The 131,253-nt window shown below is 41.1% G+C and overlaps 2 protein-coding genes across 5 annotated transcripts; one reads left to right on the plus strand and one right to left on the minus strand.

The window, feature by feature from the left end:
• Positions 1-8,574: 8,574 nt before the first annotated feature.
• Positions 8,575-85,860, plus strand: atl1 (atlastin GTPase 1). Of its 2 annotated transcripts, XM_073039819.1 has the most exons (14): positions 8,575-8,859; positions 27,023-27,267; positions 46,723-46,857; positions 55,506-55,610; positions 65,863-65,913; positions 66,014-66,070; positions 66,614-66,706; positions 68,077-68,215; positions 68,414-68,541; positions 73,090-73,146; positions 76,797-76,868; positions 77,827-78,258; positions 79,312-79,326; positions 83,385-85,860. In XM_073039819.1, exons 1-14 carry the CDS (start codon positions 8,811-8,813, stop codon positions 83,490-83,492), a joined length of 1,686 nt encoding a protein of 561 aa, XP_072895920.1. In that variant the 5' UTR covers positions 8,575-8,810; the 3' UTR covers positions 83,493-85,860. The 2 variants fall into 2 exon arrangements, with proteins under 2 accessions (XP_072895920.1, XP_072895921.1); XM_073039820.1 differs by lacking the exon at positions 79,312-79,326 and having other exon boundaries at positions 8,578-8,859.
• A 13,437-nt stretch (positions 85,861-99,297) lies between these two features.
• On the minus strand, positions 99,298-126,452 carry sav1 (salvador family WW domain containing protein 1). 3 transcript variants are annotated; one of them, XM_073039821.1, is made up of 6 exons: positions 126,223-126,452; positions 122,075-122,518; positions 110,735-110,794; positions 109,319-109,589; positions 104,316-104,465; positions 99,298-100,404 (listed from the first exon to the last, which is right to left on the minus strand). In XM_073039821.1, the coding sequence occupies exons 1-6, from the start codon at positions 126,314-126,316 to the stop codon at positions 100,191-100,193; spliced, it is 1,233 nt and encodes a 410-aa protein (XP_072895922.1). In that variant the 5' UTR covers positions 126,317-126,452; the 3' UTR covers positions 99,298-100,190. The 3 variants fall into 3 exon arrangements, with proteins under 3 accessions (XP_072895922.1, XP_072895924.1, XP_072895923.1); XM_073039823.1 differs by lacking the exon at positions 126,223-126,452 and adding an exon at positions 124,949-124,964; XM_073039822.1 differs by lacking the exon at positions 110,735-110,794.
• Between the last annotated feature and the right edge of the window lie 4,801 nt (positions 126,453-131,253).

Raw genomic sequence — 131,253 nt, forward strand, 5'->3', positions numbered from 1 at the left:
GAAACCACCTAATGATTAGCCACCGCTGTGGAAGCTCAGACTCCCCCTCTTCATGGATGGTCATTTGTGCTTATGCATCTCTTGAAGGCTTTCCAATGCACTGCACCTGTTTTGACATCAGCTTTTGCTGCAAATTATCAGTGGGTACAGCCTTAAACACACCAAAGAATGAATGATAGGGCCACAAAACTGTATGGCTCAGAGATATTATGGGGAAAAAGATTCTAACTAATGTATTTTATATAACTCCATCAGGTCATACCTCAGCTTGCCTCATTCCTGGAAAACACAAACACAGCCTATTCAAACTCTCATCATAACTAAAGCCCTCCAATCCAGGTAACATTCCAATGGCTGCTTTCAATTTATTTCTGGTTGCAACCCCAAACACAATGAAGAACTTCTCTTAGCTCTGAGTGCAGGCCTGGACACATCAAGCAGTGTTTTCCACTTGTTTCAACAAGTACACGCCCAAGCACATCAACAAAATCTCCTCTTTTGCATCTACAGGTGCAGCCCCAAACACAATGAAGAATGTTTTAAACCATACATTTCAGGGCAATACAAATGTACTGTCTTTCCCATGAATCATCTAATGTAAATGCAATGGCTGAAATGTGTGACGCTTTCTAATTGGGTCGCAGGAACACGTGTCCTCCTGCTTACCATCATGTTAAGAAGCCACAAAGTGTAAAGCAGTGGCAGAACTGAACTCCAAGTCACAGAACATACTTGAAAAGTTACCCTCCTCTTCCTGTGCGCTCCTCTCTTTACCAAATTAATGTTATCCACATAAAAATACAGTTGGACTTCTCATATAACAAACACTGTAACAGATTAGGAAACTTTTTTCATTACTTTAAGTATCAATTTTGGATAAACAATCATTGCCAATCTCCCTATAATACATATTTTTGAGTGCTAATGAATAAAGTGATCCTGCTAGTGAAAACATTCTAAGTTTTCATATCCTGTTACTGGTCACCACTTGCGAACATATCATGAAAGGCAGAATTGAGCAAATCAAAGAACAGTAAATAGATTCAATTATTGATTAGATGCTCTTGGAAACTGTATAATGAAGTAGAATTTTTTGATTAATCTACAAAACATTGTGCATCATGTCAAATCAAAGGAAAAATTCCAAAACATGCCAACAATTTACTAAAAATTAAAAACCAAAATCGTGAGGCTGAAAAAATATTCATCCACTTTGTAATTATGCTAACTTTCCTCAAGTACAAACAAGTACAAACATTATTTTACCAACTCACCCAATTTGTTGATGTAGAAAATTGGAGGATCACCTATTTTCAATGAATTCATAAGAATAAATACCCCATCCTTCTGTAAAGTCCAACAGTAAGGTAGATTTTTAACAGACCAAACCAAAATAAAGATACAAGAGCATTCAGTGCAAGTCAGGGAAATGGCAATAGAGAAGCATAATAAATCCAGGTAAGAGGATAAGACCATCTCAAAGGTACTGAATATACCTTGTAGCTCAGTGCAGCTCACCATGAAATAGTGGAAAAATATGAAACTACAGCCACATTGCCAAGGTCAGGCTGCCCCCCCCCCCCCCACCCAAACTTAGTTGCAAGAGAAGAATGACACTTGTAAGAGAGGTTACTGTGATGCCAGCAGTCACTCTGAGTGAGGTGCAGAAGTTAGTGGCTGCAACTGGAGATGAATTTCATGGCTCCACAATCTCTAAGGCCTTGAACAAAAAGGTATTTATAGAAGAGTGGCAAGGAAGAAGCCCTGGCTGAAAAAATAGCATATCCCTGCCCACAACGACTTTGCAAAGTGTCACTTAGTAGATACTTTAAAAAAGAGGAAGAAAGTCTTGTGGTCAGGTGAGACTAATGTGTAACTTTTTTGGCCTCAATACTAAGCGGTATATGCGACGGAAATATAATACTGCACATAGAGACTGTTAACACTATCCCTACTGTAAAGCAGTGACTGGAAATCTGGTCAGGTTTGATGGGAAGATGAATGCTGTTAAAACAGAAGGATCTGGAATAAAAACCTGCTAGCCTCTGCCAGAAAGCTTAAACTGGGAAAGAAGTTTGTCTTTCAGCAGGACAACAACCCAAAGTACATTGCCAGAGCAAACATTGAGTGACTTAAAATGTAGAAAATTGATGTCCTTGAATGGCCCAGTCGAAGTCCTGATCTTAACCCAATGGGACATCTCTGGCAAGACCTCAAGAATGCTATCCATCTAACCTCACACAGCTTGAACAATTTTGCAAGGAGGAATAAGTAAATCTTGCTGTATCAAGTTGTGCAAAGATAACAGAGACTTATCCAAAAATACGAGTTAAATTGATCAAAATCCCTGGTTATAATACTCATTAATATGAACAAAGGGCTAGGGGCTGATAACTTGTAAAATCCTAGTACATCCTAGTGTCAGTCTTCTAAATACTTTTATCCTCTATTCTACTCTACACTCTTGCCAAAAGGGCTCTTATCAAGTTAGTACACTCTTATCAAGTTAGTAGATAGTTGTTACCATCAGGCAGGATGTACAGAACTCTGAAGTCCGCCTCCCCCCACACCACTGGGTTCAAAAACAGCTACTTTCCTTCAACCAAACAGAAAAACCTTATTCATTTGTTGTTGTTCAGTGGTTAAGTCGAGTCTGACTTTTCATGACCTCATGGACTCCTGCACAACAAGCCTGCTTGTTGGAAACTGTCTAAGATCCCCCAAGGTCATACACATGGTCTGAGTAATGTTTTCTATTTATCATAGCTTCTGTCGTCCCCTCCTTCTTTTACCTTCCGTTTTACCCAACATGAGAGTCTTCCCCAAGGAATCCTGTCTTCTCATGATGTGGCCAAAATATTTGAGCTATTGTCTCATAATCAAGCCTCCTAGTGAGCAGGCTGGCTGAATTTCTTCAAGTACTGACTTGTTGGATCTTCCTGCTGTCCAACAAACTCTTAAAACTTTTCTCCAGCATCCAAGTTCAAAGGCATTGATTATTTTGTATTCAGCCTTACCAATAGTCCAACTCTCACAGCCATACATCACAACTGGAAGTACCATAGACTTGACTGTACGGATCTTCATAGACAATGTTATGTCTCTGCTCTTCAGTATTTTATCTAAATTTGCTATTGCTGTCCTCCCCAGAAGTAAGCGCCATTTAATTTCATGGTTGCAGTTACCATCTATAGAAAACTTTGAACTGAGGAAAACAAAATCAATCACTGCCTCCACTTCCTTTCCATTTGCTACCATGGAGTTAATAGGGTTGGTCAACATAATATTTGTTTTCTTAATATTGAGCAGCAAGCCAGCTTTTGCACTTTCTTCTTTCCCTTTGATTAGAAGCATCCTCACTTTCAGCCATTAGAGTAGTATCATCTGTATATCTGAGGTTGTTAATATTTTGTCCGTAATTTTGATTCCAACGTTTGAGTTCTCTAGACCAGCATTCCTCATGATGTGTTCAGCATATAGATTAAATAAGTAGGGTGACAGTGTGCAGCCTTGTTGAACTCCTTTCCCAATCTTGAACCAGTTGGTTGCTCTGTGTTCAGTTCTAACTGTTGCTTCTTGATCTTTGTACAAGTTTCTCACAAGGCAGATCAGATGTCCAGGTATCCCCATTTCTTTAAGGATTTACCATAGTTTATTACGGTCCACACTGTTGAAGGCTTTAAAATAGTAAACAAAACATAGAGAAATACTTTTCTGGAATTCCCTCGATTTCTCCATTGTCCAACGTAGGTTAGCAATTTGGTTTCTGGTGCCTCTGCCTCTTCTAAATCCAGCTTGTACATCTGGCAGTTCTCGTTCAATATATTGCTGTAGTCTTGCTTGCATATCTTTAACATTATCTTGCTAGCATGTGAAATTAGTGAAATTGTTTGATCATTTGAACATTCCTTTACATTTCCCTTCTTGGGGATTGGGATATAAACTGATCTTTTCCAGTCTAAAGGCCATTGTTGGGTTTTCGAGATCTGCTGGCAAATAGCATGCAACACTTTTACAGAATCACATTTTAAAGTTTTAAACAATTCAACTGGAATCCTTGAGCCTTATTATCGGCAATGTTTTCTATGGCCCGTTTGACTTCACTTTACAGAATGTCTGGCTCTAGATCGATGAGGGGCCATTGCAGGTGTCTTCGGTGTTGGAATCTTCCCTGTACAATTATTCGGTTTATTCCTGCCATCTCTTTTTGATGTCTTCTGCTTCTGTAAGGTCCTTCCCTTCTTTGTCTTTTTCTATACTCATTTTTTAAATGCAATGTTCCTTTGGTTTGTCTAATCTCCTTGAATAGATCTCTTGATTTTTCAATTCCATTGGCTTCTTCAGCTTCTTTGCATTCTTTAAGTAAGTTTCCTTATCATTCCTTGCTATCTTCTTGAACTTTGCATTCAGTTAGAGGTACTTGTTCCAATCTCTACTGTTGCAAGAGGGTATTTGCTATAACCAGAGAGTTAATTTGGCAAAATTCCTCCAGTTGATGTTCTGCTTCATTCCATACTCCAAGGCCAATGTTGCCTATTACTGCAGGTGTTCTGTGATTTCCAACTTCGGCATTCCAGTCCCCAATGATAAATGTAACATCCTTATTTGGTGTCATATTCGGGAGGTGCTGCAGTTTTTCATAAAACTGGATAATTTCATCCTCTTTGGCATATGTGGTTGGAGCATAAACTTGGATCACTGTGATGTTGAAAGGCTTACCTTGAATCCCATTGTGGTTATTCTATCATTTTTGTGTCCAGTCATTAATTTTGATACTTTTTTTTTGACAATTAAAGCCACTCCATTCTTTCTGCACGTTTCCTGCCCACAGTAGAAGATCTGGTAATTGATGTAAAATGACATACTTAAGGCCACTTTAGTTCACTAATTCCCAATATGTCAATGTTTAGTCTTGCCATCTTGTTTTGTACCACATCTAGTTTACCTTGACACATGGATCTTACATTCCAAGTTCCAATGGTGTATTGATCTTTACAACATTGGACCTTCTTTTCATTTCCAGGCACATCAGCAGTTGGACGTCCTTTCCGCTTTAATCATTAGTTCTGGTACTACTCATACTTGTCCTCTGTTCTTCCGCATAAGCATGTTGGTCACCTTCAGACATATGGGGCTTATCTTCTGGTGTCATTCTCATATATCTCCTGTTACTTTTATCCATAAGGTTTTCTTGTCAAATTACTGGAGTGGGTTGCCATTTCCTTCTCCAGTCTGACCTCTCTGCCATGACCTGTCCATCTTGAGTAGCTCTACATGGTATAACTCAGTGTCACTGAAATACACAAGCCCCCTCACCATGGCAAGATAACAGTCCATGAGGAGGTCCATGACCTTATTCATACAGTTTAACAACACCTTGACCAACTTAATCACTTTGCTCTAAAATGCACTGTTATGTTTTGTTCTAAATGTGTACTTATAAAAATTGTGTGTAATTTATGTTTAAAGTTTTTCATAAGTGTGTGGTGTATATAGATGCCTGCAATGCTGCTGTGACTAAGTTTCCCATTTCTCCACAAAATGTTGGAGAAACTTATCTGGTCAGCATCGGTGGAAAGGAATAAGCAGTTGCCGTCTCGGGCTGAGACCCTTCATCAGGACCAGTAAGGAAGGAAAAAGAAGCCAAATTTTTTTATTGTATTTGTACATACATATACTTGTGCATATGACAATAAACTCAACTGTGACTTTGACAACATAGAATGATGAATGAATTCAAAGGTATATGTATTTATTTCACAACATGAACTCAATATATTGTCTTTAACAGAGTAAAAATTCTTTCAAAATCAAACAAAAAAGCTGACCCCAATCCATGTAATGAGATATTAGGTGATTAACCAAAAGCTGGATGAAATAGAGATGTCATAAAGAAGCATTGAGAGAAGAACGAGCAATGGGGATTTGGAATGACATTTCAGGTCTGATGGCACATTGCCTAATGAACGAGTGACTGAAGCATTCTCTTGTATGCTTCAGTGAAAGTGTCAGTGATAGTTTAGAGCTCTGTCCCAGAGAGTTCATACACATAAGGATCACCCACATACTTCAGGTTGACTAACATTATTGTAGAGTGACTAGAATTGAAGAATTCCAGGCTTTTCAGAATGTCAAAAGCCAGAGGAGATGACAGCAGCTGGAAAGCATAAGAACATGGAAGGATTTAAGATGATAAGCAGAGGGATCTTGGGGTCCAAGTTTTAGCTCCCCGAAAGTGACTGAGCAAGTAGTTAAGAAAGTATATGGCATGCAAGCCTTTATTAGTCAAGGCATTGAGTCCAAAACTCAGGAGATTATATTGCAGTTCTATGAAACTCTACTTCAGCCTAAGCTGAAGTACTGCAGACAGATCTGGTCCCCCATTTATAGGAAGGATGTTGAGGCTTTGCAGACGGTGCAGAAGAGGTTTACCAGGATGCTGTCTGGCTTAGAAGGCATGTGTTATCACAAGAGGCTGGACAAACTTTGGTGGTTTTCTCTGAAGCTGTGGAGGCTGAGGGGAGATCTGATAGAGGTTTATAAGATTATGTGAGGCATAGATGGAGTAGAGAGACAGTATATTTTCCCCACAGTTAAAATGTCTAATATCATTTAAGATGAGGGGGTAATTTCAAAGGAGATGTGAGGGGAAAGATTTTTACACAGGGAATGGAGGGTGCTTGGAATATGCTGCTTGGGGTAGTGGTAAAGGGAGATACATTAGGGACTTAAAAAAGAGGAAAATATAAGGATATGGATATTGTGTAGGTTGAAGAGATTAATATAGTTGTCCATTTGATTATTAATGTAATTGGCTTGACACAACACTGTGGGATGAAGGGCCTGTTCCTGAGCTGTTCCATGTTCAAGGATAAAACTTTTAGAATTGAGGCATTACTGACCCAACAGCTGGTGTAGATAAAACCATAGGAAGTATGGGAAACACAGGATTTATTGTGAGATGAGACATGAGCAGCGGAGATGTTTTGCAGAGAAGAATGAAATGCATTTTATCAGCCTTTGGCCATCCAAGATAAAATGACTGCAAAGATCAAACCCAGCACCATGACCTCCAAGGCAGCAATGACACTTGAACTCCTGAACAATGTGGAGGCACTTATTACCTACAGCTGGCACTTTAAAGTATTGCTGAGAGCCTACCAATGCTTCCTCTGCAAAATCATCCAAGCCCATTGGCAGAATAAACAAACCTACATCTGCATCCACTTCCCAGCCAACTGACTCCCAAAGCAGATAGTCTCTTCCATGTTCTGTCAAGGAAGAGATTTGCAGAAAAGAAAATAAATGCCTTAAGGTTATTCTCAGACCTACTTGAGCATCTATAACTTTCTTATTGACTGATCTTCATCAGTGATTGCATAAAATGGATCTTTGCATAGTTTTTATTCTTGGCTGGCCAAAAGCTGTTAAATGCATTTAATTCTACTCTGTAAACCACTTCTGCTATCCATGTCCCAACTTACATTAAATCCTACTTTTCCTCACACTTCCTATGTTTCTTTTTTAATTTGTTGGTTAAGGAATACCTCAATTCTAAAATGTTCTATCCTTGTTCTTAAAAGACAATTACATTTAATTTGTTCAAAGAGAACGTGCAAATGTCAAGTGAAAAGGACAAGAGGGAAGGGCCTTCAAAAATCCTCCCCTGTCAAGCATCTCCTCTCCCAACTGTAGCAGGGTCCACAGATCCCTCACTTTGGAGACATAGATAACTTATAACTGGCACCTCAGAGCACTGGACAGATACCACCAATGTTACCTCTGGCTGGGCAAGCAAATCGATATTTACCCCTCCCCAACCTTTCCTGGTCAACATCCCCAGCGTTAGGGGTGTAATATTACTCTTTTTAGACAGTGCCTTGAGACTGGCGATGATATGCTCCCACTCTCTGTTAATTCTTAGTAGAAGCAAACCATCCTCGGTCGCAGAAGGGCTGGGTAAGAAGAAGAAAGAGTCAAATTTGGTTGTACAAAGGAATGAGTTAAGCTTTTGTTAACAAGTGAGCCAAGGCAGCGGCAGATTCGAGCAATATTATAGATTTGGAAATAAATGGTTTTTCATTCTGAAGCAATTAAACATTGTAAAATATTTGGTAAGTACCTGTTGTGGAGTCTGTTGGCTGGATCTAGTTCAGCTCTTTATCCAATTTCGGTGCAGCCATTCCAGTACCAAAATAAATTGAACGAACAATCAATGCATAAATTATAATTCATTTTTAAACCAAAGCGTGCGCGATTCACATCTACGTTCTACTATGCGTTTTATAGCGGACAGTTGTTTTTTGAATTTTCATGGACTTGAAAATAATCGTTGATGAAACATTTTACTTGGTCGTTGGGTTTATGCTGTGCTTGACTGTGGCATTTTTATGTCAGACCACATTGATCTTTTCTATCCTAGTATTTTATTGCAGCAATTTGTAATTTAAATATATTACAGGAATCTGTTTCAGGTAATTTCTGCTACCACCACCAACACCCCCCCCCCCCCCACCCCCCACCCCCCACCACACACACACAATCCCCGGAATTAGTCCAATCCCCTCCGTCGAATCTACATGTAGATAAAGAAGATGTTCCTCTGTGCATCCTTTGTGTTAATGTCAATAAATCAGTCGGGACTCTAACGTGTGCGCGCCGCAGTCCCTTGCTGCTTTTCAGTACAGTACGTGGTTTCATCGGGATCCGAGAAGGCTCCATCCTTACAACTCGTCGTTCTCGCGGAGAGAGACGCCCATTCGAAAGGGATCCTCCTCCGAACACGACTTCGCTCTGCACACGCCAACAAAATGGCACAGAAAAACACGGCGAAAAATCGGAAAGAAAGAAATAGCTGGGGTAAGTCAGAGATCTGCCTGCGGTCGACAAAGAAATGCTGCACCTTCAAGGAAGGAGAGAGTACAAGAGGCAGGACGGGAGCACTTGGAGCCATTCTGCCCAAGTGCGGGCTGAACAGGGCGGCTGAAAGACCTGCTTACTGCCGAGTAGAGTTCAGCTATTAGCTGGTTGTTGCACCTTAATGAATATTCAGCCGAGCATTTTGCGTTCAGCCTTTTGCATTATTTTTGCAAGATCGGTGTTCTGTTACGAAAGCTGGCCTTTGCATTTTCACCGCAGGCTTGCTATTGGGGGTTGTGGTTATTCAGACAGGCCCTGCCTAGACTGTTAGCTATCTAAACATTAAAAAAAGGAGCAGGACTTTTATACTACCCGGACGGCATCTCAGAAATACAAACGCCTTAGCGCAAAGGAATTTAACGGCAGAACTGCTAGAAATGCCCCTTGTTTTTGCAGAGATACGCCCCGAGCAGGAGTGAAGCGGCTCTGTTTATAATGAGGTCGCCTAGATCGAGATTCTCTTCCCGAGCCTCCCATACTGTACACACATTACTTAAGGGCGGATGCATTTCACCGTATCTTCATCTCCAGCATTGCCAATATACACTGCACTAGGGTCCAAAATAAAACGGGTTAATTCTAAGCAAAGAGTTTCTGATGTATTAACGTCCATAAAGATAGTTGGTTCTCAAATCAAACCAGTTAATGGACGAGCATCGCTTCAGATCGTGATTTTAAAAAAAATGTTATAGTCATTCAAATGGACTCTGCTCATTTCAACTTCACAACATCTTTGCTCTCTTGTGATGACTCTCCTGGTATACAGATCAGATTGGGTTGGGTGGTCAGAAATTTTGAAAGTTGCAGCAATCTAGTGTTTCAGCATGGATTCAAGGTTTTTTTTAAATAGCTGAGAGAAGGACATGATTGGCAAGGCCATCGTTTTCTGCTCTTGAACAGACAACAGTAGTGAATGTATTCCCAGGGTAACAACATAAAACACCAGACAGTTGAAGGCTGTATGAACATTTGACTCCCCTGTACAACAAAAATACGCCTATCTTAAGTATATTCAGTGATAGACTCTCTATATCTCCCTGGGATAAAGAACTGCAAAGATCATAATTCTCCAGGGGAATGTGCCTCCTAGCCTGTGTCTTAAACGGGCAACACCTTATACTGACCTTGAAGAACTAGGAAGCTCATGGGGAATATTTAGTGAAGGGTAATAAAAGCCGACTTTATCAACAATGCCCAGATCACAACGACGAAAATTTCTACCTAACAGTGTTGAAAACTAGCCAACTATGTCCACAAAAAATAAAAAGAACAAGTTATTCCATCTGCCCTCTGAATCATTCCTAACTTGGGTCTTGTGCTTGGGGTGTCAGGAAGTGAGTGTCTTACAACAGGACACCCAGCCTCCAACCTGTATTCATAGGACATAGGACAGGAGCAGGCTCTTCAGCCTGTCATGTTGGCACCAACTACAGTGCCAAACTAACTAATTCTTTTTCCTTGTATGAGCTCCATATCCCTCTATTGTCTGCTTGATCTGTGCTTCTTAATGTTTCTTAAACTATGCTACAGTACCTGCTTCTATTACCACCCTATTCAACAAGTTCCTGGCACATACCACTTGGCCTTGTAAGTTTTATTTAAATTGTCACTTGAAAGCTATGCTCTCTAGTATGTGACTTTTTCCACCCTAAACACTTGCTATCTACTCAATTTATGCCTCCCATAACTTTATTTAAATCTGTCAGATCACCCCTCAGCTTTTGATGTTTCACATAAAACATTCCAAGTTTGGCCAACTCTCCATGTAGCTGATGCACTCCAATCCAAACAGCATTCTGGTGAACCTCTTCTGTATCCTTTCCAACATTTCCACATCCTTCCTATAATGTGCTGACCATAACTGCACTCAGTACCCCTAATGCATCCTAACCAAAGTCTTATCAACTGCAACATGACTTGTCAACATTTATACCATTTAAACCATGAATGATAAAGGCACACAGATTTACTTGGGTTGCCACTTTCAGATCACCACACATATCAATGATTCTAAGAGTCCTCTTTCATCCTGCAAGGTATTCCTAAAATGTATCACCTCACACTTGTTCAAATTAAACTCCATCTGCCATTTCTGTGCCCAAATTTTCAACTGCTCCATGTACTGCTGTATCCATTGACAACTTTCCTCGATAAACACAACTCCACCAATGTTCTTGTCATCCATCAAACCACCTACATTTTCATCCATATTTTTAATTATTATAGACAGTAGAGGTCCCAGCACTGACCTAGGTGGGACACCACTCCTGTGGCTGATCCAGTTCAGTTTCATTGGTGTTTCCATCCCAGATGTTAATGGTATGGAACTTTGGGACAGCTTAGCAAAATACACAGCTAGACTGATGAGGAAATCCTCAGTACTAAATGGGATGTTCTTAGGGCACCCATCCTTTGCTGTAAACAGTGCATTCATTCTGTATATTGTTCTCCATGGTGTGAATCAAATTGACTAAATAGTGGCTTCTTGTGATACTGAGGACCAAAGAGGGAGACCAAGATGGAACATTTGCTTGGCATTTCTGACTAAGGATGGTTGTAAATGCTTCATGCTTGCCCATTTCACTCACCAGCTGATCTGTGCAGTTGCTGAAACTAAACGTGTTCATGGAGTCTTTCTCATCCATTGACTATAGTTTTCCGTTAGCATTTATGCCTGGACGGGGCTGAACTGTCGACCTTAGTTGAACTTTTGTTCTTTTTCTTGTTCTAATTGTGTTCTGTTTTGTGAAGATTGTGCTTAATTTATGATTGTTTTTCTTTTGAACGCTGCTTATATGATGCTGTCTGCCAGTGATGCTGTTAACATGTAATTTTATCATTGCACCTTTGCATACATGTACTTGTACATATGACAATAAACTCAATTTTGATTTTGCTGTTGCTGTATGGCATGTATGTAATGAGATTCAGAATCAGGTTTATTATCACCGGCATGTAACGGGAAGTTTGTTAGCAGCAGCAGCAGTTCAACGCAATACATAATATAAAAGCGAAAAGTAAATAAATAAACAAACAAACAAATAAATAATAAATATGTAATTGTGTGCCCACTTGGATTGCACGCTGGTCTTCAGTGTAACTGGTAGCCTTGAAGCGCCTCAATGGAACAAAATTGTTCTTCTGGCTCAGTGATAATGATTAAGGGAGGGATGCAAAGATCACTAATTTGCACATTATGGAGGAATATGGTTCTTAAGTTGCTCATGGTCCACATTGCCTCAGGGATACCCAGTTCTGAGTTGTGTCTCTTCTGTGTTTACCCTATTCAGCATATTTTCCCTTGTACTAGTACACTCCAACACCAGAGTCCTGACTGGCAATTCTATCCTTGACTTGACCAGCCTTGTCAAGAGTGCTGCCACCAGGCACTGTTTTGATGAATGCTGAATATATTCTGTGCTCTTGATTGCCTTGGTCTTTCTTCTATGAAGAGGACGCATTCAACAGCCGAGAAAATAAGAGGGTTTCCTTGAACTGTTTGATGTGATGCCCTGAGACCTCACAGGGTGTGAGTCAATGTTGAGAACTCTCAGTGGCACTCTGATCCTGCACCCTCAACTCCAGAGAGTCTGTTCCAGAGACCATGATGGAAGAGCCACAGTCACTGACTGTAAGGTACGCTATTCTGTGAATGTTTCTGTGTTACGCTTGACAAGCCTCTGGAATGGTTCTTCATTACAAGTCCCCAGATGTTTGTAAGGAGAACACTGCAGGGTTGGCTGGAGAGGGTGTGTCCTTTGTCAGTGTCAAGGTTGGTATATGAGGCCAGTACACTTCTATTCTTATTGTAATTTGTTTAGTGATTTGATACAATCGAATGAATTGTAAATATTCTTCAGAGAGTAGGTAAGAGTTTTTACTATGTTGCCAGGAATCTCATACAGCAAGGTAAGAATGTTGGATTTTTCTCCCTAATAGACACTGATGAATCAGATGGTTTTTATGACAAGCTGTTTCATTGTCACATTACTGTCATATCTTCTTATTTCGAATTATTTGGTGATTTTTAAAATTTCTAATTACCTGTTGGGACAGAAAACCCATCTCTAGACTATTCTCATTGACTAATCCAGTGTTCATAGCACCTGTTCTTCTTTCTCATATTTTTTACAAAGACCAAATTCCACCATTGTAATATGAACATATAATCTGGACAAATACTCCAATGGAAATCTACTTGAACGCTACATTACATAAAGTGCTGAGACCTGGTATGTTGGTCCGGGTAGATGTTAAAACTCCCATAAAGAAGATGGCCTGGCTAAACAGAGTATAAATACACCAAACACACACACATACACACACAAAGTTGGAAGAACAAACAGTGATGAAGAACTGCCAATTTTGTTTAGTTAGTCTCTGAACTTCAAAAGTAGTTTACTATTCAAAATACATTGAAGCATTTCAACTGTGATCAAGTGCCAAAATAAATGCCAGTATTGCTTTGAGATGGAGCAACCAAAAAATCTCAACAACTTTCTCTTTGTATATTTTACAGCTCAGAAGTGTGTTAATACTAAAATAAATAATTCCACACTGAATATAGTCCAGTGAAAAGTAATTGCCCCAACTCAGTACCAATAATAATTTAAGGTGGATCATTGAATTATATCAGAAAATGCTGGTTAGTAAAAGAGAACAAACTTTTGGGTGTGGTCCTTTTCTGTTTTGAGAATGATGTGTATCTGAAACCTTTTTATTTCCTGAGCAGAGTTTGAATTAACTCAGTATTTCCAGTGTTATCTATCTTTGTTTTCATTTTTTCCCCCCCCCTTACCTTATTGAGCTTGTAGGTATTTGGCTCAGTGACAGCATTTTCATCTCAAAGTCAAGTTTGTTCTCATGTTCAAGTATAAACAACATTCACTTAATTTTTACAAGACAGAACACAATTGAACCAAAACAAAAATCCATTGTGGGGCAAAGTGATCAAAGTCATCACAGTGTCACTAACCTCAAGTGTTTTGGGTTGTGCTAGTTGATTCAAGAACTGAATGGTTGAAGTAGCTGTTCTTGAGCCTGGTGATGTGGAATGGACTTCATGCTCCTGTACCTCCTGCCCAATGGTAGGTGTGAGAAGATGACATGACCTGAATGGTGCAGATCTTGATGGATGCTCCTTCCTGAGGCAGCGCTTTCTGTAGGTGCCAACGATGGTGGTGAGGGATGTGCCCATGATGTTCAGGGCAGAGTCCATTACTCTCTGCAGCTTCTTGCATCCCTGTGGAATGGAATATCCATACCAGACAGTGATGCAACCAATGAGGATGCTTTCAACAGTACACGTGTAGAACTGTGTTTGAGTATTTGGTGACAAACTGAACTTCCTAAGAAAGTAAAGACATTGGAACACTTTCTTAGTGATTGCATCTACGTATGTGCTGGGTCCATAAGACCATAAGATATAGGAGCAGAATTAGCCCATTCAGCCCATGGAGTCTGCTGCACCATTCCATCATGGCTGATCCTGCATCCCACTCAACCCCATACACCTGCTGTCTCACCATATCCCTTGATGCCCTGTCTGATCAGGAAACGATCAACTTCCGCCTTTAATATACGCACGGACTTGGCCTCCTCTGCACTCTGTGGCAGAACATTCCACAGATTTACTACTCTGTGGCTAAAAAAAAAAATTTCTCCTTACTCTGTCGTAAAAGGTCACCCCTCAATTTTGAGGCTGCGCCCTCTAGTTCTGGATACCCCCACCATAGGAAACATCCCCTCCTTTCTAGTCCTGTCAACATTCGGTAGGTTTCAATGAGATCCCTGCCCCACATTCTTCTAAATTCCAGTGAGTACAGACCCAAAGCTGCCAAACAGTCCTCGTGTGTTAACCCCTTCATTCCTGGAATCATCCTCGTGAGCCTCCTCTGGACAGGACAGATCAACCAATTTGTTACTGCCCAGGAATTCAAAGCTGCTGACTCCCCCACTGCCAATCCCCCTATGTAGACTGGTTTGTGTTTGCCCTCTTTCCCCATATCTGAAGTCAAAAATCAGTTCTTTAGTTTTATGGCATTGAGCAAGAGGTCATTGCACCACGCAAGCAGGTGTCCTATTTTGTTCTGGTAAGTCACTTGGAGTTAGTTTCTGGGCTTAAGCCACTTTTTCCCAGCCAAGTGTTGTCAGGTGCTTTTTGGATGGGGCTGTAAAATAGCAGCTACAAAAGTTACTATATCAAAATGTCAGTATATTTCTCTCTCAGTCCTTTGACGTACTGGTTCATGTATACTTTAAATTGGTTTGCTCCAACTGTTGGAGCGTCACTGTCAGGTCCAAGCAGATTATTGACTAAAACTGTTGGCATATTTGCGCACACATGTGACGCTGGAGGTCCTTGACCATGTCAGTGATATCATATGCCAACAGAAGATCTGTGAATACACAATCTAATCTCAAATGAAAAGTTGGAGCTTACTTTATTTACAGAGCCAGAACCTTCTCAGTTCCCTGCCAGGGACACCGATATACTCAACTTCCTCTAGCAGATATGTCCTTTGATCTTCCATCACTTAAGGGTGCTGTACAACTGATGTTCTTAACCCCTCCGGTCATCTCCGTGACACAGTGCCCCCGATTATCTGGTTGACCCCACCGTCAAATGATCATTTCTCGATGTGAAGTGGTTCATTTTGGTAGGTCAAATTTGAAGACAGAATATAATGTTAATGGTAAGACTCTTGGTAGTGTGGAGGGTCAGCGAGATCTTGGGGTCCGAGTCCATAGGACGTTCAAAGCTGCTGTGCAGGTTGACAGTGTTGTTAAGAAGGCGTATGGTGTGTTGGCCTCCATCAACTTTGGGATTGAGTTCAAGAGCCGTGAGGTAATGTTATAGTTATATAAGACCTTAGTTAGACCCCATTTGGAGTACTGTGTTCAGTTCTGGTCACCTCACTACAGGAAGGATGTGGATACTATAGAGAGAGAGTGCAGAGGAGATTTACAAGGATGTTGCCTGGATTGGAGGATGCACCTTATGAGAACAGGCTGAGTGAACTTGGCCTTTTCTCTTTAGAGTGACGGAGGATGAGAGGTGACCTGATAAAGGAAATGCTGCCTTTAATACGTTGGTATATTGGTTAATCATTGTGTAAGAAGGCACAACGAAGAAATTGTATTGCATACTGTTTATATAGATCAGTGCATTGAGGTACTTGAAGATAAAACAATAAAAGAGTGCAGAATAAAGTGTTACAGTTGCAGAGCAAGTGCTCTGCAATGGACAGTGATATAGTCCTATATAGATAACAGTGGGATAGAAGCTGTCCTTGAGCTGGGTGGCAACACGAGTGAATCTGCAGATGCTGGAAATAAATAAAAACACAAAATGCTGGCAGAACTCAGCAGGCCAGACAGCATCTATGGGAGGAGGTAATGACGACGTTTCGGACCGAAACCCTTCATCAGGAGCTGGGTGGTGCTGGTTCTGTGTTTGGGAGGGGGGAGTGGAAGGGAGAATGACAATGATAGATATGGTCTTTGATTATGCTGGCTGCTTTACCAAGGCAGTGAAAAATACATAACTTGCATGACACAGTGAACAAAAATAACAACTGTATTGATGCAAGTCGAGTCCATAGAGAGAAGGCTGGTTTCAGTGAAGTGCTGAACTGTGTCCAGAACTCTGCAGTTTCTTGCGGGCACAGACAGAGCAAGTATCAACGAAAATAGTTAAGGGTCAAAGGGGACGTGTCAGATTTCTTTCGGCTTCTGAGGAATGAGAGGCACCGGTGAGCTTTTATATCTGTGGCAAAAGCATACTTGCACCAGGACAAGTTATGGTAATGTTCACTCCTGGGAACTTGAAACTCTCACCCTCTCGGCTTTTTCACCATTGATGTAAAGAGGATCATGTGCACCCCCCTCCCCCCCCCGAAGTCAATAGTCAGCTCTTTCGCTTTGCTGACATTGACAGAAAGGTTGTTATCGTGACACCATGTCGCTTAGGCTTCCTATCTCCTTCCTGTACTCCAGCTCATCATTATTTGCGATACGGCCCACCACAGTTGTATCATCAGCTAACTCGCAGATGGAGTTAGATCAGAATCTGGTAAGAATACTTTGAGTAGCTAGGGGGATGAGGGTGCAGCCTTGTGTGGCACTACTGTTGAGCATAATCGTGGCAGAAGTGCTACTACCTACCTTTACTGATTGCGGTCAGTTGGCCAGGGAGTCAAGGATCCAGTTGTCAAGTCCCATGTTTGGAGTTTGGAGATGAGTTTGGTTGGAACTATTGTATTGAATGCAGAGCTGTAGCCAATAAACAATAATCTAACATAGGTGCTTTTGCTGCCCAGATGTTCCAGAGATGAGTATAGGGCCAGGGGGAAGGCATCTGCCATAGACCTGTTTTGGTGGTAGGTGAATTACAGTGGGTCAGAGTTGTCTGAGAGGATGGGCACCATGACCAGCCCCTTAAAGTTCTTCACTGTGGATGTCAGAGCCCACCAGGCAATAGTTGTTAAGGCACATTACCTAGTTTTTCTTAAATACTGGAATGATCGTAGTCTTCTTAAAGCAGGTGGGAATCACAGATTAAAGCAGGGAGATTAAAAATGTCTGCAGATACCCCCACCAGGATCTAAACACACGAAAAGGAACACCATCTGTGCCAGATGATCTCTGTGGGTTCAACAAACTGTAAATACTCCCTAGTTCGTTAGGTAGGTGGCAGAAAAAGGGAGGAGTTGACGGGAATGTGGCAAAAATAAAAGGAGATTAATGTAGAGTTTGGCAAAAATAAAAGAAGAGATTAATGTAGAGTTGATGTAAATGGGTGGTTGATGGTCAGCATGGATTTGATGGTCAGAATGGCCTTTTTATGTTGTATCTCTATGAGAATATGACTACATGAACCCTGGGCAGGTGTGCTGTAGAGCAGGTAAAACTCTGTGAGTGCTCACAATCAGTAGGTAAATCCAGGATGTAAATCAGACCTCTAGGTTAATGATTGGCCACTGTTGCTTTCAATTACTTTTCTTACTTATGACATAGTTATATCTCTAGAAGGTAGATTAACATTATAAACATTTTCAAACTTGGACACTAAACAAAACCATGGCTGATCTTTTTCAGAAACTTTCCTGCTCATTCTGTATATCTTGTGTTTTAAAATTCAAAATACTTAACAGCTGACCATTGACAGCTCTCTGCGATGGGTGTTCTCAGCCCAGGGTCCACGGACCACTAGCTTAATGGTATTGGTCCATGGCATAAAAAAGGTTGGGAACCCCTGCTCTAGGGTATAAACATTGGGAGATTCTTGAAACTCCGAGTAAAAAAAATTCTCTGAACTCTCAACGTCTAACCACTTATTTGATACCATAGAACCATAGAACATTACAGCACAGTACAGGCCCTTCAGCCCTCCATGTTGTGCCGACCCATATAATCCTTAAAAAAAAGTACTAAACCCACACTACCTCATAACTCTCTTTTTTCTTTCATCCTTGTGCCTGTCCAAGAGGCTCTTAAATACCCCTAATGTTTTAGCCTCCACCACCATCCCTTATAAGTCATTCCAGCCACTCATAACCCTCTGTGTTTAAAAAAAAAACAACAAAAAAAAACTAACTAACTTACCCCTGATGTCTCCCCTAAACTTCCCTCCCTTAAATTTGTACATATGCCCTCTGGTGTTTGCTATTGGTGCCCTGGGAAACAGGTACTGACTATCCACCCTATCTATGCCTCTCATAATCTTGTAGACCTCTATCAAGTCCCCTCTCATTCTTATACGCTCCAAAGAGAAAAGTGCGAAGGGCGCTGAGTAGGCTACGGTCAATTATGGAAAACTCTGAACATCCTCTACATAGCACCATCCAGAGACAGAGAAGCAGTTTCAGCGACAGGTTACTATCGATGCAATGCTCCTCAGACAGGATGAAGAGGTCAATACTCCCCAATGCCATTAGGCTTTACAATTCAACCGCCAGGACTTAAGAACTTTTTAAAAGCTATTATTAATGCTTTTTGAGATAGTGATTTAGATGCATATCATATTTTTTACTGAGTTAAGTATGAGTTGAGTTGTATGTAATTAGTTTTGATACAACAAGTGTATGGGACATTGGGAAAAAAAAGTTGAATTTCCCCATGGATAGATAGATCTAAAGTATCTATCTATCTATCTATCTATCTATCTATCTATCTATCTATCTATCTATCTGCTAACCTTGCTTCATGTGACTTGTTCTCCAAACCAGGCAACATCCTGGTAAATCTCCTCTGCACCCTCTCCATAGCTTCCACATCCTTCCTATAATGAAGTGACCAGAATTGAACACAATACTCTAAGTGCGGTCTCACCAGAGATTTGTAGAGTTGCAACATGACCTCTCTACTCTTGAACTCAATCCCCTTATTAATGAAGCCTAGCATCCCATAGGCCTTCTTAACTACCCTATCAACCTGCGCAGCGACCTTGGGGGATGTATGGATTTGAACCCCAAGGTCCCTTTGTTCATCCACACTCTTAAGTAACTGACCATTAATCCCGTATTCCGTCTTCTAGTTTGTCCTTCCAAAATGCATCACCTCACACTTATCTGGATTGAACTTCATCTGCCATTTTTCTGTCCAACTCTGCAGCCTGTCTATATCCTCTTGTAACCTTCGACAACCTGCAGCTCCATCCACAACTCCTCCAAACTTCGTGCCCTCCACAAACTTACTCACCCATCCTTCCGCCTCTACATCCAGGTCATTTATAAAAATCACAAATAGCAGGGGTCCCAGGACAGATCCCTGCGGCACTCCACTAGTCACCGACCTCCAAGCAGAATACTTTCCTTCCACAACTACCCTCTGCTTTCTTCCTCTAAGCCAATTTTTTATCCAAACAGCCAAGGTTCCACTTATCCCATGCCTCATGACTTTCTGGATGAGTCTCTTATGAGGGACCTTGTCAAATGCCTTGCTAAAGTCCATGTAGACCACATCTACTGCCCTACCCTCATCCATTTCTTTTGTTACCTCTTCAAAAAACTCAATCAGGCTCGTGAGGCATGATCTTCCCATGTTGCAACATGGTTGAACATCTTGCCATGTTGACTATCCATGAGTAGACTGTACTTCTCCAAATGCTCGTAGATCCTATCCTTAAGAATCCTTTCCAGTAGTTTGCAGACCACCGACATAAGACTCACCGGTCTATAGCTCCCAGGTTTCTCCCTATTACCTTTTTAAACAAGGGAACTACATTTGCCATTCTCCAGTCCTCCAGCACTTCCCCTATAGCCAAAGAAGATTCAAAGATCATAGCTAATGCTCCAGTGATCTCTTCTCTCAACTCCCACAACAACCTGGGGTATATCATATCCGGCCCTGGGGATTTATCAATCTTGATGTTTTTAAGATGATCCAGCACTTCTTCCGTAATCTCCACATTGTCCAGCACACAGGCCTGCTCTATTTTGACCTCACCCTGATCAAGATCCTTTTCACTTGTGAATACTGAAGCAAAGTATTCATTTAGGACCTCCCCAACCTCCTCTGCCTCCAGGCACACGTTGCCCTCTTTATCCTTTAGCGGTCCCACCTTTGTTCTCATCATCCTCCTATTCTTCACATACACATAGAATGCCTTGGGGTTCTCCTTAATCCTACATGCCAAGGCCTTCTCATGCCCCCTTTGAGCTCTCCTAAGTCCTTTCTTTAGCTCCTTCCTGGCTACCCTATATTTCTCATGAGCCCCTCCTACTACCTGCTTCTTATATCTAACATATGCTTCCTTTTTCCTCTTGACGAGTTGCCTCACGTGCTTTGTCAGCCACAGTTCCCTCTTCCTACCATTTTTTCCTTGCCTCAGTGGGACAAACCTATCCTGAACCCAGCTCAAGTGGTCCCTAAACTTCTCCCACATTACTTCTGTGCTTTCCCCTTTGAACATCTGTTTCCAATTTACTCTCTAATTCCTGCCTCATCCCTTCAAAGTTAGCCCTTCCCCAGTTAAGCACTTTACCATTTTGTCTGATTTTATCCCTTTCCATAGCTATGCTGAAGCTAAGGGAGTTGGGGTCACTCTCACCAAAATGCTCCCCCACCAAGAGGTCTGTCACCTGACCAAGTTCATTACCCAGAACTAGATCCAGTATAACCTCTCCTCTCGTCCGCCGGTCCACATACTGTGTCAGGAATCCTTCTTGAACACACCTGACAAATTCAGCCCCATCTATCCCCCTTGCATTCAAGAGGTGCCAGTCAATATGAGAAGTTGAAATCACCCATAACTACTACCCTGTATTTTGTGTACCATTCTAAAATCTGCCTACTTATCTGCTCCTTGGTGTCCCAAGGGCTATTTGGGGGCCTATAGACTACTCCCAGCACAGTGATTGATCCCTTCCTATTTCTGACTTCCACCCAGACAGACTCAGTGGACACTCCCTCTGCAGCGTCCTCCCTTTCTATAGCCGTGATACTATCCCTGACCAGCAATGCCACTCCTCCCCTTTTCTACCTCCCATCCTATTTTAAAACACCTGAACCCCGGGACCTGCATCATCCAATCCTGCCCTTCCTCCAACCAAGTTTCAGTAACGGCCACAACATCATAGTTCCATGTACTAATCCATGTTCTAAGTTCATCCTCCTTGTTCCTAATACTCCTAGCATTGAAATAGACACATTTCAACCCCTTTAACTGGCTACAATTATGTTCTGTCCCCTGCCTGTCCTTCCTCATCAACTCAGAAATCTTAGCATCATGCCCTTGTCCTTCTACCTTAATCCCTGCACTCACATTCTGATTCCCACCCCCCTGCCAAACTAGTTTAAACCCTCCCCAACAGCTCTATCAAATCTGCTCGCCAGGATATTGGTCCCCCTGGGATTCAAGTGCAACCCGTCCTTTTTGTACAGGTCACACCTGCCCCAAAAGAGGTCCAAATGATCCAGAAATCTGAGTCCCTGCCCCCTGCTTCATTCCCTCAGCCACGCATTTATCCTTCACCTCATTCTATTCCTATTCTCACTGTCGCGTGGCACAGGCAGTAATCCCGAGATTTCTACCTTTGAGGTCCTGCTTTTCAACTTACTTCCTAACTCCCTGTAGTCTTCTTTCAGGACCTCTTCCCTTTTCCTACCTATGTCATTGGTACTAATATGTACCACGACCTCTGGCTGTTCTCCCTCCCACCGCAGGATATCTTGGACGCAATCAGAAACATCCTGACCCTGGCACCTGGGAGGCAAACTACCATCTGAGTTTCTTTACTGCATCCACAGAATTGCCTGTCTGACCCCCTGACTATAGAGTCCCCTATCAGTACTGCCTTCCTCTTCCTTTCTGAGCCACAGGGCCAGACTCTGTGCCAGAGGTACAGCCACTGTCACTTCTGCTGGGTAGGCTGTCTCCCTCTAACAGTACTCAAACAGGAGTACTTATTGTCAAGGGGTACTCTCTAGTACCTGACTCTTCCCCTTCCCTCTCCTGACTGTGACCCATTTCTCTCTAATATGCCCCAGAGTGACCACCTGTCTGTAACTCCTCTCTATCACTTCCTCACTCTCCCTGAAAAGACAAAGGTCATCAAGCTGCATCTCCAGTTCCCTAACACGGTCCCTTAGGAGTTGCATCTCGATGCACCGGGTGCAGGTGTGGCCGTCCGGGACGCCGGTGGACTCCAGGACCTCCCACATCTGACACCGATCACAGAAAACCAGAACAATGACATGTTGTTCTAGACTCTTCAATATTCATCCCACCTTTCCTCTTTAAAATCCAGTGTGTTTCAATGAGGTTTTGTTTTGTTCATAAGATATGAATATTGATGGTAAGACCAGAGTTAATTGTTAGTCCATTACTATTTCTGGAGCTAGGACTTGATAAACCACATTAGAGAGCAGTTAAGTACCAGCAACATTGTTTAGTATGGAGAATGAAGGCCCATACATATTTGCTTAAAAAAAGTCACCTCTGGGATGAATTCATTACTTCTTCACTGCACTGCTCACTAAGCCCAGATATTCATTTTGAGACAAGGAGGCCAAAACCATACGTACAACCCTGTGTTGTAGCAAATGTCCTTATGAGAGTCTTGGGTATAAACCCTTTAGCCCACCAAATCTATAGCCATCATCAATATCCCAGGATTCTCCAACAAACCCACTCAGGGCAATTTAGAATGGCCAATTCACCTACCAACAGGCATACCTTTGAGATGTGGGAGAAAATCTGAACAGCTTGTGGTGACGGGGAGAATATGCGGAGTCCATGGAGACAGCGCTAGAAGTCTGTGTGGAATCTGGGTTGCTGGAGCTCTGAGCTAGCAGCTTGACCAGTGCCACAATTGGGAAGGAGAATTAAAAGCCAGTAAACAATTTGCTCTCCTTATCATTAGCTACACCTGCTCGCTAACATTATGCGATGTATGTAAAATATCCACTTGGATCTCTCTAAACAGCAACCTCTAACAGTTACTTACAATTCTAGAAAATTCTTTCACTTCACTGAGGAACCTTGTGCTTGCTGATTTTTGTACATATTTGCTGCTTTTTTTGCACAGTAGTCTACATTCCTCTGCAGCTTCTTAGCATTCCTCTCGCAGATTACTTGCATGCTCAGATTTATATAAATAGCAGATATGGATAAATTAGTTTCCCACATTTAACTCTTTACTGTCAACTGGAAATAGCTAATTCTGGTGGCATCCCAAGATATGCAGCTAGACCTTCTGAAATTCAGCCGTTTATTCAGCCCACGGTGGGCTTCACAGCTGAACAGGTGAGAAGACAGCTGAAACGTCTCCACCCAAGCAAGGCTGCAGGCCCGGATGGTGTCAGCCCCAGGGTGCTCAAAGCCAGTGCCCCCCCCAGCTATGAGGAGTACTTCACCATGTCTTCAACCTGAGCCTGAGTCTCCAGAGGGTTCCTGTGCTGTGGAAGACGTCCTGCCTTGTTCCTGTATCGAAGACGCCGTGCCCCAGTGGCTCCAATGACTACAGACTGGTGGCATTGACCTCCCACATCATGAAGACCCTGGAGAGACTTGTTCTAGAGCAGCTCCAGCCTATGGTTAGGCCACACTTAGACTACCTCCAGTTCACCTATCAGCCCCGACTAGGAGTTGAGGATGCCATCGTCTACCTGCTGAACCGTGTCTACGCCCACCTGGACAAGCCGGCGAACACTGTGAGGGTCATGTTTTTTGACTTCTCCAGTGTGTTCAGTACCATCTGCCCGGCTCTGCTGGGTGAGAAGCTGACAGTGATGCAGGTAGATGCTTCCCTGGTGTCATGGATTATTGATTACCTGACTGGCAGACCACAGTACGTGCGCTTGCAACACTGTGTGTCAGACAGAGTGGTCAGCAGCACTGGGGCTCCACAGGGGACTGTCCTGTCTCCCTTTCTCTATCTACACCTCAGACTTCAACTATCTACACAGAGTCTTGCCATCCTCAGAGGTTTTCTGATGACTCTGCTATAGTTGGATGCATCAGCAAGGGAGATGAGGCCAAGTACAGGGCTACGGTGGGAAACTTTGTCACATGGTGTGAGCAGAATCATCTGCAGCTTAATGTGAAAAAGACTAAGGAGCTGGTGGTGGACCTGAGGAGGACTAAGGTACCAGTGACCCCTGTTTCCATCCAAGGGGTCAGTGTGGACATGGTGGAGGATTACAAATACCTGGGGATACGAATGGACAATAAACTGGACTGGTCAAAGAACACTGAGGCTGTCTACAAGAAGGGTCAGAGCCGTCTCTATTTCCTGAGGAGACTGAGGTCCTTTACAATCTGCCATACGATGCTGAGGATATTCTACGAGGCTGTGGTGGCCAGTGCTATCATGTTTGCTGTTGTGTGCTGGGGCAGCAGGCTGAGGGTAGCAGACACCAACAGAATCAACAGACTCATTCGTAAGGCCAGTGATGTTGTGGGGGTGGAACTGGACTCTCTGCCGGTGGTGTCTGAAAAGAGGATGCTGTCCAAGTTGCATGTCATCTTGGACAATGACTCCCATCCACTCCATAATGTACTGGTTAGGCACAGGAGTACATTCAGCCAGGGACTCATTCCACCGAGATGTAACACTGAGCGTCATAGTCATTCCTACCTGTGGCCATCAAACTTTACAACTCCTCCCTCGGAGTGTCAGACACCCTGAGCCAATAGGCTGGTCCTGGACTTATTTCCACTGGGCATGATTAACTTATTATTATTTAATTATTTATGGCTTTATATTGCTATATTTCTTCACTATTCTTGGTTGGTGCGGCTGTAACGAAACCCAATTTCCCTCGGGATCAATAAAGTATGTCTGTCTGTCTGTATTCCAGCTGTATTTGTTAGCCATTCCTTTGTATGAACTTATACCCTGAGAGTCCTAATCTTGACCAAACATACTGTATTTGTTACTTTCAAAAACAGGAATACAGTGATTTTTAGCTCATAGATAAATTTGGATGGTTGCCTTATTGCTTACTAATTAGTGTTCATTACAATGAACAAGTAAAGCAGAATTATTTAAGATTCAAGATTGTTTATTGCCATTCTTCAGTACATAAGTGTAAAGGAAAAAGTTATTCTGGATTGGCATAAAAATTGAGATATTTTATTATTAATACAGAACCTTAAATTCCATACATGATTTGTACTTTTCATAATATTGTGAATGATTTAAATTTTTTATTTTGTAGAAACTTTGTTTTGACTTTGATACATACCAGCTCATACAGAGCTCATGAAGCTCTGTTTTGCCATTCAACTTCTGAAATCAGAAGTCAGTGATAAGTTGCAGAAGTATTATTAAAAATCTTGTGAACTTTTAGTTCAATTGATTCCACTTCTTTGTTGAACCCAGAAAGGGGTTCAAACCAGCTTAATCTTGGTTTGTATGAGAAGAAGATAACATTACTAAAACATAAACTTTTGCTATTTTGACTTTTCAATGTTGAGTATTTTGTTTCTTGTGAACTAAAGCCATGTTTTGGGTGAAGAACTTTTGGATATTTCAGTGATGATTTTCAAGAGTAACGGCAATGTAATAATGTCAAAATAATGGAAGTAAGTGTGTCTGAAGGAGTGATTGGTGCTGTCAAGTAGTCAGTCAGCAGGAGGCCATGGATTAAGATTGAAAATGTTCTTGCAATGCAAATGTGTAGAACAAGTTGCATATAATTTGGATACAGATTTGCTGCTGATTCACCCCTTCACCCCCCTCCGACCAATGAAACAATATAAATAGGTTCATTTCCGCCAGTCCAGTGAAAAACCTATTTCCTAGGCTTTTGTTATTTCAGTTTTGTGCGCTTGAATTAAATGGTCTTTGTTAAAAAAAATCCAAATTTGTTAAGATCTCACAAACAGTAACACCGCTGAACCCAGTGTGATAAAATGATCCTAAATTTCTTAAGCAATAAAATTGGTGCATAACAAGTTTTAATTTGCAGAAATAGGATAGAAAAATGAACCCCTAAATTTTGGACTAAATTTGAATAGGCATCTAATCCAGATACAGCACATGGGCTTAACGATGGCAGGGAACAAGCAATTGTTCAGACCACCTGCCTTACTGATGAGCTATAGGCACCCTTGCAGTCTTGTGCCATGTATTTGGGGAGGAGGCCCATAATATGGATAACTATGGATGAACCCTAGCTAATGTGACAAATGGTATACTTCCACACAGAAGGTGCTGCTCAACAGATTGGAACACGCCCCATAAATTTGTTGGAAAATTGGAAATCATAGGGCGTTTCTGATCAAGTGCCGTATGTGTAAAAGTATACAAGAACTCAAACCTGTAATTTTACATTATATTAATTACTTTAAAATATAAATCATAGGTAATGTGTAAAGATTTGTGCGATTACAACTTTTGCCATGCATGCTTCTGCCAATAGAAAAAAACAGCTTACTTATTAAATACATTATTTTATAAACTTTTTTTTGTTTGAGATTTTTAATGTAATACATTTTTAAATGATGAGGAATTTGGTCCCTCATTTGTAATGTGAGGGCTTGCTGAAATTATTTTCCAGGTTTGATGGTGAGCACTCTACAGTACATTGCATGTGAGTATTAAATGGATGAATCTAAGTTGTACTTTATTAATTTTGTAAACTTTGATTGTAGGAGGATTTTCAGAGGAAAGCTTTAGCTGGACACCAGAAGATGACACTGTCCAGCAGGCTCGACCAGTTCAGATCCTTGTTGTTAATGATGATCATACGTTTGAACTGGATGAAGCGGCTCTGAACAAGATTCTTCTCTCGGAAAAGGTTAGGGATCGAGAAGTGGTAGCCTTGTCTGTCGCTGGTGCCTTCAGAAAAGGAAAATCATTTCTCATGGACTTCATGCTGAGATATATGTACAGTCAGGTAAAGTAAGAACTAAACAACCATGTAATTCTGTTGCCATTTACAGTGGGGAAAGCTGCTGCTTTTGAGATTGAATGCTTGACTCTCTATATCCATTTTTCCAAGTTCTTTACTGGGACAGCAGAATGTAGATTCTCTAATTCATTCTCATCTCTTGGAGAATGAGGTAAGATTTCTTCTATGAAACTGAAGTGCATTGCCAAATGTGTTCATACACCGTAATTCATTTCCCACAAGAAGTGACCAAAGGTTTAGCTGAAGAATGATGACAGATGTAAGAAATTTAATCAAACTTAAAAAAAACTAGAGGAAATCCAGAAATACAAAGCTTGTATATTTGAAGGCAGAACAAAAAAAATGGCACTGAAGTGCTCCTTAATTTTTATGCATCAAGACCCAAGAATCTTAACTATGAAAAAAATGCAAACCATTTTACTAACAAATTCCTGAGTCCAATGAGTGTCTGAAGCAGAAGTCTTTCATCTCACTTATATGTACTTTAAATAGGTCAATGACATAATGCTGCTCAAATTCCTTTCCCTACACATAATGATTTTAAAAAATGTTACAGTTTGTGATCTTCTTGGCCAAGAAGGTGTGTTGTTCTGGTTTGAATTATCCATAAAGCTCAGACTCTTACCTGGAAGCAGTGACTTGCCATGGTATGCTTTTACAGTTAGTGGCAGCTGTCTCGAACCTTGCTCAAGTTCTCCTCCTCCATGTCAGAATTTCCACAATGAGTGTCAATATGTTATTTTGCTGTAGGAAGCACCACAGACATGGATATCACCTATAATGCACTTCCATTTGGATCACTGGTTTGGAGTTAGAAGAAGTTATTTTGCCTGATCATATTTTCCCATGTCAGTTTCACAGCACCCAATTTGTAATTGTAGTCTGCACCGGACAAAAAAATGGGATCTTGTAACTTCCTGCCACATCATTAGGTGCCACAATTCTTTTGCTGCATCAGCTATTTTAAAATGCATTATTTCTTGAAAGAGTTATACGGAAAAGTTGCTCATTTAGAGCAAGTAGAGTGAGTGGGCTCATATGGCAAGTTAATGGGGGCCAGAGGAGATAGAATGCAACCAACAGGTATTCTTGCTGTTTTAATCCTTGAATGGATTTATTTATTTCTGCATTCCATTGGCATTGTCATCATTTAGCTTTGGAGTGCAATTCCATAGCAAGCAAAACTTAGAAATGTTACACTGGGAAAAGATAGCAGCAGTTGCATGCAGATAAACTTCTACCAGTCCACAATAAATTCTGGTTGTTTTTCGTATAGGCAGCCATAGTGTAGGCTGCAATTACAGAGGAAGAAAAACACGTTGCCAAAATCATGTATTTTTTTATTCACTTCAAATTAGAAGTGGGTGTAACTTGAGCACAAGCTTCTCATTGTCCGGGACATGATTTTCTGAAGTTGTAACTGTCTGGATTTTAGACATTTTGTACACAAGATATCGTAGGGACAGAAATGTGGGCAGAGGGGGTGGGGTGGCACTGTTGGGTGAGGAATGAGATTCAGTCCTTTGCAAGGGGGGACATAGGATCAGGAGAAGTAGAGTCTGTGTGGATAGAACTGAGGAACAGTAAAGGCAAAAGGACCCAAATGGGTGTTGTCTACAGGCCTCCAAACAGTAGCATGGATATTGGATGCAAGTTGAATAGGGAGTTAACATTGGCATGTGGCAAAGGTAATGTCGCAGTAGTTATGGGGGATTTCAACATGCAGGTGAACTGGGAGAATCAGGTTGGTGCTGGACCGCAGGATAGGGAGCTTGTAGAGTGCCTACAGGATGCATTCTTGGAACAGCTTGTACGAGAACCGACCAGGGACAAGACTATTCTGGATTTAGTGTTATGTAATGAACAGGATTTGATAAGCGATCTTGCAGTAAAGGAGCCATTAGGAGGTAGTGATCATAATATGATAAGTTTTTATCTGCAATTTGAGAAGGATAAGGGCAGCTCGGAGGTGTCAGTGTTGCAGTTGAACAGGGGAAACTATGGAGCCATGAGGGAGGAGCTGGCCAAAGTTGACTGGACAGATAGCCGAGCAGAAAAGACAGTGGAACAGCAATGGCAGGTATTCTTGGGAATAATGCACAAGGTGCAAAATCAGTTCATCCCCCAGAGAAGGAAGGATTCAAAGGGGGGAAAGGGGCCACAGTGGTTGACAAAGGAAGTCAGAGATTGCATAGCATTAAAAAAAAGGAAGTATGACAGAGCTAAGGTGAGTGGGAGGACAGATGATTGGGAAGTTTTTAAGGAACAACAGAACTTAACTAAAAAGGCAATATGGGGAGAAAAAATTAGGTATGAACACAAGCTAGCCAGGAATATAAAGGAAGATAGCAAAAGCTTTTTTAGGTATGTGAAGAGAAAGAAGATAGTTAAGAACAATGTTGGGCCCTTGAAGAATGAATTGGGTGAAATTGTTATGGGAAACACAGAAATGGCAGAAGAATTTAATGAGTACTTTAGATCTGTTTTCACTAAGGAAGACACAAGCAATCTCCCAAATGTATGGATGGGCCAAGGACATAGGGTAACAGAGGAAATGAAACAGACTGACATTAGGAAGGAAACGGTGATGAGAAGACTGATGAGACTGAAGGCTGACAAATCCCCAGGTCCAGATGGTCTGCATCCTAGGGTACTAAAGGAGGTGGCCCTGGAAATTGCAGATGCATTGGTAATCATTTTCCAATGTTCCTTAGATTCAGGATCAGTTCCTGAGGATTGGAGAATGGCTGATGTTATTCCACTTTTTAAGAAAGGAGGGAGGGAGAAAACAGAGAACTATCGTCCTGTCAGTCTGACATCGGTGGTGGGGAAGATGCTAGAGTCCATTATTAAGGATGAAATAGTGGCATATCTAGATAGCAGTGATAGGATTGGGCCGAGCCAGCATGGATTTACCAAGGGCAAATCATGCTTGACTAATCTGTTGGAGTTTTTCGAGGATGTAACCAGGAAGTTAGACGGGGGAGATCCAGTGGATGTAGTGTACCTCGATTTTCAGAAGGCATTTGATAAGGTCCCACATAGGAGATTGGTGGGTAAAATCAAAGCTCAGGGCATCGGGGGGAAGACGTTGACATGGATAGAAGACTGGTTGGCAGATAGAAAGCAAAGGGTAGCGGTGAATGGGTGTTTCTCGGAATGGCAGGTGGTGACTAGTGGGGTGCCACAGGGCTCGGTATTGGGACCACAGCTGTTTACAATTTACGTCAACGATTTAGATGAAGGCATTGAGAATAACATCAGCAAATTTGCTGATGATACTAAGCTGGGTGGCAGTGTGACATGTGATGAGGATGTTAGGAGAATTCAGGGTGACTTGGATAGGCTGGGTGAGTGGGCAGATACTTGGCAGATGACATTTAATGTGAATAAGTGTGAGGTTATCCACTTTGGGAGTAAGAACAGGAAGGCAGATTATTATCTGAACGGTGTAGAGTTAGGTAAGGGAGAAATACAAAGAGATCTAGGAGTCCTTGTTCATCAGTCACTGAAGGTGAATGAGCAAGTGCAGCAGGCAGTGAAGAAGGCTAATGGAATGTTGGCCTTTATTACAAAGGGAATTGAGTACCAGAGCAAGGAAATCCTCTTGCATTTGTACAGGGCCCTGGTGAGACCACACCTGGAGTATTGTGTACAGTTTTGGTCTCCAGGGTTAAGGAAGGACATCCTGGCTGTAGAGGAAGTGCAGCGTAGATTCACGAGGTTAATTCCTGGGATGTCCGGACTGTCTTGCGCAGAGAGGTTAGAGAGACTGGGCTTGTACACGCTGGAATTAAGGAGATTGAGAGGGGATCTGATTGAAACATATAAGATTATTAAGGGATTGGACAAGATAGAGGCAGGAAATATGTTCCAGATGCTGGGAGAGTCCAGTACCAGAGGGCATGGTTTGAGAATAAGGGGTAGGTCGTTTAGGACAGAGTTAAGGAAAAACTTCTTCTCCCAGAGAGTTGTGAGGGTCTGGAATGCACTGCCTCGGAAGGTAGTGGAGGCCAATTCTCTGGATGCTTTCAAGAAGGAGCTGGATAGGTATCTTATGGATAGGGGAATCAAGGGATATGGGGACAAGGCAGGAACCAGGTATTGATAGTAGATGATCAGCCATGATCTCAAAATGGCGGTGCAGGCTCGAAGGGCCGAATGGTCTACTTCTGCACCTATTGTTTATATCTGAATATATACAAGATAAAGCCAGTGATGAGAAAATAAATACCATACGTTAGGATCCCATTTAAAATATGTGAGTTCTTTCACTGAAGTTGTAACTTTGTTCTTGAGTTCTTTTACTTATTATTCAGTCAGTAAATTAATCTAGATCCTAAATAAATGTTTTGTTTTTATTAATTTATGCTTATGCGTGTCTTCTAGTCTCATTTTTAAAATTTTCATTAAAGTAAAACCCTAGATTTACTTTGATAAACTGTGAAGCAATTTTTTTCAGTCTATGAATCTTGAGGTTCTTTCACCATTGCTGATAACTCAGCAGCCATAATCAGGGTTACGACCTGCTACATGCTCCATTTTTTTGTTTCTGTCTTAGATGACCATTGCAAAGCCTTAGCATTGCTTGTGAAGGCTAGTATTTTACTATCCTGGCCTTGTAGCAGAATATTATGTTAAATTCTTTTCACTGGAATTAATTCAACAGATTGGCCAATAAAATCTGCCTTTCCACAGCTCCTTTTAGTTCTCTTGACTCAATTTATTTGTGAGTTTGTCACCCATGTTTCAATTTTATTTGCAGCAGAGTTGCAGAATCTCATAGCCCAGAAGGATAAAAGCATCATATGCCAATTCTCTGAAAAAAATTCTTTTCTGTGCACTTTTTCTTAGCTTTTCCTTTTTTCAAAGTTTTTCATATTTCACTTTTTTTAAAAGCTCCAATTTACTTCTTTTTCACTGCTGTTTCTTCTAAAGTTTTCCCCGGTATGTGTAAACAAAAAAAACCTAATTTTTAAACCTCTCTTCATTGTTTTGGTGTAAATCTTAATTAGTTCTTTTTGGTTATTGAGCCATAATTAGTGATAATACTTAAAGGTTTACCCTATCAAAATCACTAGTTGGGAACACCTTTGTCTAATGTCTGAAATTTCTGGTTCTAATAAAAATGCACCAGTTTCTTTTGTCTTGACTCATAGTTGAAGACTGTCTTCCTTGTGAATCTGTTTTGGAACTGTTGTGTAGGTTTGACTGTTTGTAAATTGTCTAAATTTGATTAAAACTATCATCGATTGGGGGGGGGGGGGCAACTGTTCATCGAACAAAGTACCTTTGTTACCTTCACTGGTCAGTTGACAACTATGTTTTATTCCTGGGGTACTTCCTGTTTAACTACTCCCTGCTTCAATTTGCAAATGAAGTTTCATTTGGAAAATACCATTGCTAATGACTATCTGTGACCATTGCGATAATATTCAGTTGCCTTGTGAAGTCATTCTGCAGCCCATCTGATAACTAAATGAGTACTTTAGAGTAAAAACACAAAATGCTGGCAGAACTCAGCAGGCCAGACAGCATCTATGGGAGGAGGTAGTGATGACATTTTGTCACGAAATGTGACGAAGTGACGTCACTACCTCCTCCCATAGATGCTGTCTGGCCTGCTGAGTTCTGCCAGCATTTTGTGTTTTTATTTATTTCCAGCATCTGCAGATTCACTCGTGAGTACTTTAGAGTGATTGATTGTGATGTGTATTTGGTGAACACTGTAATCTGCAGAGTTCCAGCAAGTGTTAACCGATAATATCATTAATATTTTTACAGCTATTCAAATGGAACTGCACAGTTCCCCTTGCTTAATTTGCTTCCTGGAAGTGATGGCAGTGGATGGGGTGGGAAGTTGATGAGATGAAGGGTAAGCGTGGTGTTGGGGGGGAGAGTGTAGAGCAGTCCCTAGACTCTTGGGTAAACTCCCTGTAGTTTTGTTGTCACAGGTTGCATTATACATTAAATCCTTGTGGGAAATCATCTAACTTGCGTTTCATTTTTAGGTCATAGTGATTGTTTTAATACTCATTGTACTATTTCCGAAAATATCAAAAGCACATTGGGGATATAACTCCCAATTAACCTTGTATTTCACTATATGCTATACTAAGAAAATCTGGTCTCGGGATGAGAGAATCCAGGTAGAAATAGTTATTTTTCATTCTTTTTTGACTTAGAATTGTTCGATTTCAGTGTACAGGATTATTTTTTTAAATTATGCATTAAAATAGAAGAAATAAGAGTAGGTCTCATCCACTAAGTCTCTGGAGCCTGCTCCACCACACAATAAAGTCATAGCTGATCTGATTTTGGCCTCGCCTCTCTTCCCTGTCTCTTACCAATAATCCTTTATTCTCCCGTTATGTAGGCTTGAATTACATTAGAAAGGAAACCATTTGACAATACTATTCCCCCCCCACCCACACACACATCAAATTAGAAGAGAGTGTAACTTGAGCAAAGTTATAAATAACCTAAAAATCAGTCTTCCTTAGACTTAAACCTATTTAATAAACAGACTCACAGCTCTTTGGACTAGGAAATTCCAAGGTTTACAATTCTGAGAGGAGAACTTGCCTCTCATCTCCATTCTAAATGGGCAGCCTTCTTACTTTGAAACTACAGCCCCAATACTACAATGCCCCATGTAGGGATCATCTTCTGAACTTCCACTCTGTCAAACCTCAGACTTTTATGTTTGACACCTTTCACTTTTAACATCTGTAGGTCTAACCTGTTTCATCATTTGTTCCTCTTAAGCCAACTTCCTCAATCAAAGAATTACTCTAGTTTTCCTTCTTGGAGCTGCTTCTAAAACAAGTTCGTCCTTCCCTTGCAAAACACAGAAAATGCTGGAGGAACTCAGCAGGCAAGGCAGAATCTATAGAATAAAGTACAGACAACTTTTTTCTATAGATACTGCCTGGCCTGCTGAGTTCCTACAGCATGTTGTGTGTGTTGCTTGGATTTCTAGCATCTGCAGATTTTCTCCTGTTTATGATATCCTTTCCTTGGGTGGTTCCTTAAGGGTTCAGCATGATTTATTTCTACTTTCCACATAGTCCTATATAGGATCTGTGGGCTGTCACAGGTAGAGAAGGTGCTGGTAGATGACTAGATTGACTGAATAATTGTAGGCTGTTACTGTTTATGCTTGACATCTACACAATCCCATTGGAGAGAGATTCAAAGTGGTCAGCCTTCTTGCATATTCCTCTGCCTGTTTGAGGTATTCCATTTTCTTTCCAAGGATATTTTGGGAACATTCATGAACTCTTATTTTTTTCCTCTCTGTCTCCAGAAATCATTTTGGTGCAACAAATCTCAGTTTAGGTTGCTTTCTTCAGTAGTGTGACCTGTTCACTGAAGATGGTTGCACATGATCAGAACTTTGGGGTTGGGGTTTTTGACATTGGTGAGGAAGCTGGTTTTGCAGATGCTGTATAGCTGTATTGGCTCCAGTTCCCCAATCCGTTGCTTTCAATAAGTCGTCCATGTCTCTAAATCAAGCAGGGATCCCAGTTTCTGACTAGTCCAAGAGCAAAGGCATGGTCTGAGTTTGAAGTCTTGGTCATCAACACTTCTCTTTTGCAGATGGCTAAAGGCCATCTTGGCAGATTGGTAATGGTGCATCCATTATCCAAATAGGATGTGATCCATCAATGATCCTGATTGTTGGGAGGTGATGCTATGTGGTGCACCGGACAAGTATGGTATCTTTGTTTACGAGATGTTTAAAACCAGCCCCCTTCTCTCACAAACTTGAGAAATTGAAAATGGTTGGAGCCTGGTCTCAATGAGTGTGCAGGCCGTAGCCAGCTGCATATTAGAAGTTGATGAATGAAGATGGGCATTCTTTTTTCAAGAACTATCATGATAAAGGTCGAAGGATTTTTTGCTCATCTTATAGATTGACTCTGCCTCATCAAGGAGATTGTTTGAGGTAAGCTGGGACATTTCAATAAGTGAGAGATTCTGTATGACAACACTGTTCTGCTGATGATGTCTATAAACAGAATGAGGCTGTGGTGGATCCATTAGCTAGCAACATGGCCCATAATAATAAAACTATAATTTACAATAAATATATAAGAAAGAAAACGATTTTGAATAAGTAATGCAAAAAAGAGGGAAAATATGAAGGAAGTGTTCATGGATTCATTGTCTATTCAGAAATCTGATGGCGGAGGGGAAGAAGCTGTTCCTGAAATGTTGAGTGTGTATCTTCAGACGCCTGTACCTCCTCCTTGATGGTAGCAATTAGAAGAGGGCATGTACTGGGTGATGGGGGTCCTTAATGAAGGATTCCGCCTTTTTAGGCATCGCCTTTTGAAGGTATCCTCTCTGGGAAGGGTAGTACCCATGATGGAGCTGGCTGAGTTTACAACTTTCTGCAACTTTTTATCATCTTCTGCAATGGTCCCAATATACTAGGTGGTGACGAAACCGGTAGAGTGCTTCTCCGCAGTACATCTGTAGAGGTTTATGAGTGTCTTTGACTACCGAGATCCTACAAACTCCTAATGTAATATAGCCACTGTTGTGCCTTTGTAATTTCATCAATATGTTGGGCCCAGGATAGATCCTCAGAGATGCTGACACTCAGGGACTTGAAACTGTTCGCCCTTTCCACTGCTGATCCCTCGATGAGGACTGGTGTGTGTTCTTTCAACTTCCCCTTCCTGAAGCACACAATTGATTCCTTGGTCTTACTGATACTGAGTGCAAGGTTGTGCTGTGATACCACTCAACCAGCTGATCACTCCTGTATGCCTCCTCCTCACCGTCTGAAATTCTGCCAACAAACATTGTGCCATCACCAAATTTATAGGTGCTGTGCCACGCAGTCATGATGGTAGAAAGTAGAGCAGAGGGCAAATCACACATCTTTGAGGTACACCAGTGTTGATTGTCAGCGAAAGGGGAGATGTTATTTCTGATCCGCACAGATTGTGGTCTCCCGGAGAGGAAGTCAATGATCTAGTTACAGAAGGAAGTACACAAGCCCAGGCCAGATTTTGTTGATTAGAACTGAGGGTATGATTGTGCAGCTATTACTATTGTGCAGATGATCCAAGGCTGAGTGGAGAACCAGTGAGATTGCATCTGCTGTAGACCTTTTATGGTGACAGACAAATTGTAGTGAGTCCAGGTGTTTGCTTAGGCAGGAGTTGATTATAGTCATGACCAAGCTCTCAAAATACTTAATCACAGTAGAAGTGAGTGCCAATAGGCAATAGTGATTGAGGCAGGTCACCCTCCTCTTCATGGGCATTGGTATGATCTTCACCCTTTTGAAGCAGGTGGGAACCTTCGACTGTAGCAGTGGGAAATTGAAAATGTCCTTGAACATTCCTGTCAATTGGTTGGTGCAGGTTTTCAGAACCCTACTAGGTACACCATGCCTTGCACCCTCTTGAAGGATGTTCTGACGTCAGCCTCCGAGACAGCAGTCACAGGGTCACTGGATGCTGCAGGAATTCTCACAAGTGTAATTTTATTCTCCCTTTCAAAGCATGCATAAAAGGCATTGAGCTCATCTGGGAGTGAAGCATCACTGCCATTCATGATGTTAGGTTTCATTTTATAGGAAGTTATGGCCTGCAAACCCTGCCAGAGCTGATGTGCATCCGATTTCATCTCCAACCTCAATTGGAATTGTTTTCTCATTCTTAAAATAGCCTTCCATTGGTCATCCTGGACTTCTTGTGTAGTCTGGATCAACACTCTTGATTGCCACAGATCAGGCCCTCAGTAGACTACGAATCTCCTGGTTTATCCACGGGTTTTGGTTTTGGTATGTCCATTATGTTCTTGAAGGCACACATTCATCCACACAGGTCTTGATAAAGTTGGTGACAATTGTAACATGGTCGTTCAGATTCGAAGATAAATCCCTGAATATTATCCAGTCCACTGGCTCAAAGCAGTCCTGTAATCATTCCTCCACCTCCCTTGATCATACCTTCTTGGTCCTCACCACTGGTGCTGTGGTCTTTATTCTCTGCCTATATACTGGGAGTAGAAGTACAGCCAGATGATCAGACTTTCCAAAGTGTGGGCGTGGGATGGCACGGTAAGCATTCTTGATGGTGGTATAACAGTGGCCAAGTGGGTTGGCTCTTTAGGTTCCACAAGTGACATGTGGACAGTAGATGTTCAGAGACTTCTTCAAGCGGGACTGGTTGAAATCACTTGCAATGATAGGGAAGGCATCAGAGAGCACAGTGCTTTGCTCATCTCCTCCAGTGCCTGCCTGACGTTGGCCTCACGTGGAATATACCACCTCCCCCACCAGGAAGATGGCGGAAAACTCCCTCAGCAGATAAAGTGGATGACATTTGACCACTAGAATCTGGTCAAGATGGCACCAGAAAACAATGATTCTTTGGGCAACATCTTCCAGATAGTCAGCGATTTCAGCTTTTCTACATCTTCTCTTTATTCTTTTTATCTTAATTTTGTTTTTGAAACTGTCGGAGCCTGTGGCTTATAGTCTGTAGTTCGATTGAGTGAGCTGGCGCACTGCTGTCCGTGAGAAAACTCCAGGAGAGTCACACAAGCTGCCATGAGGGGAAGCTCAGAGACGAGAAGAAGGGCCATGATCGACTCCGATTAAACTGTTGAGGAAGATTGAAGCATCGAGGCAAATGCAGAGGAGAGCGAATGGTTCTCAACAGGACTGCTGTCATTGCCCTTGGAGGGGCTGCTGGGTCTCGAGGCTCTTGGAGATGTCATCAAAATTCTGAGATTCATGGATTGGACTGTAGTTCAAACTACTGGCCTTTTTCAGTTCTGTTTTTTTCATGTTCTCACGCATTCTTTCTCGTTGCCGACTGGTGGGCTGGGGGTTGGGGTTTGATGTTCTTGCTGTTGTTTCTTCATTTGGGTGATCTGTTAGTTTTTGTGCGAGGGAGGGGTTGGAGGCTTTGGGGTTTGAGTTTTTGTTTTCATGTGGGAAGATTACAGCTAGAGGGCACGGGGAGGATTGATGTCTTTCTTTCAACTACTTCTATGGTTTTCTGTATTTTATGGCTATCTGGAGAAGAGAAATCTCAGCGTTATATTCTGCATACATACTTTGATAAGAAAATGTACTTTTGAGATGCTCCAGATCAGGTGAGCACGTCTGTGCACTATGATGAGTTAATCATAAAGCACACTCCACCTCCTCTGCCTTTAAAAGACGGAGCTGCTCTGTTTATGCAGAAATTTTTGAAGCTGTCGAGGTGCAGCTCTGCATCTGAAATGGCAGGGGTTAGCCATGCTTCCATGAAGCAAAGTACACAGCAGTCCCTGATGTCCCTCTGGTACTGCCGTCTTGCTCCAAGGTCTTCATTTTTATTTTCTGGAAGTGTATATTCACCAGCAGGATAGTCAGAAGTGGAAGTAAAAAGCCTCCACATTTCAAATGAATTTGTAGACCGGCTTGGTGTCTATAGGGGAAGCAAGTCTGCCGTCTGAGGTTTGTCAATTTTGAGTATCAGTAGATTTTTTGAAAATCTTAAAACAATGCTGATTATTGAAGTACCCATGGTTGTGACAGTGGATCTCATCAGCAGTAGTCCTAAACAGGAATATTTGATTATTCCCATCGGAGCAGCATGCAAACAGGTACCACGTAATGGCACCATCTCTGGACTTCCTCGCAAAAGTGTGCTTACCACTGGGAATTGATTGCTTTACTGCCCCAGCTGTCAGCAGGGTTGGTCCAAGAGTGGACGAGAGCCATCTAATCTAAACATTGAATTGGGATTATAAATAACAAGCCTGAACAAAATTTAAAAACACTGCCAACATGCATTTAAAGGATAATGGTGTAGCCAGATCAGCTGACTTGGAGTCTGTGAAGAAGAAGTGAATGGAATGTTACTTTGGTGTCCAGAGGAATTCCACTCATTCTGTTTATAATACTGTTGAGAGTCCTGCCAGTCGTTATTTACAGTGGAATGATGCAGAGATTATTATTTTTAATATTTTTCAATTCTTCAGTAATTAGTTATTTTTCTGTTATGTACTGACCTATCAAATGACGCAGCTAATTCAAATTATGCAAATTTTCAAATGAGCGATCTTCATTTCTTTGTTCAGCAATGGATTACAGTCAGTTTGATGTTGTGGTGATTCACAGCCTCACCCGATGATCATGAGCTCATTCTCCAGGTGAAGTCATTGGCTGGCTCTGACTGGTTTTCCCCCGTCTTTTGTCTTGATACATGCAAACTAGGCAGACTTGCGTTTTGCAGAAAGCTGCACAAGAAACAACCTTTCTAACAAGCCCGCTGGCATTTTATATGTTATATTCAATGTTTCATATAAAGCTTGTGTTTAAAATTATGTTAGTGATACATCACATTTAAAAAAGATTAATAACAGTAATAGAAGAAATTGGAATAACTCATCAATCAGCGTTGTTTTTATATTCCTTATTTGATCTGAAACATTAATGGCTGCTCTTTCCCCCACCCCCACCAACAGATGCTGAGTTCCTCCAGCAGATTGTTTGTTGCCCTAGATTCCAATTTCTGCACTCTCTTGTGACCCACAGACCATTTTGTCCATTCTATACAATGTACAACATTTTCCACAACAGAATATTTCTCAGAACACACCCTTTCATAAATTGTGAAATACCTGTACTCCCTTCTTAGAATCAAGATTTTGCCTTTGGACAATTCTCTTAATTCTCTTCCAACGGCCGAGTCAGTATTAGAATCTTCCTGCTCATGATGCATTGACGAAGTTGTTCATAGTTCAGTAATTCAGCATTCAAATATTATGATGAACTTTGTGGCTGTTAACATTCCAGAGATAAAATTGAAGAGAATAAAAACATTGAATTTGTCATCTAGTTAAAATTTATTACCATGTTGTGCTATTATCAATTGGAATTTTTTTGTTTCTAATTTTGCCTCTTAGTCTCCTGCTGAGCTTTTTTTCCGAAAAAATGTGATAAAGCTTATCTGCTTTCTTCTTCTTAGACTCCCAAGCACTCTGGGTTTGGAGAGTAGAGGGAAATGTTTTGACAAATAATTGCTCTAATTGTCTATGGTTGTTCTTCAACTTACTAAGAGCCAGCTGTTTAAAATCAGTCCAGATCTTGTTTTTGTTTGAACAACTTCTACATGCCAAAACATGTGTGGGTATAATTGTCCTTTCAACATAAAGTTAATTAGTATGGATTTGTTATGTTTTCTCTTTGGCTGGTCTAGTGGGTTTATTTGTTAAATTAATATTGTATTAGAATCATAGAAAAGTACAGCATAGGAACAGGCCCTTCAGCCCATCTAGTCTATGCCGAACCATTTAAACTGCCTAGTCCTATTGACCTGCACCAGGACCATAGTTCTCTAAAACACTACCATCCATGTACCTATCCAAACTTTTCTTAAATGTTGAGATCGAGCTTGCATGCACCACTTGTGCTGGCAATTTATTCCACCATCTTGTATACCTCTATCAAATCTCTCAATCTTCTGTGTTCCAAGGAATACAGTCCTGACCTATTCAATCTTTCCTTATAACTCGGGTCCTTCAGACCTGACAACATCCTTGAAAATATTCTCTGTACTCTTTCAAACTTATTTACATCCATTTTTCTAGCTGGCCCAGATTCTGCTGCAAGTCATAATAGCCTTCCTCACTGTCCACTACAGCCCCAACCTTGGTGTCTTGTCAGGCCCTGGGGATTTCCATCAGGATGGCAAACACCTCCTCTTCTGCTAGGGTCCATGAAGTCAATGTCACTTTGCTTCACTTCCCTGGTCTCTGTGTCTGCTTCCTGAGTAAATACAGTATACAGTTGCAAAAAATTTATTTTAGAGCTCCCCTATCTCTTTGGCTCCACACATGGATTACCATTCTGATCTTCCACAGGACCAATTTTGTCCCTTGCAATCTTTTTGTTCTTAAATTTTCTGTAGAATTCCTTAGGATTCTCCTTCACCTTGTCTGCCGTTGCAACCTCGTGCCTTCTTTTAGCCCTCCTGATTTCGTTCTTAAGTGTTCTCTTGCATTTCTTGTACTCTAAACACCTCATTTGTTCCTGCCTGCCTATACCTGCTATGCACCTCCTTTTTTTTCTTAACCAGGGCCTCAATATCTCCTGAAAACCAGGGTTCCTTATGCCTGTTATCTTTACCTTTTATTCCGACAGGCACATACAAGCTTTGAACTCTCAAAATTTCACTTTTGAAGACCTCCCACTTACTGAGTACACTTCTGCCAGAAAACAGCTTGCCTCAATCTACACGTGCCAGATTGTTTCTGATACCATCAAGATTGGACTTGCCCGCGAACCAGACCTATCTTTTTGCATTATTTACTTTGAAACTAACGGTATTGTGATCACTTGAAGCAAAACTTCTGTCACCTGTCCTGTCTCATTCCCTAATAGCAGATCAAGTATTACCCACTCTTTTGTTGGGACATCTGCATAGTGAGTAAGGAAACTTTCCTGAACATATTTGTCAGATTCTATCCCATCTAGTCCTTTTACAGCACGCGAGTCCCAGTCAATGTGGACATTTAAAGTCACCTACTATAACAACCTTATGTTTCTTGCAAAAGTCTGCAATCTCTCTGCATATTTGTTCCTCTAAAACCCTTGGGCCATTGGGTGGTCTGTAATATAACTCAATTAATGTAGTCATACCTTTCTTATTTCCCAGTTCCACCCATAGCACCTCACTAGACAAGTTTTCCAGTCTTTCCTGACTGAGCACGGCTGTGACGTTTCCCTGACTAGCAACACCACCCCCCGCCTTTAATCCCTCCCACTCTGTCACATCTAAAACAACAGAGCCCCAGAATATTGAGCTGCCAGTTGTGCCCTTTCTGCAAACAAGTCTCACTAATGGTTACAATATCATAATTCCAGGTATTGATCCATGCCCTGAGCTCATCTGCCTTTCCTATGACGTTTCTTTCTTTGAAATATACGGAGCTTAGGACATTAGTTGCACCATGCTCAACTTTTTGATTCCTGAATTTGTCTGAGGTCTTAACATCTGTCTCCACATCATTTCTACTATCTGTTCAGGTGCTCTGGCTCCCATTCCCCTGCAACTCTAGTTTAAACCCCAAGCGCAGCATTAACAATTCCCGTTAGGATATTAGTCCCCTCCAGTTCAGGAGCGTCCCTTATGTACAGGCTCCTCCTTCCCTGGAAGGGAGCCCAATGATCCAAAGATCTGATACCCTCCCTCCTACAGTAACTCCTTAGCCACGTGTTTAACTGTATGATCTTTCTAGTTCTGGCCTTTGAAATCACAACCCTGGCGGTCCTGCCCATTAACTCAGCGCCTAATTCCCTGAACTCACTTTGAGAACCTTGTCACTCTTCCTACCTCCAGTATTTCATTGGTACCCGCACTGATCAGGACCTCTGGCTGTTCACCCTGCCCCTTAAGAATGCTGAGCACTCAATCCGAGGTGTCCCGGACCCTGGTACCATCTGGGAATCTCGTTCCTGTTTCCCCTAGCTAACAAATCCCCCATCACCACAGCTCGCCTCTTCTCTCACTTCCCTTCAGAGTTGCAAAGACCTGACCACTGTGACTCTCCTCTGCTCGGTCACCCCGCCCCAGCAGTATCCATAGTGGTCTCTCTCTCTGGCTGTCCATCCCATAGGATGATGATGGTTCCTTTCAGTCAGTCGGTGGGGTTTGATATGTGTGTCCTGGAGTGGCTGTACAGGCCGATCCTTGACAGGCACTGCTTGCCACATACTTGACAGGTGAGGCCTGGAGGGGCAGCAGGGGCAAAAGCCCTATTGTGGCATTTCCTGTGCCTTTCCTCTGTTGCCTCTATGAGCTTGTTCTCAGCAGCATCCACACCTTTTCTGATGGCGTCCCTTCACTCTGAGCGACCTTGAGCTAGATCCTCCCGTGTTGATGGGGCAATGTCAGCTTTCTTGAGGTTCCTGTGCAGAACTCGTTTTCTGGTACCACTGGACAGTTGACCGTACAAGATATCCTTGGGCAGTCTTCTGTCAGGCATTCTGACAACATGTCCCACCCAGCGCAGTTGGGCCGACATCAACAAGGTTGAAACTGCTGGCATTCCGGCTCGACAGAGGACATTGGTATTGGAGACCTTGTCTCGCCAGGTGATCTTCATCAGAGAACGTAGGTGACACTGCTGCATTTGGTCAATAGTGGTATACCTGTTGTTGAGGGGGATAGCCACAGGGGTAATTTGCACTGGCTGTTTAACCCCTTTCCTCCTCCTGACCCTCACCCAGTCTCCTGTGTCCTGCACCTTGGGTGTATCTACCACTGTGTATGTCTTATCTATCACTCAATACATTGAGTTCCATTTTCCTTATTAATTCCTATAAACCCTTCAACTTCTGTAGATTTAAAAATATTTTTTGTACTTTTCCACTAGCTTTTGGGCACTTTATGTTTCATTGTTTCTTCTCATGTTGAAGAAAATAACAAGGAAATTATAAAATTTTAAGTATGGTGAGTTCTCCGTTTGTATCATTTTGGTTGTAGTTTTTTCTGAACGACAGCATTTAGCTTGTCTCTAATCTGAATCAGGAGAGAAGAGTCACTATCCTTATCTAGTCTGGCCTACGTGTTGTTCCAGACTCAGCAGAGTATGGCTAACTTTGATCTCCTGCAGAGGTGACCTGGCTCAGCAGCGATTGTGAAAAATGAATCAATAATGTAGTTGTTTATCAGGTAGAAAAACAGCATCCAATCTGCAGGCAACAAAGCTCCACAGACAGAATGTTTGTCATGACCCTAATGTTGTTGCTTTCACCTTGACAGGCAGCAAAAGCCTCATTTTTAATATCTTATTGGAATATACTTCCAGCATGATACTTTCTTGCCGCAGTGTAGGTTTTGAAATGAAGTTTGTCCCTGCAGTCGTGTGTCTCAGAGGCAAGAGCCAAGATTACTGTCACCAGTGTCAGACCTGCACCTCTGCTGTTCTTTCTGGCATTTCATGTTTATTATGGGCAACGGGGAACTGGCACCCATTGTGTTAAAAGAATAGTAGCAGAAGGAAGTGGGGAATAGAACAAGAACTGACCAACTCAGGAAAAGCCAAACAAAAATGACAAATTTTGTCATCTGCTTTGTGAGTATCGCACTCTATTTTCTTTAATGTTTGTACACTGGGTTGCTCTCATTCTGGACTAGATGGACTTTCATTTTCGTTTGTCTGTCTTTGTGTGTCATTTTTTAATTGATTCTGTTTTATTTCTTTGTATCTACTCTGAATGCCTGCAAGAAAATGAATCCCGGCATAGTATACGGTGACATATACGTCCTTTGATAATAAATTTGCTTTGAACTTTAAACTTTGAGACAGGATCCTGATTTGCAGAGTTAACAAGGAAGAATGTTTCAGGTTTAACTGGTCTGCCTGTTTTTTTGATGCAACAGTGCCATCAAGTCAGATTTTTCTGGAACGCAGGAGTTAAGAATCACTGTTGATGCATGTATTGTCAGATGTATACCCTGTAATAACATTCTTCACTTACTTCCTGCTCTGTTGCCAGGTGAGATTCTGAGCACACAAGAAAGATAATTTTAGAACTCCATTTTTTTGCACCCTCTTTACATTTTGCTGTTTCCTTTCTCTTGAAGTTGTGAAACAAACTTGGTGGCAAATGTTTCTGGAGATATTCCAGACAATTATGTATGTCCTTTTATGATGTTTCAAAGTTTAAAACAATGTTCTTAAAAACTAAAAAAAAATCCACAATTTCATATACAAGAGAGAGACTGCAGATGCTGGAAATTCAAGCATCACACACAAAATGCTGGAGGAACTCAGCAGGCCAGGCAGCATCTATGGAAAAGAGTACAGCTACGTTTCGGGCCAAGACCCTTCAGCCGGTTCTGATGAAGGGCCTCGGCCCAAAACAGACTATACATCTTTTCCATAGATGCTGCCTGGCCTGCTGAGTTCCTCCAGCATTTTGTGTGTGTTGCCACAATTTCATATGTTGTTAATATAAAATCAGCCATGCTGAGAAAGATCTCTATTATTAGGTGAACTTTATGATAATATCCCATTCACATAGTTTACATGAAGAAGAAGCGGAACAAAGATAGAAAATTGAATTTGCATTACATTAAAGTTTGATACCCAAAATCATTTAATGGGGCTATTCCCCAAATGCTGATATTTCCTACTTGAATCCAATCCTCTTGACTTTCACCATCCATCTACTATTGAAGCAAACCAAACACTTTTCACGGGTTGTGACACAGCTGTTCTGCGTGTGTACCCCCAGTTTGATCTTAGAGACTGGAAAGGAGACTAAAATATTCCTGGGCACTGGCTGCAGCAGCACGTGATAGGTGACTGAGACCTGAAAGGGGAGGTCCCTGAGAACTTGATAGCTGTTCTTATGAAGACCTTAATCAACTAAGAAATGAGGCCTACTGGAGGAAGGAAATGAGTTAGGGCACTTTTCATTACAGCTAAATAATTAACATTCATCATTCCAGTTGTTCACATCTTATCTAGTATAGTATACAGACCCCCTCACTGGGCTTGTATGGAAACTTGGCTCGTTGCCAGCTCCGCTGACAGCTACGGGACTCAGCGGTGGGAAGGCCACCTTTCATAAACAACAGGCGTCTAGTATCAGTATGAGTTGGGGTTCAGCTGAACAGGAACGTTTGATGTTCCAATTAAAGAAACCTCGATTTGAGCGAATGCTGTGTAAATATTGCCCATACGTATTTGTCGGTGGCAAGAAATAACAAATTGCACAGCACATAAAATTATAAAGGAAGTATATCTACATATTTCAACTTTATCGAACAGTTAGTAGGAAAAAGGGGGAAAAAATTAAGGAGCCCATTACAATTAAACCAGTCTAAATGTGCATATCATTGGAACCCATCTTGAAGTTGTCTTTTTACTCATGTGCTGGACCCACGATCTGCGTGAAAACACACACCACATTCTGAACTTTGCCTGAAATCTATCTCGAACAAGTGAGTATTGGTCCTTCCTCCTTGGAGCCATTTATCTGCACAAAACACCTTGTGCAACAGGGACGCTCCTTCCCACAGCATCCTCAGCCATCTTCCCTCCTGTCCTCTCCGCAGCTCCCGCCAAAAAAAACCTGCAAACCACACTGCCTGTCACAAATTTCTGTCCACCCTGCTCTCTCAAGCTTCCTCCCGATTCTGCCATTCCTAATTTGAACATCATAGCACCTTATTTTTTAGCTGAAACCAAACATTCTAAAAACAGAACACTGCTTTTGCAGAACTGCTAAAATGAAATACCTACAGTATGGCAGTAAAAACGTTAACCAGTGCATTACAGTATCTATGGTAACAATCTAATTATATTGCATTGAGTTCTAAAATATCTATATTTGTGACTTCTGAAGGTAGAGGTGGATTCTATAATCCAATAGTAACAATTTTAAAAAAAACTTTCCTTGTATAGGATCCCAACAACTGGTTAGGTAACTTTGACGAGCCTTTGACTGGGTTTTCTTGGCGTGGTGGATCAGAGCGAGAGACGACTGGTATTCAGATATGGAGTGAAGTGTTTCTGGTGGACAAACCCGATGGGCAGAAGGTGAGTACAGCATAAAGGATTTCACAGAATATAGCAGGCCATAGAATGCAAGGAAACTCGTATATACTCAGTGGCCACTTTATTAGGTAAACCTGTACACCTGTTAATGCAAATATCTAATCAGCTAATTATGTGGCAGCAACACAATCACCAAAGCATGCAGACATTGTCAAGGGGTTCAGTTGTTGTTCAGACCAAACATCAGAATGGGGAAGAGATGTGATCTAAGTGATTTTGACCGTGGAGTGATTGTTGGTGCTAGATGGAATGGTTTCAGTATCTCAGAAACTGCTCATCTCCTGGGATTTTCATGCACAGTAATTTCTAGAGTTGACAGAGAATGGTATGAGGGGAAAAAACATCCAGTGAGCAGAGTTCACTGGGCGAAAACATCTCGTTAATAAGAGAAGTCAGAGGAGAATGGCCTGACTGGTTCAAGCTGACAGGAAGGTGACAGTAACTCAAATAACAATGTGTTACAACAGTGGTGTGCAGAGGAGCATTTCTGAACGCATAACTCAACAATCCTTGAAGTGGATGGACTACAGCAGCAAAAAACCATGAACATAAAGAACTACACTCAGTACAGGAGGGTACCGAATAAAGTGGCCACTGAGTGTATATTCCACATGAAGCTCCTTCCAGTCTGCTACAGCTGATTGCTTTACTAAGAGTGATAATTCTCAAATATACCTCTTCTATACACACTGGTAAGGCTTATTTTCTTTTTTGTGAAAGGTTCATCTGTTCAGTGAATAAGCTTTGGAAACATTAAAAGGTATGATCTTAAATGATCAATGGCTGTCAGTTAAATAATTAATGCATACTTTATAGAAAATGTTTACACTTTAAGAGGACAAGTGGTCCAGCTGTGATTCACATGAGAACTTCAAGTTAGTATTAGATCAGAAACAAAGACATAAAATATAAAAGAAACACATCAGTGAGCCAGAGTGTTTTGAAAATTTTGGAGTTCACTTAAGGTGGGCTAAGTTATTATTAAGGAAAGGGAAGGTAGAAAATGAGAGTTGTCTATTGAGAAACATTAGAACAGTGGAACGTCAATATGCAAGAATTAAGGTGGGTTCCTTACAAATAGAGATAAGAAAGATTATCATGGAGATATAGAAATGGCAGAAAGATTGAACAAATATCTTGTCTGCCTTTATAAAAACAAACACAGAAAACATTCTAGAAACAAGATAAGATATAGACCATAAGATATAGGAGCAGAAGTAGGCCATTTGGCCCATCGAGTCTGCTCTGCCGTTCAGTCATGGGCTGATCCAATTATTCCAGTCATCCCCTCTCCCCTGACTTCTCCCCATGTCCTTTGATGCCCTGGCTGAACAAGAACCTATCTATCTCTGCCTTAAGTACACTCAATGACTTGGCCTCCACAGCCGCTCGTAGCAACAAATTTCACAGATTTACCAAACTAAAGTAATTTCTCCGCATCTCAGTTCTAAATGGACATCCTTCAACCCTGAAGTTGTGCCCTCTTGTCCTGGAATCCCCTAAAATGGGAAATAACTTTGCCATATCTAATCTGTTCAGGCCTTTTAACATTCAGGATGTTTCTATGAGATCCCCCCTCATTCTCCTAAACTCCAGGGAATACAGCCCAAGAGCTGCCAGACGTTCCTCATGTGGTGGCCCTTTCATTCTTGGAATCATTCTCGTGAATCTTCTCTGAACCCTCTCCAAAGTCAGTATATCCTTTCTAAAATAAGGGCCCCAAAACTGTACACAGTGCTCCAAATGGAGAACAACAAATTAAGAGTGAATGAAGAACTTAAAGGAGAAAAGATTAATTACTTGAGAAACTAATGTGCCTCAAAACTGATAAATCTCCAGAGGCTTCATTGCTTTCTAAGTTTCTGAAAAAGGCAGATAGTGAGATAGTGGATACACTGGTTGTCATCTTACAAAATTCCATTGATTCCAGAATGGTTCATGCAGATTGGAAAGTAACAAATTGTGATACTTTGTTTGAGAAAAGAGGAAAGCAGAACTGTGACCACAAGACCAGTTAGCTTGATATCTCTAGTGGAAAACTTGACTAGAGTTGTTTATTAAGGACGTGGTAGCAGGATACTTAGAGAATAATCATCAAATTGGGCAGAATCAGCTTTGACGTGGGAAAGGAAAATCATGTTTGACAAATTTGTTCAGAGGTTTTTGAGATTGTAAGCAATAGGATAAAGGGATGTGGATGTAATCTGTTTGGATTTTCAGAAGGCTTTCACTAAGGAACTACACAAGAGGTTATTAAACGCATTAAACCACTCAGGATTATGTGTAACAGACTATGTAGCCTGAGACAGAACACAGAGTGGGAGTAAATGGGTCATTTTCAAGCTGGAAAGCTATAACCATTGGAATGCTTTGGTGTTCAATGCTGTCATCTCAGCTGTTCCTGATCTAAATCAGTGACACAGATGAGAGGATTAAACATTATGTATCCAAGACTGCCGATGATTCAAAGCTAAGTGGCAGAGTGGTTTGTGTGGAGGAGGCAGAAGCTTTTTTGCAGGAAGAGGAATAGGACGTGAGAAGAAATATGACGTGAATAATCCAAATTGGTAGGGAAAAGATAGGGTTTTTTAAGTTGTGAGAGATTGAAAGATGTCAGTGTTCATAGAAGCCTTGATGGCTTTGTTCATCAGTTACTAAAGTTAACACATAAGTACAGAGAAGAGTGAGTAAAGGCAAAACCTGTGTTTTCCAGGACTGCAAGAGGACTTGAATACAAGGGTGAAGATAAATTATTCCATTTATTTAGGACTTGGTGGGATTACACTTGGAATATTGTGTTTCAGTCTGATGAAGTAGCTAGTGTGCTAGATTGCAGGAAGGCTGAAGGAATTCTTTTCAAGGTTGAGTGGAGTCCATAGGTAACACCAATGGTGTCGGTAGCCAAGAGGATTGGATCTGTCGGGATCTGTGGTGATTTTATGGTCACACTCGGAGTGACCGAGTATACAACTCGGAGTCTTGCCATGTGCAGAAGTTCGCTGATGACACGGCCATAGTGGGGTGTGTCAGGAATGGACAGGAGGAAGAGTATAGGAAACTGATACAGGACTTTGTGATATGGTGCAACTCAAACTACCTGCGTCTCAATATCACCAAGACCAAGGAGATGGTGGTGGACTTTAGGAGATCTAGGCCTCATATGGAGCCAGTGATCATTAATGGAGAATGTGTGGAGCAGGTTAAGACCTACAAGTATCTGGGAGTACAGTTAGACGAGAAGCTAGACTGGACTGCCAACACAGATGCCTTGTGCAGGAAGGCACAGAGTCGACTGTACTTCCTTAGAAGGTTGGCGTCATTCAATGTCTGTAGTGAGATGCTGAAGATGTTCTATAGGTCAGTTGTGGAGAGTGCCCTCCTCTTTGTGGTGGCGTGTTGGGGAGGCAGCATTAAGAAGAGGGACGCCTCACGTCTTAATAAGCTGGTAAGGAAGGCGGGCTCTGTCGTGGGCAAAGTACTGGAGAGTATAACATCGGTAGCAGAGCGAAGGGCGCTGAGTAGGCTACGGTCAATTATGGAAAACCCTGAACATCCTCTACATAGCACCATCTAGAGACAGAGAAGCAGTTTCAGCGACAGGTTGCTATCAATGTAATGCTCCTCAGACAGGATGAAGAGATCAATACTCCCCAATGCCATTCGGCTTTACAATTCAACCGCCAGGAGTAAGATATGTTAAAGTGCCGGGGTTTGGACTCAATGTATTAAGTAAACTACTTAAGTAAACATTTTTACTGAGTTAAGTATTGTATGTAATTAGTTTTGCTATAACAAGTGTATGGGACATTGGAAAAAATGTTGAATTTCCCCATGGGGATGAATAAAGTATCTATCTATCTATCTATCTACTATCAACCCAGTACTGAACGTAGATCAATACCCTGTGCCCAGGACAGAGGATACCTTTGCAAAGCTTTCTGGGAGGAAAACACTTTAACAAAGTGGACTTAGCTGGGAACTGTCTAGAGATGAGGTGGAAGAAGAGTCCAAAGCGTTTCTCACCAGAAACACCCACAATGGGCTTGATCACTATAAGGGGCTTATTTTGGAGTAGCATCTGCACCTGCACTCTGGCAGAAGGCAATGGACCAGGTGCTGCAAGGCTGCCCAGCACTCAGTGCTACCTGGATGTCATCATTGTTATTGGTGAGGCTAAGAAACATCTCAAAAGTCTTGAGAGTGTTAAAAAGATGAAACATTTATGGGCTTAGAGCAAGATGCAACAAGGGTAAATTCTGTAAACCAAGCATTACACAAGAGTGCTGAGAAAACTCAGGCAGTGATGGATTCCTCGAGGCCAAAGGACACTTCACAGTGGTGGTGCTTAATTAGGATTTATCAATTACTATAACAGGTCCCTGCCAAACCCTGGCTACTGTGCTCTACCCCCTAAAATCATTACTACAGATCGAGAAATGGCAATGGACAAAGTAGTGTGAGGTGGCTTTCTAAAAGGTAAAGGAAATGGTGACGTCAGACACTGTACTCACACATGATGATCCATCCACACTGTGCAGTGAAGCTTGCCTGTAACACCTCGCCTTATTGTATACGTGTAGCCATGTCACATGTCATGAGTGATGGATGTGAACGCTCCATTGCTTTTGCATCATGTTCCCTTACCACTGCAGAGAAAAATTATGCCCAGATTGACAGAGAGGCCTTGAGTCTTGATTGGGATGTAAAACTTTTCAACCAGTGCCTGTGTGGGAGAAAGTCTACCCTCATTACTGATCATCAACCACTGGTGTCCATTTTCAATCCACAGAAGGGTGTTCCACTAACAGCAGCCACAGAAACGGGCTCTGTTTCTTGGAGGATGCAATTACAAGATTGAGTACAAAGAGGGTGACTAATCATAAAATGTTGAGGGATTGTTCCCTTTACACTTGGGAAAAGGAAATGCTTGAAAATTTACAAAAGAGGACTCTCCTTTTGATGTATTCTCCCTAATGCAAATTGAAGTCTCCCTATTATATAATAGTATTATATTTTTAAATAATGTTAAAGAAGATACCAAAAGTTTCTTCAGATACATCAAGTGTAAAGGAGAGGCGAGAGTGGGTATCGGACCACTGGAAAACTATACTGGAGAGGTATTAGTGGGGGGTCAAGGAAATAGTGGATGAACTGAATAAGTATTTTGCATCAGTCTTCACTGATGGAAGACATGAGCAGTATGACAAATACTCCAGCTGTCAGGGGCCATGAAGTTTGTGAAGTTACCATAACTAGAGAAAAGGGTCTTGGGAAACTGAGAGGTCTGAAGGTCGATAATCACATGGACCAGATGGTCTGCACCCCAGAGTTCTGAAAGAGTAGCTGAAGATCTTTCAAGATTCAATAAAATCTGGATTGGTTCCGCAAATGTCACTCACTCTTTAAGAAGGGACATTATTTAAAAAGTAGCCAACAGTGTTCCCAATATCCTCCACGACAACCTCGCACACTGGTGATGTGTTGAGAAACCTGTTCTCAAGGACTGGTGTTCCAGAACATATAGTTACATCGCAATGCAGCACGCTCCGAAACCAGCGACTTGCCATCTATGCTGTTCCTGGGTCACACTTGGATCTGCTCAAACCCAATCTCAGAAGGTCTATGCAAGTCAAAAAGCTGAGGCAAGTTGAGGTTTGATGACTCACTCCTGGACAAACAGTCCTATGGAGAGACTACTGAGGTGATCAACAGTGGGTACTTGAAAATATTAAGGACAGAACTGAACCACTTTCCTACACAGTGGAGATTGTGTGTGATATCATCTGGAGATGACCCATCAATCGGTTGAGAAAAGCAGAATGAATTGTTAGAGAAGAAAGGTATCCAGAGAGGTCAGAACCATTTGTTGCACTTGCAGAGTCAACTGCTACAACCACTGCAGCAGAGGCCCCAGAACCAGAGGTTGCTTCACAGCCACAAGTCTTACCTGCCAAGCAGAGTGACTCGTCCCCTGCCGCCGCTCCCTTGTCGGGAAAGACAAACTTCTACAGCTCTGTGGTGGAGAAGATAGATTTACTGTTTGCATCATTGCCTGGTATGGAAACAGCAGTGCCCTTGAATGGAAAATCCTACAAAGAGTAGTGGGTGCAGCGCAGTCCATTACAAGGTAGAGCTGTCTCCACCAATGAGCATGTCTATATGAAACACTGTTGCAGGAAAGCAGCTTCCATCATCAGGAACCCCCACCACCCAGGTTATGCTCTCTTCTTGCTGCTGCCATCAGGAAGAAGGTACAGGAAGCTCAGGACTCACACCAGCAGATTCAGAAACAATTGTTACCCCTCAGCCATCAGGCTCCTGAATCAAAGGGAATGACTTCACTCAAATTCACTTGTCCTATCATTGAAATGTTCCCACAACCTATAGACTCACTTCCAAGGACTCTTCATCTCATGTTCTCAATATTTATTGCTTATTTATTTATTATTATATATTTTTGTATTTGCACAGTGTGTAGTCTTTTGCACACTGGGTGAATGCCCAGTTGGTGCAGTCTTTCATTGATTCTATTATGGCTGTTATTCTATTATGGATTTATTGAGTATGCCCACAAGAAAATGAATCATGGGGTTGAATATGATGATACATATGTACTTTGATAATAACTTTACCTTGAACTTATCCCAGAAGAGTAAGAAATCCTCCACAGTGATTAGATCTTTAGACCTGAATGGGACTGTTTATAATTTACTACACTGTATATAATGGCAAAAGACATAGGCACATATATTTAGCTAGGGTTCCAAAGACTTTTGCACAGTGCTGTTGTAATTTGATGTATTGCACTGCTGCCGCCAAAGCAAAACAAACTTCCTCACATACAGTATACAAAGTTGAGAAACTGTATACTGTATGTGTTTACTCATAGTCATATTCAACTCTATTTGGAGTTTATAGCCAAGCAGAGGGGAATGCTGTGTATTTAATATTTCAGTAAATTTGGAGTATTTTGTAAATATATTGTTTGATTAAGCATTCTGTGTTTATATAATTCATAACGGGTAAGAAGTACGTGAATGGCTGACGTAATAACGCTACCACGTCATAAGTGTGTGCCTCGCTAAAGTAAAACTGAAGTGGACATGCATCTCCCCAGCTCCATGTTTTCCTTTCAATAAGTTTTAGTGGTTTGGAGTTACAAAACATACCAATCTCCATAGCAAAAAAAAAGCATAATTGGATTAGAGGGACTGCAACAAAGGTTTATCATATTATTTCTTGGGATGTCGTGTGAGGAGAAATTAAACAAGACGATCTTGCTCTCTGGTGTGTTTAGAAGACTGTGAGGAGAGCTCACAGAAAGATACACAGTTTTAACATAGCTTTATGGGGTATAAGTGGACTTGATCTTTCTCCAAGTTGGTGTCTTGGGACTGCCTACAACCTGGGCTCATTGTTTAAAAATATTAGGTTGATAACGCCTGACACAGGTGAGACAACATTTCTTCACTTAAAGGTAATGAATCTTTGGTACTTTCTACCTGAGGTGGCCAGGGAGGCAAATTTGTTGATTATTTCCAAGGTTGGTTGATTAATGTTTGGATAAATATAAGAGATTCTGCAAATGCTAGAAAAGTAGCAATCAGAGGCGGTGGACCTATGGCAAGTGTGCCTAAGACAGCACATGGCATGCAGTGCTGCCCCGCACGGAGTGATGTGGATTTATTTTCATTCCTGTGACCTTTAATGAATGTGCTTCTAATTTCACACTCACATTTCTTATATGTGCATTTATTTTATATATGTGTTCATTATGCAGTTAATGATGTTATTTTTCAGTAGTTTTTTAAAAAAGACTAATGCTACTAATTTTGAACAAGATTTTTTAAATGCTTCATTTATTTTGATCTGTCTCTGATCTACTTTTGTTAATAGCAAACCAATAAATACCTGTAAGTAAACAATAGGACTTGTCCTTTTTGTTCTTTAAAAAGTCCATAATTATTGTTACTAACTCATTAATCAGTGCTAATTTCTGCTCAAAATTCCCATAGCATGCGGGAGAAATTTTTTGGATTGTCCCAAATATGGGCACGTGCTCTCAAAAAAGCTCACCATCCCTGCTGGCAACACACTCAAAGTGCTGGAGGAACTCAGCAAGTCAGACAACATCTAAGGAGGGACATTTCTGGCCCAGACCCTTCATCAGGACTGGATATCTGTTTGAATGTTAAGGGAATCGAGGCACATGAGATTATTGCAAGGAAGTGGTCACGGCTTTATGGGATGGTATGCAGCTGAGCGTGATCTAAAAAGACTGGAAGCACCCAGCCACCCATGGTTTGTTATAGACAGTGTCACGACCTGAGTGGGGTTTCATTTAGTTTTGTAGCTAAACTTCACCAATCCCTTTCAGTCACCAGCCAACCATTTGTGGATTCCAAACTTCACTTACTTTAGTTTGCCTCATATAGTCAAAGTGTCCTTACTTTCTTTGTCACTGACAAGTTGTTGAACTTTCAGTGTATTTTTTCCAGCAAAAATGACCAGATCAATTAATTTTTAAGATGTTACCAGTATACCAATCAAGTTTATCCATTTGAGTTTGAGTTGGGTGATGTTCCTTACATGCCTTTCACAGATTACTGATGGTTTTGTCTGCTTTGCAGGTTGCTGTGCTGTTGATGGACACCCAAGGGACATTTGACAGCCAGTCAACTCTCAGAGACTCTGCTACAGTATTTGCACTCAGCACCATGATCAGTTCAATGCAGGTAGGAGAATGTGGTTCTGAAACATTAAAAAAAAATTCTGTCCTTATAAGTAATATCAAAATATTGTGAAGTGTACATATCACAGCAAGAGAGCTAACAGAACTTCTCAAGCATCTTGTAACACTTTTACATAAGAACATAAGAAATAGGAGCAGGAGTAGGCCATCCGGCCCATCGAGCCTGCCCCGCCATTCAATAAGATCATTGCTGATCTGGCCATGGACTCATCTCCACCTACTTGCCGTTTCCTCATAACCCTTAATTATCATACACTACAAAAATCTATCCAACCTTGTCTTAAATATATTTACTGAGGTAGCCTCCACTGCTTCATTGGGCAGAGAATTCCACAAAGTCACCACTCTCTGGGAAATGCAGTTCCTCCTCATCTCCATCCTAAATCTACTCCCCTCAATCTTGAGGCTATGTCCCCTGGTTCTAGTCTCACCTATCAGTGGAAACAACTTTCCTGCCTCAATCTTATCTATCCTTTTCATAATTTTATATGTTTCTATAAGATGATCTCTCATTCTTCTGAATTCCAGTGACTACAGTGCCGGGTGACTCAATCTCTCCTCATAGTCTCACCCCCTCATCTCTGGAATCAAGCTGGTGAACCTCCTCTGCACTGCCTCCAAACCCAGTATATCCTTCCGCAAGTAAGGAGACCAGAATTGCACACAGTACTCCAGGTGTGGCCTCATTAGTACCCTGTATAGTTGCAGCATAACCTCCTTGTTCTTAAATTCAATCTCTCTAGCAATGGAGGCCAACATCCCATTTACTGCCTTAATAGCCTGCTCCACCTGTAAAGCAACCTTTTGCGATTCATACTCAAGCACTCCCAAGTCCCTCTGCACAGCAGCATGCTGCAATTTTTTACCGTTTAAAAAATAACCTGCTCTTCCATTTTTCCTTCCAAAGTGGATGACCTCGCATTTACCAACATTGCCAGACCCTTGCCCACTCACTTAACCTATCTATATCTCTCTGCAGACTCTCCATATCTTCTGCACAATTTGCTTTTCTAATCAATTTAGTATTATCAGCAAACTTAGATACACCACACTCGGTCCCCTCTTCCAGATCGTCAATGTATATCATGAACAGTTGTGAGCCCAGCACCGATCCCTGTGGCACACCGCTCACCACTGATTGCCAACCAGAGAAACACCCATGTATCCCAACTCTGCTTTCTGTCAGTTAACCAATCTCGTATCCATGTTAATACCTCACCTCCAACTCTGTGTCCTTATGCACAAGTCTTTTATGCGGCACCTTATCAAATGCCTTCTGGAAGTCCAAGCAAATAATGTCCATCTGTTCCCCTCTATCCACAGCACTCATTATATCCTCAAAGAACTCCAATAAGTTTGTCAAACAGGACCTGTCTTTGCTGAATCAATGCTGTGTCTGCCTGATGGATCCATTTCTTTCCAGATGCCTCACTATTTCTTCTTTTATGATAGCTTCAAGCATTTTCCTAACTACAGATGTTAAACTAACTGGCCTGTAGTTACCTGCCTTTTGCCTACATCCTCTTTTGAACAGTGGCGTGACATTCACCATCTTCCATACTGCCAGGAACTGCCTAGAGTCCAGAGAATTTTGGTAAATTGTCATTAAAGCCTTGACTATAACTTCTGCTATTTCTTCCAGTACCGTGGGATGCATTCCATCAGCACCAGGGGATTGGTCTATCTTTAGGCCCACAAGTTTGCCCAGCACTACCTCTTTAGTGATAGCTATTGTATCGAGGTCCTCACCTCCTGTCGCATCCGTAACATCTCTCTTTGGCATGTTAGACGTGTCCTCTACCGTGAAGACCAACACTAAATAGTCATTTTGCTGCATGTCACAAGGAATACAAAAATATCCATTCTTTAACTGAATAAATGTCCTACCCAGGTTTATACAGAAGAGTGTGAAAAAAATGACTAGTTTTATGCAGAAAAAAAGAAGTTGGGACCTCACAGTGATCACAGATTTCAAGAAAGTAGAGGAAAGGTGAATGTCTTAAAATAACATTTGCATTTAACACCACATCCTGATTCAGAGGTGGTGTATGAAAACTGAAAGATTACAAATGTAACACTCCTATTCAGGAAAGGTGTAGTTTAAAAAAAAATAATAATTCATTTTTGGGATGTAGGGATCACCGGAAAGGGTGATTGACCTTGAGAAGGTGATGGTGGTACATCTGCTTGATTCACTGCAGTCCTCCTTGTGAAGGCCCTGGTCTTGAACAGGGAATTCCAGGATTTAGACCCAGCGACTGTAACGAACCACTGGTATATTTCCAAGACAGAATGGTGTGCAGCTTGGAGGTGGTGTTTTCAGGTGGTTGCTATGCTTCCTTGTTGGTGGAGTTTGCTGGTTTGGGAGGCATTGTCAGTGATTTGTGTGAGTCACTGCAGCAACTATGTGCTGGAGGTGGAGGGAATGAATGTTTAGTGTGGGTATTGGGATCCCAATCAAGTCAGCTATTTTGCCTTGGATGGTGATGAGCTTCTGGGAAGAGTTGTTGGAGTTGTGCTCGTTCAGGCAAGTGAGGAGAATTCTGTCTTGCTGCTGGTTTGTGCTTTGAAAATGAAGGGAGAGCCTTGGAATAATGGGAGTTGAATCACTCGCTGCAGCATACCCAGCCTCTGACCTATTCTTCCGGTCAGTGTCCATGGGGCTGGTCCAGTGAGTTTCTGTTCATTGGTGACCTCCTGGGACATATTGAGGAACACAATATGAAATGCCATTGAGTGTCTGCATAGGTGATTCGTCCTTTCACAGCTTGGCGCTCGTGTGTCACAAAACCTGTGGGGAGGAGAGTACCAGATCCCAAGTTGGTGCAGAGTGACCGGTAGAATGGGTGGTAGGTATCAGATGAAAATTAATACAGATAAGTTGAGGTGTTACAGTTTGGCCAGAAGAATGAAAGGATGCAATGTAAACTGGAGAACATGAACAGAGAAATCAGACACGGCATGTTGAGAATGTGGTTAAAAGGGCATTTGATACCCTGCTGCAGTAGCTAGACGTATAGAAGGTGGGAGTAAAGAGATCATGATAAACTTTATAAAACAGTCGGACCACAACTGGAGAATCGTGTCCTGTTCCAGATGCAAAGTCTCTGGAGAGGGTGCGGAGGCTAAAACCACGGTGATTCCAGAGATGGTAACCTTTTGTTATCTGGGTAGGCTGGAGAAACTGTGGCTGTTCTTCTAGAAATTGTCAAGATTGCTAGATCTGGTAGAGGTATTAAAAAACTTAATGAGTACGGGACAGGGCGGGTTTCTGGCATAATGGCCTCCTTTCATGCTGCGTCCACAACAACATCTGCAAAACGTTGACCAGCAAAGTAAAGGAACGTCTGACTGACACTGTCTGTGGAAATGTTTGGCTCCATACATTAATCCATGTGAAATGATTACGCGGTACAATATTGTGCCGAGAAAAACATGCCCCTGTAGAAAATTTGATTAATCCACCCTGTTACAAGAATGTAGCCCGATTGAAGGTGGGTATGCCACCACAAACCTCATGTATTTCCACTGGAGCCCTGAGTCTCGTTGGAGGTAAGTTCCCTTTCATGGTCTCCACTCCTGTTGTTCCCCTGCAGCTCGGTTCACCACTACCGAGTGGTTATCTAGAAGTAAGAGTTACTGCCTTGTCATTCTGCGGGTTTCATCCATCTTTAAAATATCAATAGGCATTCAAGTCTAATGTGAAATTGCAAAAATTAACACACATCTTTTAGTAATGGGTTTTGAAATTGATTGTCATATTATAGAGATGTACACTAATAGGAAAGTGAAAATAAACCTTATTCACCAGAAGCTGCCAGTTGTTAACTTGCATAATTATTCATTTAACACACATCTCTGCTCTCATCAACATACACTGAAACAGAAAGCTGCAGCCTCGGTAGAATTAAGGACACAATGTCCTAGTTTGTTACTTCTTTTGGTATTTAGAATGAAGCCACTGTCATCAGGACACCTAACTGTGCAACTCTAGCAGTGACTGCTAGCTACAACTATTACAGTGTAGGATGTGGTTTAAGTAACAGTAAATGCATTTCCCAGCATTTAGCTGCTGTTCCTCTGTCCGTGGTGATGATGGCTGACCTCATCCCATTATTGGAACAGTTATTTTAGCTGAGCCTGGCCGCTCAGATTAGCTCAAGGGACTGCAGCTGAGAGGCAGAGACTAGCAAACAGCCTGCTCCCAAAGAGACTTCACTAATTCCACAGCCTGCCTCAATTTCTCTGGTGACCATTGCATTCACGGATTCTACTTTTCCAGGGGATTCTGCCCTAAGATGGGGCGTCATGTGGGAAGGAGGCTACGTCCTTGTTTCTGGGCTGCCCTGTTAAGTTCACGTTGATCCTCAGCTTGCAAGGAAGGATCCTTTCAAGCGTTCCGAGGAGGTGTTGGCAGTGAATCCCGTTTTGTTGCTTGTTACTGCGCCACAGAGGCCACCCAGGCACTGTATTCATCTTCTGCAATGTCACTGAGGGGCAGCCGGCATCTTGGGTGGTGGGATCGCTACCGTTGCTGGCTTCTCATCAGTACAGGTAGCTCTCATGTGTGAAAGGGCTTACCTTAGTAATCCAGGCCTTTTTCCGAACGGGTCAGGCCACTGTGGATCTTGAGAGGAAAACCCTGAGGGTGAATGTCATGTTTCCGAGAAGCACTAATGACAGCGATTCTGAGGAACAGGCGGCTGGATCTGAGGGGTAAGATCTGCCCTCTGCCCTCTGCTTTCTGCAGCGAGGTGCATGGACATACCTATTAAGTAGCACGAAATCCCATTGCTCTCCACAGCATGAGGTTCTTTTGCCTGCGTCACCCTGAAGCTGCCTGCCATAGATTCTGAGCAGCTGGTGAGACCTGTATGTCACGAGCCACATGTTGTATAAACTGGCTAAGCTTTATACGCCAGCCAGAGGGAGAGCAGAAAGACCTTGACCATGAGCTCTGTGACAGGACTTCTGTAGATCAGAAGGAGAAAGAGGAAGGCTACCGGGTGACCTCGTTGCTCAGCACTCACAGCCTCATCTCCTACCTGCGTGGGATATAAAGAGACATCCTAATAACGGGTCAAGCATTCACATTGCAATTCTTAACAATGTAACCAAGAGGAGGTTCGCGAGAATGATTCCTGGAATGAAAGGGTTAATGTATGAGAATTGTTTGATGTCCCTGGCCCTGTACTCGCTGAGGTTTAGATGAACGAGAGGGCATCTCATTGAAACCTATTGAATACTGAAAGGCTTTGATAGAGTGGATGTGGAGAGGATGGGTGGGGGAGTCTAAGACCAGAGGGCACAGCCTCAGAATAGAGTGATGCCCTTTTAGTAGCAGTCCATTTAGAGCCAGTTGTTTATTTAGAGCAAACACTCACATCCCAACTGTTCCCGTGTCCCTGTCCTCCAGAGTTTGTAGATCCTGAACTGCCTTCTACAGTCACCACTGATCGTGCTATTGCTCCTGAGGAGGACTTCACTCCTGATCTTCGCAAGCCAAGAACCAGCCATCATCATCATTTAGAGCCAGTACTCCCGTTATCATAACACATAGACATTTGCACTGAGAATAAATTTATACTGTAATTTATAGGGCCAAGGGGAAAGAGCAAAGGAATCACATTGCCAGGATTTCTCCTCTCAAAGCCAGTACAGTCACAGTGGACCAAATGACCTGTTCCTGTCTATGATTCTATACTGTTATGCTGGAAATTATTGCTGTGAAAATGTCTTAAATAGCTTAACTAAATGAGGACGGTATGTTCCAGCAGAAGAAATATGTATGATGAATGTTGGGGGAATAATGGATCTCAAAGACTGTATCTGATTGGCACTGAACACCAGGCATTGACTTGAGACACACTGTACATCTGAGACTTCTTATGGAAAGATACTGTGTACTCTTACTACTCCAGTAGTTAGTTACTGTGAGTATGTATCAGGCATAGCCAGTACAGCTGCACTACGGATGTCCTAATGAGACTCCACTTTATACCGCAGAATGTTGTACATCAGACTGTAAGTACAAGGAGTTGGGGGTTGTGGCCTAGAAATGTTCAGTAAATAATCCTGCAACTGTTACAATGAGGCAAACTTAAACAACAAGCAGCACCTTATCTTCCGTCTGAGTACACCGTAGCCTTCCAGATTCAATAGTGAATTCTACAGCTTCTCTCCAGTCATCAACTGGCTCAGCTCTATTGACCTTCCTCCTCTTTTTGCCCTTTTGCTTGTTTTGGAGACGTGACCAGCAGGGCCTGTCCTCCTGCTCTGCATTTCACGACTCCGACATTGTTTTGTCCATATTCTCACTGTCTGACGGCTCCCATTCACCCTTTGACCTTGTTTACAGCTTATTACCATGGTTACCCCAGTTTTACCCCATCAGACAACCCTTCCCTCACCCTCTTAACAAGCTGCATTCCTGTCCTTCCCAGATTATCAGCCTCATCCTTGACTCTCTTCATAAATGCAGCCTGATCTGCTCAGTATTTCCAACGATTTCTGATTTTATCACTCTCATCTAATTGGGTTCCCGCACAATATAGTGAACGGAACAGAATCCGGTTAGGAAACAGAAGCGATTAGAAATTTGCAGTAAAATGGCTCCTGCGAGAGATCTCACCAACTCAGTGCTTGTCAAACCACTTGACTGCATAATATCAGTGAAGGACACCTTCCCCTAAACCACAGTTTGCAGGTTAGCCACACCATACATTTTGACAGACTTGGAAACAGAAGCTGCTTTGGGGAGGAAAATAACTCGTATGCACTCAACAGAACATAAAAGTTCAAGGTACGTGTGAGGAGGAGGGTCTTGTGTGTCGGGGAGGACATATGCCAGAGCAACCAGCAGAAGAGCCTGTTTCCTATTGTACTGAGACCCCATTCCCACCCCCTTAATGAAGCAGTGCTTAACGAAAAGGCATGATCTCACAAGGTATGGCAAAGTGATTTGCATAACATCATTCATATCTGAGGAGTAGAACCCCCCCCCCCCCCCCACAACAATGGCGCTCTATGTAGACCTTGAGTATTTTAATTGAGGTAGCACATCTAGAGTTAGGGAGACATTGAAGCAAGGCATTTAATTGGGGAAGAGATGCAATTATTCATGTTAAATTTAATGCATGATGGAATATGGGGGTTTTTATGCAGTATCTGCCTCTCCTGAATGATTAAAAGACCATAAGACATAGGAGTAGAATTAGGCCACTCAGCCCATTGTGTCTGCTCCACCATTCTATCATGGCTGATTTACTATCCCTCTCAAACCCATTTCCCTGCCTTCACCCTGTAACCTTTGATACCCTGACTAATCATGAGCCTGTCAACCTCTGCTTTAAATATCCCCAAAGGCTTGGCCTCCAGAGCCGTTTGTGGCAATGAATTGCACCACCCTCTGGCAAAAGAAATTGCTCTAAAGCAAGGTTTCCCAGCTTAATGGTACTGGTCCATGGCATAAAAAGGTTAGAAACCCAGTTCTATTCTATTCATCCTTCTATTCTGAGGCTGTGCCCTCTGGTCGTAGACTCACACACTACTGGAAACATCCTCTCCACATCCACTCTATCTGGCCTTTCAATATTCAGTAGGTTTCAGTGAGATCCCTTTTGTCATTCCTAGTCCCCTTACTTTGTTACTCATTGCCTTTCCCCAATGAGGTAGTTCATGATTTTGCTTTTATTTCATCTGCTGACCCTCTACTTTCGAATGTTTTAAACTACCAGAAATGACTTTATTACGGGAATACTGGATTAGAAAGAGTGACAAAGTGAGATGACGTGCACCGGTGTTGAGAGATGAATGTTAGAAATTGAGAGAAGAATGGAAACCACAGTGGTGGCTGCATTGCATATCAAAGGCTTGTCCACTGTTACTAATTGTCAATGTGAAACTGTACTGTGTTCTTAAGTAGTCCTTACTGGAGTGGATACCTTGATCGTAGATTGCCAATATTATGGGATAATCTGCACCATGGATTGTCCAAGTCAGATTTCAATGTGATCCCTGTGAGGAGATCATGTTGACCATCTTCACATTTTTAAGGGTTTCTTTGGTAAACTTGCATTCTGCATTTTGTACAGACTGACTATGAGGTTATTAAGGACATATATTTAAACTTTTTATTGTATAATGCTTGCATTTCCTTATCAAGACACTTAATGGCTTTGATTCTTCCTTTCATTGTATATATTTCTGTGTCCTTTCAGTGTTTACTGAAGCTATGATTGGGAGTCATATTTCAGTTCATTGTAAATAGTATGCTCACGCAGCAAATTTCAGGATTTTTATGACCCAGGTCAAACAGATATGTAGCAAGAAATATGTCTACTTAATTGATTTTGTTTTAGTTTGGTAGAGTAATATTGGTTGCTCTGTCTGGTTAGCCATGATTATTGACACTCCTAATTGTTAGTTCTCATGATATCAAGATACATTTTATTTGAGCTAGTACCTTCAGTACTTTACCAGGATTTGTTATAAGGCTAATTTGTCCTATCAAAGGCAGTGTTGATTTCTACCTGTTACAGAATAATCTGCTTCTTTATCTGCAGCCATCTTTCTGTTGATTGTGAAATCCTGCTGCTTTCCCTCGACTTACAGGTACTGCACAAACGTGCTGTTCCGAACCCGCCACAAACTCATGATGTTATTCAGATTTCTTCTCGGTTTATTCCTCCTTGGACAAATCCCCTTGCATCGGAGAGCTGTTTGTCTCAGCTGCTGCTGTGTGCGCTTAACACTGCGCCTCCTCAATGGAACAAAGCTGTAGCAGGCGGCCGCCATTGCAATCTAGCAACAGTTTGCACCGTCGCAACTATGTGATGAAGACTTCAGAAATGGAGTAGTTGCTGTTGCCTTCTGACTAATGTCTCTTCCTAAAATCTTGTGTCACCTTTCTGTCAAGGTTACAAAATTTGCATGTCAGGTCAAATGTGAGATACCATTTAGATAACTGAATGTTCTTGTCAATAAAGCTACGCATAAATTGATCCTATAGGGCAAGATTTTAAAAGCTCTTCAGATATTTTTGCACTTCAATTCCACATGTTGCTTCAAATCACGGTGAGCTGAAATAATTTTCTGAGCTTCTGTGACCAGTTTAACTGGTAGGTCTTCCATCAGTATTAAAGACTTCTTTTGGCAGTGTTTGTAATTGTGTATTTTCAGTGTGATCCAGTAACATCAGGATACTTTGTGTCCACTATCTTCGTGTATGTGTGGAGTTGCATGTTTTATTATATGCTGCAGTACAATTGGTCATGCAAATCCTTCTCACAGTCGGGCTGCGTGGTAAACTGTCTGCATTGGAGCCACCATTTTAACACGTTGCACTCACAATAATGGCGCTATGGCCCTTGGATTTCCCTGTCCTGCACTGGTTCTGCTTTTACATTCTCCTGTGCTTTTACTGGTCCCAGGTGTTTCTCTGTCTCTCACAGAATGACCCACTTTTTGATACCAGTCCACACATGCCAGAAGCTGGTTTGCTGACATATTACACAATAAAGAATATTAAGCACCCCAGTCTTTTCCTTCTCTACAACTACCGTAGCTTCTGCGCCAATCGCTGATCCTTTGCCAGTTCCTTGAAGTGTGTTTCCATAGCGTGGCGTTTGTTTTCTCCTGGTTCTGATGCACTTTGCTCATTTTGATCGTCCTCCTTATCATCTGTGGTGCTTCGAGAGGTGGCTAGAGAGCCCCGTGAGTACTGCAATAAATAATCTCTGAGAGGCAGCAGGAGCTTCGGTACATGTGCTTACATCACACACACAAAGACTTCACGTTTACCTATTCATGCTCACGTGCTCTCTGTTTCCCCAATCTGGAATCAGCTCTGCTCCCACCATCACCACAGGTAGTGTATTCCAGATCAGAACTCCCCACTTCCAGCCTAACCTTATGGCTAAAATAAGGAAGATTCATTTATGTTTTAGTTATTTATGTATCTAGTCCCAACTTTCCTGCCACTGTAGTTCAGATGTAATGATCCATAGACCAGCAATAACTTAAAGAACAGCAGCGTCGTGTGGGGGTTTCAGGGCCACTCACTTCAGAATCTCATTAAACCCATGAACGTGTGTGTAAAGCCGTGCCTTACAATCATACAGTTCATTCTTAATGATAACTTTTAAAGGATAAAAAACATTATTGCATAATTATAAAGCAGAGCAATTAATATCGTAATTTTCAGAGTCGTAATAATTCAACTTAAATTTATCCAGGTGTATAACTTGTCACAAAATATTCAAGAAGATGATCTGCAACATTTACAGGTAAATAACCCACTATTTTATATTTACAACATATGTAAAGCAGTATCACCATCATGAGGGTGAATTATTTATCTTGCTGTCACTGTTTCGTCTTCTTCAGCTCTTTACTGAATATGGACGACTTGCTATGGAAGAAACGTCCCAAAAACCTTTTCAGGTCAGCAATAAACCTTTTGCTCTGCAAAAGTTACCAAAGAATAATTTATTAAGCATGAATGTTTACTGCATTTTAAGTTCATTATTTTCCTACCTTAGTCTTTTCTTTATTTCCTGCATCTTCATCTTTCTTTGACACTAGGCAACCGTCCTGGAAACCTGTTGTTTGAGGATTTGTTTTTCAATCAATTTTGATGAAGCCTCCGTAATGTACGCTCTGCTGCAGTTATTAAACCCTCGGCAAACGCACAGTTCCTGCTGTGTGGAAGTGTGAACCCTGTCCCTAACATGATAAAAAAGACTTTACTCTGTAACTAGATACATATAACTTGACTCTAAAACTTAGAGAAAGTGAGTGTATCTGAAACAAAAAAGGAATTGTGAATGCACCAATTCATTGTTCCTTTCCTATTCATCTGTGAAAGTCAAATTATATCTTTTGGCAGAATTCCATTAAATAAACTGACTATGTCTTAAGGAAAACTCTGTTCTCTCCCAATATGGCTCTGAGACTAAAGATGTTCTCTTTGTTTCAAATGAACAGTCTCTCATATTTCTCGTTCGCGATTGGAGTTTTCCATATGAATTCAACTATGGTCTTAACGGAGGAATCAAGTTCCTGGAGAAACGTCTGAAGGTTTGTGCAGGACAATCTAGTTGATTGTAAATAACTTAGAGCTGAGGGCAGCCCGAGGGTTACACTGAGTAAAAGTAGATGTGAGGTGTTATCACTAGATCGTCTATGACTTAGAACCCAAGTGACCAGGCAGCCTCCTGTTGGAAAAGCTCCTGCTTCCTCTGCACCTTGTTCTGTAGCTAAGAACATGGGCAGAAGGCCTGCCCATAGGTTTCAGATTAAGGTGTTGCACTTAGAACAGAAAGCACTTCCTAGGAGACCTACAAAACTGATCCAGTTTTCTGAACCACAGCCACAATGCTTAGACCAGGCCACCCCTTTAAACTCAGTCGCTGGAGAAGAATGGCACTTGTAAGAGAGGCTGCTGTGACACCAACGGTCACTCTGAGTGAGCTGCAGAAGTCAGTGGTTTCTGATTATGAAAAATGTGATAATAACATTTTCCCACAAGTGTGTTCACGTCCATTTAATATGTAAGCTGGAAACTGATGAGATGTAACCCATTAGAAACCTGTATGAGAAAGGGAGTGGGTGATTGAACAAGAACTCAGCCAGACCTGTAGCAGCATTTACTGCCTGCAATGTTAGACTTTACACCCTGAGCATCTGGAAGCTTGGCAGGCTGCAGTAGAGAGGCTGTTCCACTACCTAATTAAACTAATATAAATATCATTGTGTAAACTGGTGCAGCTAAGGACTGTGTAGTTTCAGAAAGATCAAAGAAAACATAATGACGTTTAGCAGGAAAACTATGCACTATATTGTTCCCAATGTGAAGATGTAAGGAACTGTTCTGCAAAATCAGGATGATTCACCAGTAATCAGAGGGTGAAGGTTGCGTGAGGACCTTTGCCTGGGCTGTATCCTGTTTGCACATTATTTGCTGGAAATGTGATGAGGCCAAGGCACATTCATAAGACATCGTGACCTGAGGATAGCAGACACCACCATGAATGGCAGGGACCTTCAGAATAGCGAGGAACAGAAAGACCTCAGAGTACAAGTCCATAGATCCTTGAAGGTGGCAGCAGTTGGGAAGGCAAATGGGACATTAGACTTCATCCCTGAATGCAGACATAGGGAGGTTGTGCTTCAACTTTATGAGACCTGGGTCAGAACTTGGGATAATTGAGCGACTTGAAGAGTGGAGATGTAAAATGATTAACAAATCATTCCGTGTCTTCAGTATGCCTGGGTGTTGTGCGTGCATGCCAGTGTTTCTCCTAATTAAATCCACATCCCTTTACTGCTTTTTTGTGTTAACATCAAGATTCATGCACTTAAAAATTGTGTTGAATTATTTATGGATTCAAGGTGCCATATTATGTACCATAATTGACGTTTTTCCCTCCTTTACAAACATATCCCAGATTTCAGAAAATCAGCACGAGGAGCTACAAAATGTCAGGAAGCACATTTATTCCTGTTTTACAAACATCTCCTGCTTCCTAATGCCACACCCTGGCTTGAAAGTGGCGACCAATCCCAACTTCGATGGACGTATAAAAGGTAGTGATTCAGCCTGTTGTGGCAATATTCAGCCAGATATTGTTGTGCCCACTTTCTCCAGGTGCCTCTCAGCAGATGATTCCACTGACCTTTAAACAATATCTAAAATGTAAAGCTTTTTAATACTTTGCATTGCACAAATGTAATTAGCAGAAACATAAAATATATGCTTTTAATCAAATTCTTTATTTCGCTCAGAGATTGACGAACAGTTTATAAAACATCTGAAAGTTCTCGTTTCCTGGCTCCTTTGTCCTGAGAACCTTGAGTTGAAAGAAATTAATGGGAATAAAATCACTGGCCGAGGACTTGTGGAATATTTCAAGGTAAAACATCAAATGAAGCTTTTGATTTAAAATGGTAACATAAATTAAAAAAGTTAATTTTTATCTAAATGTTCCAATCTTGCGTTCCTAACGCTGTTTTTGAGGCCATTACTTGAAGAACGTTTTCTTGTTGTCTATTTAGCGTGAATGGTGGGAGGGAGGAAGAGGCCTTGTTTTGTGGCTTGTTGAGTTCTGCCAAGCATTATGGGTATGCTGTGTTGGCACGGGAATGTGGGCTGCTCCCAGAATATCCTTGGGGGAGGTATGTTTTCATGTACATGTGATAAGTAAATCTGAATGTGTAGGACATGTGCATAGGTGAAAATTAGGTACAAGCATATAAGGGAATGTTTAAAATTGTATGTTGAATGCAATTCTTGGTCCAGAAGTTGGGTAGAAGATGAGAGCAAATAATAACTAGAAGCTGGGAATGGAGGGAAACAGAGGTAGCAATTTATTGGTGACGAGAGTTGTTCTTCACAAGGGACTTCCTCAGGAGCAAAACACTTCAATCAATCAGGACCAATCTGAAACTCGAAGTGTAAAATATAGTAGGGAGTGTGGGATTTGCTTCATTCAATAAGAGTACCGCGGATGGAGGGAATGGATGAAACAAGTAGAACTATGACCATCTAAGCACCTTGAGTAGGTTGTGAAAATTGGTGGTGGAGACTACAAGACAAAGGAGCAGAATTAGGCCATTCAGCCCATCATGTATTCTGCATTTGATCATGGCTGATTCATTTTCCCCCTCAAGCCCATTCTCCTGCTTTCTGCCTGTAAAATATGACACCCTTACTAATCAAAAAAACTATCAACCTCGGCTTTAAATCAACTCAATTACTTGGCCTTCAGCCACCTGCATTACAAAATAAGGAGTTCAATATATCAGTTTTAATTATGACTGATATATTAAAAGTAGAGAATGGATACTTGCTAGTAAAGAGATAGAAAGGTAGAATACTGGCACGCCTCAGGGATGTGTGCTTAGCCCACTGCTCTACTCTCTATATACACATGACTGTGTGGCTAGGCATAGCTCAAACACCATCTATAAATTTGCTGACGATACAACCATCGTTGGTAGAATCTCAGGTGGTGACGAGAGGGCATACAGGAGCGAGATGCACCAACTATGGCTTTGGAGGCAGTGCAGAGGAGGTTCACCAGGTTGATTCCCGAGATGAAGAGGAGAGATCGAGTCGCCTGGGATTATATTTTATGGGATTCAGAAGAATGAGATGGCATCTTATAGAAACATACAAAATTTTGAACGGAATAGATAAGATAGAAGTAGGAAAGTTGTTGCCATTGGTAGGCGAGACTAGAACTAGGGGACATTGCCTCAAGATTCAGGGGAGAAGATTTAGGACAGGGATGAGGAGAAAGAGTTTTTCCCGGAGAGTGGTGAGTCTGTGGAATTCTCTGCCCAGGGAAGCAGTTGAGGCTTCCTCACTCAATATATTTAAGATTCAGTTAGATAGATTTTTACAAAGTAGGGGAATTAAGGGTTATGGGAAAAAAGCAGGTGGATGGAGCTAAGTTTACAGACAGATCAGCCATGATCTTATTGAATGGCAGGGCAGGCTCGATGGGCTGGATGGCCTACTCCTGCTCCTATTTCTTATGTTCTTATGTTATGCCAACTAGTGGAGTGGTGCTGCAGCAACAACCTGGCACTCAACGTCAGTAAGACGAAAGAGCTGATTGTGGACTTCAGGAAGGGTAAGATGAAGGAACACATACCAATCCTCATAGAGGGATCAGAAGTGGAGGGAGTGAGCAGCTTCAAGTTCCTGGATGTCAAGATCTCTGAGGATCTAACCAGGTCCCAATGTATTGATGTAGTCATAAAGAAGGCAAGACAGTGGCTATACTTCATTAGGAATTTGAAAAGATTTGGCATGTCAACAAATACACTCAAAAACTTTTGTACTGTGAAGATCATTCTGACAGGCTGCATCACTGTCTGGTATGGAGGGGCTACTGCACAGGACTGAAAGAAACTGCAGAAGGTTGTAAATCTAGTCAGTTTCATCTTGGGCACCAGCCTACAAAGTACCCAGGACATCTTTAGGGAGCACTGTCTCAGAAAGGCAGCGTCCATTGTTAAGGACCTCCAGCATCCAGGACATGCCCTTTTCTCACTGTTACCTTCAGGTAGGAGATACAGAAGCCTGAAGGCACACACTCAGCGATTTAGGAACAGCTTCTTCCCCTCTGCCATCCGATTCCTAACTGGACATTAAATCTTTGGACACTACCTCACTTTTTTTTTAATATACAGTATTTCTGTTTTTGCATATTTTTAAAAACTATTCAATATATGTAATCGACCTACTTGTTTAAGTACTTTTATTTTTTTCTCTGCTAGATTATGTATTGCATTGAACTGCTGCTGATAAGTTAACAAATTTCACGTCACATGCTGGTGAGAATAAACCTGATTCTGATACTGATTCTGAAGTTAGCTTCCTGCAATGAAAAAAAATCATAAAATACTTAAACCCAGGAGATTCTGTGGAAGCTGGAAATCTTGGACGAACTCTACACATCAAAGTGCATCAATGGAAAGTCCACAATCAGCTCTTTTGTCTTACTGACATTGAGTGCCAGGTTGTTGCTGTGACACCACTCCACTAGTTACCAGTCCATGTTTCAGGCTGGAGACTCTTCATCAAGACTGGAAAAGAAGGGGGTAGAAGCCAGAATAAGAAAGAGGAGGAGAGTACCTTTGTTCTCTCCGTTGTAAAAAGTAGGATCTCCCATGGCCTCCTCTGCTATCACAATGAGGTGAATCTCAGGTTGAAGGAGCAACACCTCATATTCCCTCTGAGTAGCCTCCAACTTGATGGCATAAACATCAATTTTTCCAACTTCTAATAAACTTACCCCCCTTCCTTCCCTCTTTTTTAAAATTCCCCAGTCTAGTTACCCTCTCACGTCACCTTTTCTCACCTGCCCTTCCCCTCCATCTGGTGCCTGTCTTCCATCCCTTTCTTTCCTGTCCATTCTTCTTTCTTATCAGTCTCATTCTTCTTAAGCCCTTTTATCTCTTCCATCTATTGCCTCCCAGCTTCCACCCCCAGCATATAGCTAATCTATATTATTTCAAGGCTGCATTATTTTTGAAAACGTATTAAGTGATTACCAGCAACGTTGAATGGCTATTTGACAAAGTTCCAGAACAGAGGCAAAAAAGATCATTTCCTGTAGGGGTTTTCCTGTTTATTTCCAATACCTGCGGCAATGTTCCCTCTGATTTGTAATGACCAGTGTGCACAAAAATCTTGTGCTGTGCTACTTTTACCCAGTGACAACAACGTGTGTACCTGAATAATTTCTTCAATAAAAACCGTATAAATAAGCCTCGTCTAAAATTTGCAGACAAATCGCAAGCTTCACGTTGTCCACGGCAGAAACCAGAAAAGGAAATGAGATTGTGTACGATTGTGAAATATGTGTAACATGCAAACGAGGTAGAGGGTGACAACCTCTTGTGTGCAGTTTAAATTCCTTTGTACACAAGTAGCAAAAGATGTGTGTGCACAGACACCTTAGAGGAAATATTGACCTGCCAAAGAAAATGCTGCAAATTGGAACCCATGAAGCCCAGCTAGTGGAAGCAAATGAGGAGGCAATGGAAAAAAATTAGTAGTGTTCTCAGCAGTACTTTTCAATTTACTAATGCTGAACCTTTAGGCTGTGAGTTTTACTGATAGTGAGGTAATGTGGGCTATCATTGAAAGCTGACTGTGTTGATGTCATTATGTAAACAGTAGGTAAAAGGAGACTGTTCTCTGAGATCTACATTGTATTCTGTGTTGTGCATTTATTATGTTTATTAGGGTAGATAGTCACGAGTGGGGGCATGGTAAAGATGAAGGGGTTAAGTTACATATTTACGCTTTCTTTTTTGGAGTCTGTAGTAGCTGGGGTCGATGGAGGTCCTATCTTTTGCTGACCACCCAGTTATGCTTAGCTTACACTTGGGCACACTTCCATCGCTTCAAGGTTGTCTGTTTGCTAATTGCTAATAAAGGTTCAAATCAAATCCTCGACTTTTGGAGCAATCATTACAGGTGTGAGGTCATGCAAGAGTAACAACTCGGTGAGGTTGCCGGCAGCAGCAGTTGTTCGGTTTGCTGCTACAGAGACCATAGAAAGCACATCTCTTTAGGCACAAAACGGGACATTTATTGTCTCCCAAAAGTTGGATATCATTGGTATCAAGACTCTGAAAAATGCACAAAGTATTTAAAAACTGCAGCAGCAGTCTCTTCATAATTGAGGTGAGAATTGTAGTGAGTCTTCATTAATCATTATGCGTCCGAAGCTGTCAGCCGTATGTACGTCCGGTGTTGTAGTAGACGGTATCAACCGAACCAGGAACCACCTTTGTGTATCGGGGAATTACTGACAAGAATCAACTCTCTGAATGTTCAGGGTATCACAGTGAAATCTGATGTCTTTCATTATCTCTGAGACGTATTGAACACCAAACGTATCAATTACCATAAACTTTTTGTTTAAATTATTTTATTACAGGCATACATAAAGATTTATCAAGGGGAAGAACTGCCACATCCCAAGTCTATGTTACAGGTAGTGTAACTCAGTCACAGATTTGTGTATGATGTCAACAGATTTCGTAGTCGTATTAGTCAAAGTACAATACAAATTTCATGTTTTGCTTTACACTCTTGCAAAGCAATGGCCTACAAATCCAGATTAAATTAGAATGTAATAACATTTAGTCCTTGTGTAAACCTAGTTTTTTATGAAAATACACTTTGTACTTTGTAGATGCAGCAAATTGTAACATTCTAAGTGGAGCTAAACATCAGGAAGCACTGATTCATTTCACTGGCATTCTAATCTTTTCTAATGCTCCAGACAAATCTATAAGAACATCAAGCATCTTTCAGTTGGCAGGGGAAGGGGGAGGGGAGGTGTTAGAGACAAAAGGGGAAGGTGGATGGGAATTCTGCACCATGTAGTAATTATATTAGGCTGTCAGGTGACCAGTGACCCACAGACAAGCCCCAGGCCCAATACAATAATATTAAAATCTCTCCCCTCTCACCTTAAACGTTCTACCAGTTGCTAAATGGTCCAATGAACTGGCAAACTTGGGAGAGGCTAGAAAGAGTGTATCTAAAGATGGGTTCATAACTTTGCCTCCTAAATATAATTGAAGTGCAGAACTCAAAACAGAGATTTAGGTGACATTAATAAACTACTATAATTTGAGAGACATTTAATTAACGAAGGTCAGAAATTGTATCTTGTTACTACCCCAAACTGGAAAGTCTGCAAAAGGTCCTTTCACTGAAGCAGTAATTTATGCTGAATCCCTTCCAATGTTCAGATGCCACCTAGTGGTGATTCTTAAAATTGGACACTCTGGCAGGGGCGTCATGTTAAACCTTGTTGATGCGGTCAGTATCCCTAACAACTGGTCTTAAGTTAGACTATCCTTGATTTGACAGTAATGAATGTCCTTTACATTTGTTACAGCAGTATTAAACAGATATGAATAATATGTAAAAGGAAGTATAATTGTAAAAAATAATTAAACTGCTTGAAGATGTAAATGATGTAATTAAAGGAATCGTGCTACTAGTGGAAACTCATATTCAGATTTGTCAACACTCCTATTGAATATCTAGAGAGCTTCCGACATGTAGAGACCACTTAGAAACGCATTTAGCATGATTAGCTTGATAGTGATTCCTGGGGAAAAAAAAATCTACATTAAGACATAATCATCCAGATTTTCTTGTCCAAGTTTACTAAACGGCAATTTATGACTGACCAGGCTGACTGGATTACCGGTAAATTGAAAATAAGGTCCATTAATTTGCCCTGAGTTAAGAAATCATTCTCCTGTACTTAAGAAACGCAGAACTAGATTGGGCCATGCAGAATGGAAACAGGATGCATTTTTCTCCCCACAAATTATATTAAACATCTTCAATTCTTGTTAGTAATACATTATAGTTTATGAATCAATTGTAATTTTCAAGACCCACTGGCTCACAATGGGACAATTGTACAGTATCCTATGAAACATAGTGAGGGTGGATCACTCTGGCTGCTGTGCTCTAGACCCACTAATATGATGAACTGGTAGGCAAGGCTTCGGGCCTACTCCAGGCTGCTCCGGGGTTCAGATCTGAGGACTCTGTTTTGGTTCAAAATGCTGCTGTTGTTTGCTTCAGTTGTTTCCATATGTTTTTTCTTTCTCTTGTGAATCAAGTTTTGATCTTTTATTTTTATTTTCATTCTTGTTTTTTCCTTAATTGAGTTCTTTTGGGTTTCTTGCTTTGTGGCTACCTGTGAGCAAACAAATCTCAAGGTTGTGTAATTTATTCATTACTGGATAATACATGAATCTCTTAAATTAGAATTTTTTTTTTAAATCTGGGTTTGTACGTCTCCATTACTGATTTATATGTCACCAAAGACTAGCAAATTTCTACTGATGCAGCGTGGAGAGCATTCTAACTGGTTGTATCACTGGTATGGAGGGACCACCACACAGGATTGGGAAAAGCTGCAGAAAGTTGCTACCTCCGTCATGGGCACTAGTGTTCTGAACATTGAGGCCATCTTCAAAAGACGATGCCTCAAAAAAGTGGCATCATCGTTCAGGACCCCATCACCCATCACCCTTGATGTGTCCTCTACCATCAAGGAGAGGGTACAGGAGCATAAAGACACACACTCAACATTCTTCCCCTCCGCCATCAGATTTCTGAATGGGCAATGCACCCATGAACATAAGACATAAGAGCAGAATTAGGCCTTTTGGCCCATTGAGTCTGCTCTATCATTCAATCATTGAACCATTTTTCTTCCTCCTCAGCCCCTCTCCCCGACCTTCTCCCTGCAACCTCTGATACCGTGTCCAATCAGGAACCTATCAATCTCTGCTTTAAATACGCCCAATGACCTGCCCTCCACAGCTGCCTGTGGTAGCAAATTCCACAAATTCACCAAAGAAATTTCACCGCACCTCTATTTTAAATAGACGCCTCTCTCTCCTGAGGCTGTGCCCTCTTGTCCTAGACTCCCCCACTATGGGAAATGTCTTTTCCACATCTATTCTGTCTAAGCCTTTCAATATTCAAAAGGTTTCAATGAGATTCCCCCCTCATCCCCTCTTCTTTGTGGTGGCGTGTTGGGGAGGAAGCATTAAGAAGAGGGACGCCTCACGTCTTAATAAGCTGGTAAGGAAGGCGGGCTCTGTCGTGGGCAAAGTGCTGGAGAGTTTAACATCGGTAGCTGAGCGAAGGGCGCTTAGTAGGCTACGGTCAATTATGGAAAACTCTGAACATCCTCTACATAGCACCATCCAGAGACAGAGAAGCAGTTTCAGCGACAGGTTACTATCGATGCAATGCTCCTCAGACAGGATGAAGAGGTCAATACTCCCCAATGCCATTAGGCTTTACAATTCAACCGCCAGGACTTAAGAACTTTTTAAAAGCTATTATTAATGCTTTTTTGAGATAGTGATTTAGATGCATATCATATTTTTTACTGAGTTAAGTATTGTATGTAATTAGTTTTGCTACAACAAGTGTATGGGACATTGGAAAAAAAAGTTGAATTTCCCCATGGGGATGAATAAAGTATCTATCTATCTATCTATCATCCTTCTGAACTCGAGCGAGTACAGACCCAGAGCCATCACATGTTCCTGGTATTCATTCTTGTGAACCTCCTCTAACTCCTTTCCAGTGTCAGCACATCTTTTAGATAATGAGCCCAAAACTGTTCACAATACTCAAGGTGAGGCCGCACAGTGCCTTATAAAACCTCAGCATCACATCCTTGCTTTTGTATTCTCAACCTCTTGAAATGAATGCTAACATGGCATTTGCCTTCCTCACCACCGACTCAACCCGCAAATTAACCTTTAGCACTACCTCTGTATTTCTTTTCCACTCCTTTTGCACTAATTTAATTTTTGTAAATATACTTCTATTTGCAATTTATACTTTTTTATTATGTATTGTACTGTCCTGCTGCCACAAAACAGCAAATTAAACCTGACTCTGATGATATTATCTCAGGTTGCTAACAGGGCAAAAATATTTTATCATTTCACTGAATTACACCAAGGGAATTCAACAAGTTTAATATTAATTTTATTCATTCATTGAGATCCACTGTTTATTCAGTACACACTGTCAAAACATTGCCAGTTCATCTAACCAGTCTCCTTATCCTTCCATATAATTAAGGCCACAGCAGAAGCCAACAATTTAGCAGCTGTAGCAGCAGCCAAGGACTTGTACAGTAAAAAAATGGAGGAGGTAAGCAGTCTACATCACTGTACCAAGTTTTTTTTCTGGTTTAAAGTGTCAGCCTTTGAATATCAAAACTTAATACCGCGATTGGAAAAAGATTTGCATTAAAAAAATGTGTCTGAATCTAGTTAACTTAATCTACTTGGCCAGATTCCCAAATTACCATTAGAACTGGATGATGCTGTAGCTGATTAGCAGATTATGCGACTAGCATTTTACGTTGCTAATTAATCAGTTAATTTTCCTCTTAGTCAAATTTAATTTAATTCCATTGATTCAAGCTACAACTTGTACTAAGCACTTGTACTCCACTAACCAAATTGTTTGAAGATGTAAAAAGTGGGTGTGGGAACTAGAATCTGTGATGTCAGTTGTAATTACATTTAGAATGAACTTTGAATATACAACACCAGGATATCCTGAAGTTGTGAAAAGTGCTAAATGAAAGCTCTTTATAAGGCCACTGCCAGTAACTACATGCTGTGAATGGTCGAGAATATTCGTGTTGTTCTTATTCATTATTCCACAGTCATAGATTCACCAGCTTTCTTCCTGCAAGCACACAATTATTGCTCAAGCATCTATATGCTGTCCTTTGGCAATGCCATCTAAAGGCACGGTACCATTTTCTACATGTGTACTGACGAATCTCATCTTCCCTTCATCAGCTCTACCTTTAGTCACCACTCAGCTGTCTCATACTGTTTGCAGACACCCAGTCAAAGTCTCTTCCACTTGCATGTTAAGGTTAAAGCCCTTGTCACCTGCTTTGTTTCCATGCCATCAGTGCTTTTCCCCTGCAGCTGTGCAACAACTGAACCAGGAAGCTTGCAGTCTTGGTATCATTGTTAACACACGGTCAGGTTTTAGATTAACTTTGCAAATTAGGTCTTGTGCTGATCTCACTTACTCCCTTGTGTCCCTCTCTATTCCGATTCAGTTCAAATGCCTTTTTACCCCATAGGTCTGTGGAGGGGACAGACCATTTCTTGCGCCTGCTGACCTCCAGAACAAGCACGCGGAGCTTCGGGAAGAAGCTGTCAGATTATTCCGTGGAGTTAAGAAGATGGGAGGAGAGGAGTTCAGTCGCCGCTACTTACAGCAACTGGAGAATGAAGTCGACGAGTTATACGTTAACTACATCAAACACAATGATAGTAAAAATATATTCCACGCAGCACGTACACCTGCCACTTTGTTTGTGGTGATATTTATTATGTATGTAATAGCTGGAGTCACAGGGTTTATTGGAGTGGACATTATTGCCAGCCTGTGCAATATGATCATGGGATTGGCTCTCATTACTTTGTGCACATGGGCATATATTAGATACTCTGGAGAGTACAGAGAGCTTGGAGCTGTCATAGATCAAGTAGCAGGAGCCTTATGGGACCAGGTAAGTGTACTCCAGGTTTTCTTGTGTTCTAGAACAATTGACTATTGCTGGGACAGATTGTTTTCATCCTGGTACAAAACCATTGCTAAGAGCTTTAAGCTAATGATGCAGAATGTTTCTGCACAATCTTTGTCAATGAAGTATTATGATTTAGATTTGAATTACCTCATTATTATGTGATCAGATGTCATGATTTAACTAATTAGATTATCAACTTTCATATGCAAGGTTGTAGACTTTGGCTCAGCAAAAAAAAGTTTCTGTAGAACACCATGTTAGTGTGCTGTGATTTCCACCTGACATCACTGACTGCCAAACAGTCACACTGTCACATTGTACCCTTCCTCCAACGTCCATTCATTTCAGAATAATCTGCTCTGCCTCTAAAATTCTACATACCAAAGAGATTATCTGGAACATTTAGCACTAATGACTGGAGATGACATTCTGGATACCAGGCCCTCCAGGTTTAATTACAGTGGAAAGAAAATCCTTCAGTTGCACTTGGTTGGTCCATATCACGTATGCACACCATTCTCATGTTAGATGTCAATGAATCTTTAAAACAAATAGTTATTTTTGTAAACCAGTTAAGTATATTTTCTTCAATGTGTTTTTATTTGATTAATTGCACTATTAAGACTTTAATAAATATGATTTTGGATTTTTACCCAAATGAGCAATACTTAAACTTGCACTCCATCATAATTAATCTTATTAGAAAGTATTTTATTGAATGTTTTCTACTAAGGGATCAGGAGTAGTCTACTGCAGGGGAAAAACAACTAACAACCAGTTTTTTAAATGAGTAAAACAATTGGCTTTGTTTGTCACATACACATCAAAACAGACAGTGTGATGTGTGTTAATCAGTAGATGCATATAGTACAGACAGTACAGTGGCATCTGTTCACTTAAACTTGTGATAGCTACCTTGTGTGTAATTGCAACATGTACTCAGTTTTTGGTTCTTCCATCTGCTGTTTTTACAATTTTATATTGAGATTAGCTTTGTCCTTTCAATATTCTTCTTTCCTTTCTGCAATTCCATAGGGAAGTACCAATGAGGTAAGATTTCATATTTTATACCATCACCTAGCAGGCTGAGGTTACTCTGTGGCACCATTCTACATTTGCAATAATCTATTTTTTGTGTGATCAGCTTCAGGTAGTGTGTTCTAGCAGATATTTAAATAAAAGTGATAACTTATTTGTAAAACAATGGGATTTTATGAATGTTGAGTAACATTTAAATTGAATTATCATCATTTATTAATGAATTTTGTAACCAATTTGGAATACATTCAGGAACAAAATTTCTTCTTGATCTGGGCATTGCTAACAACACGGTAATTATTGGTTTAGTTAAGGTTTTGAGTGTAATATTTGGCCCTTAGGTCTGCCTTTGGAGACTTTGAATAAATACTATAAACCAACACTGAATTTCAGTTAAATTAGGAAAATTTAATTTCACCATGCCTGATAAAAGAGTTACCGTAGTTTCAAGATAATTATGGAGAGAAGGATAGGACTGGTCCTCAGGTTAAGATTTCAAGCTGGAGAAAGACCAATTCTGATGGCATCAGAAGGGATCTATCTGACAGACGTGCATTTGCATAGGTTGTTTTCTGGCAAAGAGATGCTGGACAAATGGGAGGCCTTCAAAAGTGAAATATTGAGAGTGTGGAATCTGTTTGTTGCTGTTAGAATAAAAGGCAGGAGTGACAGGTTTAGGAAACATTGGGTATTGAGGCTCTGGTAAAGAAAAAGGAGGTGCATATCAGGTATAGGCAGTTAGGGTCTATTGAGGTACTAAGGAGTATAGAAAATACAAGAGAACACTAAAGAGAGAAATCAAAAGGGCTAAAAGAGGAAATGGCACACAAGAATCCCAAGGGGTTCTGTAGCTATAATAAGAGCAAAATGATTGCAAGGGTCAAGTGGATTTGGTCCACTTGATGATCAGTGTGCTCAAAAAAGATGATCATGGAGTCAAAAAGGATGGGAGGGATCTTAAATAATTGTTTTTGCATCTGTATTTATTGTGAGACAGACATAGGGTCTATAGAACTGAGAGCAAAAAAAAGTAGTGGGGTTGTGGACTGTATCAGGCGAGGTGGTGTTGGTTGTGTTGAGGTGATAACTCACCAGTTTTTGATGGGGTGTTCCCTTGGACTTTGTGGAAGGCCAATGCAGTGGCTCTAACAGAGACATTCAAAACATAATGCCAGAGGACTGAAGAATAGCTGAAGTTGTTCATTAGTTCAATAAACCTGAAAACTCTAGGCCACAGAGCCTGACATCAGTCATGAGAAGGTATTATTTGGATAGACAAGGCCTGAAGAGGGATAGTCAACATGGCTTTGTTTGTGACCAATCTTAGAGCTTTTGAGGAGATTACCAAGAAGGTTGGTGAAGGGGAATTGGTAGTCATTGTCTACTCTAGTAGGATCTTTGTAAAAGCCCCACATGGGGGACTAGTTCAGGGGGTTAAGTTGCTTTGCATTCAAGATGAAGCAGTAAATTGGATTTGATGTTGGTTCCATGAGAGAAATCAGTGGTAGTAGATGGTTGAGAGTAAAGATGTGCTGCGGGGATTGGCACTGGCTCTGTTGTTGTTATCTATATTTATGATTTAGATGATAATATGTTGAATTTTATAAGCAAATTTGCAGATGACACTAAGATTGGGAGCGTAGTGGCTGTCGAGGCTTGCAATTTGGTCTGGACCAGCTGGGAAACTGAGCTGAAAATGTTGCAATTTGGAGGGACAAACCAGGGTAAGGCTTGAAGCGAATGGAAACAGTGGATCTGAGAATACAGATCCATAATTCCTTGAAAATGGGTTCACAGGTAGATAAGGTCCTAAAGAGAGCTTTTGGCACATTGCCCTCAGAAATTTTGGCATCCCACGTCCTGTTGAATACAGGAGGTGGGATGTTGAAGTTGTGGGTGAGGCTGAATTTGGAGTACTGTGTGTAGTTCTGGTCACCTATCTACAGGGAACATATCAATAAGATTGAAAAAGTACAGAAAATATTTACATGGATGTTGTCAGGATTTGAGTTACAGGGATAGATAAGGACTTAATTCCCTGCAGCGCATGAAAATGAGGAGAGATCATACCGCAGTATGCAAAATAAATAGGGTGAATGCATACAGACCTGTAGACTACAAGTAGAGGTCACAGGTTTTGAATGAAAAGTGAAGCATTTAGGGGGAACCTCAGGGGGAACTATTTCATTCAGAGGTTGATGTAAGTGTGGATGAGCTGCTAGCTAAAGTGGTAGGTAGGGGTTCAATTGTAGCATTTAAGAGAAGTTTGGATGAGCAGATGGATAAGAGATATGGGGGTTACGGTCAGATTTCTTTATCACACATACATAGTGAAATGCATCATTTTGCATTAGCAATCAACACACCCAAGAATGTGCTGGGGGCAACCTGCAGGGTTTGCCATGCATTTTGGTATTAACATGTCTGGGTACAGGTAAATGGCAGAAAGATGGCCCTAAGGGCCTGTATCTGTGCTGTAGTAGTCCAGGGCAATAATTACAGACATTTTAAAAATTATTTTAAGTCTACTTCTTTTCAACTTCCTTTTGCACAAAGTCACCCACGATTTAGGTTCCAAACTTGAACCAGCATTGCTGTGCAGCAGACTGCCGAGAAGCTTACTCTTTTGTTTCACTCTTGCTTCTTGTACTCCACTCAGGCAAAGTAGGCATATTGTGGGAACTCATGACCTTAAATTCAAGTTTGTAGGAGAGTAGTTTGCTGGAGTAGGACTAGAAAATTTAAGTGAAATTCTGATTAACGTTTTGGTGTTCCTGTGAGTTAAATAACATGCAAAACAAACTTCAAATCCTGGAAAGCAAAATCTGAAAATAAAAGAATGTGGCAAGATAGTCAGCAATAGATAATCTCATTCCTGCTGTGTCAGGGTACTAAGATGATTAAGCAGTTACATTACTGTAGCTATCAAATGAGATTCTTACACTAACAAAAACTGAAAAAGCAGGAAGTGTGCTATGATAATGCCCAATTATTATTGACTAAGTGTTATATAAATGATATTGACTGAGCAACAAGAACAACTTGCTTCATCAAATTAGTTTCAACAGATTGCCAGTGCTGCTAGCTTGATTGTGGAGAAATCATACTTGAATAATTCTCTATTCATTTCAAAATGCAAGGCAGAACAAGGCAACAGATGCTTAGCTGTAGTAAAATGATTTAATAACGTGATTAATGGTTAATGCACAGACCGATAGAAATCTAAATTTTACGCTGAAAGCTCTGGTTTTATAAAAGCTGAAAAGAATTTTTTTAAAAGAGCTTGAGAAACCATGCAAAATAAACACTTTGTATGACCACACTGCATTTGGAGGAGAACACAACTGGTCAGAATAGGAAATCCAATGAGTTTTGTCATTTATTTAAGATGTAATACTGTACCGATATTGAAGGCAAGGCTGTTGGCTAGGAGGGTGTGCAGCACTCAATGTATAAAATAAAGCACCAATTCACAGTATACAAGTTCATACAAAACCAGTAAATAAACATTGAAGTAACAGCTCTTCAGCTTCAACCTTCAAAAACTTAGACACATAACTTTCCATAGATTAAATATTATTACCCATTGTGCTGTACCAATTAACTTAGAATATATATTCAAATAAATGAAACAAACTAACAGAAATGGATTTAGTCTAAACATCATATAAATTTTAAACATTTTACTTAGATTCAAATAAATAGGCATGACTTTATATTTGTCACTGAAGCAAAACTAAAGTGATTCTCTTATAATTCTGAACATTAACATCCATTTAGAATGATACTACTGATTTCACAAATTTGTAATAAACAAATTAAACCATTTTAGCGCTTGAAAAAGACACCATCCACTGATGCATGCCAAATAAAAATGACATAATATTCAAAGTGCACACGGTACTCCAGATAGTTATGATAACACAGAGCATATATTAAATGCCTATGAGTGAATGGGCTTAAAATGAGGTCTAAACAGATTCCCAAGAATCTTTGATTTAGTCCATGCAATATTATATTGCTATCATGGTTCCTTTATAGATAACGAATATGTTTTTGTGTCCACATAGGCTCTATTCAGGCTATATGATGCGGCTACAAGTCACAGACACATTTATCACCACACCTTCCTTGCAGCACAACCGGAAACCAGTGCAGACACCAAGAAGAAAAAATGATTCGACCAGGTTCCTTTGCGTATAATCACAAGGGAAAATTGTGGTTATTATTGTGCATTCACATGCCACTAATCCAAGAAGTGCTATACAAATGGAAAGCCAATGATAGCTTAAAACTAAATGGAATCATATATCAACACTTGAACACTGTGCTGGCTTTCACTTAGTTATGTTGCGAATTGTACTGTAAAGATGTGCTAGTTTGCATGATTTTGTTAACTGTTGATGAGTCAAATGTTCTTCCATCAAGAATATACAGTAATTTTTAAGAATTATTTTAAGTAACAGTTGGCATCTTCACACAGCAGAATGTTTGTCTTCCGTAGGAACTTCCATATTCTGTTACAGCATTGCACATTTTATTGAATGTTTCAGGTTAAAACATGTCTTAAAATGCAGGTTGTCTTTACAGTTAACAGATTGCAATGTATTTTAAAGATCATCATTTTTGTTTGTGGTGACAGACATTTCTACAAACATATGATAAATTTGTTACATTATGTTAGGATAATTGTACTTAACAGGACCGGTTGGATGTCCCAATATAAAAAAAAAAGTTAATTGCAAGTACATCTTCTTCAATTTAAGGCCAAAACAGGCTGTTGAACGAAAATCAAATCAATAAGATATTGCTGCTTTTAGTGCAGAACACAAATACACTATGTATAAAATCTAAGTCAAATAGCTGCTCTATTCTAAAAGGTTTTTACTTTTCATTCTGCAGATAATGGCTGTTGTGCATAAATGAAGTCTTGATTTACAGAGGGAAAAATAAAAACTCATTATCTGAAGTAAAAAGGAAATTGGTATGAAATCTTCTGAAATGAGGCAGAAACCCTGGCTGAAGAGCCTGGTATGATTATAAAGCTCAAACCCAGTGCAGTTTTACCAGATGAATTTCAATGTTCAGCACAAACATGAAATCAAAATTAAACAGTTTCCAGCTAAAGAGTTACGCAGCCTGGTGCTGTTTATCTGGTCTATACATTGCTACCAAAAATCTTTGGAGAGTTTAACTTACAAAATTTAGTGGACCTTTAGCAGAAATTCACAATCTCAATTAAGTGATTTCTATACATAGTAATAATGATCTCCATTCAAAAACTTAAAAGCACCACCCACACCTTTGCCCATCTAAAGCACAAATAATTAGGAAGTATTTTTATAACACAATCAGCTATTCATAATGGAAACTTTCTTTCTCATTTGTGCAGTGCTTCCTTTGTGAGATGTTAATCTTAGCTGCATGTTAGATGGGGGATTAAAACATTTAATTTAACAGTTTCACTTTTCCCTTTTAAATTTCTATTTTATATCTACTCTTACAGTTTAATGTAAGTACGTGCAGAACATTTGAGCATCTCATTATCTAAGTTTATCAATTCACTTCTGCTGTTGCAACCAGATTATTTCACCACTTTCTGCTTTAACACAAAATCACTACAAACAAGGTACGTAGATGAGAGTAATTTAGCATTTCATTCTTAATCAGAGTTGAATTGCTGGAAATGTTGAGTACTGTGACATTTTCACTGTTATATTGAATGGGAAAGCTAATTTTAAGTTCTAAACACTAATTTACAAATTAAAAATGAAATTTTGTCCAAGCTTCATATATTTCAACTATTTGATATCTTCATATAATACCCATTTTAAAGACTGTCCAATCATTTTTATTATCAAAGTTATGTAGTAGACCCAACTCTGTGGATATGTCAGCTACTTTTAGTTTTCTTATATCTATAACTAGATTCAAATTTGGAAATAATTGTGCCTGATTACTGATGTCAATGGCAGGATATAGGGTAAAATAGATTTATAATGTATTAAATGTTTGCTATGACATACCGTACATAGCAGAAACTAAGAAAAACATGAAATGATTATTAAAGTTGCACCACTTTTTCCCTGGGCCACGTTACAAGCTGGGTAGCCCCAGCTGATGGATCTCCACAAATTGCAAATGTGCCATAAAGCATCATAGCTTATAGGAGCCATGAGGCTTAAGACTACTCCTCTACCTAACAAATTTCAAAGATGATTTAACAGAAACAATACTCCATTGTAAGGCTGTTTAAGGGAAAAGAATAGACTCCTAGGTGTTTCTGAAAAAAGTGAACTTGGAACTTTATCCATGTTCCTTCCCAACTAAACAGATCCAAGTTAAGTGGCATATTAAATTATTAACTGGTTAGATAGTGTAATGTCATTCTTTGCACTTTTAAAAATAAAAGCATTTGAAAATAAGAAAGTTGAAATGCAGTTAAATTCTAGTAAATACTGTTATATTGCAAAATACTGCAATTTATTCTTGCCTTATTGTAATTGCTTAAACCATTTGATAAATAAAAACTTAGTGTTATAGTGATCATAGTTGCCTTGCCAAATTATTCAAAGCTTTGATATATTGCATTTTGCAAGTCATAGACTGTGCTAATGAAAACATTAAGTTATTCCACATTCTCTTCCTGTGTGAATAATATACTGTATTTCAGTTCCTCAGGTTGAAGTCCTGTCAAAAAAGAAATCTTCAACTCCTCGTTACCATTTATAACTCTGTTTTGAAATAACCAATGGCCTGGTTTGTTGATATACACTAAAGAAAAATCAGAATTTCCTTTACTGGATTCACCAATATAAACCTGCCAGGAGGTTTGCTTGCATCTGAAATGTTGAGGTCAAAATGTTAACAACCACAGCGCATGCTTTGAAGCCTTTATTTTTAAATGCTACCCACAGCCAGTGGATAATCCACTGGTAAAGGCCAACCAACCTGTTTGAGACCTGTGTTTTGTGTAGGAGTTGCTGATTTGAACTAGACTAAGTGTCAGCAGCTTGCCACAGCATTTACAAACATGCTCTCACAAAATGTAAGTCATGGTAACAAGTATGCAAAATTATTCAGCGTTCCAGTCTTTGAATCTAAGTCAGAATAAGATGCAAATTTTCTATGATCACTTGAGTTTCAGCTCTTAAAAACACCAATGCACCTTTAGCGAGATTGAAATCAAGGTCCCAGGGTAAAAATGTGAGTAAAACGGCTATTTCAAACATCAAATACTTCACAAGTGTTGTTAAAAATTTATAAAATAACATCTCCACCTCAATGATAATCAACACTGGCACACCACAGGGGTGGGTGCTTAGCCCACTGCTCTACTCTCTCTACACCCATGACTGTGGGTAGGCACAGCTCAAATGCCATGTATAAGTTTGCTGATGGTTCAACCATTGTTGGCAGAATTTCAGATGATGACAAAAAGGTGTACAGGAGCAAGATATATCAGTTAGTTGAGTGGTATTGCTGCAGCAACCTTGCACTCAATGTCAGCAAGACCAAAGATTTGATTGTGAACGTAAGAAATAGGAGCAGGAGTGGGCCATCTGGCCTTCGAGCCTGCTCCGCCATTCAATAAGATCAAGGCTGATCCTGCCATGGATTCATCTCCACCTACTTGCCTTTTCCCCATTACCCTTAATTCCCCTACTATGCAAATATCTATCCAACTTTGTCTTAAATATATTTACTGCGGTAGCCTCACTGGGCAGAGAATTCCACAGTTTCAGCAGTCTCTGGGGAAAAACAGTTCCTACTCTTCTCTGTCCTAAATCTACTCCCTCGAATCTTGAGGCTATGTTCTCTAGTTCTAGCCTCACCTATCATTAGAAACAACTTTCCTGCCTCTATCTTATCTATCCTTTTTATAATTTTGTATGTTTCTATAAGATCTCCTCTCATTCTTCTGAATTCCAGCAAGTACAGTCCCAGGCAATTCAATCTCTCCTCAAAGCCTAACCCCCTCATCTCTGGAATCAACCTGATGAACTTCCTCTGCACCACCTCCAAAGCCAGTATATCCTTTCTCAAGGAGACCAGAACTGTACACAGTACTCCAGGTGTGGCCTCACCAGTGCCCTGTATAGTTACAGTATAACCTCCTTGCTATTAAATTCAATCCCTTTAGCAATGAAGCCTAACATCCCATTTGCCTTCTTGATAGCCTGCTCCACCTGCAAACCAACTTTTTGCAATTCATACTCAAGCACTCCCAAGTCCCTCTGCGTAACAGCCTGCTGCAATTTTTTTTACCATTTAAATAATAATTTGCTTTTCCAGCTTTCCTTCCAAAGTGGATGACCTCATATTTACGAAGATCGTACATACTCCATCTGCCAGACCCTTGCCCACTCACTTAACCTATCTATATCTCTCTGCAGACTCTCCGTATTTTCTGCACAATTTGCTTTTCCATTCAATTTAATAGCATCAGCAAATTTAGATACACTACACTCAGTCTCCTCTTCCAGATTGTTAATGTATATTGTGAACAATTGTGGGCCCAGCACCAACCCCTGCAGCACACCACTCACCACTGATTGCCAACCAGAGTAACTTCCATGTATCCAAACTCTCTGCTTTCTATTAGTTAACCAATCCTCTATCCATGCTAATACATCACCCCAAACTCTATGTATCCTTATGGATAAGTCTTTTATGCAGCACGTTATCGAATGTTTTCTGAAAATCCAAGTAAATAACATCCATCTGTTCCCCTCTATCCACTGCGCTCATTATATCCTCGAAGAACTCCAGTAAGTTTGTCAAACAGGACCTGCCTTTGCTGAATCCATGCTGCATCTACCTGATGGATCCATTTCTTTCCAGATGTGGACTTCAGGAAGGGTAAGACGAGGGAACACAAACCAATCCTCATAGAGGGATCAGAAGTGGAGTGAGTGAGCAATTTCAAGTTCCTGGGTGTTAATATTTCTGAAGACCTAACCTGGATGAAACATTTTGCTGCAGCTATAAAGAAGGCAAGACAGCAGTGGGGGTGGGGAGGGGGGGCCTACTGCACAAGATCGAAATAAGTTGCAGAAACTTGTAAAACTAGTCAGCTCCATCATAGGTACCAGCCTCCATGGTATCCAAGACATCGTCAAAGGCAGTGTGCCCTCCTCACACTGTGCCTTGGGAAGGAGGTACAGAAGCCCGAAGGCACCCAGTCAGCAATTCAGGAACAGCTTCTTCCCCTCTGCTAACTGATTTTTAAATGGGCATTGAACCCATGAACACTACCTCACTACTTTTTTTATTTCTGTTATTTTGCATTACTTGTTTTAACTATTTAATATATACAGATATATATGTGTGTGTACGTATATATAGACATATATACACTTAATGTAACCAGTTTTTTCTCTATATTGATCATATATTTCTTTGTACTGTTACCGTAAAGTTAACAAATATCATGACATATGCTGGTGATATTAAATCTGGTTCTGATTCTGATCTCATTTCCTTACTGCCTCCATTTTAGTAGGGATAATGAATTGACAAAAGAATTTCCTAAAATATAGCTTTGTGTAGTCATTTTGGGAAAGAAATATGTTAATATTGGAGGAATTAAATTCCCTATGGGTGGTCTTTTGTCAATGTTTAGTCAATTATAACAAAGCTAATAAAAGGATTGAGTATGCAAGTGTGAGCTTGGACGCCAATTCCATGTGCTAAACATCACACTCTGCAGGACATACACGAGAGCACGGCATAGTTAAGTTGAACAAGACCACACCATGACAATAGAAAAGAATGGGTAAAGTGATTTCCTCTCTGAATCATATAGATTTTCATATCATTAATACAAAATATTATCCATTATTTATATAGAATTTATGTCACAGAAGCAATGATAAATGAATAAACAAAATAAACAAGTTATTGCTATAAATAAATAAACATTGTTATCCAAGTAATTTTTTCCAGCATCCTTGCTAATGGACTCAATGAAACATCAATCCACTGACGTGTAATTTACAGGGGTATGAAAATGATAACACTACCATCACATTCTCATTGAAAATAAATCACCTACATCAGCATTTTTACCTTAAAGTACGCAGAATGACTCTGTGGTTAAGAAGGCATACGGTGCATTGGCCTTCATCAACCATGGGATTGAGTTTAGGAGCTGAGAGTACTGTGCTCAGTTTTGGTCACCTCACTACAGGAAGGATGTGGAAACCATAGAAAGGGTGCAGAGGAGATTTACGTTGCCTGGATTGGGGAGCATGCCTTATGAGAATAGGTTGAGTGAACTTGGCCTTTTCTCCTTGGAGTGACAGAGGATGAGAGGTGACCTGATGGAGGTGTACAAGATGATGAGAGCCATTGATCGTGTGGATAGTCGGAAGCTTTTTCCCAGGGCTGAAATGGCTAACATGAGAGGGCACAGTTTTAAAGTGCTTGGAAGTAGGTACAGAGGAGATGTCAGGGTTAAGTTTTTTACACAGAGAGTGGTGAGTACGTGAAATGGGCTGCCGGCGACGGTGGTGGAGGCGGATATGATAGGGTCTTTTAAGAGACTCTTGGATAGGTACATGGAGCTTAGAAAAATTGAGGGCTATGGGTAACCCTAGGTAACATGTCTAAAGTAAGGACATGTTCGGCATAGTATTGTGGGCCAAAGGGCCTGTATTGTGCTGTAGGTATTCTATGTCACCTGCAAGCATTTCCCAGCAGCATATATTCAAATGCCGATTTGCTAATTTTATGTTTAGTATTTATTGCTGGGCTACTAAATAATCAACCCCATAGGACAAGCATAAAATTCAGACCAGATGATGATGGCAGGGTTGTTCTCTCAAAGGTGTGCCCCAGCCAAGAATTCCAACTGCACTTGCCATATTGGGATTTGAATCCAGTTCTCTGAATCGTTACTCCATGTACTGTATCTGCGTTACAATCTGGTAAAATTAAGCACTATGTATCGCTATGTTATGAAACCATTTAGTATATACCTGACTTGTATTTGACATGAAGCAATAAAATGTTTGCTTTCACAGTTCTGACAAAGAAAATTTTTGATTTAATATGTTAAAAGTTTCTTTCCATAGACTCTACCCAACCTGCTAGCCATTTCCATTACCTTCTTTGTTTTAAGATTTTCAGCACCTACAATTTTTGAATTTTTCACCTTATGCAAATTATGAACCCCTCTCCTCTCAATTTACTTTATTTGGAACACTTAATTAAAATTATAAATTACATCAATTTAAAAACCTTGAATTTTGCTTATAGTCCTGGCTGCCAGCAGGTTTGTCAATGCAGTTAAGTACCAAGTACAGAATGTAAAAGAATCCTGAACACAGAAATGTGGGTACAAAGTTGTGGCAGTTTCAGAATGATTACAATCAAGCTTTTGTCCATGTAAACATCATTCCATGGGAGAATTCAGAGAGCAAGAAGATGCCTTAAATACTTTACCAGTCAAGCAGAATTTCTTTGGTAAGAAAATCAGTTATTGCTTCAAAGTTATTTTTGCCTCAAAAATGTCAGCAACCTGAATTTACCATTTTCAGTCTATATTTTACATTTTCAACATTCACAATATTTCTACCTTTATATCACATAACTTGAAGTTTAAACTTTGCAAATTGATTGTGATCTAGGATTTAATAATAAGTTTTTAAAAATGTTATTTCAGAACATTTACCTTCATAATGGACCTGGTTAAGTACAATAATCAGACTTGGTGTCAGAGTATGGTTATTTGAGACTATTTAAGGTGCCCTGGTGTCTTCATAGGAACTGTCAATTAGAAGTAATTTATCAATAGAATTGCTTCAAAAATCTTAAAGGTTAACTGAGATCACCACGATGGTCTTCATTTCCTGAAATTAGCTTGAAATGTAAAATGTGAAATGGCATGCGCTCTACCTCAATTGAAAACAAAAAGTGCCACTCTCCCTTTTGCATCACTGCCCTGGAGAATGGGGCTTGCAAACAGAACTGCATGTTGCTGTGTTGTATAATGGATAAAAGTAGTAGACATGACCCAGACGATACTGTTACCTCTGGTCACCTGGTCTTGCAGCTAGGCAAGACCTTACTATACCTTCTGAACTGAATGAGCCAGTGAGGTCTTACTGCCACCAAACATCATGCAGCGTTATGAAGCCCTGCCAAAGAATCCCTGCCAGGGAAGGTGGGATCTGTTACGATGGGACGGTTTACACCTGAATTGGAGCGGTACTAACGTTCTTGCAGGAAAGTTTGCTAGTGCTTCTCGGGGCGGGGGGGGGGGGGGGGGGGTTTAAACTAAATTTGCAGGGGGCAGGGATCCAGAATGTGAGAGAGGATAGCGAGATGAAGAATAAAGGACAGATGGGGACTACACGGTTCCGGAATATTAAGTGTGTAGTAGAGAAAGGTGAGGCGGAACAAGTGATAAGGAGGACACGTACAGAGGGATGGTCTGACGGAACATGGAGTTAAATATGCAGAAAGAATAAGTAAATTTAGGAAGGACAACAAAATTCAAGGGGCGTATAGCCCGATGGGAGCTCGGGGAGCTGGGTTAAGCACAATAGGCAGCCATTTAAACAGAGAGAGGAGAAATGGGCTAAAAATTCTATATCTGAATGCCCGAAGTGTCAGAAATAAGGTGGATGAGCTTGAAGCTCAGGTGCGAATGGGTAACTATGATGTTGTTGGGATAATGGAGACATGGCTGCAGGGAGATCAGACCTGGGAAATGAATGTACAAGGGTATACGTGCTATCATAGGGACAGAAATGTAGGCAGAGGGGGTGGGGTGGCCCTGTTGGTGAGACATGAGATTCAGTCCTTTGCAAGGGGGGACATAGGATCAGGAGAAGTAGAGTCTGTGTGGATAGAACTGAGGAACAGTAAGGACAAAAGGACCCAAATGGGTGTTGTCTACAGGCCACCAAACAGTAGCATGGATATTGGATACAAGTTGAATAGGGAGTTAACATTGGCATGTGGCAAAGGTAATGTTGCAGTAGTTATGGGGGATTTCAACATGCAGGTGAACTGGGAGAATCAGGTTGGTGCTGGACCCCAGGATAGGGAGTTTGTAGAGTGCCCACGGGATGCATTCTTGGAACAGCTTGTATGAGAGCCGACCAGGGACAAGACTATTCTGGATTTAGTGTTATGTAATGAACAGGATTTGATAAGCGAGCAATTTGAGAAGGATAAGGGCAGATCGGAGGTGTCAGTGTTGCAGTTGAACAAAGGAGACTATGGAGCCATGAGGGAGGAGCTGGCCAAAGTTAACTGGACGGATATCCTAGCAGAAAAGACAGTGGAACAGCAATGGCAGGTATTCTTGGGAATAATGCACAAGGTGCAAAATCAGTTCATCCCCCAGAGAAGGAAGGATTCAAAGGGGGGAAAGGGGCCACAGTGGTTGACAAAGGAAGTCAGAGATTGCATAGCATTAAAAAAAAGGAAGTATGACAGAGCTAAGGTGAGTGGGAGGACAGATGATTGGGAAATTTTTAAGGAACAACAGAACTTAACTAAAAAGGCAATATGGGGAGAAAAAATGAGGTACGAACGCAAGCTAGCCAGGAATATAAAGGAGGATAGCAAAAGCTTTTTTAGGTATGTGAAGAGAAAGAAGACAGTTAAGAACAATGTTGGGCCCTTGAAGAATGAATTGGGTGAAATTGTTATGGGAAACACAGAAATGGCAGAAGAATTTAATAAGTACTTTAGATCTGTCTTCACTAGGGAAGACACAAGCAATCTCCCAGATGTATGGATGGGCCAAGGACATAGGGTAACAGAGGAAGTGAAACAGATTGACATTAGGAAGGAAACGGTGATGAGTAGACTGATGGGACTGAAGGCTGACAAATCCCCAGGTCCAGATGGTCTGCATCCTAGGGTACTAAAGGAGGTGGCTCTGGAAATTGCGGATGCATTGGTAATCATTTTCCAATGTTCCTTAGATTCAGGATCAGTTCCTGAGGATTGGAGAATGGCTAATGTTATCCCACTTTTTAAGAAAGGAGGGAGGGAGAAAACAGAGAACTATCGTCCTGTCAGCCTAACATCAGTAGTGGGGAAGAGAGTCCATTATTAAGGATGAAATAGTGGCATATCTAGATAGCAGTGATAGGATTGGGCCGAGCCAGCATGGATTTACCAAGGGCAAATCATGCTTGACTAATCTATTGGAGTTTTTCGAGGATGTAACCAGGAAGTTAGACAAGGGAGATCCAGTGGATGTAGTGTACCTCGATTTTCAGAAGGCATTTGATAAGGTCCCACATAGGAGATTGGTGGGTAAAATCAGAGCTCATGGCATTGGGGGGAAGATATTGACATGGATAGAAAACTGGTTGGCAGATAGAAAGCAAAGGGTAACAGTAAATGGGTGTTTCTCGGAATGGCAGGTGGTGACTAGTGGGGTGCCACAGGGCTCGGTATTGGGACCACAGCTGTTTACGATTTATGTCAACGATTTAGATGAAGGCATTGAGAATAACATCAGCAAGTTTGCTGATGATACTAAGCTGGGTGGCAGTGTGACATGTAATGAGGATGTTAGGAGAATTCAGGGTGACTTGGATAGGCTGAGTGAGTGGGCAGATACTTGGCAGATGACGTTTAATGTGAATAAGTGTGAAGTTATCCACTTTGGGAGTAAGAACAGGAAGGCAGATTATTATCTGAATGGTGTAGAGTTAGGTAAGGGAGAAATACAAAGAGATCTAGGAGTCCTTGTTCATCAGTCACTGAAGGTGAATGAGCAAGTGCAGCAGGCAGTGAAGAAGGCTAATGAAATGTTGGCCTTTATTACAAAGGGAATTGAGTACAAGAGCAAGGAAATCCTTTTGCATTTGTACAGGGCCCTGGTGAGACCACACCTGGAGTATTGTGTACAGTTTTGGTCTCCAGGGTTAAGGGACATCCTGGCTGTAGAGGAAGTGCAGCGTAGATTCACGAGGTTAATTCCTGGGATGTCTGGACTGTCTTATGCAGAGAGGTTAGAGAGACTGGGCTTGTACACGCTGGAATTAAGGAGATTGAGAGGGGATCTGATTGAAACATATGATTATTAAGGGATTGGACAAGATAGAGGCAGGAAATATGTTCCAGATGCTGGGAGAGTCCAGTACCAGAGGGCATGGTTTGACAATAAGGGGTAGGTCATTTAGGACAGAGTTAAGGAAAAACTTCTTCTCCCAGAGAGTTGTGGGGGTCTGGAATGCACTGCCTTGGAAGGCAGTGGAGGCCAATTCTCTGGATGCTTTCAAGAAGGAGCTAGATAGGTATCTTATGGATAGGGGAATCAAGGGATATGGGGACAAGGCAGGAACCGGGTATTGATAGTAGATGATCAGCCATGATCTCAGAATCATGCAGGCTCGAAGGGCCGAATGGTCTACTTCTGCACCTATTGTCTATTGAATGCCACAACAGAAGACAAAGCTGGAAGAAGAGTTTTTGCCAAAGCTGTAAATGAATCATAATAGATTTTACCTATTAAAATTAAAAACATTCTATGTTTTTTAAGATAATTAAAACCTTGCCTGCTGCTCTCTAACTGGCATGTATGTCTAGAATTCCTACTATACAATAGGTCTGACCAGGCATAGGATTGGAGAACAGGGTCTTCCAGATAATTCTGAAGCATCCAGCAAGATATTACTCTTCTTCGTAAAAGAGTAGCACAGTGCCATTTGTTGCTCAGGAAAACTTGGACCTCACGATATGCACAAATTAATTAGGACCTGAATTCCTCTTCATCATCTCCTGAAGCTGAAGAAACTGTTCACCCGGCTGTACATTAAAATGACCAAGACTGTTGTTTATCTAAATCAGTGGTTCCCAACCAGGGGTCCTTAGACCCCCTCAATAAATGGTAAGGAAAAAGGCATAAAAAAGGTTATGAAGCTGATTCTCTTGTGGATTCCAACAGTACTGATTATAAATGAGTCACCACTAATATAGAAGTTGAAGGCACTCTTCCCAAACTTTGGAACTTGCAATTACAGTAAAACTATGCAAAAAATCCAAAAGAACTTTGAGAATTGAAGGTTTCATTCTGCTCAAAATATTAGTTACAGCAAATATATTTTTCCCCTAGCTCTGCATACAAGAATAAGCAACATTAATAACACTGGACAGTAAATTTCTTCTAAAAGTGTTGCTTACTTGGAATTTTTTTTGTTTTGATAGATTGCTTGAAGCTGAAAACAAATATTTCAGGCTACTTGTATCACGTAGGAATTTGAAGAACCAGGAAATTACCATTTATTGAACTGGATTGTTTTTATTTGCATACCAGTGCTGACACTTTATAATAGTTCAACTAGCTAAAAACATTTTGTTGATGATTTTCATTTGTACTCAGTGTCTGAGGCTTCTCGCTGAAGTATCCAACAATAATCAATCAGCATCAATGGATTCTAGTTGCCCTGACTCTGTTTACTCCATGACCATAATGTCCTGGTAAAACTTTTCACCATGCTCGTCACTAACAGCGTCAAGATTTGCAGGGAAAAAGTCTACCCCACATAGTTTGGTGCTCTGTAGTTGCCAAGAAAACTTCCAACATCCTTGAAAGCCTTCCAGGTGATTTTCTCTGGTCCTGTTAGAAGTTCTTTGAATTACCTATAATTGATAACCTGTTTGATTTGTGGGCCAATAAAAATTCTTTCCTTAATTTTGACAATAAGCTAGCCAATAATATTAAAGATGATCCCCAAAGTTTCATCTGATACATGAAGTGCAAAAGAAGCAAGAGTGGATATTGGACTGCTGGAAAAGGTTGCTGGAGAGGTAGTAATGGGGGGACAATGAAATGGAGGACAAACTGATTAAGTATTTTGTGTTAGTCTTCACTAGCAGTATGGTGGAATTTCCAGGTGTCAGGGTCATGAAATGTGTGAAGTTACCATAACCAGAGCGAAGGTTCTTGGGAAACTGAAAGATCTGAAGGTTAGATAAATCACCTGCACAAGATGGTCTGCATCCCAGGGTTCTGAAATAGATGGCTGAGGGAATTAGTAATAATCTTTCAAGAATCACTAGATTCTGGAATGGTTCCAGGAGACTGGAAAATCGCAAATGCCACTCCACTCTTCAAGAAGGGAGAGAGGCAGAAGAAAAGTAAATTATATGGCAGTTAGTCTGACCTCAGTGGTTGGGAAGATGTTGGATTGATTATTAAGGATGAGGTCTCAGGGTACATGGAGCATATGATGAAAAAGGCTATACTCAACATAGTTTCCTCAAGGGAAATTCTTTGAAGAAATAACGAGGATAAACAAAGGAGAATTGGTTGATGTTGTGTACAGTACTTGGACTTTCAGAAGGCCTTTGACAAGGTGCCACACAAGGCTGCTTAACAAACTACAAGTCCATGGTATTACAAGAAAGATTCTAGCATGGATAAAGCAGTGGCTGATTGGCAGGAGGCAAAGAGTGGGACTAAAGGGAGCCTTTTCTGACTGGCTGCCAGTGACTAGTGATGTTCTACATGGGTCTGTACTGGGACGGATTCTTTTAACTTTATATGTCAATGATTTGGATGATGAAATTGATAGCTTTGTTTCAAAGTTTGCAGACAATATGAAGATAGGTGGAAGGGCAGGTAGTTTTGAGGAAGTAGAGAGGCTGCAGAAGGACATAGCCAGATTAGAATGGGCCTAGAAGTAACAGATGGAATACAGTACTGGGAAGTGTATGGCCATACACTTTGGTAGAAGAAATAGTTGACTATTTTCTAAATAGAGAGAAAATATAACAAACTGAGGCAAAAGGGACTTGGGAGTCCTTGTGCAGGATTCCCTAAAGGCTAACTTGCAGGTTGAGTCTGTGGTGAGGAAGGCAAATGCAATGTTAGCAATCATTTCAAGAGGATTAGAATATAAAAGCAAGAATGTAATGTTGAGACTTTATAAGGCACTTGTGGGGTCTCACTTGGAGTATTGTGAGCAGTTTGGGCTCACATATCTTGGAAAGGATAAGCTGAAACTGGAGAGGGTTCAAAGGAGGTTCACAAAAATGATTCCAGTTTGAACAGCTTGTCATATGAAGAACATTTGATAGATCTGGGCCTGTATTCACTAGAGTTTAGAAGAATGAAGGGTGACCTCATCGAAACCTATCGAATGGTGAAAGGCCTTGATAGAGTGGATCTAGAGAGAATGTTTCCTATGGTGGGAGAGTAAGACCAGAGGATGCAGCCTCGGAATAGAGGGCATCCTTTAAGAACGGAGATGAGGAAGAATTTCTTTAGCCAGAGAGTAGTGAATCTGTGGAATTCTTTGCCATAGGCAGCTGTGGAGGCCAAGTCTTTATGTATATTTAAGGCAGAGGTGGACAAATTCTTGACTGGTCAGGACATGAAGTAATACGTGGAGAAGGCGGAATACTGGGGCCAAGGGTAAATTGGATCAGCCATGATGAAATGGCAGAGCAGACTTGATGGGCTAAATAAATTCTCCTCGTGTCTTACATTCTTATTCTGGGAAACATCCATCTCAAATATCAAAATCCTTCACCTTCCTTGTTCATCGTTTTCACAAAATTTTTCATAAGCCCATTTTATATTTGTTGGGTCTACGAGTGGCTTATGTGCCACACTTTCTTGCCCTGGAACCAACTGGCCAATCCTTTTTAATATAATGAGGTTCTTTAACAACAGTACTCAGTGTATCTGAGCTGCATTCCCAGTAGCAGTGCCACTACTTTCACCATAGATGTTAGGGAGTTGTAGTTGCTATACTCGTTTCAACAAACCTCCCAAATTTCGGTAGTCTTCTTTCATGTGTACTACACAGCTGACTGAAGGGAGGACCTTGCTCGTGTGTAGCAGCACAACTTTTAGGCTGAACACTGAAGAGTCAATAAAAAGATGCCATTACTGTGAGCATGCTGGTAACCCAAAGCAGTCAAAAACCGATGTCAGTACAGAAACACATTATCCACCCGACCAAACAATCGTGTCAAATCTTCTCGGCGGCGGCAAAAGACAGAAATTTTTGTGCCTGTTGACAGCAGATTCCAACCTTGCAGACTTGAACAGAGAAATTCTGCTTTTGACTTTGACAAGCCCAAGTCTCTGACCATGTCATTTAACTCAGATTGTGTTACCAGATGAAGCTCACTTGACAAAAACGGTTGAAAATCTGTATCAGTATCGTTTTCTATTCCTGGCTCGTGCATCATGGCATAATCGTCTGCGTCCTCTAGACTCCATATCTCTGGTGGCTTTGGTATTGGAAGACTATCGTCATGTGGCACAGGTCTCATCGCTGAAGGGAGATTGGGATATGGATTTCTTGTTTTTAGCAGAGAAACCAGACACTGGTCAGAGAGAAGTAGCAGTCTGTTGCATGATCCTTCTGCTCTTGCATTATTATCGTAAGTTCACTGTCCCAAGTACTTTTGAGCCAAGCTCTAAGGTTAACAGCGCATGTTGCACAACAAACGTGAGGAGTCCTATTTTTGTCTTGGTCACCGATTTTACACCCAAAGTAGAGTTCTAGGCTTTCTTAATAAGAGGAGTTATGCAGTCTTGAGATTTAAGCATACACTCACCACAAATATAACAGAAAATACAATTACTTTATAAAAAGTACACACAATATGCTATGCACATCAATGTGACCACAAACTGATGTAAATGTAAACATGATGCATAGAACGGTGTGTGCGTGATGCTTTTATAACCTTTGTAAAACTTGTCCTGCCATACAGCATCCACCCTGCCTAAGCATGCCTGGGCAAGATGGAAAGCTTTTCAGCTTACATTGTGGGCAATGTTTTAATTTACTTGAATTATGAAATGAAATGACAAATATAGGTGATTTCAAAAGAATGGTGCATGATAGGGCAAGTTCATGATTGGCAACCCAAAATCTATAAAATACACCCAAAAGTATTCAGGAAGCAAAATCTTTGTTGTCCAGTGTAATGGACTCCTCCCCAAAATAGATGGAAACTCCCAATTATAGAGAATGAACTGATAAATAATATTGAATCACATAAAAAGTTTATTGGAAATTTATGCAAGTTTATACATATTATTGCACTAGAGTAATTAATAAATACCAATCTTTATACTGCTGAATTGCTGAATTCACAAACAGAGTGAAATTTCAATGTTTTATAAAAAGCCTGGCATCTATGAAAATATTCTTGCTAAAGATCATAACTGTACAAAACATTATAATTTGTACAAAATACATCCTTTCATAAGTAAAAAGAGTTCAAATAAGCTTTAATGTATCCCTGATTTAATTGCAAGAGATTTCCAAAATAACATGTGCCTAATTAGTTAAATAAAATAAAATGCTTGCTAAACAAGCCAAATAAAAGTGCCACATTACACCCAAACAACAAAATGTTCTCATGAATGCAACATGTGGAGCTAAAGTAATAAAACAAAAAGGGGAAAAGAGCAGTGTAATGCCAAACTAGTTTCATTTATAACTTTAAATGCATCATTATGATCATTACCATTGGTATGTCACAATGCCATAATATCAACCATTGCTTTCACTGTTCAAAATAAAACCATTGTGCTTGGCTTCATCTGTAAACATATTGCTGTTCTCTTCTGAAGTTAGTGTTGGATGCTTTAGCTTATTTCATGAAACCCTCAACAATCCGTACTTAAAGCTATGCAGGCGGACCTTGATGTAAGTGTTGCTGCTGGAGCAAATTACCGCACTTCCACATCAAGGTACAAAAACCCGGAAAGAGATAAACCAACATATACAAAAATGATTTATACAGTTTTGTTTAATTGGTCAAATTGTTGAAATTTAGACGCAATCACCTCCAAAACTGATGTTTCTTCATAACAAATATGAAAGTTTTAGGAGTTAAAATAAAATTTTATTATTCACATACTTCCACTGTCAGACATTTGCTGGAAAGCTCTTGCCATGATGTTGTGCATACCACTGCTGCCTTTGCTTTCGATTTTCAAGCTCTGTTAAAAGGGCTTGTCTATATGCCTCGTATGATTTCACAATCCTTTCCAATTCCTTCATAAACAGCAGTTTCAGCAATCCTTGGTAAGTGTCCAAGTCTGCTAACTGGAAGAGTTCCCATTTCAGAATGTGGTCGTACCTACAAAGATAGGAAAGACCAGTGGAATTACATTTGATAAAAACCTTTCTGCTTCCAAGGAATATTTACTCAGCTGGGTCTTGTACTGTATTTGAATATATTGTACTGTAGATATATGCAAGCTTCTGGGTGAAGTACAACTGCATTGTGCCTAGCATGTCTGGCACAATGAACGCATTATATCTCAAGGTTACCATTAGGCATGACATATGTTTGGTAGGCACACAGATACACTGTCTTACAGCTCTGGAACATTTTGTTTTTGAGAACAACCAAGGAGATGGAGAAGCTACTCAAATAAAACAAATTTCATTCAGATTAGCTACATATCTATGAAAGTATTAAACAAGGGCTTCTGTAAAGCAAGATTTCCTTCCATTTAATACAACCATTTCACTTTAAAAGCACTATTCACTTATTACAGTACTGGGCACAGTTTTTAGTCTTTCCATTAAGTTAAAGCTTTTTATATGCATAGAAAACTTGGCTGTAATAAAGCTTTGCCTTAATGGAAGGGGGAAAATATCCTGTTTCATGCTGAATGACTAATCACAAAACCAGCCAAACAGCCCATCCAGTCAATACCAATGATTAACCACTGAGTGACATTAATCCCATCTTATTCTCAACTCCAATGTGGTCTTGGGAAAAATGAAAACTCCAGAGGCCAGAAGTGAACCAGAATTAATGGAGCAGAGTTCCACCAATTGTTCCACTTTAAAATTCACTTATAAAAATACTTTGAAATCAGATTATGGAAATTCACTTGCTGATGTCTAAATCCCTTTTCTACAATGCTCTGAATGTCCATTTTAAGAATCCCACAGTAGTCAATGAGACAACTTCTCTACCCAATGTCATAATGCCTAATTTGCCTTGTGCTCCATCCAGCTGTTGCTAGGAAATGCATGCTGCTACTCAAATTTGATGAACATAGTTACTTCAACAGAACTTCATATGCAAATTTTACATCACATGCCCCAAACTGCCAATAACTTAGGGCAAAGACATGATTACTAAGGAGACCTTAAATGATCTTACACCAGCACCACTATTCAATGAATAGCAGGGATGTGGAACTCCGTTTGAAACCTACATGTGAAGATATGCCTGGATGAGTAGAAAATGTTTATGGGGGCCAAAAGCTGGTAAGTGGAACTACCCTAGATATCCTATTCCTTGCTGACGTTATGTACCTTTCTATGAATCATCTTCCCAGATAAGTGTGATGGCAGAATAGAGTATTAACTGTAAGACTCTTGGCAGTGTGGAGGATCAGAGGGATATTGGGGTCCGAGTCCATAGGACACTCAGAGCTGCTGCACAGGTTGACTCTGTGGTTAAGAAGGCATACAGTGCATTGGCCTTCATCAATCATGGGACTGAATTTAAGAGCCGAGAAGTATTGTTGCAGTCATATAGGACCCTGGTCAGACCCCACTTGGAGTACTGTGCTCATTTCTGTCACCTCACTACAGGAAGGATGTGGAAACCACAGAAAGGGTGCAGAGGAGATTTACAAGGTCGTTGCCTGGATTGGGGAGCATGTCTTATGAGAATAGGTTGAGTGAACTCAGCCTTTTCAACTTGGAGCGGCAGAGGACGAGAGGTGACTTGATAGAGGTGTACAAATTGATGAGAGGCACTGATTGTGTGGATAGTCAGAGGCTTTTTCCCAGGGCTGAAATGGCTAGCATGTAACTAGGCTATGGGTAACCCTAGGTAATTTCTAAGATAGAGACATGTTCGGCACAGCTTTATAGGCCGAAGGGCCTGTATTGTGCTGTAGGTTTTCTATGTTTCACAAGGCTGTTTAAGGGGATGATATGATCATTCAGTCACAATGCTGCAATTTACCCTCTTAAAATATAAAATTAGGCTTCAAAATAAAAATTCCACAATTTTAAACCCCAAATGACTGTACCCATCCTGTGTATAAAATGGCTACAGCAGTTGGTGTTAATACCACAAAACTCTAATGACCAGGATTGAATTGTGACCAGATTGAATTTGTGAGTTCTTCTTGTCTGTGTGGGCTTCCCTCAGTGCTTCAGCTTCTTTTTGCATACCAAAAGTGTTGATTGGCAGGTTAGTTGAACATTTAAACTATGGAAGCACGAGGAAATCTACAGATGCTGGAAATTCAAGCAACACACACAAAATGCTGGTGGAACGCAGCAGACCAGGCAGTATCTATAGGAAGAAGCACTGTTGACGTTTCGGGCTGAGACCGGGTCTTGGCCCGAAACGTCGACAGTGCTTCTTCCTATTTAAACTATGGCCCTGGTGTAGTGGGTAGTGGGGAAGCCAGGGATCAGGGCTATGGTATAGATTTTGGGAACACAAAATAGTAGGTTACAGGGAAAAAAGTGGGGGAGTGCTGGGAGAGATGGCATAGATTTGATTGGCTGATTGGCCTCATTTTATGTCACAAGAAACTAAAATAATAACAATATTATAATTCCATTAATCGTCATGAGCTTCTAACCTCTCATATGCCACCTGAAAAACTCAGCTGTTTTAGTCTCTGGCATATGACAAGAAGTGTCGGAAATGGACCAGGTACTTCCTACACCTCCCTCCCCTTTCTCGATCTCATGGCCATCTCTGGAGACAGCTTATCCACTGAAGTCTATTATAAATCTGCGGGCTCTGAACATTGATTACTTGAACTTCTGGTAATGCCCCGCACCCCAACTCTCTCTCACCATTTCCCATCCCCTTCCCCTCCCCCCACCTTATCTCCTTACCTCTTTTCTTTCTTCCATAGCCTTCTGTCTCTTTCATCAACTTCTCAGCTCTTTACCAGGTTTCACCCACCACCATGTGTTTTACCATTCCCCTCCCCACAACTTTTCAATCTACTCCTCAGCTTTATTCCCCCACCCCACCTCCCAGTCCTGCAAAAGAGTCTTGGCCTGAAACATCAACTGTACTCTTTGCCATAGATGCTGCCAATGCCTGCTGAGTTCTTCCAAGACTTATTAAAAAAAAGTTATAATATATTGTTACCTATGACCTCAGGGAATCTCAGTTTTATAGTCAATTATATACCTGCCCCAAATGTAGTGTAATAATTAAAAAAAAAAGAATCAATTGCTCCATGTAATAGAAGATACTTAAAAATTAAGCACAAATACTGGTACTGATTTGCACAATAATGACACAGTAAGGCTATAAACATTAGTGGAGTTTGATCTTATACATTTCTGCCATGTATAAGAGAAACAAACATGGAACACAGAATTTCAAAAAAAAATATTGTGGTTGCGTACATGAAGAATATAAGGATCCAGACCAACTTATACTACTGGCTGGAAAATCTGCAAGGCTAGACCATACAGGGTAGCTATCTCTTCTGGGTAATGGATAGCTGATCTTTACATTCTTGCTTAGAGCCACAGAGTACAGAAACAGGCTCTTTGGCCCACCACACTTACGCTGACCATCAAGAACCTATTTATACAAACCCTGTTCCTCAGCAAGTGGTTGATGTTTATTATAACTTGGCACTTCATGTGCTCAGATGTTCCTAAACAGTTCTGAGTATCCACCTCTACCACGATGTCCCAGACTGCAACAACCATGTGGGTGAAAAGAACTCTTAAGAGAAGAACTGCAGAACTGAACTTTATGGTGCACCGCTCGGTTGATATCTGTTAGGTGACATAGTATTGAAGATTTAAACATTCATCACTCCATTCTTAAAATAAATGTATATTGGAGTAATTTCTGAACCAAGTGTCCTTGATAATGTATTAAAACAAAAGCTTTTGCACAGAAAATCTAATGACAACTATCAGAAATTAGCACTCTACATATTGATTTTGAAACTAAATGAGGACTACCTATTTCTGTAAAATAAAATATAGCAGCTGACATGATCATTTGTGTATTTCATGACTACTTACTTTACTGGAGCCCTGGCATAGACTTTCAGCCAATCTGGAATTTCTGCTGTATGGTAGGGATTTGCAGGAACCAGCTGATTGCGATCAGTTTGTTGTGGTTGGTATGTAACAGGAGGAAGAAGAGGTGGAGGTTGGTCGTACCGAGGAACACTGCAATAACAAATTTCAATATTAGCAATAAACTAGCATATTACCCCAGTTTTTTCCCTAATAGGTGAGCCAACATAATCTTAGGCTCAAATTTTGATTATTTCTCTGGTGAATACAGACTGCCCAGATGAAAGACAATACTGTCATTCTATGTATATGTGGAATAAAATATTTTGACTCATGACATTTTGGGGAAAAGAAAGCACTTCAACTAGCAGAAAGAGGATTTGATTTCCAGACCACAAAGATGAAAGTTCAACTGAGCTGTTATATCCAACTACCTCTTATTTTAGGCAGTGAGCAAAAAGGTAAAATGTTCCCACAAGCTTTCAACACTAGGAAAACACAAAACTTAAGAATTAAAAGGTAGATGGCACAGGCATGTAACTTTGGCCACAACCAAAATAAAAATAAAAATTATTGGTAACTTTGGCCTGGACTAGAGATAAAACTGAAAGATTAAATTTTCCAAAACTTCTAATCAAATACGAGTTTGAATGAATTCAAAAGATTAGCATAAGAGATAAATCACTTAGAAAAATATCCAACTCTCTAACCCTTTTAATAAAGGCAAGATTTGCAAAGCTATTGAATAGAGAACCAGGTATTCCTAGTAGCATTGAATATTTTATGCTTTCTAGTTAAAATGCAACAATGTCTACTTAATTTTAATGCACTAAAGTAAAAATATTTATGCAAGTATGAATTTTAACACACACCTGGCTACAAAGCCATCAATTTGATCATCCAGAACATTAACATACAACTTGAAAGAATTGGTCTCAACACAGACCCATGTGGAACACCACTACTCACTGGAGCCAGCCAGTAAAGGCCCCCTTTATTCCCACAATTTACTTTCTGCTAGTCAGCAAATTTTCTGTCCATGCTAGCATCTTTGCTGTAATACCACGGGCTCTCATCTTATTAGGCAGCCTCATGTGAGGCACCTTGTCAAAGGCTTTCTGAAAATCCAAGTAAACCGCTTCCACTGACTCCTCTCCATAGAACACTACAGCACAGTACAGGCCCTTCAGCCCTCCATGTTGTGCCAACCCATATAATCCTTAAAAAAAGTACTAAACCCACACTACCCCATAACCCTCCATATTTCTTTCATCCATGTGCCTGTCCAAGAGGCTCTTAAATACCCCTAATGTTTTAGCCTCCACCACCATCCCTGGCAAGTTATTCCAGGCACTCACAACTGTGTAAAAAACTTACCCCTGATGTCTCCCCTAAACTTCCCTCCCTTAATTATGTACATATGCCCTCTTGTGTTTGCTATTGGTGCCCTGGGAAACAGGAACTGACTATCCACCCTATCTATGCCTCTCATAATCTTGTAGACCTCTATCAGGTCCCCTCTCATTCTTCCATGCTCCAAAGAGAAAAGTCCCAGCTCTGCTAACCTTGCTTCATATGACTTGTTCTCCAGGCAACACCCTGGTAAATCTCCTCTGCACCCTCTCCATAGTTTCCACATCCTTCCTATAATGAGGTGACCAGAATTGAACACAATACTCTAAGTGCGGTCTCACCAGAGATTTGTAGAGTTGCAACATGACCTCTCTATTCTTGAACTCAATCCCCCCATTAATGAAGCCTTCTTAGCATCTCATAGGCCTTCTTAACTACCCTATCAATCTGTGCAGCGACCTTGAGGGATGTATGGATCTGAACCCCAAGGTTCCTTTGTTCATCCACACTCTTAAGTAACTGACCATTAATCCTGTACTCAGTCTTCTGGTTTGTCCTTCCAAAATGCATCACCTCACACTTGTCTGGATTGAACTCCATCTGCCATTTTTCTGCCCAACTCTGCAGCCTGTCTATATCCTCTTGTAGCCTTTGACAACCTACAGCTCTATCCACAACTCCTCCAATCCTCATGTCACCTGCAAACTTACTCACCCATCCTTCCACCTCTACATCCAGGTCATTTATAAAAATCACAAATAGCAGGGGTCCCAGGACAGATCCCTGCGGCACTCCACTAGTCACCGACCTCCAGGCAGAATACTTTCCTTCCACAACTACCCTCTGCTTTCTTCCTCTAAGCCAATTTTTTATCCAAACAGCCAAACTTATCCCATGCCTCATGACTTTCTGGATGAGTCTCTCGTGAGGGACCTTGTCAAATGCTTTGCTAAAGTCCACGTAGACCACATCTACTGCCCTACCCTCATCAATTTCTTTTGTTACCTCTTCAAAAAACTCAATCAGGCTTGTGAGGCACGATCTTCCCATGTTGCAACATGGTTGAACATCTTGCCATGTTGACTATCCATGAGTGGACTGTACTTCTCCAAATGCTCGTAGATCCTATCCTTAAGAATCCTTTCCAGTAGTTTGCAGACCACCGACGTAAGACTCACCGGTCTACAGTTCCCAGGTTTCTCCCTATTACCTTTTTAAACAAGGGAACAACATTTGCCATTCTCCAGTCCTCCAGCACTTCCCCTATAGCCAAAGAAGATTCAAAGATCATAGCTAATGCTCCAGTGATCTCTTCTCTCAATTCCCACAACAACCTGGGGTGTATCATATCCAGCCCTGGGGATTTATCAATCTTGATGTTTTTAAGAAGATCCAGCATTTCTTCCGTAATCTCCACACTGTGCAGCACACAGGCCTGCTCTATTTTGACCTCACCCTGATCAAGATCCTTGTGTGACAATGTGCAACCCGCCCCAAAAGAGGTCTCAATGATCCAGAAATCTGAGTCCCTGGCCCCTGCTCCATTCCCTCAGCCACGCATTTATCCTCCACCTCATTCTATTCCTATTCTCACTGTCGCGTGGCACAGGCAGTTATCCTGAGACTACTACCTTTGAGGTGCTGCTTTTCAAATTCCTTCTTAACTCCCTGTAGTCTTCTTTCAGGATCTCTTCCCTTTTCCTACCCATGTCATTGGTACCAGTATGTACCAAGACCTCTGGCTGTTCTCCCTCCCACTGCAGGATATCTTGGACATGATCAGAAATATCCCAGACCCTGGCACCTGGGAGGCAAACTACCATCCGAGTTTCTTTCCTGCGTCCACAGAACCGCCTGTCAGATCCCCTGACTATAGAGTCCCCTATCACTATTGCCTTCCTCTTCTTTTCCCTACCTTTCTGAACCACAGGGCCAGACTCTGTGCCAAAGGCACAGCCACTGTCGCTTCCCCAGGTAGGCTGACCCCCACAACAGTACTCAAACAGAAGTACTTATTGTCAAGGGGTACAGCCACAGGGGTACTCTCTAGTACTTGACTCTTCCCCTTCCCTCTCCTGACTGTGACCCATTTCTCTGTCCCCCGTGGCCCCGGAGTGACCACCTGTCTGTAACTCCTCTCTATCACCTCCTCACCCTCACTCTCCCTAACCAGACAAAGGTCATCGAGCTGCATCTCCAGTTCCCTAACAGATCCCTTAGGAGTTGCATCTCGATGCACCGGGTGCAGATGTGGCCGTCCGGGACGCCGGGAGACGTCACACGCCTGTGCAGTCTGGCCTCTCTCTTCCCCCGAGAACTCAAAACGTCTTCCCCCTGGAAATCCTTAGGTGCTCTCCCGCTGCCTTCTCGTTCTGAATTTTCACTTGGATATGAGAGGGGTAGCTGAGGAGTGTGTGGAAACATTAGCGATCTTTCAAGAATCACTAGATTCTGGAATCACTCCAGATGACTGCAAAATCGCAAATGTTACTTGTTTGTTTATCCTTTGCTTATCTCCTTTGTTTATCCTGCCTATTATTTCCTCAAAAAAATTCCAAGAGTTTTCCTCGCAAGGAAACCATGCTGAAACTGGCCTATTTTATTATGTACTTTCAAATACTCCAAAACCTCATCCTCAAAAATGGACTGTTAACGTCATGCCAACACTGAAGTCAAGCTAACTGGCCTATAACTTATAAATACAGATTCTGCAGATGCTGGAAATCCAAAGCAACACATACAAAATGCTGGAGGAACTCAGCGAATCAGGCAGCATCTTTGTAAAGGAATAAAAGTCAACGTTTTGGGCAGAGACAAAATACCAACATTTCAGACCCAATCCAAATGAAGGATCTCGGCCCAAACATCAACTGTTTATTCCTTTTCATAGATGCTGCCTGACCTCCTGAGTTTCTCCAGCATTTGGTATGTGTTACTCTGGCCTATAATTTCCTGTCTTTTGCCTCCTTCCTTCTTATACAGTGGAGTAACATTTGCGATTTTGCAGTCATCTGGAATGATTCCAGAATCTAATGATTCTTGAAAGATCGCTAATGTTTCCACAAACTCCTCAGCTACCCCTCTCATATCCAAATGAAAATTCCTGAGACACAAATAGATGTTCAATGCAAATATGAAACAAGTTCCCTCACAAAAATGCATCTTGTGATTAAATCAAAATGGTTAAATTGGTGTTAATACTTAAAGGAATCTACATCAGAAGTATTAATAGACTACTTATGCCAAAATAATGGAATTTCAGACAAAACACAACTGTTATGTGACAGCAGATTTAAATATTGAAAGGCAAGCATTGAAGATGAAACAGAAGTTATGTTGACACCATTGAATGCTTTCGGATCTACCTGATAATCAAGGAGCCTGCAAGAAAACAAGTGAATAGACATACACCATCTTTGTATTTCACAGTTTATAATCTAAACAATTTAATTCAAATTATCTCCACTTCATGTTGATTGAGTACACTCTCCTGCTTTTTGGAATTGATTGGATATAGCTTTATGCAAAATAACAATGATCAGTAGTTAACACATAGAAGCTTTTAAAAATGACACTTGTTGCAATGATATTTCTGCACATGCATTTGTTCTCAAATGTAATTTTTGGTAATAAAAAAAAGAACCCAACTGCACCTGGGCGCACATGGATGCCTATATTGGGCTCGCTTGTTGATATGATCGACATAATAAACACCAAATTCAGGTGATTCCACTCGCTCCCAGCCAGGTGGCAATCCTTCTCTTTCAAATGGATGGCTCCAATGAGTTGTGTTAGTATTGTGATCTATATAGTATTTCCTTCCTCGAATCGTCCAGTCAACTGACCAGCCAAGAGGAAGAGGCAATTCATCAGTAGTGTGATTTGTTAGGTTCCCCAAGGATGTTGAAGGAATTCTTCCCATGCCTAAAATATACAGAAAATAAATGTCACTTTTTGAAGCAAACAAAGCAGAAATAGACCAATTTCTAAAACAAAACCTTCTCCAAGATTGATGCACTAAAACCTGCAGGCAATGCATTCAAACCATTTTTGCACCAATAGGAAAAACATTAATTTTCAAGCTTTTGCTTAACTGCATTACTTGCAATTATTGTCATTCACTAAACTCTGTACTTTACTTTTATATACTCTGGAAATTACACCAGAACAACTGATCTTCAAGCTTCATTATCCAAGGTGTTCATCTTCAAATTCAATTTTTACATAGCCAAAAATCATGTACAACAGGTTTCAGGTTCAACAAAATACAAGTAGAAAACATATGAAAGTGCAAGATTTAAGAGAAATGTAATCCAAATATATTAAATATTTCTTAAGATTAAAGATCAGCATTTTTGTCACATGTATAGAGAAACATTAAAAAGAGTGAAATGCATCAACAAGCAGACCACAAGAATCCCAAGGTTTCTAGTGCCAACGGAGCATGCCCACAACTTACCTACCCGTACATCTTTGGAATGTGAGATGAAACCTTTGCAGGAGGCCTTTGATAAGATGCCACGAGGCCGCTCAACAAGCTTCAAGCCCATGCTATTACAGGAAAAATTCTAACATGGATAAAGCAGTGGCTGAATGGCAGAAGGCAAAGGCTGGGAATGAAGAGAGCCTTTTCTGGTTGGGTGCAGAAGAGGTTTACCAGGATGCTGCCCGGTTTAGAGGGCATGTGCTATCATAAGAGGTTGGATAAACATGGGTTGTTTTCTCTAGAGCGAAGCCTGAGGGGAGATCTGATAGAGATTTACAAGATTATGAGAGGGAAAGAAAGAGTGGACAGAGAAGGACGCACTTCCCAGGCTTGGAATGTCTAATAAAAGAGGGCATGCATTGAAGGTGAGAGGGGGTAGGTTCAAAGAGCGGTTATGAGGGGCAAGTTTTTTAAAACTCAAGAGTTGTGAATGCTGTGCATTGCCTGGTATGGTGATAGAGGCAAATACATTAGAAGTTTTTAAGGGTTGTTCAGATAGGCACATGAATATGAGGAAGGGGTTATATGGACATTGTGCAAGTAGGGGGGGATTAGAGTTTGAATTTTTTAAAATTTACTTTACCTAGGTGAGCAGAAAATAGTGAGCTGAGTGGCCTGTTCCCATGCTGTACTGTTCCATGTTCTATAAAAGCAAGAATGTAATGTCAAGACTTTATAAAGCACTGGTGAGGCCTCACTTGGAGTATTGTGAGCAGTTTGGGCTCACATATCTTAGAAAGGATGTGCTGAAACTGGAGATGGCTTAAAGGTGGTTCATGAAAATGATTCCAGGATTGAATGGCTTGTCATATGAAGAGTATTTGATGGCTCTGGGCCTGTATTCCCAACTCCTGTACTCAATACTGTTGATTTATAAAGAAAGCTTTTGGTACTCTAGTCTTCATAGTTGGAATGTTATGTTGAAGTTGTACAAGACTTTGGTGGAGCCTAATTTTGAATATTGTGTGCAGTTTTGGTCACCTATCTACAGGAAAGATGTAAATAAGATTGAAAGAGTACAGTAAAAATTTGCAAGGATGGTGCCAGGATCTGACGTCCTGAGTTACAGGGAAATGTTGAATAGGATTGGACTTTATTCCCCAGAGCGTAGAAGAATGAAGGGAGATTTGATAGAGGTTTACAATATTATGAAGAGTATAAATAGACTAAATGCAAGCAGGCTTTTTCCGCTGAAGTTGGGTGAGATGAAAACTAGAGGTCATGCATTAAAGGTGAAAGGCGAAATATTTAAGGGAAACATGGGGAACTTCTTCACTCAGAGGGGAGAATGAGCTGCTCGTAGAAATGGTGGATGCAGGCTAGTTTTCAACATTTAAGAGAAATTTGGATAGGTACACGGATGGGAGGGGGGTTTAAACTATGGTCTGGGTGTAGGTTGATGGGACAAGGCAGGCTACTAGTTTGGCACAGACTCATTGGACCAAAAAGCCTGTTTCCATGCTGTCATGTTCAACGACTTCTATAATTTTGCATCCACTAGAATTCTGAAGACTGAGAGGTGACCTCATTGAAACCTATCAAATGGTGAAAGGTCTTGATAGAGTGGATGGGGAGAGCATGTTTCCTATGGTGGAAAAGTCTAAGACAGAGGACACAGCCTCAGAATAGAGGGGCATCCTTTTAGAACAGAGATGAGGAGGAACTTCTTTAGACAGAGTGGTGAATCTGTGGAATTCTTGGCCTCCCTCCACAGATGCCTGTGGCAAAGTCTTCATATATATTTAAGGCAGGGATTGATAGATTCTTGATTCTCAGGGCAGGAAGGGATACGGGGAGTATGCAAGAGATTGGGGCTGAGAGGAAAATTCAATCAGTCATGATGATATGGCCGAGCAGACATGATAGGCCAAATGGCCTAACTTTGCTCCTTTATCTTATGGTCTTATAGAAACCAGAACATTCAGAGAAAACCTATGTGGTCACAGGGAGAACATACAAGCTTCTAAGAGACAGCTATGGGAATTGAAGCCCAATTGCTGGCACTGTAAAGTATTATGCTGGCCAATTCACCAGTGTGTCATCATGAGAAACAAGAAGTTGTTTAAATGAATAGGTCAGTAATAAACAAAAGTCTGAATTCCTAACAGTGGTTTTAGGCATGCAAGTTAAATTCTTAAAATTATTTCCTAGTTTCCAAGTAAATTTCTTAATAAATGCCTTATGAACACTCAAAACTAAGAAGCTGACTTGAAACAATTATATTCTAGCTAAACATAATAGGGATTTATTCTTTAGTAGCAAGCAATCCTAAAAACCTCAACTTTCCTGGAAGATACTGGTATTTTCAACTTACAGCAGCTTTGATTTTTTTAAAACTATAAAACAGAAAGTTCTGTAGCTGTATTCAGTAGATCTCTTGCTGGCCAAACAATCTCAAACAATAAAATCATTAGCCTGAGAGCAAGAAGATTCCAAGGCACTTAAAATGAACAAGCAGAACCAGACCAGACAAGGATCTTGGACTCCTTCGTTAAATTTCATAGAGGAAATGTGGGAAGGAATCAAATATAGCTGAGTGTTTTTAAATAGAAGACTTTTAAAATATTTTTTAAAAACTTGCTTTGAACACACCCTTTGATCCCATTACTTTTTGATAGCTCTTCTTACATTAAAGGGCTTCAGCTGTCTTATCCCTTCAGTACCTGAACCATACTTCTGACTGAATTTATCTGAGTGATTCCAAACAATTTACTCATACATCAGTGGCAATTATCCACAAATACTAACAGCTATTAAAATGTCTATCTTTTATAATGCCAAGGGAATTAATGACAGAGGCAAGCTGTCCACAATCAGAATTAACATGGCTTTCATTAAGATTTCACACTTGGGGCAAGTCATTGTAATACTAAGTGAATTTCATTTTTTCCCTCAAAAAAAAATTATGATGTTAGCTTCATGGCAATGTAAGAATCCCCCTCCCCCATCTCTCACTTTATCTAAAGATGCTGGTGAACCAACTTCAACAATTGCAGCTTTTATGGTGAAGTCTTATGCATCCCTGTGATTTAGACTCAGTGAAGAACTGGCAATGTATTTCAAAAGCAGAATGATACACCAACTTCGAGAGAAACTGAGTGGTGATGCTCTACGTTGCCTTTGTGGTAAAGGTTGCAAATATGATGATGCTATTGGAAAAGCCTTGGTAAGTACCTGTAATGAATTTTACAGATGCTATACATGACAGGCATTGTAGACTAGTGGAAAGGATTGATGTTTAGGGGAGCAGATGGGTGCTATTCCTTGGTGAATACATCTCCAACAACACTCGAGAAGTTCAATTATCAGTACACAGCATTCCCAAGTCTGTAGCAGTTCACCACACAAACAACTTGCACCCTGCTGTTAGTGGAATGGCTTTGACAAATGACACCAGTTGCTATGGTATACTCAGCTTCTGACCTGATGTTAAAGCCACACAGCATTTGTTCAGCAGGTCCAATTGAGTTTCAGCAATGCCCTCTAGGCTACTGATTGGGGGAAGACCAAGTGGCAGTCTTACTACCACTTATCAACCTATGGTTGGCACAATAGCATAGTGGTTAACGCAATGCTTTACAGTGCTGGTTATCCAGGTTCAATTCCCACCAGTGTCTGTGACAAGTTTGTACATTCTCTCTGTGACCCCAGATGCTCTAGTTTCCTCCCACAGTCCAAAGACATACAGGTTAGTAGGTTAATTGGTCACAAGGGTGTAGTTGGGCGGCACAGGCTCATTGAGTCAGAAAAGCCAGTTACTATGCATTTTTAAATAAATGACCAAAGATGACCTCAATCTTATTTCATAAAGGCAGAAACATCTTTGCAGGACTGTAGCATCATTAATGGATTGCCTTATTATGGTGCAATGAAAATTTTTAATGAAGCAAAAGATTGCTAGACCTAGCACACTGCCTGGGCAACTCCTGTTTCTAGGATTGATCGCAGATTGATTTTTCTTGGTGCATGATAGAACTACAACCATATTGTTCTTCACAAAATATCTATTTACTTTAATCAGCTCTAATCACACACAGTTAAATGCTGCTTTGATGTTACTTCATTTTTAGAATGCAGCTTTTCAATTTATGTTAGGACCAAGGTTTAGAATGGTAGTCCAGTTAAAACCCAAGTTGTATTTAGCTAAATAAATTATTAGAAAGTAATGCTAGAAGCCATGAAGAACAAATTCCCTTGGTCCTTGCCTTTCAAGTTATCAGCCTCTGCATTCAGCACATAATCTTCCATCATATCTGCCATCTATAATGTGATCCCACTATCTGTCACATCTCCCCTCCCCCACAGAATACTGTTCTGTGGCCATCACTCTCTGTTATTCCAATTCTTTCATCACTCCCCAACAATTCATCTCTATCCCAGTCATATTTCTCTGTAACACTCAGTGCAACCCCTGCCCCTATGCTCTGCCTTCACCACTTTCCAGGAAACTGAACAGCCCTTCCAGGTGATGCAGAGATTCTACATTTGGTGCTCTCAGTTGGACCTCCCCTACATTGGCAAGGCCAAACAGGTTGGGTGACCACTTTGCCAAGCACCTACACTCTATCCACAACAATCATCTTGACCTCTCAGTTACGAGCTATTTCAACGCCCCTTCCCATTGCTACACCGACCTTTCTGTCCAGTCTCCTCCACTGACAGGGTAAGGCAAAATGCATATTTGAGGAACTGCACCGCATGCTGCCAGGGTAGCTGATAATGTAACAGCATAAACATTGAGTTCTGCAATTTCAGGTGACTAAACCCCCTTTGTTATTCTCTCCTTCTGATCCCTCTGGTCCAAGCACTTAGATGTCATGGCCAAGATGGATTCTTGACCTCACAATCTACTTCATTATAACTTTACACCTTATTGTCTGCCTGCACTGTTTCTGCAACTGTTACACTTTATTCTGCACTCTGTTGTTTTACCTTATACTAACTACCTCAATGCACTGATGCAATCAATTGATGTGTATGAACAGTGTTCAAGACAAGTTTTTCCACTGTACCCTAGTTTGTGACAATACAGATCACCTAATGTCACAATAATGAGACATTATAACTCAGCCTCATCACCTCAGCTCAGATCTTCAGAACCTGTGGCCTCCATACCTCCCTTTGCATCCTTGGATACTTGATTTCCTCAGGCACACCTCCAGGATGCATGCTCTACTCTACTGACTATATGGCTAGGCACAGCCCAAATGTTTATAAATTCACCAATGACACAACCGCTGTTGACAGAATCTCAGATGGCAATGAGATGGTGTACAGGAGTGGGAAAGACTGGCTGGTTGAGTGTACAGGAAATTTGTACTCAACGTCAGTAAGACCAAGCAATTGTGGGCTCCAGGAAGGGGAAAATTGGGATAACAGCAGTCCTCACCAAAGGGTCAACATAAAGCTCAACACCTTTTATGCACACTTTGAAAGGGAGGATAAAGCTACACCTGTGCAAATCCCTAGAGCATCTAATGGTCCTGTGATTTGAAGTCAATGTTAGAATATCTTTCAAAAGGGTGAACCCTCACAAGGAGTCGGGCCCTGAATGTGTACCTGGCAGGGCTCTGAAAAACTGTGCCAACCGACTGGTTGGAGTGTTCAAGGACATCTTCAATCTCTCATTGCTGCAGTCAGAGATTCCCACATGCTTCAAAAGGGCAACAATCATGCCAGTGCCCAAGAACAGCAGGGTGAGCTGCTTCAATGACCATCACCCAGTGGCACTCAAATCTACTGTGAGTGCTTTGAAAGATTGGTCATGGCAGAAACAACTAAGCATGGACCTGGACCCTCCCATCACAACAGATCTACAGTGGAAGGGTCTCGGCCTGAAACGTCGACAGTGCTTCTCTTTATAGATGCTGCCTAACCTGCTGTGTTCCACCAGCATTTTGTGTGTGTTGTTTGAATTTCCAGCATCTGCAGATTTCCTTGTGTTAGATCTACAGTGGATCTGTACATGGAAAACGAAAGTAAGGTAGCCAATAATATTAAAGAGGATATCAAGTTTCCTCAGATACCTGTAAAAAGAGGCAAGAGTGGATATCGGAACACTGGAAAACAATGCTAGAGAGGCAGTAATGGGGGACAACAAAATGAAAGACGAATTGAATAAAATAGATCTTCACTGTGGAAGACACTAGTGGTATGGTGGAAGTTCTAGGTGTCAGAGGGCCTGAAGTGTGTGAAGTTATCATAATAAGACAGAAAGTTCTTGGGAAACTGAAAGGTCTGAAGGTAGTTAAGTCACCTGGACCAGATGGTGAACACCCCAGAGTTCTGAAAGAGGTGGCTGAAGAGATTGTGGAGGCATTAGCAATGATCTTTCAAGAATCTCTAGATTCTGCAATGGTTTTGGAAGACTGGAAAATTGCAGATGTCACTCCATTCTTCAAGAACAGAGAGAGAGGAGAGAGGAAACTATAGGCCAGTTAGTCTGAACTCAATGGTTGGGAAGATTTAGAAGTCAATTAAGGATGAGGTCTCAGGGTACTGGGAGGCATGTGATAAAATAGGCCGTAGTCAGCATGGTTTCTTCAAGGGAAAATCTTGCCTGACAAATCTGTTGGAATTCCTTGAAGTAGCAAGCAGGGTAGACAAAGGAGAATCGATTGATGTTGTTGTACTTGGATTTTCAGAAGGCCTTTTCACAAGGTACCACACATGGGCCAGCTTAACAAGCTACAAGCCCATATTACAGGAACGATTTTAGCATGGATAAAACAGGGGCTGATGGGTGGAGGCAAAGAGTGGGAATAAAGGGAACCCTTTCTGACTGGCTGTGAGTAGCTAGTGGTGTTCCAAAGGGGTGTGTGTTGGGACTGATTCTTTTTACATTATATGTCAATGATTTGGATGATGGAACTGATGGCTTTTTTGCAAAGTTTGCAGACGATATGAAGATAGGAGGGGCAGATAGTTTTGAGGAAGTAGAGAGGCTACAGAAGGACTTAAGACAGATTAGGAGAATGGGTAAAGAAATGGCAGATTGAATACAGTGTCGGGATGTGTACGGTCATGCAGTTTAGTAGGAGAAACGAAAAGGTTGACTATTTTCTAAATAGAGAGGAAATGCAAAAAACTCAGATGCAAAAGGACCTGGGAGTGTTTGTACAGGATTCCCAAAAAGTTAACTTACAGGTTGAGTCTGTAGTGAGGAAAGCAAATGCAATGTTAGCATTCATTTCAAGGGAACTAGAATATAAAATCAAGAATGCAATGTTGTGGCTTTATAAAGCACTGGTGAGTCCTCACTTGGAAGTACTGTGACCAGGTTTGGGCCCCTTATCTTAGAAAGGATCTGCTAAAACTGGAGAGAGTTCAAAGAAGGTTCACAAAAATGATTATGGGATTGAATGACCTGTCATATGAAGAGCAATAGATGGCTTTGGGCTTTTATTCATGAGAATTCAAAAGAATGAGGGGTGACCTCATTGAAAACAATCAAATGACGAAACGCCTTGATAGAGTGGATGCTGTGAGGATATTTCCTCTGGTGGGAGAGCCTAAGACCAGAAGACACAGCCTCAATAGAGGGACATTCTTTTAAAACGGAGATGAGGGGGAACTTCTTTAGCTGGTGAGTGGTGAATATGTGGAATTCATTGCCACAGGCAGCTGCAGAGGTTGATAGATTCTTAATTGGTCAAGGCATGAAGGAATATGGGGAGAAAGCAGGAGATTGGGGTCGAGAGTGAAATGGATCAGCCATGATGAAATGGTGGAGCAAACTCCATGGGCCAAATAGCCTAATTCTGCTCCTAGATCTTATGTCTTATGGTTTATGGATGCAATCTCACTGGCTCTCCACTCAACTTTGGATCACCTGGACAGTAACAATGCCTACACCAGGCTGCTGTTTATTGATTACAGCTCAGTGTTCAATGCAATCATATTCTTAGTACTAATCAACAAGCTCCAAAATCAGGGTGTGTGTACCTCCCTCTGCAATTAGATCTTTGACTTACTCAATGGCAGACCATAATCTGCGTGGATCAGAAATAACACCTCCCCCTCGCTGACAAGCAACACTGACTTACCTCAAAGACATGTGCTTAGTCCACTACTCTACTATCTACAATCAGAACTATGTGTCTAAGCATTGCTCAAATAACACCTAAAAATTCACTGACGACACAACTATTGTTGGCAGAATTTCAGATGTACAAGCAAGGCATCAGCCAAATCAGTGGTGTCGCAACAACAATCTTGCACTGAATGCCTGCAGGACCAAGGAATTAATTGTGGGCTTCAGGAAAGGGTAGTTGAGGGAACACACATCAATCCTCATTGAGGGATCAGAAGTGGAAAGACAGACAGACATACTTTATTGATTCCAAAGGAAATTGGGTTTTGTTACAGTCGCATCAACCAAGAATAGTGTAGAAATATAGCAATATAAAACCATAATTAAATAATAATAATAAGTAAATTATTCCAAGTGGAAATAAGTCCAGGACCAGCCTATTGGCTCAGGGTGTCTGACACTCCGAGGGAGGAGTTGCAAAGTTTGATGGCCACAGGCAGGAATGACTCCTATGACGCTCAGTGTTGCATTTCGGTGGAATGAGTCTTTGGCTGAATGTACTCCTGTGCCTAACCAGTACATTATGGAGTGGATGGGAGATATTGTCCAAGATGGCATGCAACTTGGCCAGCATCCTCTTTTCAGACACCACCGTCAGAGAGTCCAGTTCCACCCCCACAACATCACTGGTCTTACGAATAAGTTTATTGATTCTGTTGGTGTCTGCTACCCTCAGCCTGCTGCCCCAGCACACAACAGCAAACATGATAGCACTGGCCACCACAGACTTGTAGAACATCCTCAGCATTGTCTGGCAGATGTTAAAGGACCTCCGTCTCCTCAGGAAGAAGAGACGGCTCTGATCCTTCTTGTAGACAGCCTCAGTGTTCTTTGACCAGTCCAGCTTATTGTCAAATCGTATCCCCAGGTATCTGTAATCCTCCACCATGTCCACACTGACCCCTTGGACGGAAACAGGGGTCACTGGTGCCTTAGCCCTCCTCAGGTCTACCACCAGGTCAAGCAGTTTCAAGTTCCTGGGTGTAAACATCTCTGAGGATCACCCTGGGCCCAACATATTGATGCAATTACAAAGAAGGCATGACAATGGCTATATTTCACTTTGAGTTTGAGGAGACTTGCCATGTCACCAAAGATACTTGCAAATTTCTACAGATTTATTGTGGAGAGCAAACTAACTAGCTTCATAACCATCTGGTACGATGGAGCTACTGCACAGAATTTGAAAATGAAATTGTATACTCAGCCAGCTTAATCATGGGCAGTGATGCCCATGAGGGAGCTAGAGACTGTGTCCCTAGCATTGAGGACACATGCAAAAGGTGATGCCTCAAAAAAGGCAGCATCCATCATCAAGGACCCCCATCATTCAGGACATGCTCTCTTCTCATTACCATTAAAGAGGTGGTACAGGAGTCTGAAGACACATACTCAACCTTCACCTCCCCACTCCATCAGGCAATGAATTCATAAACATCACTTCACTCTTTATTCTCCTCTCTTCTGCACTACTTATTTTTTTCCTCTATAATTATCATAATTTATAGTTTTTTTATGTATCACAATGCACTGCTACCACAAAACAATTTTCATGACATATGCCAGTGATATTAATCCTGATTGTGATTCTGATTTTGAAAGGGTAAATAGTTTCAAGTACCAGGGTGTCAACATCATTGAAGATCTATTCTGGGCCCAACATTTTGAAGCAGATACAAAAAAGAAGCGCCAGTGTCTGTATTTTACAAGGAGTTTGAAGAGATATGCTATATCAACAAAGACTCTGGCAAACTTCTACAATGATACCATGGAGAGTACTCTGACTGGTTGGGATGATGTTGGGAGTCAATTATCAAGGATGTGGTTTCTAAGTACTTGAGGCACATAATAGGCTGTAGTCAGCATGGTTTCCTCAAGGGAAAATCTTGCCTGACAAAATGAAGATCAGATCACATTTTATGAGTAATTAATGCAGAAAATCAGGTAACTGCAAAGGGTTCATAAACTTTTTCTTGCAACTGTACATTACATTGGTCCCAGAACAGATCCCTGCAGAGCGCCACAAATTACAGACTTTCAGCTTGAACAAGTTCCTTCAGCCAACACCCCATCTTCTATGCACAAGCCAGTTCTGAATCCAAACAGCCAATTCACTGCGGATCCTATGCACCTTAGTCATCTGGATCACCCCCCATGAGGGCTTTGTCAAATGCCTTACTAAAATCCATGTTGACAACATCCATTGCCCTAACCTCAATTTCACGTCACCGTATCGAAAAACTCAGTCAAGTTAGTAATGCACGGCCTGCCCAACACAAAGCCACACTGGATCTCCCTAAATTGGGCCATGGGTTTCCAAATGCTCATCTATCCTATCCCTAAGAATTTTCTCTAGTAATGTTCTTACAACTGACATGAGACTCACGGGTCCATAGTTCCCTTCTTAAATAGATGTGCAACATTAGCCAGTCCTCTGGGGCGTCAACTATGGCTAGAGAGGACACAAGCATACTGGTCAATGGACCAGCAATCTCATCTCTTGCCTCTTTCAACAACCTGGAGTAAATCCCATCAGGCCCTGGGAACTTATCCATCTTAATATTCATTAAGAGGTCTAACATTTCCATTTATACACTCAGCACTGATCTCCTGGTCCCCTATATCCTTTTCCTTGGTAAATACTGAAGCTAAGTACTCAATAACTACCTTACTCACCTTCCCTGCATCCAGACAAATGCTCCCCCCTTTATCCTTGAGTGGTTCTGCCCTCTCCCTATTTAGCCTTTTACTCTTGATGCATACATATAATGCCTTGGGACTCACCTTAATCCTACTTACCAAGGACTTTTCATGGCTACTCCTGGCTTTCCTAATTCTCTTTAGTTCTTTTCTGGTTTCTTTATACTCCTCATGTGTTTCCTTTGATCCTGAATTCCGAAGCTGTACATACTTTTCCTTTTTGACTAAATTCAACACCTCTCTGGACATCCAAGGTTCTCTCATCTTCCATCCACGTCCTTCCTTGTAACAGGAACATACCTTTCCTGTACTCTGTGCAATTGATCTCTAAACACCCTCCACATATCTGATGTGGACTTTCCTGAAAAAAGGTTCCCAATTAACACTTCCTAGTTCCTGCTAATGCCTGCATAATTTGCCCTACTCCAATTTAAAACTCTCCCACAAGGACCATGCCTATCCTTAGCTATAGCTATCATGACATTTAAGGAGCTGTAGTCACTGTCCCTTAACTGTTCACCCACTGAAAAGTCAGTCACCTGGCCAGGCCCTTACCCAGCATCAGGCCCAGTACGGCCTACCCTGTTGTTGGACCATCCACATATTGATTTAAGAAACCTTCCTAGATACACTTAATTTCAGCCCCATCTAAACCATTTACATTGAGGTTCCAGTTTGTATTACGGAAGTTGAAATCCCCCATGACAACAACCCTATTATTTTAAACATTTCCTTAATCTGATAGCATATCTGGTCCTCAATGGTCCAGTGGCTATTAGGGGTCTGTAGTACAATCCTCAGTGTCAGTGCACCCTTTCTATTAATGGAAAGAGGGCTAAAGATCTCAGGAAGTATGAATTGAGAAAATTGAGCAATAGAAAAACTGGAAAACATTATTGTCACACATGCTTTCAAGATACAGAAAGCGGTAGTGGGCCAGAAAGTCAAAAAACAAGTTATTATGCTCAGTTAAAGTTTATAACTTTAAATTTATGTGAAGTCATAAGGGATGGAATCTGCAATAGGACCTGAACATGTAAAAACCATAAAATGATACAGAAGGCACATAGATTAAGTTTTCTATCTGGACAAACTGTACTTGCAGTCAGAAAACATGACCAGAAAGCTTACCAGCTGGAAGTCTACCTTGCCCTTGTGGTAACCGTGGAAAAGGATCAGGTGTATGATCATAATATCTATAATCATCCCGGAATCGCTCAACTACATGCCGCCGCCTTTGTCCATCTTCATAATATGGTTCAGGATAATAATAACGAGCAGCAGACTGACCAGCATCACCATTTTCAGAATTAACTTCAGCTAAAAAAGACTGTGATGAGACACCATAATCTCGAGGGAGTTCTGATATATTACGTGGGATGTATAAATGTCCTGAAGGTCTGTTACTTTCACGTCTAATGATTTCACGAGTTGGTCTTTGGACAGGACCTCGCAGGAAGCTTTGGTTTCGCGAAACCACATCAACTGAAGGATATGCAGACGTTCCCGGCACCACTAAAACATCAGTCCGCCTTGGAATAGTTGGCCCATGGCGAATAAATGAAGGCATTAAATCTGTAATTAGAAGAACCAACATTAGTTTTTAAAAAGCAAGATCACAAAATGTTACGTGTTACATTCAACAAAATTTACCAGCTTACATCGTTTAAAAAGGATCATGACTTTTAAGGACAAGTCTATTTAGTTACAGCAAGAACTCCAATAATCTTAATATTTAGAGTTCCCCATGGTTCCTACACTTCATTAAAGTCATCTGTGGACAATGCTCCCTTTAAACTTAATATATCAACTGAAAATTCAATTCCAAAAAATGAATTAGAAATGAGTTGGAGAATTAATCTGTAAACTCAATAGTCCAGAAAATCTGCCAAATCTGGACCACTGAATTTATAGTTATTAATTCTCCAACTTGTGTTGGCCAAGACAAATTAATGTGTTGACTAACCAATGTATTAATTGATGGAGCTTTCTAGATTTCCTCAGAACTATATCAAAATGGTCTCCAGAGGTAGGGTATTTGCATCCCAATTCACCTCTAGTAACTTCTCTTAAAATCTGAATTTCTATAGATAGTAGAATACATTTACCTTACAAGGTAATTGTCCCTATCAAATTTTGATAATAGGATAACATAATTCACTGGGAAAGATATTCTCGACTTCAATCAGGTGATAAAAATTCTTTCACAAGTGCCATTCCTTTAAGGGGGCAGTAATGTGCTTAAATTACTATTTAGGCACTACAGCAATAAAGCAAATGAAATCTCAGTTTTTATGGCTTTGTCTGGTTTAAAATTCATGCATCGAGCAGATCTTAACAGATGTCTGACGGCTTTGTACAATGAAGATGTAAAATTAAGAAATGGTTGTAATAGAGGCTCAATCCACATCAAATTACTAAAATACAACTGAATTGTGTTATATTCAATCACAAATACAATGGTTGACTATTCCAATTAACCAGTTTTATCCCCCCATTAAGCTCTGGTTAGAGTTAGTTATTTCAACAAGGATTAAAAACATCTTTAGCACAGCCTCGGGATATTGCTTGAAAACACCTTCTGGAAAATACGGTAGTTATGGAAGACACCAAGGATGATTTGGATTTCAGCATCGATATTCTATCCAAATCTGTCTAGCAAGATGAATTTAAATTTGTGACTGAAGGATGATTTGCAAGATGCAAATTCAGATAGGGACTTGAAGAATACAGCAGCTAAGCATTTTGAATTAATTCCTTATGTCAGGAATTAAATGGATAAAATGATGGAAATAACTTTTGGTTTTGGTTTTTTAAGGTCAGAAAATTAAACAAGGGAAAATGTTTTAAGGTTAATGCTCATGTTCTATTTATGAAGGAAGGATCATCTGAAGAGAAAGATCATACTAGGTCTCAAAACAGCTTTGTGTAACTGTGGTCTTGCGCAGCTGTGCCAAACGGAATATTTTAGTGGTTCTCCCCTGCCATGTAGGTGGCAGTAAGGAGGCCCAGCAAGAACTGAGAAATTGTATTTTGATCCAAGAAATGAGTAATTTATACAAAATTATTGTTTCAGCAAGGAAAGAGAACGTTGCAACCAATAATTTAGCATGTCAAATTCAGTTACTTTTTAAACCTAATTTGAGGATACAAAACATTTAAAAATCCCTCAAACCTTATGACCCGTTCATACAATTATGATCTAAAAGTTATAGCAAGCATTAATGACTAACTCTGTAATAAAAGCACTAACCATATACAATTTCAAGTTTAAAAAGGATAATATTGAGGAACATTGATAAAAATAAACATGACCGAGACTGCAAGCAATATTCTAATCCAGTATCATATAATTTGCCAGTTTCACATCAAAACATGGTTCATTGTCACTCACCAACTAAAAACTACTAGAGCACATACCAAACTTTTCTTTAAAAGAAAGCAGAAATAACTTCACAAGAACTCCTTTCTGCAGTGAATTTACACTATACACAACAGGGACAAATTACAAAATTGGAACTAGCTCAATTGTGAAATCATGGGAATATCCTAAACAGTGAATTCATAGAAATACTCCTACAGACCAAATACAGATGTTTTACAAAATTAACATTTGATCTGGTTTGGTTTGTCTACCACATCATCAACACTAAATGCTATACCCTAGATTGAATGCACAATCTCCTTTTCTTCTCAAAAACCTCTGGAATGTGGTGCTCATTCCTAACATTACATCAGCCCGAAACATTTTGATAAGGGCTTTTCTCATCCTATATGACCACCCCACCCCATTCCCAGTATTCCACTCCAGTACTCCATAGTTAAAAAAGTGAAACATCTTGCAGTGACCATGACAAGAAATTCTATCCTTTCACACACTTCTCAATACCCTCTGCAGCCTTTCAACAACATAGTCCACATGGTTTTGAAAGGCTTTTACTCTGCAGCTGACTGTTAAGTCAATATTGAGAACTTCTTACATTTTTCAGATTGACACATGCTTACCTCTAAATCTTTAACCAAATGACCTTCAAAGCCAGTTCTCATCTCCAGACCCCTTCTTCACCAATCATACCTAAAATCATCAGGTCCACATCACTGCTCCTGTTAAACAGGCAAAAATTCTACTTCCTTGCATCATGTCAAAAATGGAACATTTTCTTCACAATTCTGATTTAACCTTTCTCTTGTTCAGCTGTTACACCACATCCAAATGTGGATTGAACTTGCAATATACAAAAAACATAAAATCATAAACATCTCCAGAACATCAGACACTCTGCTCCACTGATGAAATCATCTTTCAAAGTTTTGATGCCATCAGCACTGGGGAAAAAATCTGCAGTATCCAGTCACCTTTTTCACATGATAGGCATTGTTGGGAGAGGCAAGGTTTATTATCTATCCTTAATTGCTCTTGGGAAAGACGTGGCAAGTCACATTTCTGAAACACCTAATGAAGATTCACTTATGATGCACAGGAATTTTCAAGACAGAGTCCATGATGATGAAATGCTTCTACGTCAGGGCGATACTGTTGATGACAGCTTTCATAGCTTTGTCAGTGACTGATAGATCAAATGTGCATGGAATGTGTTTATCCTAGTTGTGGGCAGCACACTCCTGAACAGCCTTTCATGTTAACAGATTGTCAGTGTTGAATTGCACTGGCAGATACTTTTGCTGTATCCAGTACCCTCAATCATTACTTGTTGTCATACACAGTGAAAAGAATCCGCTGAGGACTAGCTTCTGTAATTGTGTTGACTTCAGGGGAAATCTGAGGTGGATCTAACACTTCTGGTTGAACACAGCTGCAAAGGTTTTGCCACATGTCTGGCACAACCCCCGACTCAAGTTTAGGGCCCACTTTTCCTCTGCTGAATATAACTTGGCATGTTGCTGCAAGCTTTCAATTATCATTAAAGATTCAAATGCAATTTAGTTTACTAATGTGCCTAAGAGTTTAGCTTCCGACAGGGCAAATGTGCAAGAATGTCCTCTCTCAAAAACCGACTAGAATTAACCAAAAACTTGCATCTGTGCTACATCTGCTCCCCGAACTGCGTTCTCCTCTTTCGTCCATTCTCAAGGAACTACCTATCTGAGACTTTAACCAAGTTATTGAAACGCAACACGATTCGGATCCTGCACACACCTGGACGAAATGTCCAGCAATAAGTGGCCCGTGAGGGAGTTTTAAACAGACCGACCTCCCCTGCCAAGTCCACCCCGCTCAGGCGCCGTCCGCCCCCGCCTTGCCCGGGCCCCATACTCACTCCCTAGGAGTGGAGACGTCTCCTTTTTGACGTATTTCCCCTGGACCTCGGGCGGCTTGGACGCTTCGTTTTTACTTTTTTTCCTTGATAACATCACGTTAAAGCAGCGCTCCGCCCCCTCAGCACGGCCGCGCCCGCATCCTGTCACCCCGCCGCCGCGCACACACCGAACGCCTCAGCCGCTCTGCCGCCTCGCCGCCTCAGCCGCAAACTTTCATTCGGACCCCTCCCGCCGCATGCTGGGAACTGGCAGCAGCGGGCATGCGCGGAACTGGCCAGTGTTTACAGATCGCGGCCAATCAGCGGCGCCGGTTCCGCTATCAGACTCACCGGTCCAGATGATCGGCTGTCTTCCGTTCCGCGTCTCTACTCCTGGGGCGCATGTGCACAGCCGGCGTTGCCAGCCCTCCAGCAGTTCCGAAATTCTAAGGACTTGAAGGATGTGGGAAAGGTTAACATTGCAAGTCGGAGACCATTTATCAGTCGGTTCTTGCCTGAGTTGCGAAGCGTTTCCCGCGTTCTAGATCTACGATTTATTATTAATTTGCAAAAAACTGCTGTCAATGATCCCAAAATATAGATAACGAAGGAACATCGACAGGGAATTAAGTCAAATCGCCTGTTTCCCTAAACCCCTGGTAAAACAAAATATCTGTAATTTATAAACGTTGGAAAATGTAAACAAAAGGATGCCAATTGGCTCATCGTGTGTGCTGGTTGAAATATAGAGATCCAGCCAAAGCCCACCTTCCTGCATTTGGTTCACAACCTAACAGGCCAGCTAGTTTAACATCTGTAGTTGGGAAAATGCTTGAATCTATCATTAAAGAAGAAGTAGCGAGGCATCTGGAAAGAAATGGACCCATCAGACAGACACAGCATGGACTCAGCAAAGGCAGGTCCTGTTTGACAAACTTAATAGGCTTCCCTGAGGATATAATGAGTGCTGTGGATAGAGGGGAACTGATGGACGTTATTTGCTTGGATTTCCAGAAAGCATTCAATAAATTGCCGCATAAAAGACTTATCCATAAGATAAGGATGCATAGAGTTGGGGGTGATGTATTAGCATGGATAGAGGATCAGTTAACTAATAGAAAGCAGAGAGTTGGGATACATGGCCATGTTACTCTGGTTGGCAATCAGTGGTGAGCAGTGTGCTGCAGGGGTCGGTGCTGGGCCCACAACTCATGATATACATTAACGATCTGGAAGAGGGGACCAAGTGTAGTGTATCTAAGTTTGCTGATGATACTAAATTGAGTGGAAAAACAAATTGTGCAGAAGATACGGAGAGTCTGCTGAGAGATATAGATAGGTTAAGTGAGTGGGCAAGCATATGGCAGATGGAGTACAGTGTTAGTAAATGCGAGGTCATCCACTTTGGAAGGAAAAATGGAAGAACAGAATATTATTTAAATAGGAAAAAATTGCAGCATGCTGCTGTGCAGAGGGACTTGGTAGTGCTTATGCATGAATTGCAAAAGATTGGTTTTCAGGTGGAGAAGGCTATCAAGAAGGGAATTGGAATGTGGGCCTTCATTGCTAGAGAGATTGAATTTAAGAGCAAGGAGGTTATGCCGCAACTGTACAGGGTACTGGTGAGGCCGCACCTGGAGTACTGCGTGTAGATCTGGTTGCCTTAAATGAGGAAGGATATACTGGCTTCGGAGGCAGTGCAGAGGAGGTTCACCAGGTTGATTCCAGATGTGAGGGGGGTTAGACTATGAGGAGTGATTCGAGTCACCTGGGACTGTACTCGCTGGAGTTCATAAGAATGAGAGGAGAACTTATAGGAACATATAAAATCATGAAAGGGATAAATAAGACAGAGGTAGGAAAGCTGTTCCCACTGGTAGGTGAGACTAGAACTAGAGGGCCATAGCCTCAAGATTCAGGGGAGTAAATTTAGGATAGAGATTATGAGGAACTGCTTTTCGCAGAGAGTGGTGAATCTGTGCAGTTCACTCCCCAATGACGCAGTGGAAGCTACCTCAGTAAATCTATTTAAGACAAGGTTGGATAGATATTTGCATAGTGGGGGAATTAAGGGTTATGGGGTAAAGGCAAGTAAGTGGAGATGAGTCTGTGGCCATGATCTTATTGAGTGGCAGAGTGGGCTCCACAGGCCAGGTGGCCTACTCCTGATCCGATATGTTCTTATGTCTTTGAGACCATATCCAAGTACTTAGTGTAAAATGGGAATGAGGGTTCCTGTCTTTGCCATATTTTTAGTCTGAGTTGCAATCCCTTTTTACCCTGTAGTGAAAGTGTTTTCCCTCGTACCTTCTTCAATCCTGCTATCGTAAATGTTAGATTATTGCCCTTTGGTCTTTGACTACACCACTAAGGGAAAAACACCCCTAATTTTCCCCTCATGCCCTTTTTTCCAAAGCCTACTGACCTCTCTTATTAGAGTCCTTCTTCAGCCCTTTACTTCTTCCATGTATCACTCCTTATATCATAACTTTTCATCACCCTTCCCCGCCCACCTACTTTCCCGCTCTCCTGGACTTACCTATTTCCTACCATCTTGTGCTCCTCCCTTCCCCCTACTTTTTAATTCTGGCTTCTGCCACCTTTCTTTCTAGTTCTGATGAAGGGTCTCAGCCTGAACCACTACTATTCCTTTTCCTCCATTAATGCTGCCTGATCTGCTGAGTTCCTTCATCATTTTGTGTTGCTCCTAATTTTTTTGATATACACTGCATGATGCAAATCTTAGCTTTAAACAAAGCACATCCAGCCTATCCAGTCTTGGAAGTATAATTATCCATTCCTCAAAAAATACTTAAGTATCTCTCCTGATGAAGGGTTTCGGCCCGAAACATCGTCACTACCTCCTCCCGTAGATGCTGTCTGGCCTGCTGAGTTCTGCCAACATTTTGTGTTTTTACTTAAGTATCTATTCAACATTCTTTCCAGTGCAATCATATCCAACTTCTAAGCAAAGACCAAAACTGTATGCTGCACTCAGTCTTTGGTCAAACTAATAGAACAACAAATAGTACAGCACAGGAAAAGCCCTTTGGCTCACAATGTGTGCTGAACCACTTAAATTAGTAATCAAATGGCTAACTAATCTCTTCTGCCTACACAGTGTCCACATCCTTCCATTTTCCTCTCTGGTATATTTAAATATCTCTTAAAAGTCCCTAATGCTTCTGCGTCTACCACTACCCCAGCAGCTCATTCCAGGCACCCATCACTGCCTTGCGTAAAAAACATCTCCTTTGGAATTACTCGCTCTCACCTTAAATGCATGCCCTCTGGTATTAGGCATTTCAACCCTTGGATAAAGATACTCTTATCTCTGCCTTTTATAAACCTTTATCAGGTCTTCCCTCAGCCTCTGTTGCTCCAGATAAAACAACCAAAGTTTTCAAGTACATTTAATGTCAAAGAATGTGTAAATTACACAACCTTGAGATTTGTTTGCTCACAGGTAGCCACAAGGCATGAAACCCAGAAGAACCGAATTAAAGAAAAAATGAATAAAATTAAAGACCAACACCCGATGCGCAAGAGAAAGGAAAAAAAAACACAAATCATGTAACCAGTTGTTGCAAACAACAACGTCCCAAACCAAAACGGAGTCCTCAGATCTGAACCTTAGAGCAGCCTGGAGTAGGCCCGAAGGCACTGTGAGGAACCCCAGGGTTTATCTTGCCATGGACTGCTATTTTTAAGAGAGTGCCTGAGCGACGTCAGCTGCTAGCTTTCTCGTCTCCTGTTTGCTTCTTACTAAGAGAGAGAGAGAGAGAGAGGCGGAACTATTTAACTCTGCAGCCTGTTTTGATTTAAGAAAGGACACTCACTTACACATAGTCGCAGTTGGAGTCGGATAATGGAAGGAAGCCAGTGACTAAGGGGTCACTGGTTGGAACTTTCGAGTGCCCACAAGGGTGGGTTGAGCATCGACCCAGCCCATTGATAAGTGGCTAACACGTTGTGTGATTGGGGCAACCTTGTGGAATCTACCTATGTGTTAACCCTTGCCTGGGTGGTAGTTCCCTTTGAAGACAGTACTCCTTGTAACCAGAGAGCCGTGTCTGTTACGTGACAACGTGGTCGGAGGTCACACCACCTGCAAGTCAACATTTCGCCCCTCCCAACTAATCAATACACACTTAACCATTGGCCACCTTAATTGGATTAACCTGTCTAGCACCAAGCCGTTGGCCCCCTGACCTATAAAAGGTGCTACGTGCTTGGTTCGCTCTCTTTTTTTGCCATCCTCGAGGGACCACCCTGCTTCACTCCAGGCTGAAGACTGCAGAACAGCGCCGGAGACACGTGGTAGGGTGTGCATTGAATAGGGTTGTGGGAGTGTTTATTGTTGTCCCTTTAGCAAAGAGCCATGCTTGCCCTTAGCCAACGGGGGCAAGTATTGTAGTTACTTTTCCCTTGCTTGTATGTGTACCTGTACTCCGTCCCCACACCGTTTTCCCATGTATTGTATTGCAGACCCGACCTTTCCCACACTCCTCTATTCTAAGCGCGTTTGTACGAATACTGTAGCCACTTGTGTTGTTCCCAAGCTTTTTCTCCCCTTGTAAATCAACTCCTTATTATTAAAACTGTGTGTCCAGGGCTCTTTTCTTTGAGACCCAAAGAATCTTTCTCATTTCCATCACAACACCCCTGTGATAAGCTACTATTGGTGATAATTCATAAGTGGATTTGGAACGACGACGGATAAAACCTATGGCGATTGTTACCCTGTTTTACCACCGTGGAACTTATGGAATACGACATAAATGCCTTCTCTCGACATTCACCTTGGATTACAAATATCTCTCTCACATCAGTTAATCTGTGGATGAACTGAACTTTCATACCTTACCATCTCAAAATTTTAAGCCTGGTGCGCCCCCCCCCCTCCCCCCCCCCCAAGCTCAATAGTTTGGGAGTTATATTTACACATATGTATACTCATAACACTGTTAACTTTTGATTATTCTTGTTTAAGTTGCTATATTAAGTACATTTGTAGATACTAATAAAAATAATGGTTTTAACATCAAAACC

This window comes from Hemitrygon akajei, chromosome 3 (genome assembly GCF_048418815.1).
Source record: "Hemitrygon akajei chromosome 3, sHemAka1.3, whole genome shotgun sequence".
In the NCBI taxonomy this organism is placed as follows: domain Eukaryota; kingdom Metazoa; phylum Chordata; class Chondrichthyes; order Myliobatiformes; family Dasyatidae; genus Hemitrygon; species Hemitrygon akajei.

What these genes read in the sequence shown, in the direction of transcription:
- atl1 (XM_073039819.1), top strand. Translation starts at nt 8,811, where the DNA reads ATGGCACAGAAAAACACGGCGAAAAATCGGAAAGAAAGAAATAGCTGG. An exon ending in TGAGATATATGTACAGTCAG is followed by an intron (nt 27,268 to 46,722) that starts GTAAAGTAAGAA and finishes TTCCTTGTATAG; the next exon opens with GATCCCAACAACTGGTTAGG. An exon ending in CGTCCCAAAAACCTTTTCAG is followed by an intron (nt 66,071 to 66,613) that starts GTCAGCAATAAA and finishes TCAAATGAACAG; the next exon opens with TCTCTCATATTTCTCGTTCG.
- sav1 (XM_073039821.1), bottom strand. Translation starts at nt 126,316, where the DNA reads ATGTTATCAAGGAAAAAAAGTAAAAACGAAGCGTCCAAGCCGCCCGAG. An exon ending in GCAAGGTAGACTTCCAGCTG is followed by an intron (nt 110,795 to 122,074) that starts GTAAGCTTTCTG and finishes TTGCTTTTATAG; the next exon opens with AACATGGAACAGTACAGCAT. An exon ending in TATGCCAGGGCTCCAGTAAA is followed by an intron (nt 100,405 to 104,315) that starts GTAAGTAGTCAT and finishes CTATCTTTGTAG; the next exon opens with GTACGACCACATTCTGAAAT.